At 39.3% G+C, this 144179-nt stretch overlaps 1 protein-coding gene and 2 long non-coding RNA genes across 5 annotated transcripts; 2 read left to right on the top strand and 1 right to left on the bottom strand.

The window, feature by feature from the left end:
* The first annotated feature begins 24496 nt into the window (after window positions 1–24496).
* Window positions 24497–40903, top strand: LOC135406580 (uncharacterized). Its single transcript, XR_010426352.1, has 4 exons — window positions 24497–24681; window positions 30208–30413; window positions 39421–39489; window positions 40417–40903. It is a non-coding gene; the product is annotated as an uncharacterized LOC135406580 (long non-coding RNA).
* A 14885-nt stretch (window positions 40904–55788) lies between these two features.
* On the top strand, window positions 55789–143524 carry SAMSN1 (SAM domain, SH3 domain and nuclear localization signals 1). 3 transcript variants are annotated; one of them, XM_064643973.1, is made up of 16 exons: window positions 55789–59267; window positions 67340–67477; window positions 73009–73049; window positions 75433–75470; window positions 76910–76996; window positions 80767–80834; window positions 84382–84450; window positions 88754–88877; window positions 89992–90368; window positions 125257–125328; window positions 125912–126067; window positions 128058–128178; window positions 129586–129737; window positions 131970–132176; window positions 133201–133351; window positions 142278–143524. In XM_064643973.1, the coding sequence occupies exons 1-16, from the start codon at window positions 59244–59246 to the stop codon at window positions 142481–142483; spliced, it is 2031 nt and encodes a 676-aa protein (XP_064500043.1). In that variant the 5' UTR covers window positions 55789–59243; the 3' UTR covers window positions 142484–143524. The 3 variants fall into 3 exon arrangements, with proteins under 3 accessions (XP_064500043.1, XP_064500044.1, XP_064500045.1); XM_064643974.1 differs by lacking the exon at window positions 76910–76996 and having other exon boundaries at window positions 55791–59267; XM_064643975.1 differs by lacking the exons at window positions 55789–59267; window positions 67340–67477; window positions 73009–73049; ... (4 more) ...; window positions 88754–88877; window positions 89992–90368 and adding an exon at window positions 107792–107945.
* On the bottom strand, window positions 61085–64902 carry LOC135406574 (uncharacterized). Its single transcript, XR_010426348.1, has 3 exons — window positions 64284–64902; window positions 63581–63796; window positions 61085–61211 (listed from the first exon to the last, which is right to left on the bottom strand). It is a non-coding gene; the product is annotated as an uncharacterized LOC135406574 (long non-coding RNA).
* Window positions 143525–144179: the final 655 nt, after the last annotated feature.

Raw genomic sequence — 144179 nt, 5'->3', positions numbered from 1 at the left:
CCAACCCTTGCATGCTTGCCTCTGAACCTTGGTTTCAAGGTTAAATAAACCTTCCTATTGTTTTGCTACAGGTCTATCTCATGTCAGGGTGCACCAGAATGAAACAGAGGGCCTGAGCCTGCAGCCTGGGGGGCTCAGGGTCTCGGGGGCAGAGGAGGGGTGGGGGTTGCTATTCTGTGTGTACTGAGGGACTCTGGCATATCCATGCAGCTTCTCTGAAGCTTGCATTGCCCCATACTTGGTTGTGTTTGAGACATTCCTCATGGCTGGTGCAGGAAAAGTTCCTTTACTGCAGTGTATGGGGGTTTATGGGGCATTTCTCAGCCTTTGGGCATGGTCAGGCATCCCTATGTGATGCTTGTGTCCTCCCTACAAGCAGTGGTCCCATCTCAGTTTATAATCTCAGGATCAAGGAAAAAGAGACTTCCACACAGTGGAATGTGTGGAACAGCACGTTCTAGGCTGCTGGACTCAGCTGAGCAGGATTACTCCAAAGCGTTGTGTGCTGTTCAGCCTTCACTGGATTATGAGAATGTGCAGAAGAGTTATTCCTGCTCCTCTCCTGTTCTCCTTAGTCACATAGCTCTGCAGAGCTTTGTGAGGCTGCAAGCCAGAGCAGCCCTTCCAACAGGAGATCTGCTGTTATCCCTACAGCAGGGAATTTCAGGGGCTAGTGTCAGCCCACTGAAGTGGTGTGTGCTAACTAATCATTGTGGTGAAAAATACAGTAATACTCCTGAGTTGTCTCTGAGCTGTTGTACAAATGCATGTGTGTAGAGAGGGAGAAAAGAAAAAGTGCAATTAGCCTCCATATCCCCTACACAGGAGGATGACTGCTGTGATGTCCAGATCACCTCCTCTCTACTCCCTAGCCCTTGGTCAATAATATAGGTGAGCCCCCAATAATATGAAATAGTCATGGCATTGCAGTTGCAAGGCCTTTCCTCCTGAGCAGTACTGTGACAGCTAGGCCTGCACTTCGAATTAGACAGTTTTTTTCTGGTAACAGAATTAACTGCATTAATTCAGTGTAAATGAGACTGAAATGGATGTGTAAATAAGACTCCCTTGTTATGTAGAAATATTGCATTATTTCAAGTCTCCTCTTATTTGTAGAAGTTCTTCTCTTAGGGGGAAATATTCTTCCAATGCATATCTCAAATATCGAACTCTGCTCAGCTGATTCAAAATGAATAGGCAGCTTTATGGTCTCAGTCTGTGTTCATTTTTAGACTTAAAAATTCTGACTGAAGTAATTGGAAGACCTTTGATCCATTAGTAATGCAGGATCAGATACCTCTCCATGTAAAAGGCCTAACAAAGGGTGAGGAAATGGCAACCTCCCCTTACTTCATCACACAGCATGGTGACTCTTCTACAATCAGACACAAATGTCTGATTCAGGAAGAAAGGCCTTAAAGCTTAGAAGAAAGGCTGGAAACAGAAGATATTCAAATGACAGCTAGAAGAAGGGAACAATGCTGATATAATTGGAGTAGACAAAGGATGTTCACTTTGTGACACATTTTGAGAAACATCCAGGAACATTTGTTATGCCAAAGCGGGTTCATGGTTCAGTGGAAATGCCATCTTCCGATGGGGAAGTAAGCAGAAGAGGCAGCACTCTCTGATCAGACAAAGGAGCAAAAATAGTTCAGGGTTCCACAGCAGATAGATGTATACAAATTCAGATACATTATTATGATAGAAGTCCTGCTAAGTACACATAGCACTTTCCTTTAGAGGTTGTTCTGCTGAGGAATGACTGCATACTGCTGCTGTTCCCTAACGGAGGGCAGCAGTGTTCAGATGATCTGCCTCCGTAAGTACTGCAACTGGTGCTTATGATCAAGAGACTGTTTTTATTTCTGTATTTAAAACACATGATAAGAAGGCATGGTCAGGCCTGTTCATGCTTTAAGCAATGTCTGATGACATGGGAGTTATTCAGATTTGTATACTCAAATGCTGGCAGATCTGCCACGGCAGCCTTGTGTAACAGCTGGAGTCCTTGGTTTAAGGAAAGGAAGTTTGCACTAGTGGCTTTTTCACTTTTAACGTTTAAACTTTTTGTTAGAAGAACAGCTTCTCTTTTCTCACTTAAGCTACAACAATTTCCATGAAGTTTTGAGTATAAGGAGGCAAATTACAATAGACTTGGAAACAGAAGCCAGGAGAAGCCCTTAGTCCATTTGAAATGACTGACGTGTTTTAGAAGGCTTATCTCTTGGTGATCAAAGCTATGTGAGCTGGTATATGTGTCCGTATACTCACACATTCACACACGTACAAATAGCAGTGTATGAACTCTGCAAGTATTCTAATATCCATATATATGTGTGGGTGTGAGTGCAATATGCAATATGTGTATTTTACTTTGTTCAAAGGTGAATTATGTTCCTTAAATTGTCTGGACTGAAGTCCTGGGAGAAAGAGCTGAACCTGCTCAGGGGTGGACAGTCCAGGGAGGTTGACTGGAAAGGGAGCATCCACAGAGCTCTCTTCAGATGAATAGAATCATGCAACAGCAGGAATTTGCAACTCTCAGAAAATCAATGAGTAACTGAAATCAAGACTGAAAGCAGGACCTGCCTGCAAGGATGGCACAGGCAGAAGAGGGAGCACTTGGTGAACCCTTCAGTACCCTTCTCAGTGGCTGAGATTATTCTCTATCTAAAAAGTTAATTGTTCTATTTTTCATATTTTAATAATACCTGGGGGCTTTGAGCATTTTTAGGTGTTAAGGTTGCTGAATACATTCACCTAGGTGTTAGGGTTGCTGAATAGGTCAGGGCACACTCACCTCAATGCTGTTGTCTAGCTTGGGCCACACAACACTTTTTGATACAAGCCCAATAGTTGTATTAAATGAAGAATAACTTTCTTCAAAGTTATTCAACTTCTCTGAAAGTTGGCAGTGAATGTTTTCTGAAAGGCATCAGGAGGAGACTTTACCATATGCCTGCACATAGTGCTGACTGATTTCACTTTTAACAGTATGTTCTTTATTTCTAACTCCAATTAGATAGTGTTAAGAATCTCAGCCTTTGTTTATGTTTTAATGACTTTGTTTGCTAAATTAGTGAGCCTTTATGCTACAAGTACCTTCTTCCCAGTAAAATGGTTTTAACTGCATTTAGAGCTACTCCTGATCTTTCTTGTCCAAAAGAGAGATTAAATGGTCTCTCAGTGTAGAGCACCTTCTCTTTCTCTCATATAGTTTTTGTTTCCTTTTTGTGTTCTGGCTTTAGAATGTAAGGATTAGACCTGTATGTAGCATCCTGGAATACATCTTTGATCTGATCACCAAAGTATGCTCATTACCCCTCTCCTGCTGACTGACCTTAGGTGCATCCAAAGATGGTATAAGTGGTTTTTTTCCCTAGGAAATCGGGCTGAGCTTCTGTTCCCTGTGATACAAAATCTTTATCAGAGATACAAACAGGGTGTAGCAACTCTGAGAGTTATGTATGACTTTTGTTTCTTGTTCCTCTTACTCAAGAAACGAAATAATTGCTATAAAAAGTTATAGTAGTTTAACAAACTTTTTTATATAGTAAACAAACTAGATATAGTTTATAAACTGTATATATATACATTTATCAAAAGAAATAATAATGTGTTATGTCACTTGATCTTTTACCAAGAGCTTTGGCATGTTACCGTTGTTTGAAATAAACCTGGTTTTTGCAAAAAGAGTTATAGATGTAATTTGCATTACTATGGCACAGCATGGACTCTGGTGGTTTGATTTTCCAGATCTCAGACAGCCCTTGAAGAGTCTACTGGTTGTTCATTCAGGTAAGTGGATTCTTCCATAAGGTGATCCTCTGTGTCAGCTTGCCCTCTGAAGTATGTAACACATTTTGTGTTACAGCTGAACCCTCCAGGCCTGGTATTTTGAGCAAAGGAATGCCCTTAGCCACACTACTAGAAGTTTTGCAGGATGATGCTTTTACCCTGTAATATGTTCTTCTGTGAACTTTTTCCAGAAGCTTCTTCATCTCTTCCTTTTAATTAAGAAAACACGTCCTTTTGAACACCACATCTTTCACGCAAAATCTTAAACTGACTCACACAGAGGCTTCAGTACCCTAAGTTAGGTATCCATTTAAATGCTGCATTATTCTTTAATAAATAGTCTAGTATCCATTGACTCCTTTTTTAGTGGAGAAAAATATACTCTCTACACTTCTCCTCTCTTTTATATAGTGCAAGTAGGTGTTGCTGGCATCCCTTTCAGTGTCTTAAACTTTCTGTAGTGACACACTACTGAAGCTTTTACAGTGAGCTTTTTTTACCTGCAGACACAGAGGCAGATTTGACTGAATAAATTCTCTCATGGGACACCCATCTGGTAGAAGCTGCTATTTAATTTGCAGTATCATTAAAGTGATATTGGGTGTGGCAGAAACCAGCCTATGATCTGATTTGGGGGAAAGCTATCCCTTTAATTTCTTTTATGCAATTAACCTGTGCATGGGTATGTACAGGATACTTCTGCACATACAATACTTGCAGAATTGATCTCTTAGTAAAAGATATTTGGCTCCAAGAACCTTAGAGCTGAAAAACTAAGTAGATCAATACATCGCTTGCTAAACGAAGAAGTGATAGTTTGAAAATATTATTTGTTCATTCTAATTTGCACATTTGACCTTGAATATGCCTCAAAGTCAAGCAACATTCTTAAGAGGTGGTGCCAGGTGCAGGTTTCTTTCTTATTATTATATTCTCTAGGCTGCTCTCAACCGTGTTTCTGTATGGTAAGCCAAACTTATCCTTGGAGTAAGACCATTTTAGTCAACGGATGCATTTGGCCCATTAACTTTAGCCTGCCATAAAGTCAAGGGCAAAAGGATATTCTTATGCAAAGCAGAATCACTGTAGATATGCTACTAATCACTGAGGATTAGAATGAAGATATTTCTGTCCTCAGAGCACCTTCATATGGCTTTTCAGCTTTTTTTTTTTTAATAGCAAAATTACAATGATTTTATTCTCTTATTTCTAAGATGAAATCATAGTTTCATCTATTAACATGAAGTGGTGAAACTTTATTAGAAAAGCAATCTTTCCTAAATCTTTTAGTACTTCTGTGCATGTGATTGCTAAGCAATAGTAGTTCTAATTACAATTTCATAAACTGCCTATGGGCAAAATGGTACATTGTATGTGAACTTTCCAGTATTACTGTTTGGGCTTGAACATTCTTATGAATTATTTTAAACGTGTGTATTTCAAAGGAAAATAAGTTTAAAATATCTGTGTAGGACTGAACCTCATTCACCTTAATCTTGTAAGTAGATCTACAGGAAATCAGTGGGAACACTTGTTAGAATATGACATCAATTATTCTTAGGGTCCTGAATCTAATTTTAAGTGGCATTTTATAATATGCAATGTTTTGCCTGAAGAAAACTATTAATATCCTTCCAATGTTCTCAAAACCAAAAAAAACCCACTCATGACAGTAAATATTTCATTGGCAGAATTAAAGGGATTTTTGCCTTCAAAATGAAAGACTTCTTACATTTAATTTAGTTTAGATTCAACATGATTGGATTTTAGCTGTAAATACTTTATAATGTATCTTGAATATATATATATATATGAGAGAGGAAGTGATTTCATTCATAAAGAAATGCAGCTCATCACTGTATTTAATTACTATGTTCTGAACTGAAATACATAGCCAGTGGGAATAGGACTATTGATTAAAAACTAGGGTAGCTTCTGGTTTAGTCTGTTGGAGGCTCTTCTTTCTTTTTGTTCCAGTTACTGTACGTAGGAGAGGGCAGTCTGACTGCATTATAAAATTAGGTTGAGACAGTATTTCTGTCACTGAATTGCTTGTGATCCATTTCTTGAGAAAAGACACAGTAGAATATTTTCACTTTAAGTTCAGAGCACTTTGCTGTGATTGGTGTTAAGAGTTTTTGTATTACCCTCCAAATTCATCATAACAAACACAAAGATGTCCAGGAAACAAACACTACAAACTGATACTCATATGGTTGTTAGTACTCTGGTTTGTACTATGCATTTCCCTTCCATTTGAGGGAAATCTGCTATGGAAATTACCATGGGTTTTTGGAGAGCATAAAGAAGCAGAAGGAACATCATGAGGATTTTACAGGAGAGAATCTCATAATAATATCTGAGAATTATATATCTTCTTGGGGACAGCATCTCTTATATGAGAGACTAGTTGTGCTCTCTGAGCATCCCCAGCAGGAGGGGTGAGAGTTGCTGAGCTCCATGGACATGGATTACTGCATGTTCATCAAACAGGTGGCTCCTTTGTGGCAACTGATTTTATTTTATGTTGCAGTCAAGTTTATAGTTGTCTGGTGAAATATGCTAATTAGTGAAATGCGATTATGTTGATATAGGAATAAATAATATAGTAAGATTTCTCAAAAAGGTAACCAGGTTGTGCTTAATGCTGCTTCTCAGTGTTTTCTAAATTGATAAAAAGCAGAGCTCAAAAGGATCTTAAAGGGTCATTCCCCCTGTCCTCATACAGGATCAGCCCCATCTAAAACACCTTGACAGATGTTTGTCAGGCCTGTTCTTAAAAACTGCCAGCATGAGAACTTCATGGCCAGCCCAGGCAATCTGTCTTTACACTCGGAAAACCTTTTCCTGAAGAAGCTGAAATTTCCTTGGTGCAATTTAGGCCCATTATTTTTGTCCTCTCTGAAGTGGATAAGAAGAGCAGTTTATCTCCCTCCTTTTTCATGGCAACCTTTTCCATATTTGAAAGCTGTTACCGTGGCACCTCTTAGTCTTCAATTCTCTGGGCTAAACAAACCCAGTTCTTTCTGTACTCTCCCAAGGGTCATGTTTTTCAGAATTCTGATCATTCAAAAAGTGTTTGTGAAACTCCCATCGGCTTTGGGAACCGAGTAAAAATCTTGTATTTGCAAAGCATCTCGACTTAATACAGCCATTTTTACATTAGTGCTTTATAATCCACATTTATGTCTAAATGTGTTTGCTTAAAAGTCACAATAGTGCATCTTAGCAATGGCCTTGTGTATCCACACTGGTGGGAGCACTCAGCCTTTGACCTGTGTGTTTTAGAGATGTACGTGGGACAGATGGGTATCTTGTATACTCACATGACATAACATCTGCTGGTGAATAAAGACTGTTATAGAGACATAAAATAAAGCAGGGAATGTGTTTACAAGTACTCAACCAGTGTTGCATATACAGTAGTGTACAGAGTTACTTGAAAAAAAAAACAAAACCAAAAACAATTGCAAAAAATATGTCCTTATTCTCCTTGAACAATTAAGATACTTTAAATGTTTCCACTGTCTGCGCTAGGATATACAGAGCAGAATGAAGAAAGAATATGAAATAAGATCATCATTTAAAAGAGAAAATGCTGATGACAGAGGTACAGCTTCTCTTTATGTTACTTTGTCTGCCACTCTTTTCATTCCTTTTTAGATGTCTGCAGTGTTTGTGTAAGCTAGCCACTGTACAGTGCCTTTTTTTAGTGGTAAATAAGAGCTTTTAGAGTTCAATTATATCTAATCATATTTAGATATCTATTTCTGGATGAGATGAATTGCTGCTGAACCGCTTTTTTTCCCACTCTGTTAAATTTAACTGAGTCTAGGTGACTAATTTAAATGAGTAGACTCTGACTAAGTTGCCAAGCAGGTCCTTTAATGCGATTTCCTTTAGATCCTCCAGGATCTAGGGCAGAAAGTCCACATTGTGGCCTCTTTAAAAGAAAGCACTGAAAAGATGACAAGCAGTCACTGGGAGTTGAGTTGTGTGGCTCTAGTGCTCAGCAGGTGGAAGATCTGACACTGGCATGACTCCAAGAGGAAATGTGCCATGGGTGAAACAGTTCCAGGAAGGGGAATTGTAATATCTCTTTCCAAAGAGAAAGGGAGGAAGAGTCAGAAGCAAAGATGAGTAAGAGAGACCTTCAAAGACCCTTCAGAGGAGGACAGTAAAATAAAGGAGGACTTCAGAAACAGCTTTGGTGGAGACAGCAGGAGAGAAGCTGGATGTTTAGGAAAGAGAACTGGGAAGACAAATCAGGATGCTCCTATTTTACCTAGTTTTCCCAGGGCAGAGGAATCACAAAGAGGGATATGCTATAATAAAAAGGAGTATGTAGGAATTTCCTCTGAACTTCCTACTTACTCCTGAGTATTAGCAGAAGGCTGTAGACTTCAGGAGTGCTGATAGCTGCTGGAGAAGAGCTGGAACAGAGATTGCAAATGAGGGATACACATAGTGTACTTTGTTAGGGAGGAATGGGAGAGTCTTGACTTCCTACTACAGTGACTGCAAAGGGTGTGAGAAGAGAGGGGATCTCCATGCTAGAGATGGAGGACTAACCAAATCAAGTTCAGCTGAAAGTTTAAAATTACCAGGATAACTGGGAGAAAACTGAAACTCCTATGCTATAGAAGGGGCAGCTGCCTCCATTAACACTTTCGTCCTAAGCCCCGAGTTGTGTGAATCATTCCCCCTCAGGAGCAGCCTTGGAGAGGAGAGGTTGCTGGGAGCTGACTCTGAGGTATGACTCTTTGTATGCTGCTGCTTTTTGCCTCTTCCTGTTTCTGTGGTGCCCCTTACCTGTATCTTTAGCCAATTGTTTTGTACTTTCCTTAGGCTCAAATATATCAGTCCGACCCTTGCCTATTCCTTCTTGCTGATGTTCTCTGGACAGACAGCAAGTTCAAGAGCCATTGTACATGCCTAGATGTGAGAGTGGGTAACTGACCCAAATCAAGTGTTCTTGCACTGCTATCAACGCCAATTGATAATTTTTTTACCCCTCAACAAAAATAGGAGTAAGTTCTACTTATTTATATAACTTTTTGATAATTACTAAAGTACAGCTTTATTCAAACCTTATGTGTGAAGTTTGTTCCAGTTCTGGCTTGTCATTCTGTTTTGATTGGTAAGGGTATGATATAGAAATTTCTCCAAGTTTTGGATTGCTACCTTTCTCAATCTAATAATTGGGTAATGACTAATCTTCAGCTAAGTATGAAATCAAAGTAAAGGTTAACAGATTCTTCAGTGGTGCTCTCAACCCAGGAAATCTTCAAGGTGTAGGAGTTTGTGGTTTGTAGCAACATATGAGCTACACAGACACTTAGGTAATAGCCTATGTCATGTCAGGCTTGACTTACAGAGGGACTTTCCTGTCTGAGGCAAACACTGGCAGAGATTTGCTATTCAGAGCGGCCCAGTGACTATGTTAACCTAACCCTGTCCTTGGCTCAGGAAATGCTTGAGTATTTGGTACAAAATGGACAAGTGAGGCTGACAATAATCTGTCTAAAAATAAGTGGAGGTCGGTGGTGATGTCATCTTCAGGGAGATCATCGAGGTTACAATCCCTGCTCCAGTCAGAGACAAGATTTGAACAGGACTTTCCCACAGTTCAGAGATGTGTTCCAGTCAAACTAACTGAGGGGAAGAGAAATAAGAACTAATTCCTACTCTTTATGGTAACACAAGTAGGACAAGCATTCCTGAAAGGGAACAGTGCAGGATGCCTAAGGCCCTGCACATTTTCAGAAATATTTCCTTATTCAGTGTGCCCAAGAGTACACGGGCCTACTACCAACATCTGAAAGGTTCAGGTTTTAGGTTGGGTCTTATTTTAGTTGCCTCTTAAATCTGAGGTGACACCTGTTAGCTGAAGTCCTTTGTTGTCCAGATTTTTGTGACCAACATTAACCTGTTGATGCTTAAGGTGCAGCTTCACAAATGTGGGCTGACCTCAACAAGTCTCTGTCTTTCCCTGGCTCTGCCTTAGTCCTGACCCCTCGGTACAGCTGGGAATGACGTTGAAGTTCCTCAGGACCAAGTGAAATTAACTCTGTTCTGTTCTGGGTCAGAAAGGAGTTCAAAATGTGCCCATGTATCAGCATATCTTAGGTAACCAAGGAATAGATAGGGTAGGGGATGAGAACAGACATGGTGGAAAGGGTGGGAGGGATGGCAGATCCATAAACTGGCCTTGTCACTGATCTTCAAGTGTCATGGATGTCCAAATTTCCCAAAACCACACTTGCAAGTGCAGGGTGTTTTTACATTGTTATGGGCAGTGAAAAATAATGGCGTAGATCAAAGTATTTTTGACTCATGGTTTCATTTTTGTCCTTTTTTTCTTGACTTTTCTGGTGTGCAGATCTTACTACAAATTTTCCTTTCCTTCATCTCCAATTACAAATATTTCCAAACTAATTAAATAACAACACTTCTATTTTATGTTTTAGTGATGTGAAGCAGAGCTGATTAAAGGATAGGTAGGCAAGGACAACACAAAATTTCTCCATGTATCTGTCCTGCAGTCTCCTCTGTAGCAAGTTTCCCTTCAGATGTTTTACACAGTTCACTGATGCACATGGAAAATTATGTTGCTGTAGTTAATAACCTTATTTTTTCTATTAAATTTATAACCCTTACTGGGAATTAAATGTGAATAAGTCACTTGATGTTTTTGCTCTTATTATAAAATCCATATGTTTCCTGAGGTCTCCAAGTCTTGCCATTTAATCTGACTATAGTGATAATCGTTTTTGGAGAAAATGGCTATCTGGTGAATAACCAACAAATTTATTACTGCCTAAAACTATAGAGGACATACTTGTTTCTGTTGAAAGCTTAGCATTTTCTGAGATGAAAGACACGTGCCCATGTGCTTGTACTCAGTCTTTTTTTGGCACAATCCATTTGTATATTTTTTTTTCTTTTTTTTTTTTCCTTTTACCTTTAGCACCTGTGATCTGGGATAAGTGATGTTTGAGGGCATTTCAGTCTTCCTCCCTGAAATAATGACTGGAAAAACCAAGGGTCCTACAGAATTGCTTCCTGAGTATCAGCAACTTTCCAGTGCTGACTGGTCACTGGTGCATTCTTTCTTCATGCAATCAATAGTGCAAAGTCCAGCTGGTGTACTCCAGGGGTCAGTCCTGGGTCCAGTACTGTTTAACATCTTCATAATGACCTGGATTTATGGGGCAGAGTACACCCTCACTGAGTTTTAGGTGATACAAACTGTGAGGAGATGTTTGTAGCCAGGAGGTTGTGCTGCCATCCAGAGGGACATGAAGTTCAACAAGTCTTCACCTGGGACTCGGGTGATTTCAGGCACTGGGCTCTCCAGTTCAGTAAAGACAGCCATACTGGAGAGAGTCCACTGGAGGAGGGGATGAGAGATTTGGGACTGTTTATCCTGGAGCAGAGCAGACTCCAAGATGCTTCCTAAGGACCAGAAGGATCTGATCAATGTGTAGTAATACCTGACTGGGTCAGGGGGAGTGAAGAGAGAGCCAAACACTTCTCAGTGGTGCCGCGAGGCAGGATGAGAAACAACGTGCACAAACTGAAATAAAGAATATTTCACTGGACATGAGAAAACTAATGCTCTATGGTGAGGGTGGTGAAACGCTGGAAGAGGCTTCCCAGAGGGGTTTTGGAGATTTTCTAAAGCTTACAGGACATGGCCCTGAGCAACTTACTGTAGGTGACTCTGCTGTGAGCAGGGGTTGGACCCAGATGATCTCCAGAGGTGCCTTCCTGCCACAGCTGCTCTGTGTGAGTCTGTGGTCCTTGCATGAGCACAGCAGAAGCACTGCAATAGGCTTTGTCTGGAAGCTCTAACTGTAGTCAAAGCTGACTCTTTTTACATATTTTTCCTTGTTCCAGCAAATTTCCTTGTGTTTCCAGATGCTCATAGTTTTATTTTCCAAGATTAATCCTAGTGTAGGAGTCAATTACTTTTATGTCCTCTTTGCTCTACTTAATTTGCAAAATGATTTCATGAGACCATTAATAATTGTGCAATATACAAATTAAGGCTTTTCACATCTGAGACTTTGCCTAATGTATCCCATGGTTCTGTGTTCAGCGGGGCATTATTATAACCTATAGACTAAATACAAGCTGGGGTTAGCTGTGCTTGCAAAAGATGAGCTTGGATCTCTCAAACACAACAGAGCATCTTGGTTAAAGGTCAAGGTAGTTTCAGGATGTTACTGTATGTATGTTTGTTAACCATGGTACAGCTCTGAGTAAACAGCTTATTCTTTAAGCTCCTGTCCTCGTGTGCTTCCAACAGAAGAGTCATATAAGGGCATTGGGGTTGGTGGACCAAAGACTCGGTTAATTCTGGTGGAGCATCCTCATGCCATCTTGTGTGCAATTTTTAAACTGCATCTCCGTTGTTTTCACGCACAGCTCCAAACTGGCTGGTGAGTGCAACTACTAATCCCAACTAATTCTTTTTACTTCTGTTGTTAATTGATTACTCTAATGCAGGGAAGGTCTCTTAAGTCTAAAACCCTACAGAATGCTTGTGTTATTAAAACAATGATGTTCTCCTTTCCTTTCTTCCTTTCCTAGTCTCGCTCGTTGATTTAGAAACATTTTAGTAACACCATCTTCCCTAGCTGATTTTCCTTAAAACCTGACTCATTTTGGAACTGGTTGATCACCCTGATAAGCTCTATGGGCACTGTCTCAGCCTGCTGCTGCTGGGAGTGAGGTGCCTTTGGGATGCACGGTGAAGAAAGCCTGTCACTACTTGGCTTTGGCAGGACTCTTATCAGCTACTGATGAAGGCAGTGTGCATTGAAGATCCTTGTCAGATCTGTTTTTTTAAAATCTCTGTTATAATTTCTGGCTCTTCTTGAGCTACCCATATTTGGCCAAAATCCTTTTCATGTTGTACATCCCCTTGACTTGTCTGTTCTTGAATCTTGTCCACTTCTTGGCAAGTTTTGCTTTAGAAGTCTTGTGGCTGTTTTTCATATCTCTGTTTCATGATTTAGCCAGTCAAGGCAAAAATACTTCCTCTGATAACTCAAGCAGAGGCTGCTTTCATCTGTCATTTTCAGAGCATTTGAGCACTCATTGAATTATTCTCCTTATTTACCACTAGTAACACCATTGTGTGTGAATGATGCTTATGGGATGTTCTTGATCAGTGCTAATCAGTATAGATTCACTGAGTGAAGGACTAGGCATAGGTTACTTTCCTAACAAAAAAATGGGAATTTGGAGTTATCAATGTGATGGTTCCTGTAATTGCTTCTCACCCCAGCCTAGCTGTAGATGGGAGGGCAGGGGGAGAGGGAATTTGCAGTAGTGAAAGTAGGAAAAGAAAGAATGGTAAAGCAAATCCCTCTGGCAGAATGTACTCCCTTCGCTTCACTCCTCCAGTTCATCTGCTCTTTTGTCCTGTGTATTAGCAGGCACAAAGTTTACATAAGGCAAATCTATCCACTTCTGTTTCTGAAATTTATCTCATTCTTAACTCCATATTGTGGCCTATTATCCCTACCCACACCTGCTGAGCTGAGTGTTCACCACCTTTAACTAGGTTTTATATTCTTTTCATCATTGTTACAGTTACTCAGTTGATCCTTGCATATAAGTGTTTGTGTTTTAGATGTTGGAAGTTGCAGAAGCATACAAGTCAAATGTAGGAGGATATCACAAACTGACAGTTTTGGAAATGTTTTTCCTTTATTGCTTGAGTTGCAAAAAAAAAAAGATCAAGTTATCATGCCAAGATCTGGTATCTACCCTTTATCAAGAAGGCTGTTTCTGCTGAAGGCCTCTGTCATGAACTGGCTGCCCTAGGGAAGTCTCCTTCTGTAAACATCTGAAAGTAGGGTGGTGGCGGTTGTTGTTTGGCAGTATTGAAACAAGGAAACCAGACAGAAAATATCACAGTAGCTGGACTCTCCCACAAGCTGAAAAAGAGAGAAAGGAAAGTACATGTAGTAGGAAAGAGTGTATTTGTAACACCCGGTTTAGCAGAAATGCAACAGTGCATTCTCCCTCCAGTCTGTAATGCTGTGAGTCAGCCGTGCTCTCAAGCTACCTGTGAATGGAGTTTTAGCTAAAGTGATTGCCTTATAAATCAGTGGGACTCCAAGGGCAAAATCCAGAGCAACTATTTAAAAATATATTTCGAAGTGATCAAAGATGCATGTGTCTTACATTGTTCACCAGGGAGGAGTCTTTCAATAGCAACCAGAGTTAATGCAGTCATGAACTTGAGCATCTTTCAGCAACTGTCTCACATTTTGCTGAAATTATCATCCCATGAAACCTTTTTCCGAGCAATTCCTTAACCAAGCTCAGTAGCTGGAGAGCAGCCATTACATCTTCATCCTTCATCTGGTAAAGCAGCAGAACATTTACCAATGTATACACAGCTGAGAAATGCAATTTGACTGGTACATTAAAGGTATTTGGTGATCTTTAATCTTAGCATAACTGCTGCCCATCAGGGGTGCAGTAATGTGCTTCACAAAGCGCACAGGAGAAGACAAGACCCTTAATGAGTTTTGGCTGAGCTGGGCACGTTCTGCACAGTGTTGTTCAAATTGTCTCAGGCTTGCTGCCAAGTAATGCAGAAGAAAATGCCTTAGAGTATGCTAGCTGTCTATCAACCTCACAGAAAGTTTTCTCAAAGACAGTGTTTGATTTGTGAGTCAACCACTATTAAGCTAGTGTCAAAACCCTCTCTAGAGGCAACAAAATGGAGCATAGTGCTGCTGTTACTTCTAGCATCAAAATATTCATCTTGAACTCAAGGCTCTAGGTTATTTTTACTGTGGTGTGTTTCTGGAAACCAGGAAGGGTTTGTGGGGTGAGTTATGTGGCTTAGCTTCTGCAATGCTGGGAATAAAAGCTGGGGAATGAATGCCTGGAAAGGTTGTGACCATCTTGTAACTGACCTTATTAAAGGAAACAAGAAGGGCTCTGTCTTTACAAGGCAAGCCTCACACCATAGGCTTCTAACTTGCTCACTTGCCCATACTGGCATACCTGTGGTGTAAATGGCAAGTTTGCAGAGAAGTGCCGTGACCTCCCTCTGGTTCCAGCAGTCCACATGCTAAACACGGCAGGTAGGACTGGTTGGACTAGCTGGTGATGGCATACTGGCTCTCTGGGAGGCCCAGGGACTTTGCATTGTGTTGCTTCCAGGGAAATGTCATTTAGCCCAGTGCCATGTCTGGAGGAGATTCGTGGGCAGGCACAGTGGTCAGCTTCAAATGGACACTGCAGTGCCTCCTCCACTGGACAGCAAGATTGCCTGTGTCTAGTCTCTCAGAGACTGTAGGAGAAGTCTTTGAGGAAGGGACACTAATGTTTAGTGAAAATGCCAGGGAATCATTGCAATAGCTGTCCAACACAGCCCCCACATAGGGGCTGAGTAGTCATGACAACTGTAGTTATCAAGCATTAGCATGGGCCAGCATTCAAAAATTGTTTTGCAGGCTTTAAATAACCCATCGAGCTATGGGCTGGCAACTGCAGAGCTGGTACATGACAAAAATACATCTTCTGACTTTGAGGAACTGACAAAAAGGACACTAAGCCACAGGTGATCACTAAAGATTCAGCCTAATTGCAAACGATATGCATAACAATGTTATGTCTCTGGGTAGTGCATCAATAAAGACCTGCTTGAGATCTTCAGCAAGCCAAGCTATAGGCTAAGGATTTGTAATGATACCAGCAGGATATAGATGCTCAAAAAGGCCTTCACACATCAGCCTGATAAATTTATTGTCTGAATTTCCAAAAAGGCTTTTTAGAGCTTTGCCTCATCTGAGTTTGGATTGTTGTAAGTATTTGAGTGTTTATATGGTGTGGAGTAATGGACTTAAAAATGAAGACATGAATTTTAATGCTGTGACTAAATTTGTAGGGCAAAAAGAAACAGAAACATAACTCTGACGATGGAGAGCTCCTCGGATATTGCTTCAGAGTGAGTCCATATGCAATTGCCAGGAAGTTTTCATCTTTTCTCCCTTCTACTTTCCTGATTTGGTATTCTTCTTTTCTGACCGTTCCTCGTTCACCCCTGATTCCTGCTCTCAAACTTGTGCCATTTTCTTTCCACTGCAGTTTTCCCTGGTTCTCCATGCTCCCTACAATGCAAACACACGACAAAGCTACTGTGGCTTCACAAATTACATGGCACCATCTGTGCCACCACTGTGCATTCCCAGCTGATGGCAATAAAAAGGTAAACCTCTGCCATACGTGGGAACACAGAACCAGGAGTCTCATCAGCACAGCTGGCATGCTGTGACCTGGTCACAGATCTGGAGTCCTGGGTTCCTGTGTGGCAACCTCTGCCCGTAATGTGAAGTGTGGAAGTTACCTAACAAAAAGCTCTAACCCCAGTAACCTACACATAACAAGAGTTACTGAACTTGCTGTAGGCGTAACACTCTGAGGTGGTGGCCTCAGGTGGCACAGGTTTTGTAAGCGTACTGAGGGAGAAGCCCCTGCCCTTCCAGGGAATGCTCACTTGTGCAGAAGGGCTGGAATATGATTGCAAAAGATTTGAAATATTCACATGTACCCATGTTGCTCTGTGGTACCCACACACTGCAGAACTGAAGCTCTGCACTCTTTAAAGCCTACGCCAGCATTGCACTGCCATTAGAGAGCCCTGAGCTGCCTTGGAGGGACAGGGCACATCACTGGGCCAGCCTGGTACCAGGACTGTTCAGCCCTGCCTGGCAGTGCTCTGCAGAGCGGGAACTTGCTGACTGTGCAAACCAGCCTGGGGGAACGCTGCGTTAACACATTTACAGTGCTCCTGGTAACTGAGCTGGCTTGCTCAGGTCTGATTTTAATCTTTTACAGTACACTGCCTTGTGTCAGTGGAGAGATCCTCTCAGTGTGCTTAGTCTCTCAGTGTCACTGTGATATCATGGGGAGAATTATGCACCAGCTATCAATGCCACGGTGTCTGAGAGGTTTGGGATGAATTCTCTGCAAGTCCATACCTCCTCTGACATAATGAGTAAGCCTACAGAATGTACTTGAGACAGTAAAAATCCCAGTTGCAATCTAGTGTCATATCCAAGGCTGTAAGTAATTTGTTATAATTTTGCATCCTCTTCTTAAGGATTTCATTCTGGACATTTGATGTAATGAGACAGATACACTCGTAGACATCCCATCCACTCTCCGTTTCAGTGGTTCATTTGGGAGGCAGCTCCTTCAAGAGTATTGGCAGCAACAACAACAAAAAATAAAGATAAAAAAAAAAGATCAATCTTCTTCCAGGCTTTTACATTGTTGCCTCCCAGGGTAAGCAGGACAGCTTTAGGACTCCTGTTTTCTCCTTGTGAAATGATTAAAGTGGGAATGTCAGTGTGTTCCAGAGGACTGGAAAGTGTTATGAAGACTGTGCTTGCAAGGGAGCATCAGTATCACAGTAAGGTGAGTCTGTGACACAATGAATGTCTCATACACTGCATGAGACAGAGGGTCTTACTTTTACTTTTGTTAAAGTTATTAATCCACTGAGAAAACTAGATATGTGTTTGTGAGATGGAACTTCTGAATTGTTTCTTGAAAATGCTTCCAAAGTACTGCCAATCCCATTTTCAGAAGCAGTCATTCCTAGCCTCTCTCTCTATTTACTATTACAGTGTTTTTTGAATTTGGCCTCAAAGGTTCAGATCAGTATGCACTCTAGCTATTAGTCCTACACATAAGATTTCCATCCCTTTCCCTCCCCCGCTCCACTACTTGTGAATTCAAGAAATTTTAAATGTGCATTTGGTGTCTTTCTGACCTTGACTTTTGAGCATTCAGGCCAAGCACTCAATCATTACCACATAAGTTCATACCCTTGACATACCATGAGTAATTGATCTCAACTCTCAATTATTATGTTAAGCTTATATGGATTTAGAAGGATGAGATCCTTCCTAATTAACCTCAAGTTTTTTGATAAGATTACACTCAAGATTGACACTGACAGTTCATAATTTATCTGAATTTTAAGGAAACTCTTCACAAATTGCCAAGCCAGGTCTTCAGTGTTGTTATAGAAATAGATTTCAAAACTCACTAAAATTGCTGAAAATGGGAAGGAGTTTTGTAAGGAACTGTAAAGGGTGGAAGATGTGTTAGACACCCACAGGGGATACAACGTTTCAAAGAACGGTAAGGAAGAACCCAAATGGAAGGCTGCTTTTCATGGCAACTAACATGAGCTAAACTTTATTGACCAAAACAAATAACGAAAAGGCAACATAAGAGGCGGATCTGCAGGTGGTGAAAGTCACGAAGCCTGATTCTCACGGGCTTTGTGCCCGGTGGTTGGATTCGCTTAAATCTAAGAAGGTCTTCGATGAAAGCCTTGCTCTGGGATGAAACGCTTGCAGTGTTTTGGATGTGAACTCTGCTGTAGCCTGACAGGTAAATTCTCTTACAGCCATCCAACTGAGCAGTCTTCTCCCCAACCAAAAACCTTCTTCTGTGCCTTCATTTTTTTTAAACTTAATGTCTTTTCAGAGAGCTGTGCTTTTTCAAGTGTAGTTCTGCAGCTTCCAGAGGATCAGCTGCTCAGGTCAGATCCCCAGTTAGCATTGTTCTAGTAAGGCCAATGAGGGTTGAATTAATGCAAAGTCAATCAATCCTTGTTAATTCACACCAGCTATGAGTTAGCTGTAAAAATGTAACAATTTTTTAAGGAATTGATCTTGTTACTGTTCTGAGTAACTATTTTACTAAAAGTATGAGAAACTGTGGGCTGCCTAGCTGCTGTACACCAACAGGATCATATTCCTGCATGACTTTATGCTTACATGACTTCCAAAACCGGAGAAAATGTTGTTAGCAATGCGACTGAAATAGATGATGCTATGTGACACTGCAAGGAATGCAATATTTTGTATGGAACAGAGTGGATGAGTACAGGGACTGAATAAACTAGGAGGAAATTTCAGCAGCTGATTATAGAAGACCTGCAAGCACTGTCCTAGAAACAACGATGACACTTGCTTTGTGAGGCAGGACATCAGTGTTCTGATAGGGAGAAATTAATATGGATTCAGGTAAAATGGGAATTTTCATGTAGTGTCATTTTTATTTGAGATTGATTAGTCTGACCTTCACTATCTTTCTAAAGACAGTGCAGTAAGTTTTGTTGGCTCTTTTTCACTCTGGAATCACTGAGATTAGAGCATGGATTGGCAGATAGACTGGCCTTGTGTGCTGCAGAAAAGGCAGCAGAGAATATTAGCTCACAAGCACTGGGAGAAGATATTTAAACCCTTCCACACAGATGTTGATAAGCAGAGTTGTTGATGGACAGCTCTTTGCAACATTATGGTCATACATTTGTAGACCTGGGGGAATCAGATACCAATGTCCTCGTAATTGCTCGCCTGGTAATTATATGTGACAGTCTTATCAGACACTATTATCAGCATTTTGAAAGTGTGTCTTGAAGATGGAGATACAAAAGTCCTCTACAGTTCAGCATCAGACAGCAAAACATGTTTAGCACAGAAGATAAATTTGGAGATTCTAAATATATAGGGTTAAGACCTCGATAACAGAAGCTAAAGTAATTTAAAAAAATGTTGTATACTGAGAAAGATAAATGTGTTAGAACTGTTATAATGACCTGCAATAGACCCAGGAGGATACAAGGGATGCCATCCCCTTTAAGGGTTGGTTGCTGTTCTCCATAGTTTTACTGATTAATATCTTTATCAGTGAAGACTTCCACTGCAATTAATAGGATTAAATGTGTTGGTGTAGCCTGACCCTTGAAAGTTTAAGAATATCTACAACATTGCCAGTTTCTGACTGTGCAGTTCCATTATGCTGTCGTATTTGAGTGCATCACTGGTTTTTTTCTTTTATTTTATAAAGCCAGTTCTGTTTTTACCACTACAGAGTGTCTGTGAAAGCAGTTTAGAAAACCAAATATGTCACTTAAGTGAACAAAAAATCAATAGCACACAAAATTCTGGGAAACCCATTCTCCAGGAAACATACATCTATATTTTATCTTCTTGACTATGTAGTTCAATTATCAGCTTTGCCAACTTCTGCTAGAGACATTTTCCTGGCTCTCCAACTCATTCCTCATCAATTCCTGATGCTCTTTCTATCCTAAATGACTGCACAGTTCCCCTCTCTCCTACTTTTCTGCTGATACTACCCACTTAGATTTTGACACTCATTTTCATCCTTAGTTTTACTCTGCTTATATAGTGCTGCCACTGATTTTGATGGACAAAAATGTGATTATCTCTATATATGTTGAATAGGTAACAGTCCTTTCCAAGATAGCAGTTAGTTGAGCAAAGATATTGCTGCTATGAACAAAACCTGTGTGTAAAAGCAGCTTTTTGTTCATGTGTGAAGAGCTGGATTTCAGCAAATTCTTTGCCTCTTGAGCTGTGCTATATGATTTTAGTAGGGTTTATTGATGTAGCAAAAGTGGTATTTATCACCCAGTTTTGAAGATAGCTGTAGGCAAAACAATGTCATTTACCCCTTCCAGTTTATTTAAGTGAACTGGATCATCTAAAATCATAATTGTGACAATTACAAGTGAATCAAAGCCTAAATCCTTTCTGGAATTGAACCTTGAATGGTGTAAAGAAGCACAGTACCTCCCTTGTCTACAGCAGACCTGCACACATTCACATCTGCATAGGACCTGTTTTGTTGGTAATGTGGTGGCAAAATTCCTTGTGAGGAAAAAAATCAGGTTACCCATTGAACAGCACAAACGTGTTGCTGGGCAAAAGCTGGAGACTGTGGCTAAGCCAGAAATATTTTAAAATATCACTTCATTGGTGCTTTATTAAAAGGTCATCTGGCATGTTAAATAATAGGTGATTTCTGATGGCAGTATGTGGAGATGAAATGGACACTTGACATGGACATGGAACATGCACACCTAGTGTTATTTCCCTGGATGGACCCATTATAACATTTGTGAAATGAATGTTCTCACCAGGCCTTTATCATCATTTGCCCAGGTGAATTGCTAATTAACCTTTTTAAGGTCAATAGGTGGTTTTCTTGGCATGCTCAGGAAAGCCAAGGCACCAACCCTATCGGAGTTGTACATCTACACCTTTTCAGCAGCCCGGGTATCTACAGTAGACAGGCAAAAGGTTTCTGAACTGCCCAGAGACTGATGGTGATCTTACAAAGTGACTCACTGAGCTACTTTCTTGTTTCAATTTCTATAATGAGTTTCTGATTTTAATTTAGCAGAAATATGAAATTCAGTACACTGATGGGGCTTGTCTAAGACTCTTGACACAGACATCTTCTTTATCTCCCTCAGTTTTGGAGCTGTTCATTTCCTCCCCAGAATTACAAGCCCTCCTTACAGAAGGGATCTTGGAAAAGGCAATAAGTGCTATCAAAGATCCACCTGAAAAAGGCAATAAGTGTTATCAAAGATTTACCTGAAGAATAATATACTATACTGGCCTCAATTAGAGAATGGGCATCAGTTTAGTTCCCTTCAGAGGAAGCATTTCTTCCATCCTTACTTATGAACAGGAGCAAAATTGCTGTTTCATCTCCCTTGTGCTATCTGTGATATATAAGACATCTCAAAGGAAATTTACATCAGCCTGTTATGACTTTATACCTCCCCCATCAAAAAATGGCCTTGAGCATGGAACAGAGACCTGAGGGAAATATGACAGAGAAGGAAGAGAGCCAAGCAATTAATAATATTTATGATACTTCCTATGTTCAATAACCTATGATAAGGTTAGTTCCTTTTTTTTCTTCATTATTTCTCTGCATAAAAGTTGCTGCATGAAGTCAGTACATACATATATATGCATAAAAGAAGTATGGAAAAGACTTGTTTCAGACTCTGTGTGTGCGTGTGTATGTTCTGATTTTTCTAGAAGTTTAAGGGTATTTCTGGAGTATAAGAAGAAATAGAATCAATTTAATTTATGCTGTACACTATGAATACCCAGGGAATCCTTGTGCTCAGTGATATCTAGGTCTTGCACAGCTAGAAGTACACAACAGAAAACTTGGGTATTTTACTGGCATGAGACCCATTTGCTTAAATAAGCTTAAAGAATTGAGAGAGAGAGATATAATTACTACAAAATTTATGTGTGATAAAAAGATATTTTGAGTGTTGACTCAGGTGTAATTTTCTCAGATGTAATTACTGAGTTACCACATCATCATATACATAATACTGAGGGAAAGAGATAGTAGGAAAAACAAGAGGGATCACTTGAGCCTATTACTTTAGTTAATACGAGATAAGGGAGGTGCTGCTCAGCATAGCAGGGCCAGAGGCTGGCTTAGAGGACAGAGCTGCTGATGTAAAAAGTCAACATGTCAAGTTACACTGCTAAGTGGAGCTGATTTTATGGTGGGCTTTTCACACAGGTGATATTACCTAGTTTTTAATTACTGCAGACAGAACGTCTTAACATAGATCCACTGGAGGACATATCAGTTGTCATTTTGTTGGTTCCAGTAAGTGCTCTGAGGACCCAGTTGTTACTGTCTGTGAAACATGCATTGTAAATCTTATCCTATGTGAATATCCTTGGTTATTGATTCTTCTCCGAACTTGGCAGTCCTGTCAATAAAGGGGGGGGTGTGTGGAAAGAAAGAATTAAAGGAAAATCAGTGTCCTTGCCTTATGCAGTAACCTGAACAGTTCTTGGGAAAGAGTCCAGTACAGGCACAGTAGCACGGTTAATTAAAGCAGTAACATCATTAGTATACTAATTCAGTAGTGTGTAGATGTTTGGTCCGTGTATATCAGGGACACAGTGTAATTGTTGCCCTTCTGTTCTTGGTTTATAGTTTTCTGGAATTATGTACAAGCTGAGGTAAAAGTAGAAATGCTAAACCAGTCAACTAATACCTGAATTAAAAGACATGTAATTTTTAGGGAAGACTTTTTAGTGCCAGAAAGAGCGTAACATTATCAGGTTATTTGGGCACTAGAAACTTGAGGAAGCTGTTCTGAGATGGCTAATGTATGGGCTTGGTCTCCTGCCAAGGAGCCACTGGGATCCATAACAAGGCAGAGGATTTTGAAAACTCCTTGTTCTTGTGGACCCACACAGACAGATTCATGTGTGTGGGTCAGGTTTCTCTCCGGTCCGACACTGCACCCTGGCTTATTACTTTACATTGTAACTCCAGCAGGGCAGTGCCTCTGCTGACTGAACTCTCTACTCTGTTGCAAATTGGGAATGTTATGGAAAAAAATTTTTTTATTTCCCCCCCTCCCTGTTATTCAGATTTCATTAGTTAATTGGATGCATGAAGTACTGCATAGAGCTACAGAATGATGCTGAACCTCTGCTCCAGTCTCTGTCCTAATTTGTATGGAGCAAGATTCTCCCAGTGTTTCTACTTTGGAGGTCATAGAAAAAAAAAATAATGGTGCTGACATGACATTCCTTTTTCAACACCATTAAAAACTGGAATAATGAAAATTTCAACACCTCACCCACTGCTAATGTAAATAAAGTATCATTCACCGTGTCTCACACTAAGTACATTTAAGAGAAGGACTTGAAGTGTAATGTGTACATTAAATAGCAAAAGGCAAAATGTGCCCTCGTGCATACACAGATTCTGCTGAAAGACTCACAACCAAACAGGAGCAAATTTTGGCCCCTGTTAAATCACAGTAGAGCTTAATACAGTGCCTGCAAGAATTCAAAACACTTCAATCAGAAAACTGTTATCTTACTTGTGTTTGGAAAAGCAAAGCATCCAGACTGTAGCCTCATGCTTGTGATGATTTAATGAACGTTGTATCACGCAGGACAGCATTGTCAGGGTTCATTCATAGCAAACATAAAAATAGGTATTGACACTGCAAACATAGTGTGAGCTCCCCTTACTTCTTCAAGAAAATTATACTCATTGTGGGCTTGTGGAAAGAAATGAACTTTGGGATTTTCTCATGAAAACACTGGAAAAATATCAATTAAAGCAAAATCCTAAATGCATCATCACTTTACCTTTCAGGACTGAGAGTGGATTAGGAGTTCTGATGATCTGCAAACAAAAAAGAGCCCAGAGTCACCCGGAGAGGCTGGTAGCACGCTGTCTGACAGAGTGATGAAGATCACCAAACTGTCCAGAACTTAATCATTCGTGCCAATGAAAGCTGACAGAGCAATGCTTTTGTTCAAACCTTAAGGTTTCTCAGAGGTGCTGTCCAGTCCCATACACCTCACAGGCTATCCTCAGAACTGGCCCTCTGAGTCCTGATATCTTGCATATGGATACAGGGATATGCAAGGACTACTCCTGCCCTGGTCAGACATTTGCTCCATGTTTTCCTCCCATCAGAAGGCAAAAGATGAGAACACATTTCATATTCCCCTCTCTTAAAGGGTCCCTGCTGCTTAAAAATTCATGTTAATTCTGTCTCAGAGAAGAAGCTGTTACTGGTTATTACTTCTTACTAGTAATAGAAACCTGATTGGGCAGCTCCATAAGGAGAAAATGTATTTCCCAGCTGTTCTTTATTTATGTGCTTTCCACCAGGAAGCCTCCAGTGTTTGGGACTGATGCTTCCTGACATTAAAATGTTTCTGATACCAAATAGCACCAAGGAAAAATTTTAGGAGGCATTTTTTTTCCAAGTTTTCTATTTTGGTTCCACTTCAGAGGTCACCTTGCGGATCCCAAGCGCAGGGCTGCGGCAGGACAGCAGAGGGAGATAGTGCTCAAAGGAGGGGGGAAGGCACAGCCTTCCTCCGGGGCACCCATGGCCAGGAACAGCAGCCCAACAGCTGCCGTCCATCAGAAACAAGCAGTAATTACATTTCGATGACTTTGCTCTCCCGTGGATGAGCACTGGTGTGGGTAAGTGTCAGCACGTTGCCTCCCTGCCCTTCCCCGTTGGCCAAGAGCAGCAGTGGCCTCCTGAAACGGGTCCCCGTAACTTTGCCGGGTGTCCTGGCAGCGATCCATTCTCCTCGTTGGTGATTCCTCTCAGGCAGTGACCTTGCTGGGTTACAGCAGCATGCTGTACCGACTTTATTAAGGCGTGCCCTTTATTGAGGGTGTGTTTAGTGCATGTGTTGGGTCTCTAATTAAAATGCTAAAATATGGTTCCAGGAGAAAGTTTAACAGATTATTATCTTTCCTGCACAGAAGGAAGAGAGTGCTAGGACATATCTGTTTAAAGTGACTGTGCAAATGACATTTTGATGTTCCATATTTATTGTACTCTCCCCCAGTAACTTGCATATAAAGGGCTGGATTATACCAGCTTGCCCCAGGAAGAAGTCAGAGAATGAACCTGAGTCATGACCAGTCTCTCTGGCCACTCAGCCTTCCCTCAGCACAGAATCACACAGAATCATTTAGTTTGGAAAAGACCTCCAGGATCATCGAGCCCAACCTTTTCCCCTGCTTCACGTGGCTGGGATGCCATTTTGATCAGGATAACATCAAAGTCTTATTCTTCCATGCTGAGCTATGTGTCAGTGTAGTGTGACTCTTAGTCCCTTTTTTTCAAGTAAGCCAGAGAAGGATCGATAACATCTCATCTGGAATCCAAGGTCTAGTTATAATTCACCTGTCCCACTACAAGTTTCACTGAAGCATGTTGTTAGTGATGTAAGACCACCTCCTGCTCCTTCCACTGCAGTGCCTGGCAGTGTTTGTCACCAGAACTAATTTGAGTCTCCCTACAGAATTTGTTCTGGTTTGGTTTTTTTCTTTTTTAAGTTCCTTATGGAGATTTTCAGGAAAAAAATAAAAATCAAATAGGTCCTGTAAATTTTAATCTGAGTGCAATTATAGAGTCCCAGGCAGCTGACTGGTCAGAAGAGGGCTGTGGCAGGGTTATTGATGGTACAAAATGTCTCATTGTCTCTCTGAAGCTGTCTGTGTTGGTGGCAGTTGTTTTGGCAGAGCTAAAAGTCTTTTTATTCAGTGGGTATCCCCACCAAGGCCACGAATTGGGAGCCCTGTGCTGTGGTGCTGACTTGTGTGCTGCTGTGCTCCATGCAAGAGGGACATGGGGAACAAGAAGGTTTAAGTGAGGATTATGAAGTCCTGGTGGGGATGGATGCCACTGGGCAAGAGCTGCTCCTGTTCCTCATGTTACCAACACTTTAAAGGTCAGAGTGATAGACACAAAAAATAGTAACCTGTTTGGTCGGTTGCCTAACTATCCCTCAGCAATATTTTTTCCCTTTTCTTCTCCCTCCAGTCACATAAACACTGCAAAACCAGCCTTGCCCTATCTTATTGTCATAGCTTCTAGTGTGATGTTTCCATCCGATGATAAATCACACCCCGTACTGGGATGTCTGGGCCCTGGCAGTGCCCTGGCAATGCCCCCTCGCTGGGGCTCAGGGCCAGCTTGGAGCTGGAGTGTCCCTGTCCCACTGGGGCTGTGAAGGCATCCCCAGATGCTGGGAGTCTTGGGGCAGCCCCTGGAGCACAGTGTGGGGGCAGGTTTTCCACAGCTCAAGGGCCACACACTGCAGTGCTGGCTCAGGGGAAAAAAGTGCCCAAACCCTCCGGCTCCTGACAGGCACGATGGAGCTGCTTGCAAATTATGAAGATGTTAATAGGTTTGGGCTTTCCAAGATTTTCTGTGGGCTTAAATATTTGTATTTAAAGAATCCAGTGTACGTGGCTGAAGCCAAGTCATAATCCCTGGCAGGCTCAGACCCATACACCTTATGGGCTTAGCAGAAAAGACAGTAACAAAAAAAACAGTGGAAAGAAAAATATTTTTCTTTATTCCCTCCACATGTGGAGCTTCTGACAACATGGATTTGTTGTCCTGTATCATCCTTCTTTGATGTTACTCAGGCATCAGCTTTACTAAAGCTGTAGAAGTTGGAAGAATCTCTGGTTTACAGTACAAGGCCCAGTTGGATTCAGGGTGGCAATTCAGCCAAAAGACATTAATTTGAAAACAGATTCCTTTAGGAAACAGCCCCAGACGGAATCTTTTAATGAACACTATATTTTTTGCCCTCTTTCTCTTCCTCACTTTGAACAAGTTATAAAGTTCCTCTTCCTGAGAAAAAGTGTGTTGCACTAATGTTCAGCCTCAAATGACTAACCCTCTGCCTTGTGCTTTGGGAAACAGTTCCTTGGATGAACCTCCAGAATTTTAGACCTTACGTCTCTGTATTCTCCCCTGCCACTGGCACACCCCTCCCATCAGTGGCACAGGGTTCTTCTGCTGGGTTATCGAATTTCATCTCCTGTGAGAACAGGGGGAAAAAAAAAATTAATGGCACCCCTATCTACCAGCGAGTTCATCATCATCACTAAGACATTTGTCAAAGTATCTTTGAAACATTTTCTGACTCTTTCAGGTTTTGCATAGTTCATGAAGAATATTTTAAAATTTGAATACTACCTTTAGCACTCAATTTGATTATAAACTTTAAATCCTATTCCTCCAGGAGAACATTTTTTTTCCCCTATTTGTCTCCCAAAATGTGTGTGCAATGGCTGGAAAGAAAAATGTGGAAGATGAGTTATAAACTAGGCAGCAAGAAAGCAGCAACTAGGCATCAATAAGATACTACTCTAATAGCTAAATTGCTAAATGTTGTAGTTACTTAATACTCCCCAACATTAATAAAAGCTCCAACTTCCTATGCTTCTGACATACTTTTATTAAAACTTCAGAAAGCGAATTTCTACTGGGATTTTTTGCATGTGTTTCTACAGCAGGAAAAAGCCCAGCTGACCTCTGTTTAAACATCAAATTGACTTGTAGTTGGGAAAGGTTTAGTACTCCATTTTTTTTTTTAAATAATACCAGATCATTTCCCTTTGTTGAAATCTTATCTCGATATGTATGAGGTTTTTTTTTAGTGGAAATATTTATTTGAAGAAGTCAGCAAGGGCATTATTGAGTGGCAGTGGAGAAGGTTGTTTTAGTGGGGCTCCTACTTTGGCTAAAAAGATTTAGATGCGGATGCTTTTCTTAACACACAGGTTCTGGGAGTTCATTCAGCCCTGGATAATTATTCAATGGGACACATCTGGTTCTTACATAGTCAGCACTCCCACTGATTTCACTGGGACTGCTACTGCAGGATTCAGCCCCACATGAGCTAGAGAAGAGAGATGAAGCTGTTTTGCTGAGGCAGAGAACAATCACTGACAAAATAAATCCACTGAAGGAAGGAAAGAAATTATTACTGCAGTATTATGTATGTAGTTGGAAAACTACTCTAAGGTATTTCACAACTGCAAGTGGGAGAGGGCTTCAGGAGGAGCTAATATGCATGGGGAAGCAGAGTTCCTTGGATATTTTTGTCATTTAGTGGGTTGTTGGGTTTTTTTGAGTGTTTCTAACTAAGCAGGGATTTTTCTGCTTTATTTTCTTATTTTTGCTGGTGGGATTTGTGTCCCATTTGGTGTCTTTTGGGACAACTTTCTGCTAGGCCAGCTTTATCTAAACTAGCAGTTAAAAAAAACACAGTGAGAAAGTACTTTAAGATTATAGAGCAGGGAATGAAAGCTTCTCTGATGTCAAAGGAAACAGGAAAACATGTTTGGCTCTACAGCTGGGATACTGCACTTGAAGAAAAATGTGAATACATTGCATGCTTCAGAATATCACTTTTCATTAGAAACTGTGTTTTGGAATAGAACTGAGACCACTGAAACAGGAACGGTACAGGTAAATTAAAGGTTTATACAGATTATACCAACACTAATCTATTCATTAAAGAAAACTGTAATTGCAGGGGACAGCAGGCCTATAAGGAGTGTTTCAAGAGGACTGATAATTTTGAAGATTGCTACAGAAGAAAAGAGACTAAGAATGGTTTGGAGGAAAAATAGCTCTAGATGGGTGAAGCGAGCATCTGATGGTGCAAGCAGTCTGGAAAGAGGAAATACAGGTTATTGCAAATACTTAGGGATAAAGTAAAAGAAACTGCAGTTCATATGTTGAAGAAGCTCATGAGGGAAGAAAATACATGTGAGGACTCATAGCAGCTCGTGGTACTTACTGGGGGAGGGGTCAAGACATGGGGAGGAGGAAGAAAGATGAGTCTTGAGTGTGAGGAAAGCTGACAGTGGCCTAAAGCATACCAGGCAAAGCTAAAAGCTAGTACTGGACAGGGCTTTCAGTGAGAACTGGAGCTGCTGAGGGCAGGACGAGAAGGCAAGGATGCAAATTGTAGAACAAACCAGGGGTGAGGCCAATGGAAGGACCCAGGGGAAATGAGATAAAACGATAAAGGGACTTGGAGAAGAGAAATATCGTCTGAAAAGTCAGAAAATGTGGGAGAGCTTTAAGGAGATAGTGTCCTTAATTTTACTCCTACAACTCTGCAGCAAGTATTGCAAAGGGGACATACCAGAAATCTTTATTCATTGGTAATCTCTAACTGTCATAATGGTCCCTTGGAGGTTTTGGCAGACTCCAATTTAAAATAGCTCTGAGATACACTGACATTGGAAAAAAAGCAGCATAGCTTCAAGAGATCTTAAAACTGCCCTAACTCAGTGAGGAGTCTTCACCTGCAACTCAGGGTCTGGAGCTCAGCTTTGTATTTCGGTTTCTCCAAGCAGCTCCTGGTTTTATAACCTGTTAATCCAGTGATCCTCTTCCCTGAGCAATATCACCAGAGGTAACACTGGAGAGATGGGGGTGAAATGGAGGGTGATTCAGTGCTTTCCTGCCAAATGCAGGGGCTCATTACATTGATAGCTTAGTAACAGTGGAAGGCTATCTCACCTAAGTAGGGGGTTTGCCTTCTTAGTGTAATGGCTCTTTCTGGCCTGACCATTTATGAACATGAATCTGTAGTCCTCTGGTATCTGTGGCATCCTTGTGCCTGCAGATTCATAGGACAGGCTGTTTTCAGAGGCTCCAAGAGGTGGATAATTCCCACAAGAGAGTTAAATAAAAGTCCTGTTGCTTGCAGTGATGTTTGTTAGGAGGTTTTATGCATCTCAGTGAGGAGGAAGGGAACCAAATGTTGCAGGTGAAACATATTTCGAGCTCAGCTGAGTGCAGCTGTCAGCATTCTACAGGTTTGAACCCAGGCTACTGTGTGCTTCTCAGTGGTCATGTGGCAACCAGTGCTGAATGACACATGTTGGCAGATATGGTGTCATTAGGCATGACAAGAAGGGGTACTGTGTGTCTACATTTTATGAATGTTGTGTGTCCCACACTCCTTGGGAAGTGAAGTCAAGTCCTCCAAGGAACTCTGATGCTATGAGTGACTTACACGTATTTATAAACTGTTCAGAGATACAGGAGGATGATGAGGTCAGTCGTGGCTTCCAGAGTGTGCCACAGTTTGGGTATACACAGATATCCACAGAGCTCAAGGTCTCAAATTAAATAGGTAATGCTCAAAGGATCCCTTTTCTCCTGTGTTCCAGGTGTATCCAAATGCTTCCACGAGCGCTGCTTCCATTGGTCAGGAGAGCTGGATATAAAGCAAAAGGAGAAAAAAGGAAGGAAAACCAGCTGGTTATGGCTATTTAGAATATGTTTGTGCATATGTGTCTCCTTTTCCAAACACTTTGTGAAGAAATAGTCTGCAACTAAAGTCACATCAACAGTCTGATTCAGAGTGCCTATTCAGGTAACTTTTACTTACCCTGGTGAAGGATTCAGTGGGATTGTGCATGTGAGTTAACAAATTCTTTATGCAAGTACAGGAAGGAAAAAAGGAGAGAAGTAGAGCTTCAGGTCATTGCTGGTGTAAATCACATAACTCAGATGAAGTCAGTAAGAGATACCCCCTTTCACTGTTTGCAAATCTGACAATGTTTCTGAAGAACATAGGAGGTAAAAATATTAAACAAGAGAGAAACACACAAGGTTGTGGTTATGGCACATCCCTCACTGGCAGTGTATGGACAGAAAAGAGAACTGAAATGGTAACTATTCATGAATTATGTAAATGGTGGATGTTTATTTTTCTGTTTGTTACTTCATGAATTGACTGTGGAAGAGTTCACTTTTTCTCAGCTTTTCCTTGTTTTAAGTTGTTTGTCCAGTTCTTCCTGCAAATAATTCACATTTTAACTCATCTGCAAAGAGCATAGTGGAAGACTTCTGAATGGATGTGTGGGTCTTTTAGGGTCTGTGAATTGCCTTCTTTTCTTCTCTCCCATTGACTTTACAGGGATTAGATCACCAGCATGAATGATGGGTGCACATCAAAAAAATTACCATTTAATAGCCATGAGCTACACTTGCTTTTTGATTTTCATTGAAACAGATACAATTCCAGCTGGGAAATGTCAGGTTCTGAAAGGCAAAATTTTTTCCAAGAGACAAGGGCTCTGGAAGCCCTTGTCCCAGCTGAGTTCAGTGAAGTGTTAATGACGCAAGGAGGGACAGAGAAATGTTTTCGTCTCCCTAAGGAAGTGGTTCTCCATAACCAGCTTTTAATGCCAGAACCTCCTTCACTACAGTCAGTGAGATCAATAGTCAATTCAAAGGTGCAGGAAAAAAATGTGTCATTGCTAGTTTTCAATCTCACTTTAATATTTGAATTTGAGCCACTTTAAATGGTCTGCGGCTGATTTACACCCGCTGAAGTTCCAGGTAAATCAAGCAGCTGACATGGATTTGGTACATGCTCCCAAACTGGGAGCCTCTCTAAAAGCCTGGATGCAGATGTTTACAGCACTGAAGCCTCTGCTCATAGGAGGTCAGAGCCTGCCCTTTCAACAGAAACAGCTAAACCAAGAGATTATAATAAAAGCACTGGAGGCTTCTTTGAGCCAAAAGAGGGTACTTTAAAACTGTCTAAAATTTGCAGTGTGTTCTCATCAGCCCTTCTCCCACATGGAAATTGCTGTGTCTCATTATAACATTTACAGTTCTATCTGTCTAACTGGTTGTGTCAGCAGGGAAAACACCAGGCGAGCAGGCACTGGAACGCCTTCGAATGTTGACCAGGAATAGAAACACAGACACTGGTGCCTCTGGAAAGTGATGACCCAGATACTTTTTCACTATGTAATTATCAGTCAAACATATAAATGCAAGATTTATATCACCTGGATATGAATTCTTATGGCATTTACTGTCACAAATTGGGGTGATGTCGTAACACAAATGATGCAGTTACCAAGTACATTTTGACAAACCAGCATTTAACAAGTGAAGATTAATGAACTATTCCAAAACTGAACTTTTATGCATGCTGTTTATACAGAAGGAGTATTAAAAAGAAAAAAAAAATGGGCTGCCAGAGTACTGATGACATACAGAATATTGAAATAAATAGCTGATGATGCAAAAAAATGCTGAGAGAGAAGTTTATTCAAGCACTGCATCATCACATGCTCATATCATTGCTTTGGAGCTGTGTCACACCTCAGCTGCCTGTACAGTCCCCATGACTGATTCTTGCCATCGTTACTCTGGGGCTGCTGGTCCTGACTCCAGTGTATATATAACATCAGGGGGAGTTGTTCTGTCATGGTAACAGGATATTAATTGAAAACAACAGGCTCTGGATGTTTAGTTGTGAAAAAAACAATACATTCACCGACCTGAGTAGTCGATAATTGCTTTCTGTAATGTCTGTCTTCAGCAGGCCTCATTCCAAGGTGCCTGATGCAACCTAGCACTGGGAAGTGTCTCTAAAATTAATATTAAACTAATTACTTCAAAAAAACCCCAAATGAACAACCCTACATACTATAATATACCAACAAAGCAAACCTAACACAAAACATGAAGACTTCAACATTTATAGAACATCTTTGTCCCCAAAATCTCAAACTCCTTGGTAAGTGTGGTCATTCTAAACACCCTTTGTATTGGTTTTCTCTGAATACTAAACTGACAATTTTTTTCAGATTCACTACTGTGTTTGTATTGCAACAGATACTTAAAAATCACTATCTTCTGATATGTATATATTTTTATTCTCCTTCCAACACTGAAATTCCCGTACTTTGGAGGTTTATGGTTGCTGCTACTGAAGAATATTCAATATGATCTCAAAATGGCTTGGAACAGGTCGTGAGCTAGAAATCTGCACTTAGTGAAGTAAGGATATAGTTAGTGATATAGAGTTACATAAGCAGGAATTCTCCAAGGACATTTCAATGAAGGCCTCTATTGCTGTGGAAAGCTGCACAAGATTATTAATGATCACAAGTGGTCAGAATGTTTTGCACGGTCAGAAACAGGATAAAAATAACACTCAGCATTTTTATTTTAATGGTCTGCTGGTATGGAAACATGCTTCGTGTTAAGAGTGCCAAATTTACTGTAATAGATCAGAAATCTATTGATCTATTGATTCTTCTACAAGCAAGTGAAGTACAGTGTCTGGGGAACAGTGCACCCCTCACGCTGAGCTTGAGAAGCAAAGGCTTATGACAGTCTTGAGTAGACTTAAAAGCAAGAACAGGAGATTCCTGAGAGGAAGCAATTGCAGTTCTCTGTAGTGACTGAAGGGTGTGTGATAAGCAGAATCTCTCCAGAATAATAAGGGAAAGCCAGAAATGGGAATCACATTCTCGTTGGTGTGGTATTTTCCTAATCACATGCTTCTAATGAAAATTATTGTGGCAGGGTCACTGAAAATCAGGTTAACCATATGGCAGGCACAGGGGTTGCTTCGTAATGCGTGGGTTTGCTAAGGATTAGAAATCTATTAGAGAACAGATTTAGAATTCCATTGAAGAAAGTAATGAACTGCATTTCAGTGGAGAGAAAGTAATCTCAGATAAGCAGAGAGCACAGTCAGTTTGACAGTGGTGAGTGCTGAAGAGGTTCAAGAGGTGAACTAAAAGTCACGCAAAACCACTGAAGAGATAAAGTGAGGTGAAGTTCTTTTATTTGTTTATTGTGCTGTGGATTTCTTGAGGAGGAGTTCTGCAGATGAAGTGCCTGCAAGAGCAGATCTATTAAAAGCAACTCTCAAAATACTGAACAAACAGGGCTAAAGAAGCACTTAGCTAAGGAACAGATAAAAAGTGTCAAAAATCCTTGAAATGAAAAATTAGAAGCTAGTGAATTATGCTGTTTCTAAATGTTCAGTGAACTATTAGGAATGATATGTAAAATGACTCCACAGGATACAGAAAATCTTTAAAATCAGATGGGGAGATATTTTATATCTCCAAAGCCTGAAAGGAGATCAAGAGGGTATCCCAAACTTTCATTTTGCAAACCGGAATCTAACCCCCAAAACCCTAGAAGGAATTTCTGCCTGGTTATAGAGTGAACTGTTAACAAATAGTGATTCTGGTTCGATTTCCTCGTGTGTTTGGATATGATAGTTTCCTGTGAAACTGTATAAATATGTGGTGGGTTTTTTTTTAAAACAAAGAGCAGTACCACAGAAATCAGTATGCAAACAGAGCGTTACTTCAATATCACTGCCAGGCTGCCCTGGATTCCAGACTTCACGTGTCATGAGAATTTATTTTCTCTGCATAGCATGTATATTGGGCCTAAATTAGCTGTCAGCACAGGTGGATACTTCACGAGTAGTGAATTTTTACCTTTTGTTTCTCTGTGCTATGGGAAGCACTAAACTCTACGGGAGTGGTTTGCTTTCCTCTCTGCCCACCCGTCAGCGGATAAAAAAGTGAGCCATTTCTGGGTGTGCCTTTGTTTCTACCATTTCAGAGTTCACACTGCATAAAGAAAAATATGAAAGGCCGTAATATTTTGAGATATAATTTGCTGTTTATCTTGAGTGGCATCTTATAGGATGCCCTTCCATTAGTAGACCTATAAGGGGAGGATCTGCAGAGAGCAGAGGGATATCAGACTTCTCTCTAAACCAGCCAAGAGACAGTTATTGGCTCACAAACTGTCTGACCTGGGATTCAGGGGTCTTAGGACCAACTGATTTCTATGTCATCTCACACAGATCATTTAATCATTGCACATGCCTGTTCTGTGTCAATTGAATGGATCTGCAATGTGGAATTTATCCACCCTGGAGGACACATGGTAAGAAAGTATTTAATCTCAGGTTACTGAGATCAGCCACCCGCAGGCCTTCTTGCTTTGGTCTTTTCCCCCATCACTTTTTACAAGCAGTAGCTGATAATTTCTTATCCACTCTCAGGCTTTTTTACTGTTTTGGGATGGATGTTCTGGGCTTTTTTATTTTGGGGGTGTGTGCGTGGATTTGGTTTGTTAGTTGTTCTTTTTACCTTATATGTTGATGTATTATTTTCTTTCCATTCACTTTTACCATTAGTTCTTTAGAGGTGTCCTCTAATTGCATGGTCTGGCCCTGCTAAGCTGCAACTTAGAATCACTTTCAGCATTCAGTTTACAGCACTTGTGTATAAACAGTGCAGTGTTAAAATGAAATCTGCTTCTCCATGCTTGTGTCCTCCCACTGCAAAAGAATTCCTCTTCCATTTCCATTCTACAGTCTTCCTGACTAAACAGTTTTTCTCTTCCATCTCAACAACTCCATGCCTGTAACCTCACTCATATTCTTCCCACCTTGCATCCCCTTTTGAAACTTTCTACACCTTTACTCTTGACTTCTCTGGGCATGTTGATAGCAATTTATTCCAGTAAAAACTGTATGTACCTTTCCCCTTTGGAATGACCATTTGACCTTCCCACCCCATCCCAGATTGCCTTACAGTCTTTGTAAAGGTTCTGTGTCATCATCTCCCCCGATGCAGGTGCAAGTTCCTGAGTAATGCTCCTTCTCTAATCACCTCCAGTTGCCTCAATACCATCCTGTTTTGTCCTCAGTCTGTATCTATATGTTTTCCCTCCTTTACCCACTCCTTTCTCTTAGATGCTCCAGCTTTTCTCTTCGCAGTACAGTCATGGTTTGGTCTTAATAATCTTAATCAATCTTAATATCTTAATCTAAATAATCTTAATAAAAATTGCTTGTGCACCCTTGGATTCATGTGCCTTTGCATATTCCCTCTTTCTCCTTTTCAGTTCTGTGTAATTGAAGGTGTGATTTAGAACTCTGAAGGTTTCCTTTTCCAGTTATATCTCACTTTTCTTCCCCTTTTGCTCCATCAGACCTATCCCACTGAAGTTACGAAAACCTCAGAAATGGCCAGGATTGTTACTCAGGGCTTATTTGTCTTGACACATCAATCACGTTCATATTGAGTATCAAACATAGCACACCTTTCTCATGATGGCTCTCACTCTTGGCAGGGATTCCAATAAATATCTGAAATTTTGTCAGGCTTATTATCTTACCACGTTTCAAATTTTCTTTAAAATTCTTGCCCGTGAAGCCACTGGTGATCCAGGTCCCCTCTGCCATGCTGACCAGCGTTCTTCCACAGTTTTCCATATGTAGATCCATGTTAACTATTAATGTCTCTCATATTGCTCTTGTGAAAGCAACTATCTTACTCTGGATCTGTGTGTAGCCCAGTCAGGTCTTGCTCCATAATTGCTGCTTTGAGTACTACAGCAATAGTAACAACATTAATAGTAGACAGAATCCTATTGACATTCAGCACTGCAATCAGCACCTTCAAAAATGGTTATAAATAGTACAGAGAAATTATTGACAGGAAGGTCAGATGATTTCTAGGTTGTTTAAATAACAGAAAACAAAATTAAATTCCTCTTAATGAGCGTGGCTTGCATCTGATTTTCTTGGATTAAAACAGATTAACCCACTAAACAGATCCTGATTCACCTTCAGATCCTGATTCAGTTATTTCTTTTCCTGAAGCTAAAAGATGTTTAAGTCCTTTTTGTATTGATTCAGTGCTTTCTGGTCACTGTGACAAACAGGGATACAAGAAAAAGATTTGGCAAAGAAAGGGTTAGAGGACAGGTTGCAGCCACCTGATCTGAGTGTTCAATCAGAAGGATAATCAGGTATGATGAGCTGACTCTCCTTTTTACACTAATAGAAAGGGATGTGGGCTGAACTGTTAAAAACCAAGTCTTTCAGAAGAGGACTCCCAAGAGGCAAGGATGGAAATGTGTTTTTCTCTGGTGTGTGGCCAAAGATTTTAGTGTGAATATTGGATTATGCAAGCTGTTATTTATGTCTGGCAATGAAACAATCAAGACCTCCCTTACTCTTACATTTTTCTGCTGCCCCATAAAGCCAATAGCATTTGCATGTCTCTCAAAAGGTATTTAAGCCTTGCATGTATGTGCAGCATCTTCTCCATCCTTGCTTTGAAGAGCTTCACACTTCATCTAGATCCTAATTACATAGTTAAGAAAAAGTGCTATTTCTGTCGAGCCCAGTAAAACCTTTACCGAAACACTCTTCTTTAACTGTATTTCTCATGCAGCTTCTTACCTGAGCCTCACTGACTTACAAACTGGCTTTGGATGACCCCTGCTTCTTATGCAGCCATCTCCTGATCTTCCTAGTGGTTTTCTTGTCAACAGGAGCTGTTTCTTTCCCAGCTCTCAACTGTTCTGCATGTCTCAACAAGGCAATGTCGCAGACTATCTTGGCATGACAAAGTTAAAATATGATAATCTCTTTATCAAGCTTCTAATTTGCAAACCCCTGACCCAATATGTATTCATAGAATCATTTATGTTGTGGCTGAAGTGTAGGATCAGCACTTCACCTTGTTGAACCTCATACCACCACCATAACCTCATCCTCAGCCCATGGATTCAGATCCCTGTGCAAGGCCTTCCTGACGTCCAGCAGATTGACATTCCCAACCAAACTGGTTTCCTCTGCAAACTGACTGAGGGTGCACTCCATCTCCTTGTCCAGATCATTGGTAAAAATATTATACAGAACTGGCCCAAGTACAGAGCCCTGGAGAACATCACTAGAGACTCACTCCCAGCTGGATTTAACTCTATTCACCACCACTCTCTGGACCTGGCCATCTAGCTAGTTTTTTATTCATGAATTAATATTCTATGTCTCCCTATTACCTATTTACATTTTCAGTGTATATTTTTGCTTTCTAAGGTAGAGCAAACCACAACTTTAGGGATGACTGGAGCATTTGCGTGGTTACTTCCAGGGTTTTTTTTTATGGCTATTACAGTGCACTGATTATCAGAACATAATGGTGAATGGATTTTTAGTAAATTAAAAACTTCTCTATAATCCCAGATCTCAATGTGAGTGTAAGATTATGGAGATATTATCCAGGTAACAAGGGAAAAATCAAAGAGAAATTCTACCTTGAAAAGTTTCCACTGTCAAATCTCCCAAAATATATTTTCCTTGTATTTTGTTAGTCAGGTAGTCGAATTTTCCCTTTCTTGATTTCTTTTTTTTGAAGCTAACCAGAGAATCACAGGGAAACTCAAAGGACTTGGTGTTAACCTCACCCAGGGGGCTGAAGTGTCCCTCCTGGCCTCTCATATCCATCTGGTTTTGCTTTCAGGAGGGGTACAGGCAGAGGACATCTTCCCTTGTAAGAAAGGACTGACACATTTGTACCCTTACAGGTGCATTCTTCTGGTGGCCTGCAGTTCACACAAACTCTTTGCTCCCTCAGTGCAGGGAAGTTGTAGTTTCAGCATGCTTCACCGCCAGCCAGACCCCTCCAAGAAAGACCTGGCTTTATCCATACATCCTTCAAAAATATAGGCTTTGAGCTAAATGGCAGAAGGATAGTCACAGTCGCGTTAAGATGTCACTAAAAACACCCTTGAATTTCTACAAAGCCTTTTCTGAAGAGAAGGCTGTGACTCAAGGTTTATGGTATTTCTTGGCGAGACATTTGTGAAGTCTGTAAGGTCATGTAATCACAAAGTGGTGCAAATGTGAAGGCTTGACATAAGGGAAGGTGTCATTTCCACACGTAGCATCTTGCTACTGAGACAGGACTATCTGGGGATTGTACAGTTCTTCATACACTGAAAATGCACTTCAGTCTCTAATATCCATTGTTGGGTCTCCATCTCTAATGAACAGTCCCTTCAGGCAATATTTAATTGGGTAGTACAGTAATTTTGTGATCCAGATATAAATTCATTACAGACTGGATTGTGACTGACAAACTCATTTCACCTATGACCTAAACTGAATATGAACTCAACTCTTCCCAGGTAGGAAGCTGATGTATAAAATTGTTTTCAACTCACTGCCAGGGGATTTAGAGTGCACATTTTTAGTGGTTTAATCTGGGATTTAAACCTGAAACCAGTTACTAGAAGAGCTGGGCAAAACCAAGATATACAGATAAAGCATTTTTTTTTTTTTCAAAATGGGATCACTTCACAGAACTTTACTGTTACCAAAATAGTGCTTTTGATGGGACAGACAAAATGGTTAATTTTTATTTTAGCATTGAAATACATGGATGTACTATTTATCAGAAATACGTTTATATGTTATGCTCTTGACTATACATTAAAAGAACAAAAGCTAAAATAAATGTTACAGTGCTCACAACATGTATGTTTTTTGCATGTTTTGCTCTTGATTACTGATTCAGCAGTTTAAAAGATACTTTCCATAAAATGGAATACAGACAGCCCTAAAGGCAGATGTTGGTCAACTTCTTTAAAACAAATCCCTATAAATTTACCACAGCTGGAAAGAAAAGGAAATGGCTTTCTCAGACAGTTTAATATATTGAAATTAGGCAAAGCAAAAATTACATTTATGTTGTGCAGTTAACAACTTTTAATAATCATTAAAATTCTCTCTTTCTTCACAGAAATGAAGGAGTCTCTAGCTTCATGGCTGGGTGAACAAAGACCTTTCAAGAACATTTCTCTGCTCCTCTGTGAGTTTATTGTTTTAATAGATATTCCCATTGATCACTGTTTGCTTTGCATTTTTTCACTTCATATTTAAAATTGACATATATTTGAATACTTACCATTATATGGTCAGTGGAGCTATTCATTTAATAGGTCAAATAATCATTATATTTCACTGGGATGCTGGGGTTTAATTCATTTAACATTTTAATCTTCCATCAGTTTTTCTTTTAAGAGGATTTCAGTGCATATACAGGATTTGTATAAATCTGTGCAGTAAATTTATTCTTTTAACAGTTTTATTCTTTCATCAGAAATTCATTTAAATGGATTCTACTATATATCACATTCACTGCCAGTGTGGCTTTAGGTCAGGCTGTAATTGATGCAAAAGCAATGAGGTATTAAAAGAGAAAGGAAATATCTGAAATTGGAAAGGGTTCAAAAAGCATGCCATTGTAAGGCCATGACATTCCTTGGATATGATGGGGGATGGACCACTCATAAACCATTTTGGTCCAAAGCCTGGTATAGTTGCTGATCTCAGGTTTTGCTAAAGTCAGATTCTGTGCTAAGAGGGCAGTTGCTCGAAGGGCCGCATCAACCCAAGAATCACCTATCAAGGTATAAATATGGTCCCCTCTGTAGTGCTAAGTCTAGAAGTATCAAAACAGAAAAAATTGAAGAAAATGCCACCTTCTTCTTCTTCAGTTTGTTCATGCAATGCGTTTGACATATTCAGGGTTTAGGGTTTCTTTTTTTGGGATCATGTAGGCTGCCCTGTTGGTACGGGGTGCACAGAGCAGCAACTGTAATACATGCCTTTTCCCAAGCTTTAAGGTAGGTTGGTAATGACAAATACATGCAGTATATGGGTAGGCTTTTAAAAACATTCAACAAAATTAATTTGACTATGACACTTAGCTGAGATGTTACACTTGGATCTACAGGGTGTGAGTTCATGTCTCGATGCAGATCCAGCCCCACAGCTGTCTATGGGTAACCTTGCTGGCAAAAGCTTCTTGGTCATGGATGTGGGGAATCCAAAGACAATCCAAAATGCATCTGGCTATATGATACCTCCAGTGCTATTAACTACAGGAGCTGATGGAACTTTACTCCTCTGGAAACCAAGGGCTCAGGATATATGGGGTAGCCTATGGACTTCTGATAGTATTGGTGCATTCAAACAGCCAGCTTGCACAGCCCCTAAGTAAACAGAAGAATAAAACACTGTTTTAAAACTGACAATACACAGGAAAAAATTGCAAAACTTCTGAGGAAAATTGAGATAATCTGAGGAGTACGCTGGGGGGTAGAGTCTGTAAAATTTATGCGTGTGTGTAAGAAAGACTACGTGTCTTTACCCAATTAAATAATGTCAATAATTTTATTCGAAAAAATTCAAATAAAAAATAAATTGTAACATCTCTAATTTTAAAGGCAAAACATAAACCTGGATCCTTTGTTTTTATTTTAAATGTGTGGCCCTTTCATCTTAGTTAATTTTAAAATCGTTCTTTTGCAAGAATAGCCAACAGTTGGAAGGAAGTTTGGAATATAACATTTAAGCACTGATGAGAAATGTTTGATTAGATCAATGAAGAAAAATATAATGAAGGGTCTGTTGAACATGTACCGTGCTTCTGATTTTAATTCAGCAAATAACTAGCTGCAAAAATCAATGATTTACATGTAAAACTAAAATGCAGTCTTACTCAGAAATTACAGTAGTAACACATAATTGTCTTTGTTTTTTTCATGGTGACCTTTTAAATGGTATTGTGTAATTATTTCTTTTGTAAAAACATGTCTTGGGGACCCAGGCTATGGCTCAGAGCACAACTCATTTTAGGCTTATGGTTAAAAGTACAGTGAAGATAAGGTTTAGTATTGGGAGAGGCACAATGCCTAAATCTCCAGCTGAAAGAGGGTTGGCAAGAGGAGCAATATCCTGCAGAACAATTTCTCTGCTGACAGTTTTTTATCTGGGTGATGGCTTCTGAGTGTGGGCCAAGACTCAGCCCATCCTGGTGGTTGGGGTTAGGGTTAGGAGAGAGACAGTTTGCACTTTCTTCAGTCAACCTGATAATCAGTTTTTCATTTTTTTCTCTAAGAGAGGTCTATGTCTATAGGATATCCTTCCATCACATTTGAAGTTACACCCTTAGACTGATGTGATGGCTTTGTATGCTGGGGACCTAGTTCCTTCAACTTGCTGCAGTGAATTTACTTCTGACAACCAAGAAATTTGATTTTTATAATGATGCATGAATCATAGGAAAGGGTTGTCTATAATGGACTTCAGCTGAGTTAGGAGCAAGAGTGCAGTAGTTCATATTGAGAGGATTTTAAAATAGCTGCACAGTAGAGGACATACTCTTCATGGAGAAGGAGAATTTAGAGAAATTTGGGGCAGATAGGTAATAATTACACAACTTGGAGGTTTAAAAACTGCTGTTGTCTTGTTGTGGTCCATTGTGGTTCTGGGGTGGCACTTGGTTTGATATATAGAAATGCCATCGAGCCAGGAAGCTGGCTGAGAACAGAAAGATGAGGTGAAGTGCAGCATGCCCGAAACAGCTGCAGTACACTGCGCTGAATGTTTGTTAAATTGAATTATACCTTTAAATTAATTCAATTGAATGTGAGACGAATGAATTATAAATCATTCCTGGTGAGGCTATAAATATGGCTTGATAGAACCTACCACCACAAATAGGAAAAGCCTACAGTAATGTATTTGCATGTTTACATATCACTCCCCTGTGGTGGATTAGCAAGCAGAAAGAAGTCTAAAACCACAGGGGGAAGGTTTAAATAGGATGATGCAGACATTAGTGAATGATTAACTGTAATTTCACAAAGGTGGAGGGTAAGCCGTTCATTTTGCAGAATCTCACAAATGTGTTTTGAACGATTAACTAAATTTGCTTGGCAAAAGTTTAATTAAGGCTGCCACTGATTAACCACAATTGTTTGACTCAGTGTATAGGCTGGCTGCACACACTGCGTGGAAAGCACACCATTAACCGACACGAAGGTGTTCAAGGGCTCTTGGGAGTGTCTGTGCTGGCTACCCCTCTGACATCCCATCTCCGAAGAACAGAGGGAGTTACTCAGAGAACATTACACAGCTCTCCTGGAAGCCCTCTGGTAGCCTCTGACAGACTCTCCCTAATAGAGTGCCTACACATATCCAGTGTGTGCACGCAGCCAGCGCCGGGGGCCAGTGCGTGAGTGAAGAGGGTCAGATCCCTGTCCCCCTCGGTGCAGTGATGGATGCTGCCTTCAACACTCCTGGCATTTCTACAAAGCTGCAGAAACAGACTGGGTCTTGTGTCTGCAAGTGAGCTCAAGGCAGGGAATGAATGGAGCTCTCTTGTCTTCTCTTTTGCTCCTGCTTCCTCCAACACCCCTGCCCTCCCTTCCTACTTGTTGCTCTTGTTCATTATGAGCCTCAAAGTAATCTGTCCCTGGCTGGTTACAGCAATATTTTCAAATGCTGATTACTGTCTTTTATGGGCAGTACTATTTTGGCACAATTGGACACACTCGTGAGAACAAGTGACAACTGTGTCATTTAATTGCTTTTTTTTTTCCTTGTCAGAAGGAGAAAAAAATACTAGTGCTCTTCATAATAACTTATGACTAGAACTGATTAGGAAATAAGTATTTCCTGGAAAGGACTTTGAGAGGAAGCACAAATTTTCCTTTAAAAAAAGAACAAAGAATTCTTTTCATAGGTTTATCACAACCTTCTTACCTGTCTTTTTACTCCACTGTTAAACATTCTCCCAGCTTTTCATGTCATAGATTCTGGTTTCACAATGAGGCTGTGGTTGTCTTTACCCCAAGCTCCAGTGAAGAGGTGTTGATAGTCACATAATGGCAGACCAGGTGAATCTCTCTGATGGCTACTGAGTGCACCTCTTCCTTCTAAACAGCTCCATGAATGTCACTATAAAATTAGTTGGAAAAATGGTACATTTCCATGGTTGACGTAGTGACGTTTAGTTAAATGCTGTTTATTATTAATGTTCTTTATGATTAAGAAGACCTCTGTGATCTAGGCAGGATTTCTGTGGCTTCCCAAGACTTGACAAAGATGTCTTACAGAAGCAGATCCTCCTGTAACTGCATCCTCTCTGATTTTATGCCTAAATCATGCAGTTTACTAGTGTTCCATCCATTGGTTTGGTGTTCCTCAATATACCTTGAATGCTTGATATTTTGGAGATACTTAGTATTTTATTTATATCTCTCCTATACTGTGATGTTTGCAGAGTCATAGTGTTATTCAAGCAGTAATTTTGCATGTTTCAGAAATTCTAGCATTACTTCATTAGCAGTTTCTATGAATGCTCAGTTCCAAAAATATCCGTTACCTTGTTTAGAGTGATTTTCAAGCTAACACACAAATTCACTAAAAGGCAAACTCATTTTATTATTCTGTTGAGAAAGCCATGTGTTGCTCTATATTTGCACCCAAGGCCTAAATTTAATTTCTAATATACCAAGTATGATATTTCTATTCTTCTATTAGCAAGTTTTAAAAACTATCTAATGTTTAGCCTGCTTGCTTTCTGCTTGTATACCTCTAAATCATTATTTCATACAGCAGTACAAGAAACAACACACAGTCATGTATACAAAAAGTTTAAAAAAAAAAAAAAGGATGGGAAACCATGAATCATCTTTGGATCAGGTTATTAAAAGAGTTCATATCAATCTGCTTCCATGCTTTATTTGTCCTTTGAATATTCATAAATAATTAGCTTATCTTCTTCTATCAGTGTCCAAAATAAAGGACTAATGATGTCAGGACGGCTTGCTTTGACATTTATGAAATATGCTATGATCTACCTGTAACTGATTGTAGGGCTTGCTGGAAGAGCATATTTTTAGATTGCTTCATTTTCTGTTATCAGAAAATCTGTCAGCCTTAGCTGGAAGGCTTTAGCAGTTCCCCTACTTCAAGGAGGCCTCTACGTGTCGTGCCCTTGAGAAGCATCTGTTGTTTAATTTTGTGAACTGATGTTCAGGTTAAACTGCAGAAGATTATCCAGGTCCTCCACCTTTTTTTTTTGTTCCCCCTCCTGTTCTTCTGAGCCCCCAGGGGCACACAGGGAGCTAAGTGATGTCTCTGGGACAGACATCACAGCCTGTCATCTGGGTTCCCAAGGAGGGCCTTGGGACCAGGGTGAGGAGAGAAGCAGAGGGAAAGCAGGTTGTTGCCAGCAACCCCCTATTCTCTGACCTTCTCAGGCTCAAGGTAACCCATTCCCTTGCCTCTTGAGGCATCAGCTTTGAAGTGAGCTTTCCTTCCCTCCCAGAGGCAGGGTTTAGACCCCTCCCTGTTTCTCCTACATGATCCCTTGGATTACTGTCTTTATTGATAACATCACGCCAGGTCCCCAAAGGGGCAAACTTAGGACAACATGAATGCCTTATATTCAGGTATTTCTGGTTTTCAGGAGCTTTATGAAACTTTCATCTTTACAGTAGCATAGTTGTGCCACTTCAGTATTCTTTCAATAATATGCAACTACAGTTGAGCCAGAATGGGTACTTTTTCATTTTTCATCGTTACCAAGCTTCCTTCAGCTCCATGTGTCACTTCTCCCACTGGTGAGCACAAATCCAGGCTTGCCAAATCCAGGCTTGCCCACTAAAGTGCTCTTTGCTCACCACCCACCCTACACCAGATCGAAAGGGCAGAATCCTGTGGGTCGGGTGATGAAGATGAGACCCTGTTCCTTTGCAATCCCAGCAGCAAAGAACTAAAGAACATTTGGCAAAGAACCAAAGAAAACAAAATGAACAGGAGGAGTTTTTTATTGGCATACACTGTGTGAAGCAGCTCTGTTTCAATGTGAGCAGGCTACCTTCTACCCCCAGAAAAATCCACAGACCCTTTTCTCCACCCTGAATTCAGGAGGTTCAGCTCAGATTTGACAACTTGGAAGTCTTAGAAGCAATTGACAGGTCTCAAGAGAAAGTGCTGGATTGCTCTAATCCGGTTGTGAGGTGACAGATGTTTGCTTAGCTGGGTTTAGGTCACCAGGTGAGATTGCCTCTATTCTTCAGGTTAGTCCCAGGACATAGGATAAGTAGTAAGATGTTGTTTTGAAAGTCAAAGTAACAAGGAGTTACAGAGGAACTCTTTCTCCATCAGTGTGTTTTGATGATTTGTGGCTGTCGGCTTTAGATGCTGCTCTGTGGCTGCAGATTCTTCAAAGTATCTGCTGCTTCCTGCAAGTATAATCTCAATTTTGTGAAGGTTTAACATGAACCAGCTGTTCCACAACCATATGGTGACCTGAGCAAGACACTGGACTGTCTGGATTTCAGTAGTTTTACTGAATGTAGGTTTTTATTTTGATACAGAAAAATGCAAGACGGAGAAGTTTATTAAATCTCTCTCTCTGCGTTCACTTTTATTCTTGGAGCAGCTGCTTATGCTCAGCCTCTGAACTGAGTGAGTCAATTTACTCCAATAGATACTAAATCAGTCCCTTTATCCTTAATAGTTAGACAGCAGCAAAAGATGCATCTGATAAAATGTAGAGAAATCCAACACAAAACTTAAGTTTCCCTCACAGAGAAAGAAATGAGCCCTAACTGTGACTGAGCAGGCTAATGGCAAAACTGCACCAAGTAAAATCATTCTGCAAAATGAAAGCAGGATCAAATTCATTAGGCACAGGCAATAACATATTTAAGGTGCAATAAAAAGAGCGCCTCAAGCCATATTTGTCAGCAACTATTCCTGCATAAAGAATGTCTTATAATTAACAAAAGATTACAATTGAGCTAAATCTTAACACTTTGCATTGCAGATTTTCTATAAGCGAAGTGATTTGTCTGGCTTAACTCTGTATTCCAAGTAACCTTTCAAAAAGGTCTACTTCACTGAAAACTACCATCCATCTCTTAAATTCAACAGTTTTATCTGACCTGGCTCTCTTAAACATTTTATTTTTTTTTACAAAGATTAAAAAATACACTGTGGAGTAAAATTATCTCAGCTTTGAAAATATGAAATTGCATCTGAAGCAGTGCTTCAGTATGTAGTAATTTACTGTGGTAGCTCTAAAGCACAGATGGGAGCGTATAGAAAGAGGATTAAGCTGCTTTCCATATCCTAAACTTTATCAGGGATAACACAGAAAACTGTGTCATTCATTACTGCCTAGGGAGTTCTTAAGTGTTAACAATTTATCCAGCTGATACATTAGAAAAGCTAGGAAGTATTTTTTTTTCATTAGCAATAACAGACTGCAACTAAAATGAAAGTCAAAGTTGCATTGCAAGAGTTTTATTCACATGCCAAACAAAGGAAATTAATTGCTTCACATGGAAATATTGATCACTGTACATCTAAGCCAAAATCTAAGTGCATGGACTCAAGAAATGCACTGCTGAAAAATCTATTATCCTGAGCCTTTATTTTTAAAAAGGTTCTTTTTGTTATATTAAAAATAAAGAATAATGAGACACTGTTTGTGATACTTCATGTCATGCAAGGTTTGTTTTCATAAAACAAGCTTCACATCACAAAACCAAAATGGTTTGGGATTAAGATCAGAACCTATTAAAATCAGAAGAAATACCCTCATTAACATTTAGCAGACTTTGGATCAGACCTATCCAAAGATTCAGCTGATAATACCAATACATGCAAGAGATTACAACCAAAGTCTTGTTATCCCTTGTAATTATATCCCCCTCATGTTTGTTTTCACTTGGATGCTTTGGCAATTTTTCTAGACACTTCTGTTTAAGCTATGCTCTTGGATTTATCTGAGCTTTAGGACTGCATTACTATTTCAAAGATTTCTGAGTTTCTACAAATCCAGAGTTGCAATCCTCAAGTGGCAAGTATACTGTGGTTTTCAGTAAAGATGACATTATGGAGTTCTTCTGTAAAAACCCATTGATATAACATGGATTTTCATAAGAAAGAGAAAAGCATATTTATACTTGCAGGTTTTCTAGATTTTATTGTAAAATGGTTTATGGAATCCACTGTTTATTTATACACATAGAGTTCTCTGCCTGAAGAGTATACATTTCATCCTGAAAGTGGTAAGTTGATTAAAAAAATTTCCTTAAGATTTCTCTGTCAAATTCAGTAGGACCTCTGCATGAAGGCCTGCACCTCTCAGACAGCTACCCTGAAACTCTCTGTTACACGGTATTTTTGTCCCAGTTTCCACTGCAAATGTTTGCTACAGATCCTGTTTCTCATCTCCTAGCTTTTGTTCTATTCATCTCTGCTCCCAATGGCTTTTTGTAGGCTGAACTCTATTTTATCTTCTGCTGCTATGATTAATATACAATCAACAGGTAACATGTGAGTGTAGGACACCTTTTGAAAATGGAAAAACATTTCCGGAGTACTTAAGACCCCATGAGCAGACATACTACTTAGTGAACTGCGATGTTTGGACAAGAATGGTGAGTATCCCATCTCCAACAGTGACTCAAATTGTTATTAGTTATATTCAGAAATATAATTCCAGCCCTCATATCAGCTTTTTTTCTTATTGGCTACCTAATCCCTTAATAACATATTATGCCTGCTTGCTGCATGTGAGATAAATAATATGTAGTCTTTAAGTAAGCGTAAACTGACACCCAGCAAAGCAATGGCTGTGGCTGACACCACTTGTAGCAGTTTCCAGTTCTGGGCTAGGACATGCGCACACACATTTACCCTCTCCTATTCACTTTTCACACAGTGTCATTGTTTTCTCTCAACTGAGATTCCCCTGTATCCACTCAATCCAATCATTTTTTTCCAGCAGAGCACCGTTGACAAAACCAGCTGACTTCCCTGTGGTTACTGCTACACACAGTAGCTCAGTACACAAATCTACAACTCTGGTGTGTGGTTCAAATTTCCGTCTGCTGCAGACTTCTTACCTGAGCACCTATAGCCAGTCCTCCAAAACATCTTATTTTACTTGCTGCAAGAGTTTTAATTTCTGCTCCAGTGAACTAAATTAATATTTAGTGTTTATTGGAAACCTATGGTATCCTCTGTCAAGTGACTGCTCTAGCAACCAGGCCAAGGAGTCACATGCAAACACATGCACACACAAACACACATCTCCTTAGCTCAACTGATACATAATTAATTTGTATAAAGCAGAACAGCTGATTCTAGGTTCTGGAGAAGGAGAAAGTCTCTCACCTGGTGGTTGGAGAAATCAGATAGGAGAACTGAAAACAAAAAGAAAATTTGAACCCTAGTGAGAAAGGGCACTGCAGTAGCTGGGCTGTGACTGGTGGGCTGCCAGGTAAGAGACAGCAGGAGGGCCAAGTCCTGTCCACTCCTCTACCCTTATTCCTTGGGTAAGTTTGCTCTGAGGAAAGCTAGTAGATTAATCACAGAGGTAACATAGGAACGAGTGCATAAATTATAGATCCTGATTTAGCTTAAATGTAGGGTAGCTGTCTAGCTGCTCTAGATGCTAAATATTGCCAAGAATTCTACAGTATCTGAATTTCTTCACAGACAGACTTTACATTTCTAAGTATCATTAAGCATCTTAAGAGTGAGGAAGCAACTGAAACCACACATTTGAAAATCAGTGTTTTTGCTTTAGACACCCCATCATCAGTAACTGGTAGAATGATGTGTATATGATTATGCTTTTTAGTGATACAGACAGCAAGCTCAGCTGTATCATAACATTGGTATAGTCCCACATTCCTTGTCACAGGGATGCTGAAGGGATAACTGTGCTAAAGATTGTTAAGTTTCAGATCTGATAACAGTGGTACCATGTGAGGCCAGCAGAGCCATTTTGAAGTCCCACCTACACACAATACTGGGTAAAACTGCTTCTAGAAGTTTATAGCATTAAACCAATACATGTGTGATTCACTAAGCTATTCCTGATGGATATTTGGAGTTCATTCATGAACATTATTTTCTGCATACAGCAGTGTTTTTCTTTCTGTGTTATTAGGGTAACATGGTTTTGAACTACATGTGGATTCAATAGAGTAAATCTTGGCTGATCCATGGTTATCCAGGATAAAAAACCCAGTCATCTATTCCACTGAATCCTACTTTGAAGAATTTGAGTGAAATAAGAGCAGGGGGAGTCACAGGAGGATGGGTCACTCTTTGATGTACAAGTCTTTGAACTGTAGCTGTGTCTGTTGTCTGTACCCTTTTTGCAGATTGCTGGATGCCAGTCTTCTTCAAGAACTGTCCTGATTGTTCCTTGTTCTCATAAATAAAAAGAAGTCAGGCTATCTGGGTAGAAGTTCTTATTCAAATACAGAAATAATGCTTTGCAGTTTCCTCTAACTCCCCTCTCAATCCATCTATAATTCATTAGGATGATATTAATTGTGCTGTTGAAAGACTCTGTTCTACTTAAAGTAGAACAAAGTTGAAATTTCCTCAACAGCAGGATTTTTGGTTTTGTTGTTTTAGGGGTTTGTTTGGTTGATTTCTCTCTCTCTCTCTTTTTTTTTTTTTTTTTTTTTTTAATGTGTGTTCCAGCTTTCAGGTTATCCATCATAGACTTTTGGTCAGTTGCCTGAGGTAATCATGTTCTGCTAAATCAGGGCAGGGGGGCAAGAAAGGTTACCTACTCAACCTTTAATAAAGTCTCTGGAACTGCCAACTCCAAGCATCTTGTTCAACTAGGATGGATTTAGATGAGTGATAATATCCAGTTACTAGCTCTGAGAAAATTTGGCCATCTGAGGTACCATGAGGACTCAGCTACAGCAAGCAAGGCTGTTCTCCACAGAAATGAACATGTGCTGGTGTGCTGCCAAGATTATTCTAGGGCTGCAGATGGCATCTACAGTTCCCACTGTATAAGCCTGGGATTAATGTGACTGGTGCAGACAGTGTGTAGCTGATGCAATTTTTTTACTGGGACGTGATAATCAAATTTAATTTTTCTTTTCCCTAAATATTTTAGAACACACTGATGCGCCATGTGTTGCTCCTACAACTTGTCCTGACAGCAGTATACTGACTTCTTCCCCTTAACATCAGCCTCTTTTGTGTATTTGATTACCTTAATAAAAGGCAGTAATAGTGGGTACAGACAGGTCATATTTTGCAGTTACATAAAGGCATGAGTTGCAACAGGGCACAAGAACTGCCTTTTCTTTACAGGGGCCCTAAAAGGCAAACACAGTTTGTCTCTCACATGGCATAGTATGTTTGTAGAAGTAATGGAAAGTGCTGTAACACATGGAGAGGCAGTAAGACAGTGTAGCAGGGTCATGGATAGTCAAAAACGAGGACACCGAGCTGGAGGCTCTGCAGTCACATGCACAGGGATGTAAACAGCTCAAATTGCCGCTGTGTCGGTTGTTGTATCCTTGCCTCCAAAAAACAGCACTGTCGTAAAGGTTAGTGACAGGGGGGTAACTGCTTGGTGACACTGGGTGGGCTGGCACAACCCAGATGAGAAATATGAAACTTTACTGGTATCTACCTGCTAAGGGTCTACCCAGAGTAACTTCAAAGACTATAAATGGCGTGTCCAAAGAGTGTGGAGCTGTTAAGATACGAAAAACAGCAAGGTGGGAAGAAGTGCTCTCTGTTGCCACATCTATTTCTTGCTGAAACATGAAATACGTTGTGTGATTGATTCCAGTTCGTGATTCTATTTGCAGGCCCTGAGTGTTTAGACCATTGTCTTTTAAGCGAGTTTTGTATTTCCTGGGTGCATTGCTGCTCACACTTCAGAAGTGGTCTAGAATATTAGAATCTCATTGTATTTTACTAAGTAGAGATCGAAACCTAAGTTGCAGAGTGTTAGAGAAAAGCTTTATTTGACACAGCAGCAACTGTATAGTCTTTAATGTATAACTGACATGGATCACTGATCTTCTCAGGTTGTATGAAAGAATTGCCTTTTTTTTATCAGAAAGATGGTTTTAACAAGCTCTTGAATCTAATTTAGAATTAGTGTGGTCAAAATGTGGTGCTTGTGCAGCAGAATTTATTTGGAATGATTTGTAAAAGAAGAGGCTGCAGGCAGCAGGTACATATCTAAATCACCTAAGGACCCATGAGATATATGAAAACTGAATGGGGAATTTCTGAGCTCCTAATTTTGGTTTTCTAAAAGGTAAGTCACACACAAACCTGATAAGAAAATTAAAACATGAGCCAGGAGCTAACAAATGTAATTGTTAGGCTTTATTTTTATTATTCTAGATATTACTGCAGCATCACTGTTTGTCAGTGAATCACTCCTGATTTGTTTGAGAGTGAGAGCATACACAGGGCCAAAGAGTGTCAGGGTAGATTCCTGAGGACAAAAGCATATTTTTAATCTGATGTTGTGACTATAAATATAGGCAGATGCAAATCAGAACTGGCTGGCTAGGAACCAGAACCAGCCCAGAAAGCTGCAAAAAAGTTGATGGTATGGACAAAATAGTACATTCTGCTCAGAGGCTGTTCCTCAAGGTGCAGGGGTGGGAGGGGTGTGTTGTGAGAGCCAGTTGGATCTTTCTGTTTCACTTGGAGTGTGGTGCTGTCAGCAGCCATCTGACATCTGAGTATCTCCTGGAGGTAAGGAGGTGCTTGGGAATGGGACTACGTGCCTATGGCCACAGGCAGTGGGTACAAGTTAGGGTTGTCCTAGAATCATAGAATCACACAGTGGTTTGAGTTGGAAGGGACCTTAAAGATCATCTCATTCCAACAACCCTCCATGGGCAGGGACACCTTCCACTAGACCAGGTTGCTCAGAGCCCCATCCAACGCTGAACACTTCCAGGGATGGAGCATCCACGACTTCCCTGGGCAAACTGTTCCATGGTCTTGCCATGCTCACAATAAAGAATTTCTTTTCAATATCTAATCTAAACCTTTCCTTTTTCAGTTTAACATCGTTCCCCCTTGTCCTACCACTGCTTACCCTTGGAAAAAATCCCTCTCTGGCTTTCTTGTTGACCCCTTTACTTACAGGAAGGCTGCTATGAGGTCTCCTTGGAGCCCTCTCTTTTCTAGGCTGAACAACCAAGGTATTCCAACCCTCTGATCGCTGTGGCATCCTCTGGACTCACTCCTTTTTATGTTCATACTTTTTATTTTGGGGACCCCAGAGCTGGAGGCAGAACAGGTGGGGTCTCACCAGAGCAGAGCAGAGGGGCAGAATCCCCTCCCTCCCCTTCTGCCCACATTGCTTTGGATGCAGCCCAGGATATGTTTGGCTTTCTGGGCTCCCAGTGCACATGGCTGGGTCATGTCCAGCCTCTCACCCACCAGCACCCACAAGACCTTCTCCTCAGGGCTGCTCTCAATCCATTCTCCACCCAGTCTGTCTTTGTGCTTGGGATTGCCCTGACCCAGGTGCAAGGACTTTGCACTTGGCCTTGCTGAACTTCATGAGGTTCACACGGACCCACCTCTCAAGCCTGTCAAGGTCCCTCTGGCTGGCATCCCTTCGCACCAGTGTGTCCACTGCTCCACACAGCTCGGTGTTGTCAGCAAATTTGGTGAGAGTGAATTCAATTCCACTGTCCTGTCACTGACAAAGGTGTGTCCTCAGGCTGTATCCAGCACAGTGTATAAATTGCTAGAGGAACGCTGAATTAAATTGCCAGGAATGCTCAGATCGATAGATGGATTCCTTTTGGCTTCATTTAGCTTTGGATCACGCTCTCAAGGAAGAAATAGATGACTTAACCTGAATTCTCATAGGCAGAAGTGGAGAGGCAATCTTTCTTGCAGAGTGAATTGGAAAACCTCTGCTAGCCTTTGGAAATTCTGTTCTAAATGCTCACGCAAGGCCTGGGTGGCTACAAACTTAGAAGGTAGCACTGATTGTTTGGGGCTGTTTCCAGCAGAGTGTGCTTAATAACACTGTCATCTTGATATTAAAAAAAAAAAGCCATCAAAGTAAAAGGGAAGTGGGGTAATGGGAAACTGAATGTTTGGAAAACAGGCTGGTTCTTTGAATTTCCCAATCCGTTACATAACAGAAATGCATGAACTGTGTGATTAAGAATACTAAGTAGTAAGTACAGAAATCAATTCTGTTTAGTGAGGATTCAAATCCCCTTGAGGCTTTAAAATGTTTTTTAAAGTCTAAGGAGGTGGGGGGGTGACATCTTTTCTGTAAATGCATAGAATTACTAAGCACAGGGGATTTATTTAACCAGGAAACTTACATTACTGAGATTAGACATCTCGTTTTCAAGGTGCTCTGGGAAGATAATGACTCCTATACCCATAATTCACTGTAGACATCAGTTTTGTCTGATAATACATAAATTGACCTGATGATAGAAGTTAGCAGTTTTCACTCTAAATAGCAGTGTAGTGCTAGATAGCAATAAAGAATGTGTGGGCCTGATTCACTGAGTTTCAGTAAATTATAGAGCAGGGGATTTGGCTCTCCTGTTTAGGAAATAAACATTTCCTCTCTAAAAAAATGCAGTTTTTCCTTTGCTTAAAATATAAATGTTGTGGGAAAAAAAAAAATCAAAAAAAGTCTTTGGGACAAGGGAAAGAAAAATGTGATCATTTATCCTAAAAGGAATCTTAGCTTCAAGGCATAGCTGAATGTTATTATGAATCATATGGAAAGCACCATGGGCTTTTATGATGCTGTGTTTAAATGTGATCAGTTAGCAGGAGAAGGTGTGTGAAATTCTGGTTGCAGAGAATTTGATGGGAATTTTGCCAGTGACTTTAATAGACTCAGAGCTTCTCTTGGTTTCTGGAAATTATGAAAGCATCTCACTTGCCTGTTTGAGTTAGAGAATATTGGCTCTTCTTGTCTTTATTTGCTTGATTTTCTGTGCTGAAGTAAATTTTATAGCTATTTACATTGAGTAAGTTTAAAATAATCTCTAACTGAGCTAAACTCTGTTGAAAATCCTTGTTGCAGAGGTGTAAAAACTGCTATGTTGAATTGATCACTGCTCCTGTAAAATTGCCTTTTCAAAGGAGAAACAGAATATTACAACTTGGCAGGGGTGAGGAGGGTTGTGAAGCTTTTTCCTCACCAATTTTTAATTAGCTGCTGAATGTAAAAGGAGGAAATGAAGAAGCTGTCTCTAAATTGAAGGAGATTCTAAAAGGAAAAAAAAAATCAATATCGTTTAAGGAATCCGATTTTTAGTTGGTACTTCATGGGCCCTTTCCAAACTATTAAGTAGATGTAATTTAGATCCGCTGATTGGAACATCTGATTCAGGCATATCAAATGTTAGTAGCTCTGCCTTAGAGACACTGTTATGTTTGTGGTCTGAAATGCAGCTTTCTACCATTCAGAGAGTCTTCGGGGGATGTTCATGATAAAAAATGTTAAACTTCTCTTACGGGAGCAGTCTCCTGGGTTCAACTTGGTCGTGGGTTGTGCATCAACAAGAAAAGCATTCTGCACAGAAATGCTTTGTCACCTGCCTGTTGGAAGTGAACAGAAGGAGGTGAAATGATGCAGGGGTTTTATCCAGTGTGCCACCTACATGACTGCCTTCATGTGTTAGGGAATATGTGCTGTACTGAGTAGGCATTTGCTGAAAGTTCTTCTTTCCAAAGAAAATGAGAGAGCCAAGAGGAAGCCTCTGACCAACTTAATTTCTGAATCCCCCACTTTCCACAAGGATGGCCTATGGATCATAGTAGCAATGCACTATGTTTACCTTGGAATGATGATAAAGTCATAATTCAGCCTTTTCTGTGGAGTGAATAGAGAAATGTGACCACTTAGCATATGATTAGTTTTATGTTTAAAACTCATACTATATCAGGCAGTAGCACTGTTGCTCTTAGTTTTAATGATGATCAGAAGAGAAGTAGTTGTACATTTTAATTAAGGATAGATGTGCTGTAAGAGGAATAAACAAAGGAGGAAGAAAATAGGAGCAAATGTTAGTTCCAAATTTGCTGAAATGTGTCCAAGTTAACAACTACTAATACATTATTTTTCCTTTGTCCAGCAAACCAAAGAAATCTGTGAATTACACAGTCCTGCTGAGGAGTTCTTCCAGTGGCAGATGAAGCTGCACCAATAGAATGGCTGTCACTGCACTGCAAGACTGGAGGCAGTGCCCAATTGTGAGTGCCTTCATCATGGCTCAGCTTTACCAGCTTGTTAGATTATGGATTGCCACTTACTGTGAATACACAGCTGAAATCCAGTCTCCTGAAAAGGCCAAGGATGCCTAGAGATCTCAGCTGTGAAGTCCATTCATTGTGCAGGAATAGAAAACTCAACATATCAAAGACTTGATTTGTGTGGGGTTTTTTGGGGTTATTTTTTATTTTTTTTTGGGAAGGGTGTAGAGCCCAAGCATGTAGAAATCATGTAGCAGTGAAGAAAGAGCATTAAATGCTAAGAGTGGTTCAAGATTAGAGCTCGGAAATGAAGGTCCAAGTGTTTCCTGTTTGATGAAACTGATTCTCGTACCCTCATTATAGTGTGGGTTTGCTGTTCTGCTGTGCTACTGCTGCAGCAAATTTCTCTATTTATACCAGATAAAATGTACATAGATGTCACAACTCTGATGTTACCTTCAAATTTGGTCTATTTAGTTGCTGGTTTTTAATTATATTCAGAGCTCAAATTCTTGACACAGATGGCTGTGATATCAAGTGGCATTATAAATTCCTGCTGGGTGTATTTATATTAGTCATCCTGATAAACCAATCATAAGCTGTTGTTTCTTATTTTAATTATTATAGTAAGTGTTCCCTCACAGTTTGTAATTTATATGTTAGTCAAGGACTGGAACCTCCTGGATAATATCACCTATAGTTTACACCTATCAACAAAACTAACCCTTGCAGAAGGCTGTATTAGTGAATAGTAGATGTCTAAAATGTTACCATTTCAAAAGAAGAGTCCTAACACTGACAGTACTCAAAAACATGTAATAAATTTGCAATCTTTAGTCTCAGGGTTTTAGTGGCTTGCATCCGGAATATCTGCAACAGTGCTTTGGGATCCCCCTTGAAGTCTTCACTGAAAGCTGTTTCTTGTAAAGCCATTGGCCCAGCAGAATGGAAATCAGAGCGGGTTAAACTTCTGTTTCTCAAGCAGGATATTTGAACTGAACATATTAAACCTGACTGGAATAACTTTCACCAAGTACTGTCACCATAATGCCTTCAGTACAGACACAGACAGAGAGCTAATACAGCTGGAAACAGAAGGATGAATGCACCAGGATGTAGAATGAGAGCAACTGAACGCTGGAGGTCTGCTTTTTGGAGAATAAAGGAAGTCAAATAAGCAATCCGGGCTGTGCACTCAGGAGACACATCCACAGAGTCCAACCCAGGATAATTCCCAGCTTTAATCTCCAGCTCTGTATTTGTGAAAAACTTGCCTCTGGTTTTCACATTTCACTCCAGTGGCATCGTGCCTACCTTGTGAGATTTCGAGCCTGATGTGATGAATTGCACCTGTCCAAATGGTGAAGCAGGAACAACTGAAACTAGAGTTGGCCCAATGCCTTAGAAAGTTTCCAGATGAGCGTTTATCTCTCTTGTACAGCTCTGCACTTTTGCTTTCCTACCGTAGTTGCTTGCCATATGCGTGTATCTCTAACTGTGAATATAGACTTCTTTTTATATTTTGATTTTCTTCTTGAATTATTCTCTTTTCTGCATGTCTACAAATATAAGCAAAATGAAAATTTAATAGCTCAGTGTAAGGTCGAAGCTTTCTTGGTCACTCTTACCTTGAGGATCTGTGGCATAAAACTCAGAAACTTCCCTCTAAAGGCTTTAAATATACATAGCCAAATCACCTCAAAAGCTCAATCTAAAATCAAGAGATTAAATTGATCTGAATGAAACACACATTCTCCTGAGTTACTTATTGTCATTTTACTAGCTCTTCAGTCTTTCTGGAGTTTTCCAGATAGATATTACTGTAAATAGGCATTAAAGGAAAAAAAAAAAAAGTAATTCTCTGTAGCTGGGAAAGGGTGCTTTTGATCATTACTTTCACAGTACTTTGCACATGAGGTTTGTGCTCTTAGTTAAGATTTCCAGCTGGAGAACCTGAGGCATGGGAAGGATAAGAACTTGCTCCTTCACAAGGAAACCAGCAAGTGAGCCATAAAGCAAATGCAAGCCCATCTGTGGCAAGCTAGGCCTCTCAAATGTCTATTTTTGTGTAATCACATTAGGGAAGTGTCACTAGGTGGTAATTGACAAAATCTGTTACTGTTTCTCAAGTTTATATGAGGAGTAAATGAGAAATCTCTCATTAATTTGCTTCTAAACTATAACATTTGTCACAAAGCTCTTCATAACCAGCTCTACTTTTCTAATACATGAAATCAACCTGAAATTAGAACTGAACAGGAAGCCTGGGGAAAGCCTTCAAAAAGTCTTTTATATAATTCACAGCAAATTGGAAAAGTGCAAACCAAAGATCTTTTGAAATCTCGAATCTTATCTGTCCTCTGGTGTTTGTTGGTTTGTATGAGCCTTGTTTGGGTTTTGCTCAGAGAGGAAACTAACTTATGTTAAAATGTATTTATTCTGACAAAGTACAGACATTTCAATTTCACTGGGATGCAGATTCAACTGGAAAATTAATATAATGAACTGAAATAGTCAGAAGTATGAGTGATGAATGAGTTGCCTGTCATTTACAAATATGAAGCTCTGGGCTCAAAGAAGGAAATCAAGATTCTGGTCACAAAATAACACTACCTTTCCATTTGTGGTGAACTTCAGCTTATCTTTTTGGTACCAACTACTGCTTATTCATGTAAGCAAATTTCATAATATTTGCATGAAAGTTGTAGGAAATTAATTGTGGTTTGGTAAGCAGTATTATTCCAAAACCAGTCTTATTTCAAGTATTTTATAATCTGAAAAAAGTTGAGGCTCACACTGCTTTCAGCATTAATTCTTTGTCAGACAATTTCACTCCACAACAGGTGATGAAATTTTCCTAGTTTAGACCAGCTAGTGACATAGGCTACTGTTTTTCTTTACAATTGCTTATTCCTTGTTTGCCTGTCTGTATACATTATAATAACACTAGCCCATGGATCAGCTTTGACCACTCCCAATCTTTTATTTTCCAGATTTGCCATGTTTTCAAACAGTAAAATTGGTTTAGTCCTAGTCTTCATCATCAAGCAGTCAACATGCCAGGCACCGGTTTGGTAACTATTCTTTAGTGCACAGGCCCAGAGTGTGAGGGTTTTGTATGGTTGTTTGGTTAGTTGTGGGTTTTTTTAATGATTTGGTTGTGGCTCACAGGTTTTGGGTTTTTTTTCGTCCCATGGTCGAAAAAGATACTTCCTTTTAAAATGTAGTCAATAATAATTACTGAATTTTGTAAATTAATTCATATGTATAGGAAACCAGCATTTCATGAGAATTTCTGTGTGTCTCTTGATAATCTGAGTAAGCTGAGAAGATTTGCCTTGGAGTAAGCTGTGTGTTCCAGTGGTCTCAGACAGAAAGAGCTTTATTTCTGTTGGATGGTAAACTTTAATGGAAACAATAGCCTGCAAAGAGAGCATTTTCTAAGTTCATGGAAATCATTCAGACCATGCTTATATTTTGTTGGTAAACACTGTTCTTTAATTCAGAAAGCAGTTTGTACTGGCCTGGGGAAGCCTGTCTCATTTGATAATGGGCTCTGAATCCAGTGGATTATTGCAGGGATTTTATCTTGCAGTAATCTCCAGGGGGAAACGTACAAACAGCTGGGAGAGCAAGAAGGAGCTGCATTGTGCGGCGGGAGTTTGTCGAGCGGAGTTTTAGGGTGCTGGAGTGGATCTCAATAACAACATGAATCTTTTCTGTTTTTCTCTGGTAAGTGCACACACACGTGTTTTTATTTAGTGGATTACTGAGTTCATAAACTGAACGGGTGGGTGTGTTTCGATGGGACAATAATGAAGGCTTTATATCACAAACTGTGCAAGGGTTGTATGACAACGACAGGTCTCTCTAGCCTAGATGAAGGAGTTTTTGTATGAGAAATTATACATAGCAAAATATGATTCAGTAAAAATATGGTGCAAAGAATGTATAGCAAATGTACCATGCACTATCTGTGACTATTGCAAAACAATGCAGATTTAGACATGAGGCATTTGATCCAAACACGGTGAAACGCCTCATATATAAGTTAAGATTACTAATAATATGTGTATGTTATAATTTGCTTTAGGCTAGGATTTTTTTTTTTTTTTTAGATTATAGTATCTGTTTCCTTCTTCAGTAATTTGGGAGAACTACCAGAACTTTTCAAATAATAGCTTTCTATTACCCAACCATAAATAGATACTCATAAGGGCTAATTTAGTCATATGGTAATATTTGCTCGCAGACAGAGGACTTAAGCTCCTCTTTAGTTGGGGTTGTTTGGGTTTTTTTCACTTTCTCTCCTTCTTTTTTTTTTTCTTTTTCTCTTTCCTTGCCCCAAGGCAACTGCTCAGAATGAGCAGGTAAATCAGGATAGGAAATCCACAGAAACTGTTTCTGGTTTAAAAGCTTAACCATCTGCCAATACCAATGCCCAGTATTAGTAATGGTAATTAGCTGGGTATGTTTGCTGTATTTACACAGCACAGTAGATCTGATTGCCCATTTTTCATCTTTTGTCCAGACGTTTAGTGTATCTTCCCCATATGTTGAGAAAGAACAATAAAAATCAATATTCAAGTTGCACTAACACAAACTCAAATAGGGAAGCTGCTTTGTGTAAACCATTGCTCCTGATTGCTAATGCTACCTTACTGCAGAGTACTGGTGTTTTCTAGATCGTAAGGATTAAAAGCTGTTTTGTACTTAAAGTAAACTGCAGTGGTATTTCGGGATTCTGTGGCAAGAGTGACTCAGAAAAATAATACCCTGGGAATTCAATGAAAATTTTGATCATAGTTTAATGTGAATGCCTGTGTGTTTGTTCAAAGTTAACAATGGCTTCGCGGTACAATCTGTAACAGCTTGAAAATACTCATTTTTGAAGTTCTTTGGGAAAGAACTGTTCTACCAGTATTTTACTGTTCCATTGGAGCAGCTTCTTGTTTTCTATGTAATTCACTTTTAAAAGAGGTGTTGACCCTTGTATCGGTTGAGAAATCAACGTTTAGGCAAAATGTCAGGTGGGTTGTGTGGGTGAGAGAAAGGCAACACAGGTTTCTGTGGGAGAGGTAATGACTGCAGTAATAATGGATGGTTCAGACAAGTGAAAGCTGGTGCCATGATAGTTTCTGTAATGAAATAATTAGTTCTGTTTAAAGACTGCTGCTAAGAAGATAACCTCTGTTCCTTACAAGCTTTACATGGGAACCATTCTGTCCGCTTTGGCAACCTTTTGCACACCCAGAAAAACACATCCCAAGTTATCAACATCTAAAGATAGTTTATAGGTCATTTATGTGTTTCATAAAGTGAAGAGCACTGTGCAGTCCTCCCTATGCATGTGATGCAGTGCAGTTGCTTTCTGTAATCAGATTGTCTAGCTTGGAAATGAGCTAGTGATCCAAGGATGTACACTAGCCACTTTTACTCTGTCGACTTGTGACTTGAAAGACAGGCTGAAAAGTGGTTGAAGTAGCAATATAAGGGTATTTTTCTATTCAAGTGAATCAAGTAAGAAATAATGCACAGCAACAACATAATTAGGATTTAAAGACAACTTTTATAGATGCTAGAGGAGTCAGGTTCTTTAGTAGATACTAACAGCCACTGATGAATAGAAATCACAGCTGATTTACATCAAGTGAACATCTGGAGCAACTGCTAAACCTGAAACCATGGAAGAGAAATTTATTGACAGAACAAAAAGAGCTGTCCAAAAAATTAGTATTCTCATGTAAGTGTTTACCTCATGCAGACTGACTGACAAGATTTCAGACTGCAAAGTGTGTGTTCTTGCATGTATATATGTGTGTACATATGCATATGTTGTTAAAAGACATTGTTTTATAGCTCAGAAAATAGTTCTCTACCCTACAGAGTATAGTGGTTGAAGTAATCTACAACCTGAGGGTAATTACAAGAATATTCTGTTTAAAAACAGAGTATATCCAGGCTTCTGGTTCATCCAAAGAGGAGGAACACCAGCGTAGTTAAAAGAACATCAGTTCATGCTGTTGACTTTGATTCTCTGTGGGTTTGCTTTTCTACCTGTCCATAGAACTGAGGCAGTTTTAACAGGAGAGACACAGTGTTATGGCCAGTGTAGCAAATGGTGACATGGAGGCTGAAGACACACAATAGTCACAAGATGGTTGTAGGGGCTTTGGAGGCTGAACTGGACTCTGCCCTTCCCAAGGAGGCAGCCAGAAATTACTCCCCTCTGTCATCACCTGGGAGTTCTTTGATCTCCTAGTAGGAGTGTTCCAGCACAGCATGTTTCCCCAGCAGTTCTTTGTGTCCTGAGTTGACTTCGAAATGATTTGGTTTCTCCACTGAGATTATTTTTTGCATCAGACTCGTTGCCTTGGTCTCAAGGGATTTGCAGGCAAATTAGATTTGCCTTCAAAACCTTGTGTCCCTCTTCCATTTACAAAATAATCAAATGGATGAATGTCCCTTCTTTTGTAGATATATTATGTTAAAAGGTCAACCTTAGACTCTGAATTTGCAGTGTCTTTTCCATCTCATGGTACTTAGCATGTCAGACAATTGAATCAGAACAATACTGTTTGTACTATGGGCAATATACAGAGAGGGGTCCAGATCAAGTACTGCTTCTGTATGAATTGCAAGGAATTATTTCACCAAACCATCTGTTTTGATACCCTGCCTAAAAAATTTCAGAATCCTACAAATCTGAGAAATAAAAGTTATTATTGAATTATGAAGTCCTTTAGTTAAGGTAGAATATTTTTCTTGCACTATTTTCCTGTATCGGGTCTCCAGTATCAAGGATATGCACACTGGGGTTAGCACCAATTCACCTGGAACATTGTCAGTTAAACCTATCCTACTATTTCTTGATGGGCTTTACTGTTTTGGTAGCATTTACTCCTGGAAGCAGCAGAAGTGCCTCCTTAGATGGGGCTATCTTTGACCACAGTTCTACACTTAGCCCAAATAACAGGCTTTGCAGATATTTCTTTATACAGGCTCCAATTAATAAAGCACACACATTTGGAATGTGCCCCAGGACAAGTACCTGTGCCTGTTGTAGCAAACCCTCAAAAACAAGGTGGCTGCAGGCAACCTGCCTGCCAAGTATAGTTCTGATGGTGTTTTAACAAATGTGCCAAGGAATCGTTTGGGTGTCTGTTAGCTGACATAAGACAAGCGTGGGCCAGGGACTGTTCTGGCAGGGGGTACCAGTGCAGATGATCACACCTGGTTCATTCTTGTCCATAATTTCATTTACTAAGAGAGATACAGGAAAATGTGTCTCTGTTTCAAAAGAATCCCAAACCCCATTATTTCAGCCAAGTTTCCGTAAGAAAGTGGATGTGAGGGGCATGAAAATCTTCCTTGCACAAGGCAATACTGAAAGACTAGGTCCTACCTACTTTGACAGTAAACAGTGGCATTAGTAATGGAACTAATGAAGACAGGGAAGTATTTCAGATACTTAGGAAGTGTCAACCTCTTGTATAGCAGAAATCCATGTAAGAAGGTCAGTAGAAAAAGGCTGTGACACTCCTAATCACAGTCTTGTTCAGATCAGTTATTCCAGTTGAGCACTTGTCTTAGGGTTTAAGCCAAATAAGATCACTTTCATTTGTCTATTTTTCTCCCATATGGTATCTTTCTAACCACCACTTTTGCTAGTAAAATATAAAGTACTGAGGGAAAGTCTAATCGTCTTAGTGATTTTCAGTAGCATTGAACTAGTTATACATTTTATTTTCATTGTTGGTGTAAGGATGTGGTGACAGCACAATGTAAAATGTGTTAGATCTAATGCTATAAACTGAAAGAGGCTTTGGCACTAAAAGCTAATGTTTCTATGGTGCAAGATGCAGAGAGAATAAGTATTAATAAAAGTGATGTAGTGGATAAATTATGAACTAGTGGAGCCTCTATATGTTAAAGAAACCATAGAGTAAATAGAAAGATGCCAATGCTGTTATGGCTACTGGGACATGATGGTACTTAGAAATGGATGGGACTTAAAAATATGTGTTTTAACAAAGAAGAATTACCTGAATGTGGAAAGACCATCCTCTAAATTGTAACGTGAGCAGAAGAGATCTGAGTGGTTGAACTTTGTAGTGCTTCCCATATAATCATCTCCATACACTCCTTGTTCATTTTAGCTGGATTTCACCATAAACAGGAGTCCACATTTAAACCTGATCTGCAGAATGGCCTGGCTGCATTACTAAATGCTCCTCTCCTCCTTACGATCAATCTAGTCTCTGCATGCCAAGATGATAATATCATGCAAAAGAAAGAGCTACAGACAATTATTTTCTTCCAGATCTGTCTCACATCCATGCTTTTCCTTGAACCTTATTTTCAACCTCACTCTAACTCTTTCACCTGCTCTTGCACTCCCACTCCCATGCATATGATCTTTCTCCATTCCACACCCTCCCTGTTCCTTACACACAAACTCCCTCTCGTGAGTTCTCTCTTTCTCCATTCTACTCCCTCTTCCCTCTACTTCTTCTCTACTCTATCCTCCTTTCTTTTTGCCTCTTCTTCTTTCCCTTTCTCACATCTCTAACTCCCTCTCTCAGATGCACACATGCACTTCCTCATGTGCACTCGCTCTTTATCACACATGATCATGCTTTTCCTTGCCCACTTGTGCTCGCTCTCACTCCCTCTCTCATACCACTGCACCCTTTTTGTGCCCTTGTACCCTTTCTCATGGCCATGCCCCCATTTCTGCAACATTACCCTTTTTCTCTTGGTCTGGCACCCTTTCTTGCAACATTGTTCTTGCTGACTTGTGTTCTTGTGCTCACTTTCTCACATCACCTCTCTTTCCTAAACATTCTGTTTTATCAGTGCACTCTGCTTCCCTTGCAATTTCTCTCATTCATGCTCCCTCACTGTCCACCTTGCTCTTTCCCCTCTTTCCTTCTCTTACACCCTCTTTCCCTTCCTCTTTTCTCACTCTTTCTCTTTCACAATTCATCAATTTGTTTCTTTCCCTCTGTCTCCTCATATTATCTTCTCCTCTTTTGTCTCCTCCTCTGTCTCTCCTTTTCTATCACTCTTTAATCTGCTCACTCTTAAGCTCATTTTCATGTGTTCTTGTTATTTTTTATGCCCTTCCCTGTTCTAGCAACCTTGCTCTTTCTTTCCTGCTTGCTTTCCCTTATTTCTTGGATGCTCTTTTTCTTATGCCCTCACACCCATCCTTTCTTATGTGCATTTCTTTGTCATGAAAACTTTCTGTCTCTCATTCTTGAGAGCTTCCTTTCTTGGGGGACCTCTTCCCCCTCCATTCCCCTCCCCAAGCACTTGCTCTTTCTCTCTTTCTTGTCCTTGTTCTTTCTTTCAACCTGTTCTCTTTCTCATGTCCTTACTCCAACAACCCCCCATTCTCCTGACACCACCCTTTTCTTATGACCTCACACCCTTTCTCTCAACCTCATCCTTGTTCCTTCTCATTCTCCCACAGCCATTTTTTCATGCATGCTTTCCCTTCTTCTGCCATGTTCTCTCTTGGTTTCTGGTGTGGTGCCTCTCCCAATCTCTTTTTGAGCTTTAACTCCCTGCTCTGTTCTGTCTCCCTGTATTTACACCTCTTCCCCTTCATTTTTCTTCAGCCTTGCTATCTTTCAGACACTGCCTCTTCCTTTCCAGCTCACACACACAAACTCTTCCTTGCACACCTGCACTTTCTCACATTAACTCTCTTTCCTGTGCCCTCACACCCCTCCCCCCCCCCCCTTATTGTGCCTGTTCTTTCTCGCACATGGTCACTTTTTCTTGTGTCCTTTCTCATGTGCACTCGTGCTTTCCCATGTCCTCCACTTCTTGCACTCATTCTCATTCTCCCATAATTCTTTGTGCACATCCCACTCCCTGTGCCCTCCCTCTTTCACATGGACTTGCTTTTTTTTGTGCATACTTGCTTTTTCTTATGTGCCCACCCTTTCTTGCAGCCTTGAGCTCCATGTTTTTCACACAAGATTTCTCTTTCTTGCTTCAGCTCTTTCTCACACTCTCCATTTCTCAAGGACTAATTTTCACATGCTCCCCAGTATGCTCTTTCTCCCTTTCTCTCTCATTGTTTCTCCTCTTATCTTTCCCCATCTCCTGCCTCTCTTATCCTCACTCTTTGCCTCCCTTTCTCTCTTTTCTCTTTCTGTCTTCTTTTACTTTCCTTTCTTACCTTTCTTCTCTCCCCCCCCCCTCCTTTCACTCTTCCTTGCCCTCTCTTTTCTTTCCCTTTTTATCTCTCTCATGCTCCCTTTCACATGAGCTCTCCTTTATGCTTCTGTCTCTTAATTAAATGCTCTCTTCACAAAAGTCATGTGTTATTCCCTGTGGAGGGAGAACTATGTGGTCACATTTTATGTTGGAGAATCCTGGAAGTTTGTAATAATGTTTTAAACTCATAATTTTTTTTCTAGAAATGCTCAATCCACAACTTCTGACAAGGAGCTGAACCATCAGTGCTATATGGCAAAATACTGAGAAATAAAAAATAAATGCAGTAATAAAAAACCACAGTTGCTGTCAAAACCAAGGCTCAGTTGGATGGTCACACATCCATGTGCAGTGTGTTTCATAAACCAGGCAACAATGTCTCAGGAAGCATTAACATATTAGTTCCTACAATAGGCTCAAATACATAACTTGAGTGTTTTCAAGAACAATATATAGTATTTCCCCCAAAACATCAATTTGGGCTTATCAAAACTCTGGTAGACTGAAGCAAATAAAGATGCATAGATAAACATTATGCTTGCAAAAATTAGTCATGTCTTTGAACTGCTGCCTCTCCAGCCAAAAATATTTCCTGTAAAATTTTACATATTAACAATATAACTTCAAATATACATCTGTGTTTATCTTCTGTGCTAAAGTAACAGATGCCTTTAAATAATAATAATGAAATTGAAATGTTAATTTCAATAGCATTGCTCTGCTCTAAGTCATACTGCTATAAATTTGATTTATTCCTTAATTAATGCAATTAAAATTAGTAATCAAAATTCATTGGGAAAATATTCAGTGCAGATCAAAATGGCAACATCTAAAATGTGGGATCATCAGTTAGAGTGTCTTTAGTGTTGCCATCTGCCTTCGTTCAACTCTTGAATTATGAAATGGCAGTGTGTATATGTAATCCTGATTCTTGGAGTTGTGGGATAAATGCGAAAATCCTAGTTTCTATTAACATGTTTATATTCATGGTGGTTGGAGAAAACTTGGAGTTCAAAAAATTGAATGCAAATGGAATTTATTTTTCATTCTCCTCATTATCATTATTTTGGGGGCCTAAATCATGATTATCAAATTCTGGGAGCTGGCAGCATTGTTTCTCTTTATTTCTAAGGAATGGGTCTACCTTTCTGCATCGGATTAACCTTTTTTTTTTTCACGTAAAGAAGTACTAACTATAAAATAGTTCATAGAGAAATTTTCATGGTTTCTAAGTTTTCATAGTTTTCACAGAAATTTTTATGTAGTGCTCAAGTGAACATATACACCTGATTTTACTCCTTCTGAGCAGATAATATTCCTTTTTGCTCAGTTTTACATCTGGCGATTTGTGGAATCTAAGTCATGATACTGTAAACTCTGGCATTTGGTACTTACTATAATTGACTTCTATATGCCTTTTTAGAGAAAGAACTAAAAGGATTTAAAAAGAGGGGAGAGGAAAAACACACTCAGTTTCATAAATCACAGAAAAGTCTTGCTTTTTTAAATTATTAATAATTTAATATGTTTACAAGTGTTCATATTTGAAAATCTGTTTAAATGTATTTTAGGAGGGCTCAATGGACAGCTTGTATGAGCCTGTCCCAGAACATCAGGAACCCAAGGATACAACTACTACTGACAGCCAGGCTAGCACTCCAGCGAGCCCACCTCTGAACTGTGGACCACCTGATAGGTCTAAGTCTTTGGTAAGTAACATTTAATTGCAAAGTATGCAATGCCTTTTGCAAAAAACTATGACTCTGTATGTGGACACGTGTGTTCTGCTGGCTTCTCTGCCAGTTTGGGCTATTTAGGCTCTTTAGAGCCACTGTTCAAATCTCATCTCTGTAGCCAGTGACCTGATTTCTGTCCAGTCTTAACAAGCACACTTGAAAAGCAGGTCATGAGTTTCTCTACAGTTAGCAGCACAGGGAGATTAGTACAGCTTCACTCTACGAGGGAACTTCTCTTTGCAAATAGTAACATATGAAAATGCTGGGAACAGATATTAGAATAGTTTGTCTCTAAATGAGATCCTATTGATGTCTTTGGTTGTCCTTTTTATTAATTAAAAAAGTGCATTTCTAAAGAGTGTGAGTTGTATGAATTTTGTAACTGATGGCCTCTGGAACAACCTTTACATTTTACAAGACCTCGTTAGGTAAATGTGTGAAGAGAGTTGTCTTCTGTTTTTTGCATTTTTTTCCTTTCTAAATGATGTTATCCCACCTAATCTTTTATCATTGGTGTGCTATTGGTATAATATACAACTGAAGCTTTGGCAAATACTTTAAAATGGCATATTAAACTTCATAATCTTATTCATTTAATAATCTCTGTTACAACTGTATTGAAATATGCCATTCTACATTCCTAGTGTCTAAAGGTGGACATTATAGTAGAGCTCCTGCATCCATTCATTTTCTCCTTTACCATGACTAAAAACTAACTTAATACTTAATGACTACTATACTAATATTTCCTTGGCCAATAGATGTTTATCTGACAGGAGCAGTATTTAGACAAAGTTAAATGAAAAAACAAGATTTGTTTTTTTTTGTTTGTACCCAGAATGTGACATATGGTGACTTAATAGACCCCACAGTAGATAACTACAAGAAATTGCCCTTTATCTTCTCAGGGTATGGTACATCCATAGCACTGTTCTCTGCTATGGTTTTCATGATGTGCAACACTAAGAAGTAAAACTGCAGTGGTTGTTTACATCAGGCTTGTTGTTTCTTGCTTTTTCTTGTGTTTGTTTTTTTTTTTTCTTGTTTTATTCTGTTTTTTTGATATGACAGCATTACTTCAGACTTTTCATTGTATCAGTGTAGAGCTAGGCTTCATCAATTATTTGGCTAAGTAAAAATAATTAACCTATCCAATACAGATTTTTATTTTCATTGGGCCAACCTAGAGAAACAGATTTGCTACTAGCGTAGATTAGAAAGTCCTGTACATTAATCTGAAAAAACTGTAGCAAAACTTCTTTCACGTTGCTTATTGCTGTGTTTTGTGGGATGGCACTGCACAGTCCATGAAGATACATGTACAGCAGTGAATAGAAGAATCCAGAACTTTAGTTTCTGCTAGCTCTTATCATATATATTTGTTTTCTTAAAGGGGATGTTTTAGTGATGGCCCATTTACTCATCACTAAATGTAAAATTCATCATCAATAAAAAACAATACTAAATGGGTAAGCACACTGTTGGCTCATGAGGAAGCTTCCTAAGACTGGCTGTGGGTTTTATTTTCTGTTTTGAGAGAATATTCAGCTCAGCACTTAACTAAAAATAACGGCTGGATGCTGTGTCACTGTGCTGGCTGTAGAATCAACATGATTATTTACAAAATACTCTCTAGAAATGGAAAACAAGATTAGTGATGACGTGTCGGCAGTAAGACCTATGGAAAAATGTCGCTGAGGCCAAAGGCCTGTGTGTAATCTTATCTGCTATTTCTAGCATGTGAGTTATTAGACCTACACCTTGGATGAAGCTGTTAAGCTTATTAACTGAGCCCATTTGTACTTCTCCCCTATTTTTAATTCCGTCACTTGGTTCCAGGCTGCGGGGCAGCCCCCACAGTGTGATAAATTCAGAACATTATTGACTCCATTTAGCCATCCATCATTATTCAGTAATGCACGTACTTAAGTGCACTGCTAAGTAGGTGTGGGCTCGAGTGTGTGTTTAAATGCTTGGCTGAGGCACGGCAGATTCCACTGAGCTGTTAAACCTCCTAAGAGTGGAGCAACCTGGCATGGCACACTTCCCCCTCAGGAGGCTTTAGCCCCTTCCTTTTTCTTATACAACTTCAAAATCAACAGAGCAGGCGTCCAAGGTGTGCTCTCCTCAATTTTAAAAAGGGTGACTAGGGCTAGAGAAAATTTTTCCTTATATTGCAACAAGATAGCTATTTTCTTGCAGTTATCTTGTCTGTGGTGATTTGTCCTAATCACAGCTGGCCTGTGACATTCTTCTAGAGACGTAGGAAATATAGAGTACTGTGGTCACTGAAGCTGTGCAGGACATAATTCAGTGAACATACTCCTTGGACACCTTTTTTTGAACCATGGATCTCTTTGCTTCTGGCCAAGTATCTTCCCAAATGGCACATCCTGAATGAAGAATAATCTCCCTTTCATTTACACTGTTCTCCTTCACATAATTGAGGACACCTGTTTTGTTTACAGAATTTGCCTGGGCTGTTCCCACTCTGGATTTCTGTGGTACTGTCTCATGCCTGTTACACGCACTTGCCTTTTGATTTGAATCCTCTTGGGGAATTGCCCTGTTAACTTTGTGGTTACTTTGCCTGTTGCTCAGCTTCAGTAATATTCTCAGACAGAATTTAGATTTATGGAGTTGGTTTTGGACTTCATGCATAGCAAATCTGAATTGGACCTTCCTCAGAAACAGCTGGTAGCCATCAGCACATAATAAATCAGATGGGTGCTCTTTGCCTGTAACTGTGCTGTTAACTGGGAAACTGAACTTCTGCCCCTTGTAGCTTGCTGTTGCAGTCTTCTACCTCATGAGCTGTCTCAGGCTCCTAAGAAAAGAGTCTCCAGTATTAAAACTATTTTCATATATTTCCTGTCAGACTGCAATCACCAAATGTCATGAGATCCACATATTTTTGACTGATATATATAGGATTAACTACCCTGTATAGCAGAAAAGGGCCAAATAACTTGTCGGTCTTTCTAAGTTGCTGCCAGGAAAATCACAATCCTTTGTGATACCCGCTTTAATCTGCAGCGTTATAATTGGCATTTGATTTCAGCGAGGGAAAGAAGAGTGCTAGTTATCTGAAATTATCATTTCCCTGTTTGCAAGTCTTAACAGAAACAGGAGTTTTCTCAGCCAGCTTGGAAGCACTGGAGGGACTAATTCAACTCCTTATTTCAGAGTTATTTGATGAAATCAGGGAAGAAAGGACTTTTTCAATAATTTTATCATGCTCGATTTCCACATGTGCAGTTTGTTTCTAGGAAACAGATTGTTCTCATTTGGGGCAGGGAAGGAAAGAGTTGTTCCCATAAACAAGGTAATTATGCTCTTTGGAGAATCTAGGTGAGTCTTTGGAGAGTCTAGGTGAACCTTAATTTACATGCTAAGATAATATATGTTTCTAAAAGCTAGTTTCACATTAAAGTTACATACAATTTTAAGTGTAATCAATGCTGAAAAGATATATTAAAAAAGTACAAACAACAGTAATTTATTCTTGTACTTCAATTTAGCCAGCTGATTCAGAAATAGCAGGAAGGGTGTGTTCAATGAAAGATGCCATTTTTAAATGGCCATTTAAATCCACTATCATATTTCATTTTGGCATTGCATCCCATGATATCCAGTGAACTCACACCAGTTATCACCTCAGTGTATGATGTATTGTCATCAATGTGATTTTGCTGGACTTCAGGAAACCCAGGAAATCTGGTTTCAAATCGTGCAGCAAGAGATTAAACCCGTGTTTCATGATTCTCACAAGGTGTTTTGCATGTGAAGTTATGAATTAGTAGTCTTTCCAGGTATGTGGCCACATTGGGGTTTAGAGAGGATCCTATCTCCAACTTTTTCCATGGATCATATACAGATTTTAACTTACAATATCCTTTGGTCTCTGACCTCCATGCATAATACTTGCTTTAATAAGCCTCTTTGAAATAAAATATTTGATATTTTTTAATGAGATATTGACACTACCCTTTTAAATAAGACTTAAAATCGCTTTTTTAAACATTTTTCAACTTCTCTGTGATGCTTATGCACCTCATCTAGTAATTTCTCTTGAGCTATTGAAAAGATTTGTCCCAGGACTAAAATGCTGATTTTTTTTCTTTTCAACAATAAAATTATCTTACATTGCTTACATTTTTTCAAAGTGGATGATAAATTCTATATACTCTTTTGATTTGCACGCAGCATCTATGAAAATATCAACACATGCAAAAACCCCAAAACTGTGAGGAAACTGCATACAATTATTAGCATTCATGAATATCCTGGCCAGAAGGACCTCCTACACTCAGCTAAAATAACTTAGTGCAGGAGAACAGCCTTTTCTTAATGCACTCTCCTGAAGAAGCTTAAAAAAACTCTGATGGGTTTTACTGAGAGAAGAGAAAAAATATAGAATGCTCAATTATGCACTGACATAGTTTAATGTAGTACATGGCTTGGCTTTTCATCAAGCAACCTGGATGACACTTTTAAATTTTACTGTGGTCAGTCATGAAGATGTAGATAGTGTTACATGAAGGAAATAACTTAAACATTTTATGAGAAATGGGTCCATACACTGAGGTTTTCATATTTATAAAATTAAGAATGGTTATACTTTGTTTTAATGTCTCTTGTTGCACAACAGATTGAAGTGGTATCATCATGGACATTTTTATCCCACTTCCTGCTTTCCAGGCTGGAAGAAATAGATATGAAAGTGATGCAGTGCTTTGATATTCTGTCTTAGGGGATATCAAAATATTATAGGGACTAGAGATCTCTTCTGTCCTAGCATGACATCCTCAGGTTTTCTTACAACTAAAATTACCTTCAAGTCCCTGGTTAACTGTGACAGCAAACATGCATTGAGATTTTTTGCCATTATTTGCCTGGTGAGGCACCCTTTTTTTCACTCTTTCAACAGCTACACAATCCTTCCCACATCTTGTCAGGGTATATATATTGTCTGGATCCTGGGCTCTGTGTGATCTTTCCTCCAGGTCAGTGCTTGATTTTGATGGTCCCACTCAGAGCTTTGCACAACTTTCAATTTTATTTACAGCTTCTTGCACTCTTCCACATTCCTCTGCATGTAATGGGTTTAAAGGGTGTGTGTCCTGGGTTCATCAGAAAACCACATCCCATTATAATGTGTGGGCATTCTAATCCTCATAAAATTTAAAATAATCATACTATGGAAGAAATATGATATTAATTATTGGGGTATGAGTATGATTCTCTGGTTTTTTTCAGAGGTATTATGTTTATCAGCTTCTTGGGAGCCATGGATATTGAAGCTTCCTAAAATCAGGACACATAACTACATATATTCTCTGCCACAGCTTCAGCTGTTGGAAAAAGAAAGACTGGAAATGCTAGTGGATATTAAAAGCACACATCAAAAGTACATAATTCATTGTCTTATCAGTGACAAAAATATTATATTTGGATTAAACCTTTTTGATTTTCATAGATTTTTTTCTCTATCTTTTTAAAAGGAATTTCCTGACTTTGAGAACACAGTGACCAAAAAAAGAAAGTAAGTTGAGACCAGTTCAAGGTCTACACAGTGTCACTATATTTGTCTGTACCTTTCATCCTTGTTGTTTTATTAATGTTTGCCAATGTTGCTTTGATTCTCATAAAGTTCATGTATTAATGTTGCAGTTGAAAAGCACGTAACAAGCTTGTAATGCATTACTAAAGCTCTTTTGCCATGATTTTTTCATATACACAAATCTTTCTTCCAAAATATCAGAACCAGGACAGCTAAAATCAAATGCAGTTAATCTGGGCTTGGTTTAACCATATGTCTCCTTTTCTGAAAGATTGAAGTGGTAACCTCTTTTATAGCATGTTTGCACCATTGACCTGATAATCTCCTGAGGAGGGTTTTTTGTTTGTTTGTTTATGTTTTTAATCTAAGTAAAAAATTAGTTTGCAAAATGATTCAGATAAAGCAGGTCAGACAGTATTTTATGAATTATATTTGTGACAGCAGCATGCCTTGCATCCATTTGTTAAAACACAATGCTTATGGTTTGGGCTAATGATTAATATGTATTAGCAGGCAGAGGAATTTATTTTGAAAATTCTTTTTTTTTTGGCTTCAGGTTGAAGGATATTGCATTACTGTAGTGGTCTCCTTCAGACGAAATCTGAAATCCTACCTAATGGAATGATAGAGACAGATCTAATCTGTCTGCTCTGACAGACATGAAAATCCCTGGAGTTTTTGGATTTTTTTTTTTTTTTCATTTGTAGGTGGGGCTCCACTAGATTCAGAACATTAATGTTTCTGTGCCTATTGCTAAGAGATCTCAAAACAGATAAAGATTTCTAAGAAAATCAAGAGCTCCTTTGTCTTAAGTCACAGTTTTAATCTGTTTCTGGTCATCTGATAAAAACACTAGTAACTTATCGCAGAGATGTATGCACTCAGAGCTGTGAGATCTCAACTGTCTGTCACCAGCCAGGGCCCCGTGAAAGTGCTCACAAAATTTCATTAATTAAAGTATGGACATAACTCTATTAGTCTTGGGTTTCTCATCAATCACCTGGATGCCTAAGAGTGTCCTGCTTAGATCAGAACTATCTGCCCCAGAAATAAAAAGAGCAACCTATAGCTACAATGTCAAAGTTTTCAATGCAAATAAAACTATTCTATTTGAAACTTAATCCCATTCTAGGTTAGTTATCAGAATTTAGAAGGGTTATTGAGACCATTTGACTGGTCAATTAAAAAAAATGGGTAAGCTGGAAGAAAATAGTTTGAGTCAATATGAAAAGATTTTGTAACAAAAATTATTTCATTGTGAATGTCCAGTCATCACTAACCTGGCATGGTATCTCCGGTAATAATGCAGAAATTTTCACACTGGCCTTTCCAGTAGATTTGGAGAAAGTGAACAAAGAATTATCATTCTCTGTTCCTTCCTCTGTCAGGGCAACAAAGAAACACCGAATTATGTAGAGTAGCAGAAATAAAATAAACAGAAGTATGCCTTGGTTAGACAATAAGAATTAAATTGTGGAACTCTGGAAGCCAAAAAAAAAAAAGAAAAAATGAAATGCAAGTGATTTTAAAAGGAACTAGTGGGTACGAACCAGTTCCTTGAAAAAAAATGATAGTTCAGTTGCACCCTCTTGCTCAGGAAGCCCTTCAGCACTTCCATGCCTGAAGTTGGGAGAGGGATCTTAGATTTTGTGCTCTTTCCCTTCTGCTGATCTTTGTAACAGATTAGAATCTCTGGTCTCTTCCAGTATATTCTTCTGGCTTCATCCTTTAGCTCATAAACTACTCTCCATTGGGTTTTTAATGGATAAAGTGAAAAAAATTAATCTTTATTCAAAGATTTCTTTTTCCTCTGTTAAGTTAGTATATTCTTTAAGTCGTCAGCTGTAAACTACTGACTGCAGATGTGAGTGTGAGTTAGGACTACTCCCTCATGTAAATGTGCAAAAAACAAGGTTTACTCGAGCAATAAAAGGTCACTAAAGGTTGTGGGGATGTATGTAGCTCTTTGGTTCAATCTGTTATTATGTCACCAAACTTCAGACAATATGTTCTAAAAGTTGTAGGACACTTCAGATCACATCTAAAGAAAGTATCTCTTATTTTCTTCCTGATGGATTCCCTGATTCAGTCACAGATTCCTCATTACAAAATAAAATTGAGTACCTATTTTTGCAGAATGAAACCTCAGATGCTTTCAGAGCTTTGTGTATCATGTGGGAGTAGATGATTGAGTGAATGACACAAGCCAAGTAACTCCAATTAAAGCCAGTGGGAATTGCACAGCTAAATCCCTGTGCCCTGCTTTGAAGAATTAGTTGAAAATACCCATATTTGATTAAATGCACTTCCATTTTTTTTTTCATTCTGACTTTCAGCTAATGGTAAATTCTTTTAATTCTTTTAGATCCATCCAGAAGTCCATGTCTGAAAATGAAGCATTTGGTTAGTAACTGCTTAAATAATTTACTGTATACCTCCTAATCTCAGAGAGCCAACTTTAATTAAGGGTCTGACTTGCTTTAGAGCTGCTGGAGCAAATGCAAAGGAATGGGAAAAATACAGTTAAGCTATCAATATACTCTTCCACCCTCCCTGTCTTTCACAGACATATAGTAGGTAGATGTTGAAAACAAACTTGTTAAACATAGTAACCACACTGAGATTTAAAGAACCTGTTCTGGGACAGCATTAGAAATACTCAGCATGTCCAATGTTTCTTTTAATCATTTCAATAAAGCCCTGAAATATCTCTGATCTAATAAAATTCAGGTCCCTTCTCCTTGCCATTTTAAACTACTTTGTAATAGCTTTCACAAACAAGTTCACCAAAAAAGAAATTCAGGTTTGCTTTTTTTTAAAACCCATCCTTACACTGTGTATTATTATCTACACTTGTGGTTCAAAGGGTTCTATTTTGTAAGTCCTCTATAGGAAATAATAATCGTCCTCTTAAAAAGTAAAAGTTCCTTTTTTTTTTTTTTTTTTAATGAGTGAGAGCTTTCTGTTAACATGCTTTCATTTATTGTTTGGAGTTTTGGTTTAGTTGTTGCATCTAGTCCTTACTGAGTAAAAAAAGGTTGTTATATCTGCCTGTAAAGACGCAGTTGTATTTCATATCAGTGTGTCTCGGGTAGATGAAAGCTCCCCTATGTTAAGGCTTCACTCTGTAGCCCTGCACTGGCGAGACTTTCATGTAGATCAGTATCATTTAGTCTACAGCAGACAGGCTCTAATGACAGGATCAACAAGAGCTTTCATAGAGAAAGTTTTCTGACATAGAGTGAAACCCACCATTAAATAAAACTTAACAAAACAAACCCAGAAAGCAGAAACCCCTGATAGTTATCAATATGTTGTGAAGCCTGACCACTTTGAAGTTCACCGAGGGAACAGGAGAATGGCCCTCTCTTCTCAAAGCCAACCTAGTTTCTGCCATCCAAGCTGAGACAGTACAAGCCTTGGAGAGCTTGGAGTGGGCATCTTTGATGTTATTTCTTGCAAACACTCCAGCTTGTTAACTGTAAACTTAAATAATATCTATACAATTCCTGGAAGCAAAATAAAGGCACAGATGTTCTGTGGGCTCTTAGGTCTTAAAATCAGGGTTAAGGTAAAAATCCTTCTAATCAAGTTTTAACAGTGTTAAATGAGGTATTTGCAGCAAAAGATAATAAAACCTGAAGTCTGACTATAATAAATACCATCCATCCATCAAAATTCCTGTATTGCAAAATCATCAATTCATTTCCATGTTGAAGCAGATGCTACACGGTTCTGCAAGCTTGTTTGATTTGCATTCTGATGCTATTTTTATAGAATTTCCTGTTATTTCACGGGTTTGCTATGAATTCAGGTGACTGCTCTCTGTGCTTTTACTTTAGACAGGAAAAATGTGAATGGCACACTTTGGCAGGGTTCCAGGAAGCCGGAGAATGATTCGTACATCAGAAGGCACTGTCAGCTTGAAGGTAATTGCTAAACATATTTCAGCTGATTTTGCATTTTCCACAAAGTATTTTAAAGGGCACCTCGGAAAATTCCTCATTTTTCACCAATAATCCAGCTAAATAATTTGTCAGGTCCTTTTGAGATTTATTTTGTCCTCAAGGGGAAAAAAAGGTAGTTAAAATAGAGCTTATCTTAAAATTGGTAAGCTAAGAACACACTCTGTGACCAATTGACTCTGTAGTCCATGGGCCAAAGGAGACTTTGCTAAAGTAAATTGCCATAGTTGTACTGTATAGGGCTTGCCAACTGTAGAAATCCATGTTTCCTGGATATTTTACACTGCTCTAGGTATCCAACAGGGAAACAGTGCAACTTTTCCCAGAAAAAAAACCCCAAGACAGGTGCAAAAGAAAGTTGGCAAAAGTTTAGATGCGAGTACTTTGTCTGATTCTCCTTCTAAACCCATTTGGACCAACTTTATTAGAACAACCTTGCAGCTAATATATGGGAAGTTGCTAATGGCACTGTTTAAGAGTTGACCAGTATAAATTCATTAAAATAACAGTGAGAAGTAACAAGTGAGCAGTCACCTTGTCTAGTTAAACACAAAAATCAAAATGCTTTGATAATCTGCTTAATGTTGCTTCCAGGAATGGCAATTATGTTTATACTTTTCAAAGGGAAGGTAGATCTCTTAAAGTTGCCTAACCAGACCAAACCAGGCAAGGTTCAGCAGAAGCAGAAACCAAGATATGTGGATGCATGTTTTGTTCTCCACTTAAGCCAACAAAGCAGGAAAATGGCCATTGCCTCAGCTTTTAATATCTTCTATACGAATGGTCTGGAGATTTTCCACTCCTAAGAGAGACTCCACTCTTTCCTGGATATGTCAAAGAAAGAAAAGCACAGGGCACCAACTTTCCCTCTGGATTTTATTCCCTTCACCACTTGAAGTTAAACTCTTAAATGTTTGGAAATAGATCTGAAATTGCAATAGCTACTGTATTTGCCCATGTGTGGGCAAATTAGGATTCTTGACCCAGAACAAGAAATAAGAGAGGACAGGAAGATTTAGAGAAACTCTGCTCTTGTGATGAACTAGTGAGGGGAAAAGGGACCTTCAGTAAGTCTTGTTGCCTTGCAAAGGAAGAGGTTCTGATGATAGGTGAAGGAAATATTAGGTGTTTCTCTTCAGACAAATGTTACTTTTAACCAAAACCCTTTTGGAATGATACCTCAAACTATTCTAGCAGTTGCCAGTTTAGAAGTGGGGAAAGGCTGATTGAGAAAGCAGAACTTTTTGACCTTCCTCCAAAGTCTTTTCTACTCAAGGCACTTTTTACCCTTTTAAATATCCAAAGCATGCAAAAGAAGCAGTGCACATTTTAAAAGCTGACAAGTGTTGTAATTGAAGGGCAGGGGCCCAGAGGGAACAGGAAGCAAAGCTGGCAGCTAAATAAAAATTTCCCTTTTCCCTACTGCAGTAAAATTATTTCAGGGGAAGTCCCCTTCACACAGTGGTGAAAACCACTGCAAGGAGATTTACAGTGTATCACTATCGATCAAGATAATTTGTCATTATTGATCAAACCGTTCTCTTAGCAGAGATAATCCTTCAAGGTCTGCAAGTCTATTGCATAATATGAATTTCTCTTAGATGTAAAATGCCATGCATGGTGGTCAACATAGGCTTCTCTGCTTACTTCAGAGCTATATTCACAGATCTGTCTCAAGTCTCACCAAAATCAATGAAGAGACATCCATGGACACTGTCAGCTTTTGGATGAAGTTCCTAATGCCACTGTGTGTATTTCCTCTACAAAAACAAGTTTTCCAGGCTGATAAAGCAATGAAAATATATATCCCACAGACAGAATAGTGGGAATACTTGTCTTTGCTCACAAGGCCAAACCCAAATCATCGAGATTTGCCAGCCTAAAAGCATCGTTGTTGAAAAGCTGACTTGCAAGTCGCAGTATTGGGCTTTCATGAAAGAGTGTTATGGGGACAAACAGGAAAGAACTGACAACTCTTAGAGTCAGCAGATGTAATTCTCCACTGCTCCTACTTCATTCCATAGGAAAGTGACTGGTACCCATTGCCAGATTAGGAAGACAAGACAACTGTAGCTTATATCTATCTTTTCCATGGAGTTTTTTGGTTTGGCTGTTTTTTTACACAAATACCCTATTCCATAGTTCATTGGTTTGGAGAGCCGACCTAGGCAAGATTTAAGACTACTGTGGATGCACGTTATTATGGCCAGCAAAAGACATCATGGTTGGGAGGGAACACTTTTATTTATTGTTTGCTTTAATAACTTGCTGTTTTCATTTGGTTTTGGACAGAATTATGTTAAAAATAGCGTCACAGCCTGTAGTCTTTCAGGTTAAGGACATTATACGTTACCCCTCAGCTTTTTTGTGATTCAGCTGCAAACAGCTACCAAATAATACTATTTTGGATTACACTGTAAGAGGACTTTGAGGCACAGGACTGAACACTGCAAGACAACTTTGAAACTAAGCTTACAGAGCACAGGGCTGCAGTGTACTGAGATGCCTGCAGGAGATGAAAACAAATTAGCCTGAGGACCAGAAAGAACCCAGTTACATTAATGGTGTGTTGCATAAGCACTGCTGAACATGAGTTATGCTGCTTCTAGAAGTCCATCCAGCTCTGTAATGGAATAAACAACCAGAATGTCAGACACCAGGCCCTCAGTGACTTCAAGAAGATTTGTATCTGCTCAAGACAACTTAAAATCTGGACTAGGATTTTATGTACCTCTTTGAATATAATTTTTCGTGATCGTGTTCAGACCCTTTTTTCATGTGATAACTGAAGAATCTCAGTCACTAACTTATACTTTCTGTTGATTGTAGAGAAAACAATGCAATCAGTCTCACCTGCCTACCCTTAGCTTTGTGACTCTATATGTTAAGTAAGCTGTCCTTTTGCAGACAGAACTACTGATATTCCTCAGCAGCAATGTGGATATCAAGTTAGAATTCATGAGAAAAAAACCCTCAACACATTTCTACTGGTTTCTAGTAACTTTGGAAAATTACAGTAGTATTTTGTGCTGTGATTAGCAGATAATTTTTCTTCTGTTTTGGGTTGTTTTTTTTTTTCCCCTGTAAAATAACTGAGTGCTTCTGATATCTGTGTTGATGCAATCTAATCACTAGGGCCATCCTACACAAGCATAATGGTGGATGCTTTGCCTTAAGATTAGGAGTAAGAGTAGATCTTTCAAAGTAGACTTACATAAAGTAAACTTTTCAAAGACTTCTTTGACTTATTATTGCTCACTGTTGTAGTGAAGGTTCATACTCTTCCCATGCAAAGCATTCATTTCTTGGAAGAAACAGGAGGATGTTCATCCTCTGAAAGGAATTCCTAATCTAATCTAAGATGAACAGATCACAATTGCAAAGATCATTTTTGCCTTTAACTTTTTATATGAATATTCTACACCTTTCTGCTGTAAATTAACAGAGCAAGAGAAGGGTCTTGGTGGGGTTCTGGGTTAGTGAACTGAAGACTAAGTATAGATAAGAAGGAAGCATGAATGAGTTTTCTTTATGTGAGTGAGTTTGCCAGTTTGTTCTCCAGTCTCACTTCAGAGCAGTTTAAGATAAAATGTATGTTTAAATGATATAAGATTAACTTCAGAGAGTCAGAATGTCAGCTCAAAACATCAGTGCAATTCAAATGATATTCCTCATAACAACATAAAACAGGACATTTTAAAACATGTTTTCTCTTTTTTGGTCATAATTCACAGAAGATAATATTATTGCTGATGGAATACATTTGCTGCAAGGAAAGAAGATAGAAGAAACAACATGCCAGGTGAAAGAAATACTCTTTCTGAAATCTAAAATTTCATTCAAATGAAATGCGTATTTCTTGTTTCCATTCAGCATTTACCTAACCTAAACTTCATACTCAGTATGCTTGTGTATTTTAGAAGTTGAGTTTAAAAGAAGACTCTGGTGACTACCAAAGTTGTCCATGATTTTACTTATGCAGACCATATGGATTTTATTGCATAGGAAGCCTTCTCTTTCCCTGAGCAAATCCATTTCTGTTAAACGGATGTGCTAGAATTGTGTCTAGCAAGATCTATACTAAGTGTTTAGATTAGTCCTGCATGATTCATATTGGCATATGTATCCTAATGCTTTCTGAATTTCTGTAAACATATACCATATCTCATCTTCCTAATACTGCATTAATTATCCCACTAGCACGAGCAGTTAAGGAAATCTGACCCTTGGGTTTACATAATCATAACAACAACATAAAGGTAGGTAACAAGCCATCAGCCGGTGAACAGCAGAGAGGTGAGGAGAAAGACTTGTATCTCTGGAATTAGCATGACTGATGTTTGCTTTTTATTCACTTCCAGCCCGATGTTTGCCCTGATAATATGTTACTTAAAGGGACAGTTCATATCTGTGGCAAACCATCTTAGCTCTGCTGATTTCACAGGAGATAAAAGTTCACCCAGTTTGGGAATCTGACTAAAAATGTGTCACACGCCTCTCCATATGTGTGTCTCCTAAATGAGGAATTAATACAATAAATTATTTAGGAGCTGAAAATCTATTAAATTTTCTTTTGCAGAAAAGTGTTACATTCAAGGTGAACACTAAACTTTAGAAAAGGCTCCAAGCTGAGTTTCCTCTGTTGTTTCTATACAATGTCAGGAGTCCTTTTGGATGTGTAGGTTAAAAGCAAGAAAAAAACTGTACGTGCATCACCCTGAAGGCATCTGAGATAAGACAGAGAGCTGTGAAGACCCAGCATTTAGTCAGTGCTCAGCTCCAGTGTAGGCCAAAGACAAAATCAGGATTAAAAAGAAAAGTCAAATGATCTGCATATCAGGGGACAGATGACCGTATTGGAAACTTGAAAGTCAGTGTGTTCCAGGTTTCTCCTGCTTTCCCTCAGGCTTTTATCTGTCTCTGCACTGTTAGTTTGTTCCCATGATTATCTCCTCTTCCAGCTGCCAAAAAAGTAGCTGAGGAGGGAGGAAAGGAGAAAAGAACTCTTTCTCTTCTGCATCTCTCATTCTCTGTCTCTGATTTCTTCCTCTCACTTTCTAAGTATTACAAAGAAAGATTGCTCTTTAATTTCCCACAACAGTTCTTCCCTTGGTGTGAGGGATCTCTGGCTCTGCCCCTGTCCTACCATGGAAGCTTTTGGGCTGATTTCTGGTTAAGATCATGGAGGTCATTCCCCAGACATGACAGAATATGGAGGGGAAAAGGGAAGAAGTAATAGGGAATAAGGCTTATTTTTGCCCTAAATATCAGTTTCCTTAAAATTCCTTAAATCTTCTTCCCATGAACCATTTGTCCCATTTTAGATGCAAAGTTCTATTTTTCATTTCTCAAAGTGTTTGAAGGCACTTCTTGGGATACATGAAAAATGAGCTGCAGAGACTTGGATACCTCCAAACTTTGGTACTAATTTAAGAACTATAGCATTTGCTTTTTAAAAATTTCAGGGTTTATGACAGTATTTTGAATTTTAGTGATTGTTACCTCTCACCTTCATTATCATCAAGAAAACATTGATACAATGCTCTTTTAAGCTTCCAGAATAGTCTCATTATGTCTGTATTCCTTTGCTGTGCTACATTATGCACACAAATAAGGAATTGCTGAGAGAACAGCACTATGGGGAAAGCTCTCACTCTTTTTCTGCAAAATCAGCACAGATGAGTGCCCTTATGAAGTGCCTGTTTGCTGATGCACAGAGCGTGGGGAACAAACGGGAGGAATTAGGGGTCTGCATGGAGTTGCATGGCTACAAGTCTCATGACCTCAGCTACCCCCTGGCTGTTTCTCCTGTCTTTAAGAGGGCTGGAAAGAAAGTCCAGGGAACTGCAAACCACACTGTTACCCCAGTCCCTAGGAATGTGATGGAGCAGTAGGCACAAACTGAAATGCAGGAAATTTCACTTAACATAAAGAAAGCACTTCTCTAGTGTGAGGGGAGGTCAAACACTGAAGAGGCTTCCCAGAGATGGTATGAGAAGTTCATCTTTGAAGAGTCTCCTGTCAAGACATGGACCTCTGCAGCTTGTTCTGGTGACCTGTTCAGAGCATGGAGTTAGACTAGACAATTCCCAGAATTGCATTCCTGCCTAAGCTGGTCTGTGTGAGTTTGTGATTTTATAAGACATGGAACAGGCAGATTTACAAGCAAGGGTAAATAGCATAGATGAACATTTTAGATTTTTTTTTTCCCCTTTTTAAAGAAAAAAAAAAAGAAAAAAAAGAAAAAAAAAGAAAAAAGAAAGCAAATAATTTTCCCGAGTCCTTCACAAAAGCTTTAAGCCTTCTCCATTTCCTAAATTGACACTCATTCATTCCATTCATTCTGTAAGTGCTGGAAAACAGGGGCTTGAAATAGAAGTACAGGTTGAGAGACACAGTGTGAGCAACACTGCAATAAGTGTACCTTACCAGAAAAAGGAGCTTTACTTTTTGCATTTATTTTTCATACCTTTGGTCCTGTTTACTCATGTCTAGCAGGGCTCCCTTGGTGGCTCAAACCCTTTGTAGCATATTGGGAGGGACATAAAATATCAAGTAATACAGTCTTTGGGCTAATACATTTTCAAAAATATTTCATGCCTCGTTTCTCACCTAAATTCTTAGGTTGCATTCAGCCTTCGAAGTGTCATTCACATTCATGAAGAAAAGAGGCCAGTGTTCATTACTTTCCTGATAAGCTATGAGAGCACTGTGAGGCTTGCCCACTAGGGCATCAGTGCCCCAGGGAGTGTATTCTCATGGTGTTCCCATTGTGAGGATATTGTGGCCAAAAAATGGCTTATGGGCAGGTGATGGCAGTGTATATAGTCCTGTCTTGGCTTAGTTCTGAGGTTTGTTGTTAACTCAGTTCAAACTCACACCCTTGGTGCTCAGCACCCCAGGCAAAATGAGGTGAACTGAGCAAGACCCTTCTTAGAAATGCATCAGTGACACTTGCTCCTCAGCTGGGGGGTTGGCGCTGAGGGAAGTCTTCTCTGGCTTTCCTGCTCATTGAGAAAGGAAAACCAAGATGTAGGCTGAGACCCAAAGATCCTGTACTATAGTGCATGGCTCTGCCACTGCACCACATATGCTATGGTGTCCCCAAGATGTTCCCAAGTCCCAGATAACTCAGGAAATTAAAACAGCTCAGTATCAAAATTATTTCAATGGGTGTCAGCTGGTGCATGTCAGCCTTTTACTTTTATATGCACACAGCACTGGGTTGAAAAACTGCTGATCTCCCATCTATATTCAGTTACATGAGGCAAATTATGTTTATTCGTCTAATTTATGTTGGATTTTTAAAAAATTTTATTTTTATTTATTTTATTTTTCTTACCATCTAGGTAATAAACTATGAGCAATGGATTCCACCGCGAGTTCACAATCCAGGTGCGCCTGGTAACAGTGAAATGGTGAGTTGCCATGAAAATTGTTGATTTTTTTTCATCAGCAGCCAGCAGCTGGGAAGAACAGGCTGTTTTAGTAGAATTTCCTGTACTATATGTTCCTTCCCCAGAAGCTGAAAGATCTTTATCCATATCCCTGTTATTAATCATGATATCTCTTTGTCTTTTATAGAATATCTTATTATTGCTCTGCTATTAATAACAGTGTTTCTTTATCATTTATAGAATATTGTGTTATTGCTCTGTGATTCCCAGGAGAAAATCTGTCTATAATCCTAGCCTGCTTAGGTCTGACTCTGCACTCATTTTAGACTAGTTGGAGTACCAGACTAAAATAATGGGAATATTTAAAGGTCAGATATGTGTGGGCAGGAGCTTTATCCAAATTCAGTGGATTTTACAGAGCTCTTTGTATAAACAGAGCAGAAAGTTCTCTATCATCATATACTATTTTAATATTCACTATGTGCAGCCAGGTTATTACTGAAACTTTCCAAAAATTTCTATGGTACAATAACAAGAGTGCCATGGACACAATAAACGTAGGGCAATTTTTGTCTTCTCACTATTGCACTGTACACTCTGAATTTAAGCACAGAGGTAACCATGATTAAATCATTGCACTTCTTTGGGAAAGGCAAAGCAGTTGAAGGAAAATCACAGAGATTAGACTCTGCCGTGACTAAATTCTTTAGGCTGAGAATTGACATGCTGTGCAAGTGGTTTTATTGAAATTAATGCAGTTACACCCAGGGAAGAGAGTGCTCAACAGGACCGAGATTGCTGGAATCCGACCAACAGTGTTTTACACTTAGCTTCCAAATTGCTGTATTTCTGTCACCAGGTTAATCCTCATAACACCTCACTGAGCAAAGATTTCTAAGGTGTTTAAAATACCTTAGGATAAACCCAAAACAGTTTATCAGACTCAATTCAGGTCTTTCTTCTGTAATGCATTTTCAGAAATGCATTTTAAAAATGTATATTTTTTTGTCCCTGAATAGTCATGCACACTTCATGCAAATTATTTGCAACTAAAGGGCAGCCTGTGATTTATTTTTTTATGCAATTCATTTTTATTTGTGATGTGACATGATTTTTCATCACTAAAACCCGTTAAGTGGAGAAAACAATAATATTCTTGTTACTTGGTCATGCAGGAATTCTTTCCTTATAAATAGCTTTGCTTATAGATTGGGGAAAAGCACAGTTCACTTGATTGTCTGTCTGGTTTCTATATCAAAGAATGTTTTACCTCTATTTGGATAGGCAGCTAAAATTCCGGCTTTGAACACTTAGGTAAACCAAAATAAAATACTGTAAATTTAAATGCTGTCCCAGCACCAGCTGATACTGCATGATCTTTTCTCTCCATGAAAGGGGGTTGCTGCATTTATTATTTAAGCATTTATGACTTTTCCCTAATGGTAGACTCTATGAAATGAATGCTTTTAAGGCAAAGAGGATTAGAGTTTGCCATTAATGAAATTATCTGGATAGATTATCTTCCATTTATCTTGATGTCTCCATGATGGAAATCCCAGATCATAACTCAAAGTCATCATGTTGCTTTTGTGTCGTTACTTATAAGTGAACAAATTATTATTGCTACAAGAGATCTTATATGAGAGCAATATTAGCATTTTAAACCCCTATGATTTATTTTGCAAAGATATCTCACAATGAAAGAGTGAAAAATTACACCCCAGTTTCTCTCTTTAGCTAAGGTAAAACTGCAGTCCTACTATCTTGAATTTGGAAGAGGAGAGAGGGGGATTGAAATGCAAATCAGAATATGACCAACCAAAGCATTCTTGGATTTGGCCCACAGTGGATGATGAATAATCAGATACCAGCTGTAAGAGGGCCCTAAGCTGACTAGAGTTTTAAGGTGGATCTGCTGAGACCTTACCCTACAGTGAAGATCCTCAAGAAGACCTAAATGGTTTTAAACTCAAAAATGCTATCTTTTATAAAATCTACAAAATAATAAAAACATGGCAGAAATTGAAAGGTTTTCTATATTAGACAAAACCTATGTTTTGTCTATATTAGTAACTGGCACAGTAGTAGATGACTATCCTAGCACTGAGGAATACTGTAGCATCTGTACTACATTCCCTTTGTCCTGTAGATTTATCATAGCAGGATTTCTGCCTGCATTGCAGGCACAGTGTGTGTTTCATCTACACACAGATGAGGGAAAGATGAAGAACAACAGAACAGTTGGTGCTGATGAGTTGATGTCCACACTGTACGTCTTATGGGAGGTCTACCTCTGTTCACATCTTCTCTCTGGACATTCAAGAGCAGCTGGAGTTCTTCAGCTGAACTTCTGGAAAGTGTCTTTCATCTTAATTTCGTCTGTGATGAATTCAGTTGGTGGCACTCTGAGACCGAATCACAGTTTACAGGGACAGATGTGAAATTCACTTCAAAACAAAAATACTAATGTAGCTATAACTGGACACTGGAGGCATGGAAAGATGTTTATATTCAACTCTCTGACTTCCCTCTATTTCCTTTGGTTGACTCCCAGTTTCCAGGACACTCTGCAGATTTCAAGGAATGTTACATGCTGCTGAAAAGAGGGGAGTCTAAACCCAAGTGCTATCCACCATGAGAACTTTTGCGTTACTTATTGTGATTAACAAAAGGAGGACTCCTAAGTCTTATCCCTAAGGAAAGAAAGCAGCATAGTCTATTAATGCCTCATGCCAATTTATAGCTGTAGCAAGATGAAGTGGTCATGCAAATCATTTGGTTCAAACCCTTTCAACGTTTGAAATTAAACATCTGAATATACAGGGAAACATGTCACTTATTCTCACTTAGCTTTCACTAACTCTCTGCTTCAGCTGAACATAATTTCAACACAGTTGTCTCATGACACAGAACTAACTAAACACAAATAAAAGTGACTTTTGCCTGGGCATAAGGTGTCTCAGACTCCTAGTTGTGCTTACAGAACCTCATGTCTTCATATAAAAATATCTGAATTTTGGCAGTTCAAGCATAGCAATCTCTATAAGCGCTTATCTGTCAAGTGAACAGTGGACTTTTTTTTAATCTGAAATCAACATACGCCCTCTCCCTTATCAGTGCTGCAGGGGATGGAAGTGACTTGTAGGATGTGAATGCTGGAGCTTCAGATGTGCTTCATGCTAAGACTTTGCAAAGAGGCTTTAACCCAAATGAGAGCTGGGGAGTTCAGGATCCCTTGAGACCCATTCCTAAGCAGCCTGCCCTCTATACATTAGACTGCTGGCAAACTCTGGGATAACTTTGTCTCAAAGGATTATGCATGTGAGGAAGAAGGAAGCATCTATGATTGTGTGACCTATTTGCTGGGGAAACTGCAATAAGGACCTCTGCATTTCTACCTTTTGATAACATCAGCACTAGCACTTAATCGCTTGCAATATTGCCAAAGATTTATTGCTACAATACAAAATCATTATCAGTTTAAATAGGTGAATATCCATAGAAGCCAGACAGTATTGTTCCAAAAAGGTAACCATCCGTTAATTACAGTCTTAACTAATTTCTAATTTTGTTTTGGTTTGTTTTGCTTCATTGAAAATCAGATATTCTATGTGAAACACAGCGTGTGACTATGGAATAGAAGTTATTTGCTGTCAGAGTATGAAATTTCTCTCTGAAGCTTACAGAGAAGTTCAGAGTCAGACTGGAAGAGAACTCAAGTGTTTCTGGACTGATTTGGAAGACAGCAGCTGGTTTAACATAAGTGAACATTAATGAGATGGCTGCATGTTCATGAGGTTCTTGCTCTAGGAGCCTGTAGTATTTAAACCTTGAGTTTCTCAGTAGGAAGCTGGTGGAGTGTACAATAACAGATTTGAATTGTCTTTTACATTATTGTCATTTAATCTAGGAAACAAAATAAGGTCTTGAAAAGATGTCAGTACTTCAGAACACAGTCCCATAAACACCTAAATGCAGTAGCTCACCACATCTGGGATTCCTGTGCACACTTAAAAGGCTTCTAGATAATGTGGTGGATGCATGTTTTAAAATGTTTTCTGGAACAAATATGGAATTAAGTACTAAGCAATGCTGTGGTATTCAAGAAATGTAATATGTAAACAGCAATATGAATAATGTTCTAAGAATTATTTATTTTTTTTTACCTATTTTTCCCAAGCAAGGAAGTGCCTAACTTCTAAAGCATTGTGTCAATGATCAGGTCTTTGAATCTGAAACTTTGTCATTCTCCAGATTAACACGTTAGCCTAATTTTTTATTTGCAGGATTTGAATAATTTTAATGTCTTTGGTTCTTTTGCCAGGGTACAGAACCAGAAGATAAAGTAGAGTCCATGGGAACATTAAAACGACTGCAGAAATTGGTCCGAACAAAAAAAACGAGTACACAAAGCTTGGAAGATGTTAAGCATGTTTTGCTCCCCCTCAGTAAGTACAGCATCATATCAGCATTCTTGCCAACATTTGGCAAATGACACTGTATTGAACATGACTGTAAACAATCCTGTCCTGGTCTGTCATTCACCACCCACAATTTTCAAACCCCAGCTGAGATGTTACTGTGATACCACTTGAGTGCTGACTTCCTCATAGTGTGAAAACCTGTTTCCTGTCACACTAGCTCGAGTTTTGTAACAGTATATCTCGCAAGTGGGGATTTTAGATAAATAGAATTGTATAACAGCGGGGCCTCCGGGATGGGGAAAATTTGTTTTTGCAGTAGTTCCTAGGTTTGTATCACATTTTGGATCAGAAAGGCAAAACTCACGAATGTGGAGATAACTTTCATTGTTAACCCATGAAGCAGTAGCAGCTGGGAGTGCAGGAAGGTCTGTGTTATGATAAGCAAGTTGGCCTCTCATCATACCTGATTGCCTTGGGCCATAAGACACAGGAATTCTACACTGATTCTGGGGTCAGGTTATTTTCTGGAGTCTCCTATGGATCACTGATCTGACTGTGCAGCAGTTCTTCCTCTGAACTTGTTTTGCCAATTTAAAAGTGCATGCACTTGTTGTAAAATGCACTTGTGTATATGATTATTTTTAAACCAATACTACCAAATGAGTTTAAACTGTCTGATGAACTACTGCTCCAGCCAACTCATTGCTTGGGCTGAAGCACATGAGGAAATAATAGATTTCAGCCACTACTTTGTAGCTACATACTGAGAAGGGGTGGGAGAGGAAATATCCAGAAAGTTTCCTGAACTTTTCCATTATTTAGGCTAAACTCATGCTCTCTGCAATTGTGACATCCAGCTATCAAATTTTCATATTCAGGGCAGAACCAGTAAAATTTTCCAGGCTTTTGAGGGAACAAGATAAATTTAACAAATGGAGAATAGATTTTACTTTTGGCTCAGATGCCTGACCCAATACAAAATACTTTCCATTTCCTATTTATCATTATTTGTTTTTTTAGTGGAGTCCTTGTGTTTTTCATTATATAGAATGCAACAGACAGCATTTAAAAAAAAAAAAAGTGCCACTTTCTCTGTGAATTGCAACATATCATAACAGAAGTATTTGTATTTTTAAAGATGCGTTAGAGGATGCTTATCTCTCTGAAGAGGATGAAGAAGCACTGACTTCTTGCATGAAGCTGACAAGACCTCAGGAGAAGAAAACCTGGAAAGACAGCTCAAGGAGAAAAGAAGAGAGTGAGACTAGGCCAGATTTTATTTCTGCGTCTCTGGGCCGCACATACACTTCCAGACTTAATAACTTAGGAACTATTTCAATTCATTCGGAAACTGAATTTCACTTGTGGAGTGACTGGAAGGCGTTTCCTGACAACCAGCTCTGTCCTTGTGACTTCTTGATTTCAAAAATAGAAGAATGGGAAAACTGTACTTGCTCTTCTCATCAGCCACATCTCACATATTCCCTAACTGATATGGATCTACAGTACTCCTGGGTAAGTGGAAGTGGTTTCTTTTGTGCTGATATGCATAAAAAGTGGAAACTTTTTGCTCTGACTCAGCATTAAAGGGATGCCGTCATCTTCCATGTGGTTATGAAATGCAATAAACCAAATTTAGATTTCAGGTAAATGGATGTGAATGCATTGTTCAGGCTAACACCAGGGTTCATATAGCCCTAGGTAGTTCATTTTTAACCATGCAGACATCAGCAGCATGGAGATGGAAGGCTTTAGGCTATTCTGTTTCTCATCAGCACACTCATGTATTTTTGGGTTTTTATCTGTATATTAAATACTCATCCTTCCAGGCTTAGAAAACTTTCTGGAAGTCTGGGGTAAGTCGGTAAGGCATAATGAAGCAAATGGGCTTGGATCAGGCTTCTAGAGGTCACTGCAATACTAGTAAAGGACACTAGAGTTATTTAGGCAAATGTCAGAGGTTGAAATGATATCTGTGCTTCTGCCTTCTTGGATCAGCTCAGCTGGTAGAGCCTATTTTTGCAGTAACCTGTGCGCCAGCAAGAAGATTTTCGGGACAGAATCAAAGAGAGTTTAATCTTGGTCTGAAATTATCTTTCTGGATAGTTTTCTGGGGGAGGCTTTTGTATTTAAATTGATGTGTTTTTTTAAAAGGCTATTTGAAACGGGAAAAACAAAAACAAGAAAAGCTTTTGTTGGTGAGATATACAAAATATAGTCACTGCAATGAGGCTTTTCTCCCTCTCCTCACTGGGCACAGCAGGTCTTCTGGCACTCCACATAGTGGTAAGCATGTGATGGGGGAACTATTTGAGTGAAACGTATCAGGGAAGCAGTAAAGAGCAGCCTCTTTTCCCTTCGTGCCTGTTCCCTCAGCAGTACTCCGGGGACAGAGCTGTCTCTCACTATGAAATAAGGCCAGCTCCCAGGAAAGTGCACCTAAACCACAGGGGGCAAGATAACCGCTGAAACCTGCCAGCTGAGTGTTCAAAGGGAGACCTGAGCAACCATAACCTTAGACCAGAGAGTCTCCTGCTGAAAACACCGTGTTCTGTAATGGGTGCTCATATATCACTGGGAAAGGTACACGTATAGGTGTGTGGGTCTATATAGCAACCATATTTCTGAATACATGGAGGTAGTAATTCAGGTCCTTTTCAATGGCACAGTAACTGACATAACAGGCAGTACCTGAAACATGGGATTTATCTAGCTACAGGTTTTCCTGGGATTTGATGTAGAAAACAGAAAGTGTAAAACTTCCATTGATAGAACCGTTATTAGAAAAGAGAGAAAGCAAACCACCCTAAAAAAACCTGAGGAAGGTGCAGCACTGCAACCCTGGACAGCCTTAGCAGTGCAGAGTCCCAGGGAGAGCCCCTGCAGACAGACCTCCGGGGCAGAGCGTTGGCAGAAATAGGCTGGGAGCTGTGAACATAGGCTGTGCTCTGTCAGGTGAATCCTCCTGCCTGCCAGTAAATAGGACTCTCTGTAGAAACTGAATTGTGTCAGGGATGCTGGGCTCCATCATATGCCTGGCTCCTAATGAAAGCAGCTTTCAGCATCTTGAGCCAAGGATGAAGTCCCAGGTCAAAATAGTAATAGATGTGTCGGTCAGATTTATGAGACCATAAGTGTCAATTCAAGTAATTTTATTTCATTTTGTCACAAACAGCCTGTTAACGTTCTCTGCCCTGGTGAGATTTGTCCTACCCATGTTACTATTAACTGCCAGCAAGGGGTTTAGTGCATTTTTTTTCCTGAATTGTTTATTTTGCCATCTGCCTTCCTGACGGGCTCCCTGACTTTAATGTATCTCTGTGGGCTTAGTGTCTTTGGATTTAGATTACAGTCAATGGCAAGTCACCTCATTCTTTGCATTTACATTCTACCAACTGGCTCAATTGAAGATTACAAAGACTGGATTTTCAGTTTTGCTGTTTAAGGATCAAAAAGCGGACGCTGGTGGTTTTGCTATGAGAGGATCAGACACTGGGGATGGTGCAGATGTTCTTTCTGATGTTGATTTACTTGTTAGAGTAAACCCAATATATTCCATGATACTCTTTCTGATTCTATGAATAAGAAGGTATAATTTCATTTTCTTGACTTGGCAACTACTCTGTTGTCTTTGCTGCAGCATGTTGTGGAGGAGATAGACTGAGATGTACTGCTGAAATTCCTGTTGGTATGTCCTGAATTGAGGCACACAGGCAAAACTAGTAGATGCAAGACCAAGATCCAAGACTCTACTATTCAATCAACAAACTATGGCTTATCTGGCTTGGGGGACAGACAAGTATCTAGGTTGGACACATGTTATTCAGGCTTATCTCAGCAGCATGCACAAAGCTGATTGAGTCTGGCCTTAATTAAAGCTTGAATTGCAGATAGTGAATTAAGTAGTGCTCTTCCATAATCATAGGGAAAAAGACCTAGATGTCTTCATGATAGATTGCCGTTTAGAGAGACAAAATATGAGTAATCCTAATTCCCTTCCTCCATTTTCTTCCCTTGACTCCTTTCTTCCTCTTCCGTTCTTCCTCCTCAGCACTTTACAAAGCCTCCCTTACAGTGTTTCCTGTTGCCATTTTTTTTTACCTAAACCAGTAAAAAGGCTGACAGAAGTCATCCGAGCCAGTCATCTGAATGAGAACTGTGAGAACAGACTGCAAAAATCATGTCCCTCTTCAGCTACAACAGGCTCCCCCAGCTCCAGTTACTCTTCCTTCAGCCTCCCCCCGTTAAGCTCACAACACTCACCTGAATTAGCTGGACTGCCTCTGGCCCAGGGACATTGCAGGCAGCTCACATCTCACCCATCCTGCCCAGCTTCATGTATTGTGAAAATATTGTAGAAGTCTGTATTTCTGTCCTTTAATGAAATCCAGAACTGTGTGCTGTGTTACCATTTTGTAGCCATAGTGCCACCATTAGCAACTTTATGCAAAGCGAACTTAGAGATAGATCTTTTTTTATATTTTTTTTTTTTTTATTGTTTAGCTCTTTACAATATAATTAGTGGTTGGTCAAAATTTTGCCTAGGGCAACACAGAGTATTGCTTTTTTCAGTGTGTCAAGAGTGCCATGTGAAATTATTGTAACTGATATTCTTTCCAGAGAGATGAAATTTACAAATAATTCTTCCTTAAAAAGTGAAAGAGTATATTTTTAAAAATACAAAATACTTCAGAGAAAAAGAAAAAAGAAAAATATAACTGTATGCTTGAAAAAAGAAACTACTACGCTGCATAGTTTCTCATTATCACAAAGTATATTGGGGGAGAGAAATGAGTGATGCAGGCTGATGTTTGTGATGTTACGAATCAGATAAAAATCAGGCAGAGGATGGAAAAAAGATTGTCCAGACACCACTTTAACAACCACTTGACCTTAACGTGAAAGGTTATTGGGTTTTAATGCTTCTTTTTATTCCTCAAGCTTAGCCCTGCAGAAAACAGTTCAGCTGTCTGTCTCAGATTTTTTTTAAATTGTGGTTACTAGAAGCTGCCCTTCTGTTATTTGTATGCTAAGATCCTCACTGCCCAAACAAAGCGGCATACTTAGAAATGCCATGTCCATATGACTTTTATACAAGCTATTTCAGCCTTCTGTTGCTTTTTCTCAATCTGTGCAATTGCATAAGACTTTTGCAGTCTCATACAAGGCATGAAAAATCCACAGTCAGAGGCTTTCAAAGTACAGGAGCTCGATAGGCTTGAATGGACCTGAAATAGGCACGGAGTGGAGCACATTGTGGGGTCACAGATGAGGGGTCCTCTTCACACAAGGGTTCAAAGTCTGTCCTCGACAGCCTGAGACAGAAAGAAAAAAGCTGATGAGTCCCTTTCTCTTCTCCCTCAATACTTTAACATGCTATTTCACTGGCTGACCCATCCACTCTCCCAATAACTGTGCAATATGGAAGCTGTGTTTGTAGAATCATCCAGGCCTCCTTTACAGGAGAGGGAGAGGAGACAACATCCTCTGTTGGAGACAAATCAGCAGGGAGTTACTGGAAGTAGGTTTATCTTCTTCACACATCTGAGCAGCATGGTTAAGTTTTACAGAAGAAGGATTTAGTCATTGATACCATAAGAATATTTATCTGTTGCAGCCTGTGTCTGGCATTCAGTGAGAATGAAATACAAGGGACATTTCCCAAGACTAGAGAAGACCTGGGATTTTGATGAGGAGAAATAAAATCTAAAGGTACTGCAGAGCAAGATACCTTTTCTCTCCCATTTTCAGGTTAAGAGAAACCAATCTACAAAAGATTGGTTTCTATCCGATACAAATGCATTACAATTGTGGTGGAATGAATAATAAGTTTGGGAACACTACAAGTGATTTTATGCCAATACATGTATTCATTCTGTCTGTATTCCTCTCAGGAAAGCGTCATGGTCTTGTCATGCCCTGCTGTTATGTCTGTGGTTTTCTGCAATGTCAGTAACCTTGTGGCCTCTTGCTTTCCTCGTGGTCTGGCTTGCTTCCTTGTCAGACAAGCCGTTTCTCAGCATCTCCCTTTGACCCCTAGTAGACATGCCTAGTTTGACACTCTTAACTCTGGTTTTGGACATTTTCTTATCCTAACTTTTCCTGACATACTGTACTTAGTAGGTTCTGGCTCCCAGTTGCCCCGTAACGGCCTTGCTTCCTTGCTGTGGTGCTCTTCCCCTGCCCTCTGCACTGCTTCTGCTACTCCTGGTCATCTTGGTTCTCAAAAACATGCTGTATATTGCCTTGAGGTTTATGCAGGTTATTGGATCTGTGATACCAGTGACTGAGCATTGTTCCCTCGGATGGTGAAGTGGGGAGGAAGGGTGTGGGCGGTCAGTACTGAACAAAGAGGACAGAGTGCTCTTCTCTGGCAAAATGTGCTCTGAAGCTGGAAGTTGTATTGACCCAGCCCACTTGTGGGAAGATTTCTGCTTCGTTTCAGCCAGCAGTATCTCCTGCACACTAGAATGCCGTGGGCTTTAATGGACTTTCTGATTGCTCAATTTTCTTAAGCAATTTGACTGTTTTCTGCAGGTTTTGATTTCTTCAGCTAATGTCTTTCTGTTGAGAGACAGCTGAACATGCCTTAGAAGAGCTTTCTCAATTGCATTTTGAATCCTCGTTTGGCACAAATATAGCACTAAAAAGAACGCCTGGAAATCCCCAAATTGCCTTTCTGAGACACCAGTTTTAACTGCTCTGGTCACTGTAGCTGCTTCACTGTCAGTAATAAGTGGTCCTTTTAAAAGCTGTAGCTTTTGTTCCTATTTCAGTGACAAGGCAGGAAGCCAGATTCTCACCAAGTATAAATCTATTTTCTACTGCTGTTAGAGAGTTCTGCTTAGCTGTACCCAAGCTGAGGCCCAAAGTCTTTGCCCAGGGAAGACATAAAGGGCAGCTGGAAGGGTGGCAGAAAACAAAACCCTCAAGACCATGATGATGGGCGTTCAGGTGATAAGCTGTGGCTGAGACATGAAAACAGGATTTGTTTTCTAGGGTATGAAACTGTCCCCAGCTGCTTCTTTTTCATCTTATCATGTCTTAATCTAAAAGGCTCCCAACAGGTTTCCTGTTGCTTTTTATAACATTCTAGCTAATTTCACCTGTTACTCTGCTCTTCCCACCAGTCCAGCACCTCATCCCTTCACACTCTGTACTCAGCACCTCTCTTGCAAGGTAAAGACACAGCTAGAGACACCCCCATGCTCTCCAGACTGCAGACTTTGAAGATACATGAGCTGATAGACAAAAAGGAACAGTGCTACAGTTAAATTTAGCACATGATTAAATTCAAAGGCACTCGCTTTTCCTCAGTCCAAACCCTGTTCCAGAACCTTGTTAAAACTTACTTTAAGTTTTAAGACTTGTGAGGGGGTGGGGATTGAGATATATTTATGCAAGTCTGTTGTGGTCAAATGCTGGTGAAATTCGAATGGCTTTGTTTTTGAAACTGGTGAAAAGTCAAGAGCCAGGACTAAATTTTCGGTGTCTACTTTTGTTGGAAATACCAAGCAAAATATGGACTCAGACAAAAAGACACAAATGCTAGTGAACTTAAGAGTGCTTATTTTCTTGATGCTTCAGAGTCTGTAGAGATTTATTTTGTCTCCTGTCACAGGGAGCTTTATTTAAGAAACAATTACATCAGTAAGCTGGTAAATATTATATGTCTCGCTTCAGTTAAATACAAAAAGTGGAAGAAAATCACCTCTCTCAAGCTTTGTGCTTGGAAGAGAGAAGCCTGGGAGGGTGTCCAGCCTCACTAGAACTGCACCATTGCACTGTGCTGATAGCAAATATCTGCCACTACCATTCAACATCCTACAGTGATTTTTGCTATTTCCTGCATAGTAATGTGAAAAATTTTGTGTTCTCATCTGTGGTCACTTTGCCATTGTAGTCTTACAGCAGGTTTTAAAAAATATGAAAAATCTGATGCCACTGTTCTTCACTGTGATAACTCTTGTCCTATTTTATATTTTTCATACCTTACTAGAATTTTCATAGCTATATAGGGAATGATGTCATATTTTTCATTAATCTTAGAGGCATGTGTACCTAACTTTACCAGAAAGCTTGACAAACTTTTTCCTCTCCACATTTCTGGGCTGTTCTGTAAAGTTGGATTGCTAGTACCTGCTAGTATATATAAGGCAGAATGGTAATGGAGTGAATTTATTTGCACTAAAAGATACTTTAGAATATCAGAACATTTTTAATATGGTTACAGATAACTGCAGAAGAACATTGTAATTCACTTCAGCAGATTTCATGGGTTTGCTTCTGACATAGCTGCTAGGTACTGCAGAGCTACAGCTAGAGAGAGAAATGAAAGATTTTGGATTACTGTCACGAATGTAGTGTGAAGGGGACTGTAATTGTTGAAAGTGTGGGGAAAACTGGGCACTTTGTATACCTATTCTTTGTAAATGGTGTATGAATTCTTAATAGAAAAAGAGGAATGCTACCTGCTTCATGAAACATGATTAAGAGTCAAAATATAATTAAACTAAGTGCAGTTGTTGATAACAAACTGTCTGATGAAAGGATGACTTCCTGTTAGCATCCTTTAGAATTGCCAAAACGATGCACTTTTGTGTACTGAAGGAAATATATTCTCTTGCCTGTCTGCTACTTTACACACCTACACTGTGATAATATTATCCTTATGTGGATCTGCTGTCAGCCCAGTATTTTATAATAGGCATTTTTCTTGGGTTTTTTATGAAAAAAAAAATAAATTATAAAGGTTATCTTTCTTCCCATACACCACACAAAGCAAAAAAAAGTACACATTACTCTGCTTGATCAGTGCTCCCACTGAATGAATCAGCTAATACAGGCTGTGTTTTCATGCTGTGTTGTCCTAATGCATCAGCTCCTGATGCTGGCAGGAACATTTTGACCAGTGAAGCTATCAGGTGCCTTGGGATATGCTTATCCAAGTCTGCAACTTTTAAAGTGCAATTTATCTTCTCACACAAAGTAATGCAGTTTTACTTCTGCATGGATTTTTGAAACCTAAACTTTTTTTCCTGCTCTTGTGCTTGTTGAGCTGGTGACGAGCTTCCCGTTTGTAGTCAAAATGTTTAATCTTCACTGTGCTTGCATTAGCTCAGTGCACCTTTTATGTGTGCTCATCTTCATTCAGGAGAACAAGCAAGCTCAGCTGCAGATTTCTTCCGAGTCCCCGATGAAGCTGAAATTAAAGTGCTACTCACATGACTAATTAGGTAAGGATTTTGAGGCTTTGGTAAGGAAGCCACAACTGAAGATGACTCAGGGATCCTTACTGACCTTAAGTTACAAGAATATGTAAGTGGTGGATAGCAGTGCCATACCACAATGCCTGATACTCCTTGTCTTCTTCCCTGTGTAATTCAAATGACTTTTCTCTTGGTGGACATCAATTTTCTGGAAGTTCTGAGCTGGCTCTAAACCTGATTATGTTTGCTTGCTTGTTTTGTGAGTGTAGATTAAGCTAGTTATTCTCTTTGGTAAGTCATTTTTGTATGTTTTAAAGTGTTCCTGTAAAGCTTATTTGTGAAATAAGCCTTTCATTAATTAGAAGAAATTAGTTCTGTTTTCATCTCCCTCACATAGAAGTGAAGGGAAAGTCACATGATATAGGTGCTCAGCAATAGCATAAATGGAAGAGTGAGGATTTTCAGTGCCAGAAAGGCACTAAGGTTTCCAGGGCTGCAGCATTATTATAATTAATGCATTTCAGAGTCCTTTAAAAGAAACACTTTTGTTGTGACATTCTCCAGAAGTAGGGTATGTCTTGCATAATTTCACACTTGTTTTTAGAAACTGAAAATTTAATGTGAATACTGGGTGTTCATCCAACTTTGAAAAATACTTGAGGGTGAAATGAACAAGAATAGGGTCTGAAAAATAAGACTGGAAGTGAAACAATGGACACACAGTGGACACACCTCTAATTCTGATATTTAAACATTTTCTGGTGTTTAGATCATTAGAAGACAAAGACCAGAGCTTTTCAGAAAGAACTGGAAAAGGTTTTGTATCTGACTATTTCTCATTTTGAAAGGAATTCACCTGAGGTAATGAAATTTCTGGACCAATTTTTTTGTAGACATTTAATTGATTGAAGAAGTTCACCTTCCCTAATACATAAGGAAAGCAAATTGGAAAGTTGAACCTAACGTAATTCTTGCTGGAAGTGCTTGCACTCCAATCCATTTGAAGAAATCTGGCTGAATATTTTTGTGCAAAAGGAGCAAATTAATTACGTTAAATGACATGAAACTTGTTGTTCACTTCTACTTACAGCTTGTGTTTGATAGCACAGCACAAGAAATGATGACAAACAGTGCGTGGGAAGTACAAAGATCAAGAGTTCAGATAGTTTAAGATCACGAGGAAAAAACTTTTGCAGGTATCTTGAGGGTTTCTATACTTAGTTCTAGGTCACGTAGGTGTTTTAATACCCAGCTTTCTTCCCTTACATTTATGCTTCCGCGTATTTCCCCTAAAAATTGCGTCAGGATAGTATTCTGATTTTCTAGTTTGAAAGACTTGAATGCAAACTCCCCAAACTTTTCTTGCAGCTATATTTGCTTAGATTTTCTGCACATCTAACCATAGGGTCAAAACCTTAGAATTACATGCAGTCAGTGATCAACTGCAAAGTAGATAGCTTTTAACATAATTTCTTAGTGTTTTCCTGAACTAGAATGACAAAATGAATCCATATTCCATTTCTTCATAACTTCCTTAACCCCATGAATCATGATCCAGTGATTAAGGATGTAGATAATACAGATTCAATTCCCTGCACTTTACAGACTCTTGTGTGATATTAGACAAATCACTTGACTTGTCTGCCTCAGGCTTCATTTGCAAAATGGGGATAGAATGTTATTTCACACATCAGACAGTTGTTGCATGAGCAAGAATACACACACCAGTGTACCAGAAGTGCAGGAGTTCAAACAGTTTATTTGCAGGCTCTGACACCTCCATTTAGATTCCCTCATTGCACTGAATGAGACAGACATTGACTAGAGAAAATGAGGTAACTATTAAAGCTGCATTATTAAAACTGCATCATAAAATATCCATGCATAGGAGTGAGATTCAGGTATCACAGATACCATTCATTCTGCCTTTCCTTGACTTTAAAACTTTGTTTTCTTAATCAAATGAGTTTGTGTGTGTATGGTATATAAGTTATTTTTTTAGGGTTTTAGGTATTATTATTATTTAGGCTTTGAAACACAAAAATGTTTCAAAGATTTTTTTGTGAACTTTCCCTCCCTAGGAGGGAGGAGCATATATTTAATATTAATATTTCACTTCACCAGTTTGTACACATATTAAGAAAAAACCCAAATAAGATTTGCTGTAAAGGAGGAGACCTATATCTAGCCTTCAGAGTTTTGCTGCTCCTGGAGTGAGAATCTCCTCCAGTTTAGTGTAGAACTACTACTGCTTTTGTTCAGTAGAATTTTTAGCAGATCATGGAGCTGTGGAGGGAAAAGTTTTGTCTCCTTTTCATCAGCCTCTGCTTTCTGTGGCAGCAACAAGAGAAAGGAGACAGAAAACACACAGAATAATGCGTGTGATACAAGTAAAAAGGATCATATAGGTGAGAATAGGTGGGAAAAAAAGATTCTCTAGGGAAGGGGTATTCAAGGTATGAGTCAAAAGCTCACATGCTTTGTGGGAAGTGAGAGGAGAGGAGTTTGATAATACATTGAATAAAGATCAAGATCGGTGGAAGGAATATGGAAAAAAAAGTGGGGTGTTTGTAAAGAGGCAAAGCATCAATCTCTCTTTCCACAGAGCAGTTTCAGAAACAGCCTCCCCTTTTCATTCCCTTCTCTCCCCAAAGACAAGTTACTGACACATAAGTAATTACCTTAAACATACTGAGCACCATGACTGTCCCTGTGAGTGCTTTTAGCCTACAGCCTGAGATAAAGCATGTTATCTTAAACCCTTAATGAAATAAATTTATGTGACTGTGCTTCACTTCATCTTGTTGATGGGCTAAGAGAAGGTTCCCACCCCGCTGGTGAGGCTCAGCTGACCTGGGGCAGCTTAGTCAGTTGTGACCATTCAGCCACAACCTGCAGTGTCCCGTGAAATCCTGAGTGAGGCAAGTAGGACACTAACCATGACCAGCAAAGGGTGCAGTGATCACCTTGCCAGTCCTCCCCAGTGAGGGACTTGGTGCCAAAATCCAGCAGGAAAAATGCCTTGTCTTTTTCGTGGGGGAGCTCAGCATGGTTGCATCTTTCCCACCCTCCTTCACCTGTACCCTGGAGCAATTAGCTGTTGGATCAAGATAACCACCTACACCTGCACAGAGCAGAAGCCAGACCTCCCTGCAGTGAGGTTCAGGTCTGGAAATGAGAGAAAATCAACCACTCAAGTCTCATTCCCAGTATGTGTGATTTGGCAGTCTGGTGGTGGAGCTAGTTTGACCCACATCCTGCTTGATTTTTAAGGTATTGCCATTAATGTCAGCACCTGAATCAAGTTTTGTAACAGTAAGCCCACAGGTCTGGTACAAAGTGAGAAAAAGAAAAAGAAAAAGAAAAAGGAAAAGAAAAGAAAAGAAAAGAAAAGAAAAGAAAAGAAAAGAAAAGAAAAGAAAAGAAAAGAAAAGAAAAGAAAAGAAAAGAAAAGAAAAGAAAAGAAAAGAAAAGAAAAGAAAAGAAAAGAAAAGAAAAGAAAAGAAAAGAAAAGAAAAGAAAAGAAAAGAAAAGAAAAGAAAAGAAAAGAAAAGAAAAGAAAAGAAAGAAAAGAAAAGAAAAGAAAAGAAAAGAAAAGAAAAGAAAAGAAAAGAAAAGAAAAGAAAAGAAAAGAAAAGGAGAAAAGAAAAGGAGTTATCACCTTTTCTTGATGATGACTTTTTGTGTTTCTCCTGCCTATAATCTGGTATCACATCAGTTAGATGGGTAGAAAGAGAGTTTTAAGCCCGAATACATATAAAATCATCTTGTCCCTCTCAGTCACTTCCAAATTATGATTTTCTCCCACTTGATACCATATTCAACAAGAAAGGAAGAATTTTTCTCTTAGAAGCAGTATGGAATCAAAACCCTGCAAGTGAATATGCAGTATGCCACACATTATTCTTTTTCATGTTAGTATTTGCACAGCAGTCCTAAAGCTGTGATGGCACAGCAACGTGACACTCTGACACCAGTGAAGAAATTCAGCAGGAGATATTTACTGGTAAAAGATGGTAAAAACTAAGAAGAGTTTTCTGACAGCAGGCTGGCATTAGAGTTAATCAGAATTTACTTGTCTTGATATTGATTCTAATCAGAGATAGGCTGGCAGATATCATGTACATACCTTGAAAAAATCCCCTGCTGCACTGTCAGTGCTCCTGTGTTAAGCTGGTCTAAATGCCAAATGAAGCATATCATGCTTTGTGTATGAGATTAAAACAGAGAGCCTACATTTATTTTTATATCAGTTCCCTTTATTGAAAATCTCATATTTGAGCTTTCTGAATAGATGTACGAGGCAACCATCACTCTTTATCTGTAAATGCATTTCTGGGAGGCTGAGCTTCAGCTGGATGACTATAAAAAACAGTCACATAAACCTGCAAATTACGTGGCATAAAATGCCCTTGTAGCTGATTAGTAATCTCAGTGTTCACTCATGGAATCCACTGAGATGTTCTAGGTATGAACACTGCAATGTAGCCCTGATTTTGATGTTCACCCAGACAAACAGCGTGTTGTTCTCTTGCCTGTCTGAGCTCAACAGCAGCACCTTCCTGCCAGTTACTTTCTGGTTTTCATCGTAGACTCTGCTTACAATAAATTGTGCAGGAAAACCACTGGTGACGCACACATTTCTGTAGGAAATCATTACACGGATTCTGGATAAGACCGTGGCTGTGTTTTACAAGACACCAACCTTGCTGACTTCGAGTTTTCTAAACAGGAATACCTAGAAGATATAGACACAACTTTGGCTCTTACTCTTCAGGGTAATAAGAAAGAGATTTGTTCAATAGGTGAAAGCCAATCTCCTTGAGAATCCTTTTGTCACAGTAGTATAGATTTTTATTAGTGTTAGTGCTAACCTGACATAGTGTAGGTATGACTGATCTGTTCATCTGCTGCTAATGCAAGAGAATGTGTTGGGATCAAAGCTTGAGATAAGTTCTTGGTACTTCATTTTCCCTTTAGGCCAGGTGGTGTTGGGAACATGCCAAGGACACAGTCTGAGAGCCTGGCAATGAGACACTTTTTCTTACTCACAGGGTAGCAACCTCTTTTTTGTACCAGACACCTCTTTAAACTCAGTAGGAGCTCCTGTAGTAATGCACTATTAGCCTGTCCCTACCATATTTCCTCATGACTCCATTGACCTTAGAGGCAAAGGATTAGCATAAGAGAAGGAAGAATCATAATAATAGTTTTTTTCAGGAAGAAAAGGAAGCCCAGTAGTCTGAGAGAGGCCAAATTCACAGTTCCTGGGACTTGGCATGGTGAGGGTATTCCTCCTGCTTTGTGCCCTGATGGTTGCTTAAACAAGCTTAGACTCCCACTCTTTGTTAGTGTCTTATATCTTTTCATTAGATATATGTCATTAAAAATCTCCCCAATATAAATTATTTAGCAAAGACTAAGTTTTTGGATCAAAATTCAGATATTAGTTATTCACTTTGCTGAATAGACAGTTTCTGCAGGTTTCATAAAACTTATGCTTTCTATGGAATAGGAGTCTTCTTGATACAGTGTCAACAAACTGCCAAATCAAGAGTGTAAGCTTAAAATATTCTTCAATTGTGTCTTGTCTCTCTAACACTCTGAGTTTCTGTGGCTTCTCCATTTTCTGTTCCTGATGAAAAAAAAGCACAGAAGAGCCTATTCAACAGGAATTTATACACTTTGTTGCATGAAATCCCTGAGCATTTTGGACCAATTTTCAGTACTAAGTTCTGGCTGCTCATGGTGATGAGTTTGCAGTGAGTGTGGGTGTTTCAAAGATGGAACCTTAAGCATCCAGTTCTACTCCCCAGCACCCCAAAATCACAGCCTCCATCTTTGGAGTTAAAAGAAAAGTGAGTGTGTTGTTTAAATAGTTATAAACACAGCCCAGCCCGCAACCTCTGTCTTCTTTCATGGATTCTTGTCGGGGGAGGGAGCACTTCACTTTTTCACACTTGTTCCTTTTAGTTTCCACAGAGTCTTTGCCCTGTTGGTTTATATGGAGAGAACCCTGTTGAGGATTAGCTGTGCCTGTATCTGTGGCTGGCCCTTGCTCAAATCAGACCAGGAGAGGGAAGTATCTAGCTAAATTCTGGCCCATAATTAATACATATGAGGAAATTGTGTTCTGCTCATGAACATTCCTTGAGGAAATAAAGATTAAATTTGTTAAGTAAATTATTCACTGCAAATTACTCACTCAGCTTCACTTGCTATTCTGAGATTTCTGCAATATCTGAGTTAGATCATTTCAGGGAGAGGCATGGCCATAAAAACAGAGGCTGAAGGCATGATTCCTTTCTTGTACAAAATATAAATCTTCTTTTAATTAAAATAAACAGACTAAGACACTCTGGGATTGCTTAGCATTAGGGAAAGTAATGTACGGCCCCAAGGTATCCTTCAGTCTCCGGTTAAACTTGGACCAGATTTGTCTGATGGACAATGAAAAACGAGTTGCTAATATGAGGAAAGTCTCATTTCATTTGCTTTTGACAGGTGGCCAGCATGCTAAACCTTTCAATCTACTTCACACCCTGCCTTATAGTTCAACAGAATGATCAAGTTTTGAAAGGATAAGTTTACATTTACAGTTTACACTGGAAGTGATCTCTCAGGGCAAGGGAACTAGATGGAGCTCTGAGGGGATATGGAGCTGTTGCAACACTTTGATACCGTGTGGGAGGGAGGTACATAAAGCACTTGAATATCCAGAAGCATTCATCATGGTCCATTCATTAAAACTGAGTAATGATAATAATAAGCTATAAGGTATGTTGCCTTTTATAAATATAATGACAGTGGGAATCATTCTCATGGGGTTATCTTAATTATTTTTAAGTGGATAGCCCTTTTCCCTGTAAGACTTTCCAGATAAAAGAGTGACATTGCCTGGTTATTTCAGGATACAGGAGTCAATCCAAGCCCCATAAAATTCACCTGAAAACCTTCTATTGATTTCACTGGGGTTTGGATCAGACTCAAAGTCCAGCAAGGAAATGGAATAAGTTACCTGCAGTCATGTCCAACAGAAAACTAAGTATAAGAGTTTTTCTTTTAATTTTACATAGATACTCATTCTCCTTTGAAAAATTAGCTTCAAATACAGAGGATATAAGCACCAAGCTTATTATTAATTTTTAATTCAAAAGAGCTACTTTTGAAATGTATTGGTTAACCAAATTAAATGAACTTAATGTTATATATGTTTGATTTTCTTCACTTTGTTACTTTTTAAAACTAGTGTGGGTCACCCTTCCAAGGGCAAGAACATAATCAGGTCAGCTTTCAAGCTGCTATAATTTTTCTGGTATGTGGATGAGGATAGGAAATAGATATGGGTGGGTGCTATATCTCTTGAAATAGCCTCTTTCCTCCTGTTTAACAATAAATATTCTACAGAAAGGAAGCTCATATATTACTCTTCAGATGAGTTCCCATTTTATTAATCATGAACATTTTAACAGTGGCCTGAGACAGGAAATCACAGTGTAATGATCAGCAGAGTCTGATTTAATCCTCACGTTTGGATCAGATTAAAAAGAAAACCAATATACTGCAATGTAAGTCTAGGTAGATAAATAATCAAGTTTAATTACTTTTAAACATACATACAGCTTTTAAAACCATGTATGGCTCTACTGAATTACTAAGACTGATTAAATATCCATGGTAAAACCTTCTTATGCTTAGAAACTTAAACTGACATTTCAGGTGGTGTTTTCAAATATAGAAAAGAAACATATCTCCCATAGTTCATAATTATCAATAATTAATTATTATTAATATCAATTATTATGAACTCTGATTAATATGTTGTTTTTAATAACAAAAAACCCACATTTAACTCTGTTTTAAATTAGTATAGCTCAGATTTAAAAGTGAAGTGAAACATCTTGGTTAATGTGTTGAGGTTCAACACACACTCCATTGCAACCCACTAGCCTGGAGAGTTTTTTGTTATATTTGACAGAATTTCAGTACCTTAACCTCCAGTTCCTCCTCCCTCACTTCTTACCAACCCCATTCTTAGAAGGCCTGGAAAGGAAAACCTCATAATACCATTAGCATATAATAATTATTCTTTCATCAGTTGGTCTCGGTCCATTCAGTTGCCCATCCATCAAAATCCAAGAAAGCCTCCAAAACTGTTCTTAAGCCTTTACACAGAAGTCCAAAGAGCAAACTGAACTAGGAATTCATCTGAGGAGCGTGTCCTTGGAGTACTCATATGGTAGAGGAGGAGGAAGAGAGCAATTCATCCAAGAGACTACTTGTCTATCTAGCAGCGTCTTCTCATGTGTGTCCAAAAGGTTAGAAGTGTTTATGGGACTGGGAAAGGCAATTCTAAGAAATAAGCAGTAAGACCTGTGCATTTCATACCATGATGCATTTCAACCATCAATTCTTTGTGGTTTCAGTTTAGATGGTTTCTTGTTTTACCTTTCCTTGAAATTCGAGTTCCATCAAATCTGATATTAAAAGAATGATGTAGAAAAAGAAAGGGCTGTGTACTGAGTATTTGGATTCACAAGAACATTGGAATTTTTATTTGGTGCAAGAGACCTCCACAGTGAAGTGCTTTTTTAAAAGTGCTTTTATTTATGCAAAACTTAGGAGTAAAGGCTGCTTAGAATATATTTATTTGGGGAAAAAAAATGGAAAATATATTATAAAATTTTGAAAAAAAAAAATTACCAAAGTTTTTTCTTGACACTTACTTGAACCTTTTCTTGCAATTTAGAGAAATATATTTCTTTTTCATTTGTAGTAATCTTAAATTAAGGTTTAATTGAAACTCTGTGGGTGGCCCAAAAAATTTGGGGTTTTGAAATTGAGAATTCACCTCCATCTTTCAGCAAAAATTTGGGAGTGTTTCATAGTTTCAGGTTTTGTGACCTATGATTCACAACAGATAAGTTTTACTTAGAATACTCAAGGCTTTTGTTTGTTTGTCTTTGGCAAATAATATCAAGCAAAATGAAGCAGAAATTCAAAGCTATCTTAATACCTCCACTTTCCTTTATCCTCTGGGCTGTTTTTCAAGAGGGTGCAAAGGACCTCTGCCATTCTCCTCTGTCTCTTTGTTGTAAGCCTTCTGTTGTAAGACTTGCCTTTTCTCCCTGTGACTTTGTCAGCAAATCAAGGACAGCAGAGGACTGAAAAGTGCTGTTTCAGGGAGTCCAAATCCTCTGATGAATGACAAAAAAATTATTTCACCACTCAAAAGAAAAAGATGGCTTTAGATACTTCCCTTCTCTACCAAACAGTGACCTTTAATCTCATTGCTTTTGTTGCATTACTGTGGAGCTAAGAGAGAAGAGGAGGTGTTGGCACCAGTTGGACCACACACCCACAGTACAGTGTAGATCTGCTGGGCAATAATATTGCTTGGTCCTCTGAACATCAGCAGACCTTCTTCACAACTGAGTCCCAACACACGATGGAATAAAGGTTCAGTTAGTGCCATAAGGCTGAGAGGGGAAAAGTGAGAGAGAGGAAAAGAGGATGATTTTCTTGAGGTTGTCCAAAGTCTTACCGAGGCCTGATGGTGACCCAGAAGCAGATAAGTTTTAAACCATTTCTCACTTTGAACCCTGTCCTCATTTTCAACTCCTTGGAGCACCTCTCTCTTTCTCACCCCGTCCCCAAACGAAGTGTTCAGTTTACTCCCCCACTGCAACAAAGCAGCTGCATGAAGTCACATCCTGACCAGAACAAGGAAGTGACCAATGTACACGTCTGTAGTACCCCCTGTTGTACTTAGTTTGGTCACAAGGCAGTAGCGGTTGCACATCCTCTGGATAAACGTGGGTTAAACATGTTGAAGAGAAAACCATCTAACGCGTCTGACAAGGAGAAAAGTCAAAAGCCAAAGGTAAGAATGTTCAATTTTTGTTGTCAATGAGCAATAGCAGGAATTTTTACCAATTTACCAATTTTTAAGAGGAGGCTTTCCTTTTAAATCCTAGTTTCAGGATTTCCTAATGGGCTAGTGAGTGCCTCAGTGCTGTAACCTCAGGAATCTATTTGAATATACTCACTTCATAACAGTAAGGATCCAATTCAAGGAATCATCATTGTGAAGCTGCTACAGCTGTGCTAAAGAGTCCTGGTACTGGACTTTGTCTATTATTTTAAGTTCTTCATCAGTCTTTTAACAGAGGAGCTCATAAAATCCCCTCTTTCCCTTTGATCTATGATAAATTGATGATGTACCAGAAAAGAGTGTGAGAATTGGTGAAGAATTAGAAAAGCTATTCAATTTGTTCCTTATTTTAATAAATTTGCTTTTGCATCACCATAACCAAAGGAGGAGAGAGTACTTGACAATTAATGTTTATCTTCATTTCTCTGGGAATTATTGAAATTCAGCCTGAATGAAATACTCTAAATAAATTGATAATGCGCTACACTGGACACTTTCCACAATCTGGAATTGTAGGAAAGGAAGTGAGAGTTTTGCAAGAGGCATAACAATGTGTCCAGTGCTAGAAATTTATTTTCAGTCCCTGCATTGAGTGCAAAATGACCTCTGTGTGTTGGATTGTACATATGTGTTGTAAGGCTTAAGTGAAATGGCTACTGCTTGACCTGAGGGCTTCATTATCCATTTCTGCCTCAGTTTATCAGTGCTGAAAATTTAACAAAGAGATTAGAAAAGTCTTTTAGTATATCTCTGTTCCCAGCAATTCGGCAGCTCCTAGTTTACAGACCCATCTTCTTATTGTTTGAGAATACACCTCCCTTAGTGACTTCTGTGTCCTAAAAGATTGTTGCAGACACTGTTCCAGCAAGAATCTTCTGGTTTTACACAGCATTGGCTTTTGCATATTGTGCTTGCAGTTTTAAACTATGATTCATTAACAGTTAAAATTAACGTAAGCTTTTTTTTTCATGGATTTGAAGCAATTTTGAATCCATTTTCCCATACACAAATGGGCTTTTTAAGCATTGCACTGGTTGCTTTGGTGTGCATTTTCTTCTTTTCAACCATCATACTGTTTTTTAATGGCAGAGAAGAAGTATAATTAATATCTAATTACACTATAGATTAAACAAGAAATGACCATGAAAGACTCTGTGGATAGGCTTTGTTTCCCTGTATGCTAAATATTTTCAAAAGCCAGTTTTGGTCGCTCTCTTCTTCCAGAATAAAACATTCCTTAACAATAATCTGATTTTCATTTTTAAATTTCTTTTTCCTTCACAGTTATCCATTCATGAATTCATTCCATGCTATTAAAATGCTGGCATTATGGCTTCTCAATTATATATATGTATATGTACATAATGCTCATGGATTTGATTCACTGTATGTGTAAAGCAGGGACAAAAGGAGTCTAACCACTTGACTGAGTGTCACAGCTGCTGACTTTGCTGTGCTGTTTTTGACCTATTGTAAGTGTTTACAAAAATGGAAAGGTCTTGGTGAAGTGTCTCAGGATGTCTTTCTGTCTCAGGGGTGTTCTTTGAGACACTTCACCTCCTGTTGGCCCACTTTTGCACAGAGCTGTGTAAACTTTCCATGACGAGAGTTCTCTTGCTCAATGTGCTATTCACAAACAGGGCATTGGAGAAAAGAGCCCCACTTTGCATAGAATAGAAATCTGACTTTGCTGTAGCATGTTTTGAAACTTGTCCCACAGAAGCAACGTCAATACTTAACTTGCTTAATGCAGAATTGGGTAAGATGGGGCACAGGTCCTTACCTCCTGACAGAAGTTTAGAGGATTTCACAAGTGACTTCCCCAGATCACGTTCTGGCTGCCCCTGCTCCGAGCAGGCAACATTTGGTACCTCCTCATGCTCACAGGTCAGGATTCCACTGTCACTGTGAAGGTTGTGGGCTACCTCACCTTGCCTTTAGGCAGCTTAGACATCCCAGTGTCTCCAACACATCCACACAGGGCCAGCACAAGACCTGTGGGAGAGCCATAAGGTCTGGAATGTTAAATGAAAATCAGGTTTGCTACCCTAGACCTCAAAGAGGACACCAAAATGATCTTTTTAGGTAACTGAATCCTACTCATGGTTACTAGTTGTCTTTATCACAAGTGTAGGAACTTCTGTGCATTAATCCAAGTATTTTACCAAGATTTTCTTTTTAATCCCTTTGGTTTTATTACTTTCTAATGTGAAGAATGTTGGCATCCAGTTATGCCTTTTGATGAGGATGAAGGAATATGATGCAAAGCTGGTGTTAAAGCCCTTCTCGAGGCAATTCACTGTCCCTATATAAAGCCCCTCATAGTGGTGGACAAATGACCAGTGCAGCAGTAATACAGGTTTGCAGTATCTAATTGTCAGTTCTCTGTGTGCAATGCATTTGCCTTACTTATTTACTACTGTGGTGCTTAAGGACTTCTGCAGACGTGGTAAGTGCTACATAGACAAAAAGTCTATCTTAGGACTCTCAGTTTCTGCTATGAAAAGTTTGATCCTGTGCCATGAAATAGTATGGTTGTATTTTTTTCGGTTAAGCAGCAGAATTTCAGTAGTGCTGCAGTCATGCTAATAACTTACTTGAATGTCTGGCAGCTTTTGTGTATGCATGATATGCGTATAACTACTGAAAGCATTTTATGTAAACTATATAAACATTCATTGTTAGGCAAAAAAACCGTCTACACCTGGTGTCATACAAGAGAAAACTGGGAGAGAAATGGGAGGGAAATGCTTTCAAAAGAGATCGTGGAAGGATTCTGATCCTTTGCAAGTGTTAATCATTTGCATTACTATTGTACTAATGTAGTTGCATTACTACTGTGGAACTGTACGTTTGTACCTCGTACATCAGCTGAGGATCCCAGATAACAGAATTATAAGGGAAAAGTCCTAAGGGTTAAAATTACCCTTCTTAATATTGAAGAAATTCAACCAGTTGAAGGGCTAAGCTCTCTATTTCAAGCCTATCTGATCTAACCTATTGTCTACGCAGGACCTTAAATGATTTTCTCTCATGACAGAGCCTGTGCATCTTCCATCCCTTCCTTAAGGGAGTCCTTACCTGCCCTCCTTTCATTTCTGCCAGATGAGACACAGCTTGGTTTACATGGTGTGGCTGTTTTGAGCTGTGGACTTATTTGTGGGCAAGTGAGGTCAAACAAACCACGTCTTGCACAAAGCCCTGAGGTTCCTGATCACGCTGATGGCTGCACTCAGCTCACTGCAGGGAGAGCATGTGCATTGCTGGAGTGTTTATTGCAGGGCAGAAAAGCAGAGGGGGTAGCTTTTACTAGATGTGTCTCAGCTGTGGGTCTGTGCAGTCTGTCCCACCACCCCTTAGAGAGCTGGGGAGGAGGAGAGCAGTTTACTTGTAGGATGAAGGAAAGACTTCTGAAAACACCTGGATTTTAGCCTCTTTGACCCTTATGATGTTACAAATGTCAGTGCATGTGGGGAATGGAATGAAGCAGATTTAGAATGATGGGAAAAAAAACATTCAAAGAAACTATACAGTCTTCTCTTTTGTATAGCTTCAGGCAGCACCATACAAATAAAACACCCTTAAAGAATTTCACAGATACTCTGCATTCCACTTTGCACTGTTTTACACGTTTGACCAGGTGCAAATAATCTGTAAAACATCCCTGCCTTGTCTTGCCCACTTCACAGGACATAATGTGCTGTGCAGAACCTATTCCTTTCTCTCTCTCTCTCTCTCTCTCTCTCTGACATTCCTCCGGACACAGCAAACTTGAGAACTGCCTGATGATTCTTGGCTTTACTTCAACGTGAAGGAAAGACGACTTTGTGTCATTTTTTCTGGCTTGACTGAAGAAAGTCTTGTGTCATTATTCTACATGACAGTTGATCTGTGTTTATGCTAAAGTTTTGAGACGTTTTTTGTTTCCTTATTCTGCTTCCAAAAGTGCTTGGTGCTTTAAACTCGGCTTACTTCTGGTGTGTCAGACAATTCAGGGTCAATGCCTCTGCATTTTGTTTAGGCAAAAATATGTCCAAGCTTCTAATTAAATCAATATTCACTTACTTAGGTGATAAACCTTTATTTGTTTTCAGGATTATGAGGTAATAGTGGCAAATCCAATGGGAGGAACCATTTTAATATGCAGATTTATGCCATGGTACGATTTCATGCCAGTAATGTTACTTTTTTATAAGCTTTAAATAAAACCCTGACTTCACAGAAATGAATGCACATTTTTGCCATAGACTTGAGCCCAGAATTTCCCGTTTTTATATATTCTTCACAGAAGGCCTGATCCTGATTCTGAAAACACTTAAATGAATAAATTAGCTGTGATCCCATTGATTTCAGTGAGATTATCTGAGTAAAGTTTATCGCTTGTCTAAGTGTTTGGAGCCTGTAGTGCAGACAGATGCTATAAGCAAGTTTTTTGGTGCTGTATTTTTCTCAGACAGTGGCTTGTGCCTCTCCAATGGGGAATACTTGTTAAAGAAAAGAAAATAGAAAATAGGTACAGCAAACCTAAACACCAAAAATAATTCAAGGCATAATTAGATCTTCTGTAGGACAAGATCTGCAGTCTAGAGATTGCTCAGTGTTAATGAATATTAACTAGGATTTATCCTTGAGTGAGGAAAGCTGAAGGTTTTAATTTTATTTCAAAGGTAAAGACTGGTAGAGTTATGAAGTTTTATATTCTCTTCTTTCCCCCTGAAATTTCGAGTGCATAATAAATGAGCCACTGCTAATGTCACAGATGCTAATTTTCACAACCATGACTGAAGTGATGTTCGTTTCCATTTGCATTTCATTCTAACAATGATGAGAGGTGATGAGTTGATGATAAGCTGTTTTCACCGTACTGCCCGCTGTGCAAATTTATGCTTATGGGCAAAGATGACACATAGTTCTGTCATTAAAGGTCTTTACTGCACTGCCTCTTGAAGAAAGACTGTTTGTCAAAATCCATTTGAACTCTGTTAAATAAGCAGAAACAGATGACAACATCTGGGAAGTATTTTTAAGAACCTGGTTTATAGTGTAAATACCTGTGGGCCTTTATCAGAGAGGGTTCAGAGAAAGAAAAAATGATACTTGTAATAACCATGTATGTCTAGATGGGGAAGGAAGGGATTACAGGTGACACTTCAGAAGGTGTTTTCTGTCTCCCTTAGGCTTCATAAAAAACTAGAACAAGGTTAGAGTTAACCTTGGGTTATTTTCCTTCTGTGAATGGAAGGCTCTACAATCATATTACTGCTCCTCTTACTTCTGGTGTTGTTTCTTCATTTATATTATCATCTTGCTTCTTGCTTATCAGATAATTTTTTTTTTCAACAGCAGTTTCAGGAACTTGTTTGTGTCTTAACATATATGTTAGCATATCTCTTTTAGTAAGGTCTTGAAATTTGGGGAATTTTGTTTTCTCACCAGGAAGTCAGAGTCCAGAGTCTTTGTGGGGAAAGAACAGCCATCCCTCACCTGCCCTTTTGCAGGAGGCTGATTAGGATGGCCAGACTCCACATTTCGATGCTCACATCAAGACACACGCTCATTGAGGTCTCACATAACTCTTGACTAGGTTTTGTATCAAAGCAAAAATGAGATCTGTGGCCTGGTCCAGTACTGACATCTTTTGTGCGTTCCCTTGATTACACCACTTTTTGAATTTTCAACCAACCTTGCACAATGTTCAGGCAATTTCTTATTTCTTCCCTGTCTTGGTTTTCCTTCACTAGCCAGGCTTAAGTCCTTAATAGCAGAATATTTTAAAACAAGTGAGAGCAAATCTCCTGAAGGGAATATTGACACATTAATATTCATTTTGCTTAGAGTAACAAATCCAGTTCAGTTCTGTGTTTGTTTTCCTAAGCAAGTAAGAGCATTTCAAGAGGTATGTCTGAACAATCTTATCCAGCCATTTTTAGAAACTACATCATTTATAACTGTACTCTCTGATAAATACATAGCACAACCAGCAAAGTGACATAAATCAGCGTTTAGTTGTCTTCTAACTCTTTAATTAGATTTCTGAAGCAGTTGACTTCAATATTGTGTTTCTAGGAAACCCAGAATACCCCAAATTAAACATTGGCAAGGATGTCTGTCATTGCTGGGAAAAAAGATCAGTAGCTACATATGGGCAGGACTGGCAGAGGATGTGGCCTACAGTTTTCTGTAGTTTCAGTGCTCTTCTAGGAACCTCTATCACAGCAAAATGACTGAAGTCATTATAAAGCTCTCCCTTGGCAGGTAGTATAAAGAATTTGTGGTTGGCTACACACACTTCATCCAGAGGAAACAACCCCTTGGTGTGTGGGCAGAAACCACTGGGAATACCCAATCCTGAGAAAGGAAAAAAAGTCTTCTGGGTCTCTATAATCACAATATCCCTTAACCTTTATCTTCTGGAAGCCTGAAACAAAGACAGCAGGGTTACTACAGCTGTTAGAAACAGTTATACTCTGTTCCACAAATTATCAGTGTCAGTGTTTTTGCTAGACAGTTTGCTGTTTGGCACCAGGCTACAGATTATATATGCTCTGAATATTTAGCAAGTCTTATGTCCTTTAAACCATCCTAATGGAAATCTTTGTCTCGTGCATCAGATAGAGGTATGCTGTATGTGTGTTGTTATTCCACAGGGAGATGAATGACCACCTACCTTTTTTCCCAAGTGAAAGCTCTTCTGCATACATGCTTGCTCTTACCTTTGTAGCTCTTTTTTGAATCCTATTCCACTTACAGCGCACCCAAAACTATGTTTTTACTATTTTTCTTCTTCTCAAACTTGGGGCTGAAATTCTACCTTAGGGAAGAGTTTGGAGACTGCTCCAGGAAAGTTGCTTCTTTGACTATATATGATATATACCTTACTGCCACTTTTTTCCCCCGGCCCTCTTTGGTTTATTACATGGATACACAGAAAGCTGGTGTGAGACACTGAATTATTATATTAATTATTGGATCTGAACAACTCATAGCTCCAGACTTGGGGTCTTACAGCTGGATAATGACACATTCTTCAGGCTGCTTAATTGCCAGTCATAGCATCTTCTGGCACCATTCTGATAAGCTGAATGTCAACAGCAAATGGTCTTTTATCTCTAATCATCACCCAGCACTGAAGTTGACAAGTTTTCTCTGGGAAGAAGATCAATCTCCTGTTTTGCACCATTATGTCTTCTGGGTGGAGTTTTAGTCCGTTCCTACTCTTCTATGTCTTTATCTCTTTTATCATTGTCACAAGAACAACCATATAACCTCACACTCCTGTACTTGATTTCCATGAGATGCTGAGTGGTTACTTCCCTGAGAACTGTAGGAAGTTGGAAGTTCCTCTCCTTGGTCGTGTTGACCTCATTCAGAAAGTCTGTTGTTCTTTCAGGTATGTGGAAAGAGACGTGAGACATGAGGTTACTGAAATACTTGAGTACTTGGCTTTAGGTTTTTCTGCAGTTGTTCTCACAGACAAGATAGATGCTAGAGGAGTTCTGTTCAATCAGAAAACATGGCAAAGCTATGGTGCAGTTTCATGTCTGCCCTCTACCACTATGTTTGAGATAGAGATGGAGCTTTGTCACTGACAGCCCACAGCCCTGAAATAAAGAAATCAGCTTCACTTAGCAACAGCACAGCCAAAAGCAGATGTGTGAAGGTGAGACGACAAAGTGGCTGAGACAGCTGAACGGGCTCACTCAGCTTGACTCTCTGCTGCCTTCACCTGTGCAAAGTGGATGCTAAGCTTTACCACTCATGAACTGCTTTCACTCGCCACAGTGGTGCTGTTTTTCTCTTGTATTTCTGTCTGTCTGCCTCCTTCTTTAAGGTCATATATTCAGTATAAAAACCTCTTCACAGAGTGGCAAAGGAGACATGGTTCACTGATGGATGAGAAGCTCAGAACCTGTGTAGAGGGTGCATGAAATGACTGATGATGGTAGAGCAGGCATTCAGCTCTAGTCGCAAGCACATGGCAAGCCTTTTCTGATGTTGTCCATTGGCGTGTTTCCATTATTTTCTTCCTGACTCTGTAATGGAGTTTATATTTGCCTGATTAATGTATCTTGGTAATTGTGGTAAAATGTTTGAAAACTTTGTATTTGGGATTTTAGCCAGTATGAGAATGAATGGGAAGAGGCAACATCTTCCCACCTGTTCATGAAAGCTTAAAGCCTTGTAGCTGGGACAAACCCCTTTGCAGTGATAGGGGTGATTTCAGTAGGATTTGGAATATGGCCTTGAATTTGGGGTTCAAAGGACACCTTGAAGGCTTCGCTGCTGTCTCTGCCTCAGTAGCAGCATCTCATTAGTGTCTCTCAATTGCGTACGGCTTTCATGGAGATTGCAGGAGAAGGGGGGGGAAGAGCTCAGTCTCAATTTTGTCATGTGTCGAAAGGAAAACACACTTCATGCACCTGCTACATTTGTTTTTCATGAGATGAAGTTGTAGTTTTCCACTGAACTGTGATTGTCATAACCCCATGCCACAGAGACAATCATATGGAGAGAGGGGAAGTGATGTGCCCATACCGGTACCATTTGTTGTGCCCAGTATCCCAGGGAGCTGTTGATTGTATTCGTTCCTTTCTGGTCTATGAGTGACCTGAACAGTATCAGGATGCTATCTTGTCTTCAGATGAATATATTTTTTCCTGGGATAGCAGTTATAGAGCTTATGCTACAAAGAAAACCCAGAATTTAACACATCCTAAATTCTGGAGTAAGAATTATTCTTACCTAGTCCCCAGTCACATGGAAAGCCTGAGCTGCCAACCTTCTTTCAGTTTCCATAGTTGTCCAAAATCAAAAGGTTACTGAACTTATTTTACGAGTTCAAATTTCCAAGGAGCATATTTTAGATTCCCAGGCATAAGTTGTGCAAGCATGTCCAGTTTTTGTAGCCTGAGAGGCTTCAATGAAGTGCCACATGTCTTTCTTCAAATGCACAATAAGGATAACTTATAACAATAAATTATGACAATAAGCCAACACTGGAACTCAGACAAGGGAGGATACATGAAAGGGAAAAAATGGTGACTCTGGTCTACATTTGAGAGTCAAAAGTTAACCCACTATAATGAATATATTATTTGTTTTTTTGTTTGTTTGTTTTGTTTTTCAAGATAAAAGTAATTTAAATAAATGGACATATAGATCTGATGAAACACGAAAATTCACAGTGACTGATGATAGATACTGCACTGAATTTTGCTTCTCTACTGTAGTGCATCTCCATTAAGGCAATTTTAGCTAATCTCACTATGGATTCATTAATCAAGTGTAGTCAGGATGTCTGAAGAGAGATAATGAAGGGGAAAAAAATGGCCTATTGTTTGGATCTTATTCTTCAGCTAGTTAGTTTGTTTATCATATTCCATAATATTTGTACCTCGATAAATAAGTTCCAGCTGCAATTAGTTATCATAAGAGACAACTAGAATATTTTTATTTACTTACAAGTTCAAAATTATTCTATAAATAGATCAATTAACTTTGTGTTATCTTTATATCGAATGCCTAAACAGATTTTCAACCTGCAGTATCAGCTAACAGTGACATGGAAACAAGGTGGACCAGTAGCATTTTAAAATTTCCTCCCTTTATCCAAAGACACAAGCATCCATGGAGACAAATTCCCTAATCCTACATCTTTTCTCTAAGCACTAACATCCTAAGTGCATACTGCAGTATCAGCAGTCCTTAGTGCCTTCCAAATTTTCTCCTCTAAAAAGCCTAAGAAAAGATTTGTTCATTTTTTACTTACTTTTTACTCATTTAGGATTACATACTGTATATCTGCCCCACATAAAGCTGTCACTATGTTACTTTAAAAAAAAAAAAAAAGAAGTTGAGGTTCTAAGAGCCTGGTGGGGCTGGAGCCTGCTGAAGATGGGAATGTTTATAAGCTCTGTGATATTAACTGCAGCACTCAACCTCAGGTGACATAAAGCATGCAAAAAAGAACTTTCTGTCAGTTTTATTATTTCTAAAAAGGTTCCCCTTGAAAGAGAAGAGTGACCTTGCTCTGCTGAGCTGACATATGCCACTGAATTAATGGCTAAGCTTTGCTGTAGGGAAGCTTGCAGAAACATTACAACTCCAATGGCTGAGTTTGCTGTGAACATTAATCAGGGGAACCAACATGATGTATCAAACACTCATTTAAAAGTAATAAAAACTAACTTTCTTTCTCCCCCTCTCCACCAGGTTTCTTAGAATTAGCTGATTGTTGGTTATTACCTGTTGTCAAGGGTAAGACTGCAGTATGGAAGTAAAACTTGTATAAGGGTTTTCTAAAGTTTGCTTACTCTTCAGAAAAAAAACCAAAAACAAAAACAAATGAGCTTTTGGGATGGTCAGATTTGACCGTGACTTAGAGGTTATTTTTTAATCTTGTTCCCATCTAGAAGGTCATTTGAGGGAACACCTTCCACTGAAAATGTCCTTTTCCTTGGCAAGGAATACACAAGCTGCTTTGCATACTTGGTGACTCCCCGGAGGCAGGACAGCTCCCATGATACGCGGTAGCAAAGCATAACATAGGCAAGGAGCTCTTGCTGCCACTGAAATAATCCCTGTGGAGGATCTTTTGGTGCAATGGTCAAGTTGAAGAGGCTCTGACCAAACCACTGTCTCAGCAGGCAGGAGTATTTTCTGCCTGTCCTGTGTTGCTCTGCTCCACAGTGGGTAGATGAGCGCGCTACAGTCGGCAGCTGTAGCCACTCCTGTAGCCACTCCTCGGGCTTCCAAAAGGAACAGGAAACCCCTCAGGCAGGCTGTGTCTCTCCCGGCTATTCTGAGTGTGGTTTATGTGCAGCACCACGAGTAGGCTCTTCATTGCCTCTTCTGCTGAGCATTCATGGCAGTCACATTCCCACTCCCCGCTCCGGGTGTGCTGGGCAGGCACAGGGGTCCCTTCAAAACTGAGCCCTTGGGGGCTGTGTTCTTCCAAGCTCGTCATTGGGCATATAAGTATTTTTGTCTTCACTGAAAGCCTGCAAACGTGCTTGTGAGTAATTTCTCTCGAACAGGAAACCCAGCCAAACCCTGCAAGGTCAGGACCTAGATAACACACAGCATTAATAAAATCATGCTGTATAAGTAAGCAGGGGAAGGACTTTAATTGAAGCTAGGTGATTCGTTTTTAAAATATGAGAATTCGTCTGCCAATTCATCTGGTTTGAAGAGGAGAAAGTTTCAGGAGAGGAAAGATGTTGGTATTTAAGAGATTAAAGATCAAAGACTGCAATGCTTACGTAGTGTTTAACCAATCTTTTCTCAGGCAGCGCTCCCCTTACTGCAGTGATGGTTTTGTGGAGGGTGGATTTCAAGGCTCGTCCCTCAATGATGTTTCTGCCCATGTGTAAATCAAGGGTAAAAAAAAAGGATACCAGGGAGGTAGAAGTGCACATCATGCCAAATCCTTAACTATCATTTTCATAGCTCCTTTGAGTTTGTCACACATCCTTAACCTTCTTTTAAAGTCATTTTCTTTTCATGGTTTTGCGTGCCACTGAAAGTCACTTTTAATTAAATGTCATATAAATAATAAAGTCTTAATTACATAATTATTGCAAATACCTGTGTGCACACTCCCAGAATTGGACAGACTGCCAGAAGAGCACTTGAAGTGACTTTTCTCACCGGGAACTGAGAGTGCTCTGCAGTAACTGGGCAAGAACGACGGTGCTCAAAATTCAGGGTCAATGTTCATTTAAAGAAAGAGGAGTCAGGTCCCTTCCCCCCCTTGCACATTTTGCAACACTCACTTGCACGAAACTTTCCTACTGTTAAGACTGACGTTTCTTAAATTACTTCCTTATTTAGTTCCTCACAAACTTGTTTAATCAACACGGCACAGTTTTTGCCAGATGAAATTGCCGTTTTGCTCAGACATCCTACCTGGCTTGCCTCTTCCTGAGGAAGACTTACAGACCTTACAAGCTATCTCAGTGTCGTTGAACTTCAGGAATGGTAGTTTCCCCCTTGCTCTCAGCTGCCCCAGGGCCTGCCCTGTGCGAGGTGCCCTTTGAAAGCGCTCGAGACGGGTTTCTGGTGGAAACTCTGACGTGCAGGCTGGGTTATCTGGAACTACGTGCTTCGTGTCAGCGGAGCTTTAGGCTTGGGAGACCGAGGCTGGTACCAGGTAGAGGTGCTGATAAAACAGCTGCTCAGTGTTTACTTTGGAGAGCACAGTTTGTTCACCTGGAGGAGTGTTAGGCACGATTAACTCGTTATTTAATCCAGCTTTTCTTTTCCAGCCCTTTCCCATCATTAAAATGAGGCAGTTTTGCTCAAAGTCCACTTTGCTCCCCTCTCTCCCCACGTCCATGCGGTTACTGAATACCAGGCCACGATAAAATTACAGAGTCATTTTTAAGCCAGTTAAAAATGCCAATTCAGTAGATTGCTCTATTTGAGTTAGCAAGAACAAGATGTATCTTTTTTATTGCTTTTGACTGGTGAAGTACAGGGTTTAGGCCATGTTTTGTGTGGGTCATAAAGTTATATTAATAGATTGGTTAGTGGTCAGAAGTTCTGTATGTGTAACTAATGTGTGAATAGGAAAAAAATCCCTGAAGTAGAAGGGTCATGGTGTCTTCTCTTTTGTTGCTTCTCTTACTCCTTGAAGAGTTGCTTAATCTTGTATGCAAATTCTCATTCTTTATACAGAACCAAGGGGATTTTTGGTAGTGGTATTGTTTGGGGTTTGTTGGTTGCTTTTTTTATTTTCCACAAAACATCCAAAAAGCTAAAAACTGCCATCTTCCCATCTAGGAAAGTAGGAGAAAATTCTTTTGATTATCTATGCAACAAGATAAGCTAGCAGAGTGGAAATATTCATCCCTACTTGGTAACTCTTAATTGCATTTTCAGAGTAGTTTCCTCCTTCTGAAGGGACTAGGACCATTAGAGAACAGAAGAAATGAACGAAATTTTGATCTCCACCTGTCTCCATCCATCAGAGCATCAAGAATGGGCTGTTCTCTTGAGGGCTGCTGTGGCTTCTTCCAAGAGAGAGGGAAGAAGACAAATGTCTGTGGCACGCAAGGAAATTGAGCAACATGCTGAGTTCCCTTTTTGTTACTCCCAGTGGCCACATTTGCCCCTATACAGCTTACACAGTTTGGGTAGTCTGAGGGTGAATGGAAGCTAAAAATGAAAATGCATGGAGGAATTGGAAAAGATTGACTTGTGTGAGAGGGTCAGTACAAAGCCATTGCATCATACTGGACTTAAAAGATATTTTGAACAGGACTTGAACCAAAATATAATGGGCCAGAATTTCTCACAGTAGGGAACCAGATCTCTGAGCAGCGTGAATTGTCCAGTGGAAAACATGAGATGAATATCACCTATAATGAATTTTTAGCAGGATAACTGCTGTCAGTTTTGGCTCAAAGGTTGTCTTTAGACACCGAGAAGCTCTGACTAGCTTCTCATAAGAACTATCTGACTTCTATAATATGTCCTACAAGGGAAGAATGTTTTATAACTGAAAGACATGTATTTCAGAACCTGTTGTTGTTGTTTTACTATTTGCATACCATACCATACTATTTTCTGGGGAAAACTATAGGGTATTTACAGACAAACCCAACCATCAACTGCAGACTGTCCAAATTAAAATAAACGACAATTACATAGCACTTATCCCTTTGAAAGGATTATTTAAAGTTCCTGGATTTCAGGGAATAAACAATATAGGAGAAGATGGAAGGAGGATTTAAAATACTGAAAAGCATCTTTGATATTTTTTATTATGCTGATTTGGTATACTGAAAGGGAAGGGATGAAAGTTTGTGCATTGATTTATAGAAATTACTTGATCGGTCCTTGTGTGGGAAAACACAGTTGTTTGTCCCTACCCACGCTTCCATTAGATATTACTGAGCAAATTCCTATTTGCTTAACATATCCACTGGTAGCTCTTGCATGAATCAAGCGAGAAAAACCACTTAACTTTATAGGATGGTATCAAAAGTCAATAGCGTATTTTCTCCTGGTAGCTTTGCATTTACTTTAAAAGCCTCCCTTCACCTGGAAATAAGGCCTGTTCCTATCTTCACAGAGTAGGTGTTCCCTGATGCTAATGCAGTGACTGACACTACTGAAACTAATAGTTCCATTCTCTTTGCAGCCAGGAGCTCCTAAATCTGCTTTTCGTTATCAGTATAATGGGGTTGGATATGTTTTTAAAAGGTGGTGCCTATTGATTACTTAATGGAAAAAGTTAGTATAGAGAACTGCTGAAGCAGCCCTATTTAGTGCTCTCCAGTGCAGCAAGACCATTATCTACAACAGTGGAAATCATCCTGTAACCCTTATTAATATTTAATAAGGATGAAGCAACATTGAAGTACACTACGAAATAGCCCAAGGCTTCTGCACATGTAGGATATAAGGTTGTTTCGAGGGTTGAAAACGAATAACTGATTTCCCTGTGCTCAAGCTGTTTATAGGTAACACCAACAATAAACAATGTTTTTCCTCTTGTTCCTTTTAAAGTATTTGCAGCACATCTGCACTTTAATATACAGTTATTCCTACTAGACATATTGAAGTGATTGAATGCAACAGAAAGGTCAGTGTATGTTTAGAGATCGCTGTGGGAGACTATTTTATACTTTCCCAGTATTGCTGTGAATCCCAGCCTCCCTCTCTATCCCTCTCACTCCATGCTACAGGGCACATTTGGCTGGGTTGACAAGCTAGTGAAAGGTGTTAATCCTGTCTAATAGAACCATAATCCTTGGGGCTGTGTTTTTATATCATACTATTGAGCTAACCCCTTGTCACAGGATATTGTTCATCTACTTGATAGCAAAGTTCTTTATGGGAATTTTAGATAAAATTAAAGTGTGCAATCCAAATTGTCCTTTTAGATTTCACAAGGTAAAAACAAACAAACAAAACCACAATGTTTAGCCAACAGAGATTTTCTGAGAGATTACAATCAATTAAGAGGAGAGCTGTGTGGGTTTTTTCATTTTTTTCTTTTTTTTTTTTTTTTTCCCCTCAGTGAGTAGTGAATGTCATTTTACTTGTCCAAAAATATTCACAAATCTGGGTCAGTTTCTTCAAATAACCTTTGGCTGGAAATATTTTTCAGGTTAGATGTGCCCAGAAATGTAGGGGAGAAAAAAAAATGTTATTTCTCTTTCTCTTGAGCTGCACTGCTTAGAACATGGAGCCAGAATGTGTGTACACTTTTCTCTTCCATTTGTCTGTGCTCAGGCCTCTCCCCCTGCTATGTTGACATTAATTTTTTTGGGAAGGTGGCAAAGCTGGTTAATAAATAAGTTTGGGAAAACAGGGAAATATAACAGCAAGGAGCTTTTATTTTCTGTTGTGTTCCAGGGGATGCTGATTTTATTCTTCTCAAATGGAGATTTTAAGACAAAGTATTTTCACATGGCTTCCTGTAGGTTTTTTTTGTCATTTTTTTTTTCCTCTGCAAACTACTTTTAGTTTAAAAGTGGCTTCATGAAAGAGAAGGGAACTAATATGGAGAGTAACCTTGTGATTTATGAGCAGGGACTGAAAAGATGGGGTCCTTCGTGGGTGAAAACACCCATGGCCAAGAGATTTCTCCTTAACTTCTCTGGAAGCAGGTCCATGCATGTGTGACTGCACTGCAAAGGCAGGCAAAGGGACAGCCTATTAAAACAGTCCTTTTCTCCAAAAAAGGATGGAGATCACGCCCAAAGCATGATCTACCTCAGTTGCTTCTGAGGCTACCTCATGGAAAGTTTTGCCTGATGAAGAAGATTGGAACTCTGTAATAGTAGAGCCAGGAGCTCACAGCTCTCTTGTGTTCCTATTTGGAAAGCAAAAGGAGGTAGCTGGAGATTCCAGGTGAAAAGAGCACAATGGGTCCTTTAAAAACCTGGGGGAAATGAAAAGATGACTCACATTGCTGGGGGTGGGGGAAGAAAGCAATGGAACAAGGAACTAGTTTGGCTGAAATCAAGGGGGCAAGGCAAAATGATGAATAAGTACAGGAAAAGCTGTACTTAGCTGTACTAGCCAGGTAGTCTGAAATCACTTATTAAATCAGTCAGGATGTATTTATTTTGTGGTTTGCTACTTAGTTCAGGGTTTCTTTTTTTCCTCCAGAGGGGATTTTGAATACTCAAGAATAGACTGAGATGATATTGCATTGTATATAATAGTAAACCCTGCTCAAGAATTCTGATACTGCATTAAAGACTTTCATTTAGTATGGAAGAGTGAAGTACTTAAAAAAAAAAATGAGTCATTCTGGATTTAGCTTTGAGTATTGGTGAAGACATAAAAACAAGCTCTTAAAGACACTGTAGAGTGGATAGATGTACAAATTCTGGTTGTTATTAGAGCCGCACTTAAAGGGACTTCTGACTTGCCATCAATGCCAATTTTATGCATTTTGCCACCATGGGTAGCTCTGTGTCAGACAGCTCTGCCTGGGCATGTCTGACAGGTATTTCTGTATGACCTCTCACCTCAAAATCTGCTGTGCCACTTCCCTGCTTTCCATGCCACTTAGCTGCATGCAGAAAGGGTGAAAATTGGAGGGAAGTAAGAGCAATCCATTCGCAGTCTCTTGATGCACAGCTCAGGTGATGCAGCTTCTCTTCCGCTGTAAAGCTGTGACTCGGGAAAAAACTGTACCCATTTATGTTTAAAAATCAGACATTCTAATTGGACAATTGAGAAGAAAAACACGAGGCCTTGCCTGATTATTCTGTTACTCCCTCTGCAACGTATGCATTTTAGACAAGATGTATTTACAATCCTCGGTGGTCCTTGCTGATTCCTGTTGGAAAAGAACCATAAATAGTTTCCCCAGCTGCAAAAGTACACTGTATAAATTGTCACAATTTATACCACCGTGCCTGGGTCTATAGCTTGTATCATGTTTATGGAAACAGCTTTTTTCCTGAGCTCTTAGACAGCAGTGTTTCTGGCCTTAGGTATCTAAGTAATGTGAAATAGATGTAGAAGAACTCCTAATCACCTCCATTACCTAATTAGTATTTGGAGCGGTATTGTTTCCCTTTACTCATTTTTCTGCTTCTGGCTGGACAGTCACAATTTTTTTCCCCCTCACAGTTACCTTCTAGTTGGTTTCTAGCTGGATGTAGCGGTTCACGGTCCACTGATATGGGAGGAATTTTTAACACAAACAGATGACTTGACAGCTGTATTTAAGTCTTAATAACAGAACAAAAGACCACCAGTGCGTCAAGGTTTGTCTTCTCCTCTTTTACAGCGCACAAGCAGCTTTGGAAGCTTTGACCGTTTCAGGCACCACTCGATATCAAAGACAGATGATTCAGCTGAGGTCTGTATAACACAAAGTTTTAATTTCTTCAGTTCACTTTCCCATGACAGTTATGCAAAAACATCGGGAAACTAACGTGTACATTTTACGCTGGTGGGAACTTTGCTCGTGTCCCTGAGCCTGTCTGGGTGATTGAGGCCTTGCCAAAATGAACAGGACAATCACACCTAAACTTTAGCACTTTGGTGTGAAGATTAGAAACAATTTTTCAGAAAACCACAAAAGTGCACTTCACAGTGGTGCATGCCCAAAGTAACCAGCACTTTACAAGTAACCCACAAATATGTCACTTTTGTTTTCAAGACCCCTGCAAAAATCCTCTCAATTCTTATTTGTATTAGGGGCAATAAATAATGGCAAACAACATTTTCTAGCATAAAATATATTTTCTTTCTTTCAGTCACACATACACTGGTGTGCTGCAAACCTGTTTATGTACATGATATTCCAGGAAAATGGCCAGGACTGACTTTTATCCTGCTAACTGTATTAGTGTCCTTAATATTTCCCTGTAATTCCTATTCCACTACACTGCATTTTACTTTCATGGTGAGTTATTGCTTACTCTTTTATTTCAAAACAGATCTCTGAGCTGGAGACTATAAGTGACATTGGAGAAACAGTACAAACCAAAGCAGCAAATAATGGAGGAAGTCTGAGTAAGAAGATGAGAGCCATCTCACTCACCATGAAGAGAAAGATGGGTAAAAAGTACATCAAGGCACTCTCTGAGGAAATGGTAAATACAGCCTAAGAGTCTTGTTTGTTGACAATGCATGTGAAATAAAAATTTTCTGTGAATTTCTCCCCTTCATGTTTCAACTATCGTCACCTATGACAATCCATAAAAACAGGGTAACACACACTGAATTAAACCAGCTTTTGGTGTGTACTCTTTCTTTCATGTGCATGTTAGTGTACATATACACACACAGCATCACATGGTAAGGGACTAAGTGGAGTTTTACATCACTTAATTTCACTTTTTCATCAAGGATCATGTGTACAAGCAGTGCAAAAAAATGTCCTGATATGGACAGAAGGGAGTATCGACTGAACCCCATCGTCAATCTCATACTGAAGTTGTAAAAAAAGCCCCATTAGAAGAATTTATCTTTCAATACAAGAAATATTTCCAAAGTCCATTTTGTAAAGGTCAGCCAGCATCCCAGAGAATGATAACTCATATGCCTTATCTCCTTTTACCTTATCTAATCTTAGTGAAAATATCCTTATTAAACATAAAAACTTACTGCAAACCCTGTTTTCTCAATACATTGTGTCAGTGTGTTCCAAATTAAAAAAAAAAAATAAGGAAAAAGAACTTATCACACTTAACAATCCTAAAAACTCTAGCTGCTCTGCATCCTATCTCACACAGGTGTCAATATCAAATAAGTAGGGAAAATAAATAAGAAATCTCAGAAGTAGAAAACAGCGTTTCACAGGATACCTTTAAACAGTTTTCGGAGGTCAAAGACAAGGATCCCTATTTCATTAGTTTAGGTTTTTTGGTTGTTTTTTTTTTTCCCTAAACTTTGAGAGGTGGCAATCCATGTTGTTTATATTATATTTTTATATTTACCATCTACACATTTACGGTGACAATTCCCATTATAGAAATCAATGGATTATCTGGTTGGACACACATGTAGCATGATCTCCTTTCCTGCAGGAGATGATGACAATCAATACCAGCCCCCTGATTAATCTATGGGTTGTGCTGCTGGCTGGTGTAACAAGCACGGTCCTTGTTGAAAACCAGTATAGTCTCATTTCAGTGCCATGCCTGATATGTGCCTGTATGGGCCTCTACTTCATCCATGCACCATCATCTTTGCTTCACTGCATCATTATAACTAATGAATAACTAATATTTCCCCAAATATAATGTAACATCCTAAGTACTGCAGGAAATTTCAGTTGCATCAGGATATCATGCACACTGACAATGTGATGAAATCCTCTGAAGAAACTCCTTCCTTTGAAAGCTCATCACTATTTCATTTAGCTGCTACATCATCTCTAACTTACCTGTGACCAAAATATGGGTCCTGTTGTTTTGAACAGGCTTGTGATTCCTGAGGTGTGAGGTATTGGTATAAACTCAAGGGGCCAAATTCATGCACTATTAGGTTTTGTGAGAGAAACCTGCATCTGTTAGTTCTGAAATGCACTGGATTTTGAGGCCGACGTGTAGGTTGGGCAGCATGGTGAGCACAGTGCTGGAACACACCAATGTCATGTGTGTGTGAGAGCTGTCTCCCAAAAACCCCAGCCACAATTTTCAGAAGTTCAGTGCAAAACACAGCTGTGTCAGCTAGAACTTCACCATGTGCTTTCAGAATTGAACTTTACATTTCCTTCTCTGAGACAAGCAGAAAAAAACCACCTTATCTGGCTACCTACAAATTTCCCATTACAAGCCTTTGTCTCTGCCATGGTATATTGCAGCCTTTCGAGAGGGAGAAGCAGAGTAGCTGTTTGAGAAGGGGTGGAATAGAGTGAGTGAAACAGAGACAAGACAGGGAATTTCTCCAAGGTTCTAGGGGTGAGTGCTGGGCACCCATAGTACCAGGCATTCAACTTCTAAAATGCTTCCTCTGACAGAGTGGTTCTTAATAAAGTGCAATGATTAATTAATCTCCAATGATGATTTAAAAAGAAAAAAAAATATGTTTATCTAAAATACATTTCTTGGGGGTTAACATCTGATTTTCGTGTTAAAGAATGAAGAAGGAAAAGACGACAGTGATCCTGGTGGTGGAATACACACTGAGAAGGTATCCCTAAAAACCAGTGACTCTTTGGAAAGTCTCTATAGTCTGAACAGTGGCCAGAGCTCATCTAGTAAGTACAAGATATCTATACTTCTTATTCAGTCATTTGATCAATATAGTTATTGTTTAAGTCTGCAGTATCAGAGCTGGTGATGGTAGAGAGCTCTTCAGTCTGGCAGACAGAAGTGTAATTTGATTAAATGGGTAAATTGATTAAATGGGTAGCAGCTAGATACAGCTCTGTCCAGAAAGAAGCTCAGTGTTTTCAAGAGTGGAAATATTAACTGAATTTAAAAAATCACGTGGATTATAGGGGATGTTGCTGGTAAATATGCCACAATTTTTTTGTGGGGTTATCACTGCTATAGTGCTGTCACCCACAGGGTTGCAATCACTGGGTGCAGCCACAAAAACATCCTCTCTGTGAGTAGTGGCTCTGAGTTCATCCTTTGCCCCGCAGATGAGAGGCAGACAGCGGTCTCTCTGAGATGACAGGTGGTGGGGGTCTGACCTGGCAGCTTCAGGTCATGATGCAGAGAGACACAGCTCACTTGAAACCCACTGAAACCCCTCCCAACAGGGTAGTCTTGACCAGAGGGCAGATGAATCTCTAATGAGAATTTTGCCTTCACCTCTCCATGTGCTGGTCTGCTGTGGCCATTGGCTGGGCAGGCCACAATTAGCCATGATGACATTGCAGTGCCACCCCTGCAGGCACTGCTTGAGCCCTGACTGCAGACTGGAGCTGCAGTCCACACCATTTGCACTTAGCAGTTAATCTGGCCCTGAGATGGAACTGTGCACTTAAGCAATCATTTCAAACAAAACCATTTTTATGACCATTTTCTATGATGTGATTTGTGAAAATCGTATATGGGAGTTTACTTCCAACAGGCTGCTGCTCTTATCTAAAAACATATTTGGATGGGATATTGCAGAGCTTGCTCAAATTTGCTTGAATTACTCTGCCGATATTTTATTGCTCAACTTGGATAAAATGACAGGCAGAAATGTTGATAAGATTAAAATTTCCCCCTGCAATGCAGGTTCCTTTGATGTTTCAGCTAGCTCTGTAATGAAATAAAATAACTTCTACAGTACTTGTTTTCATTTCTCTGAATAAACAGGAGAAGTTCAGCAGAATTAATTCCCTAAACTGCACTTTTAGGGTACATATTATTAATCTGCAAAGGTAATATTTCAAAAAGTCTGTAAGTAAAATGTGTAGTCTATTAGTATCATCACCAGAAAAAGATTACTGTAGGGAAGATATTAATGAAAGATCTCCTACCCATTTTCTTTGGTCTCTTGTAGTATGATTTTTATTGAATGTATTTATCCTGGAAAATGTCAAACCCACACAGAGTACGCTCTGTCTCTGATTCTGTGTTTTTAAACACTTTCCTCTCGGCTGCTGGGCAGAATTGCATGTCTGGGCACTTGGTGCAGGAGATCTCTCAACTTGACTGTCTTTCAGGTGGGGTGACCAGCTGCTCAGATGGAACGAGCAACAGAGACAGCCTCCGGTTTGATGATGAGGTCCCCTACAGTGGCCCCTTCTGCGGCCGGGCCAAAGTCCACACTGACTTCACACCAAGTCCTTATGACACTGACTCTCTGAAAATCAAGGTAAGACAACCACTTGGACTTCGTATTTCCCAGAAATGCCAGGGGGGGCATTTATTACATGTGAAGAATATGTTTACCGATGCATTTTTAACTGTTAAACACATGTAACACTCTAAAAGCAAGACCTATCTGGTTTTGCAGTGCTTTTGTAAGGACTTAGTTCAGACAATGCTGCAAAGCCAACTGCTGTTAAAGGCCTTTTAAAGCCTAGATTCCAGGTAGGTACTCCATCATGGCATCTACGTAGATACCACAGCTTTCCTCAGAGTAACATACATGTTGCTTCCCACATACTAGGTCTGGAGTAAGACTAAAATCTCCTGAGATGTGAAGTTGTCTCCCCAGCTTTTTCAGTCACAACCAGGATATATCAGAAGCTCAGTGGCACCCATTGTCTTTAAATAGAAGCTGTTTGCCTTTCCACAAAGCTTTTCTTTAAGCCTACCTTTGAACTATGAACTTTCTTTGGCCCAGGGGTGTCCGGGCTGTGTGAGTGAGGAAAAGGAACAACAGATGTGGGCCTAGGTGAACATTACTATAAAAAATCTGGCCCTTTTCTTCTCCTATTCACAAACGCATCCAATATCATCATCCTTCTGACTACTCATGTCTGTAAATCTGGACCTCTTTAGCACCTTCATATCCAGATTATATTCATACTTCAGGACCTTTTCTTTTTCACAACCTCTTCTTTTTGTCAAAATCCCCATCTGTATCTCATGCAGACTTCCTCTTCTCCTCTCTGGCCTAACCTACAGCCATTGCAATGCTGGTACTTGCAGTCTTCACCATTTGCACTCCACTTCCACTGACATCTAGGGCATTTCTTTCAAAACAGTTTAACTGTAAACCAGCAAATATCTGTGGGTTCATATAAATCCCTTTTTTAGTCACTAGGATAGTGTATTTTAGAATTATAAACTCGTACTTATGGTTGAAAACCCCCATATTTATTTCACAAGATTTCAGCACCCTGAATCTGAATTCAAAGTGCGTCTGCAGCTTGGCTTAGAGCCACTGCCTAATCCTGATCTGCATCCACATCTGAAGTTCCTGAGCCTGCATGAGTGTGTAGAACAACATGTGTGCTTATAGAGCTTTAAACAAATGTTTGTTTAGTTTCCGTTTCAAACGTGCTCACAGCTCTGAGCTCCATATTCTAACAAAACCAGGTCAGCAGAACACAGTCAGTTTTGTACTTGGGTTTCTACCAAAACTAGTGTGACCACTTGACTTGCAGTTTCCTGACCAGACCAGAAAAGATTTAAAAGTTTTGTAGTTGTTAACATATATTTTTAACAAACTGTGTTTGATTTCTAACTTTGTAACAGAATGCCAAATGAAGCTGGCGTTTGTTGAATAACTCTTCAAAGATTTTCAACATTTTCATAAGTTCTGTGATACCTACCAAGGAGACAGGACTCAATTTTGAGGTCCTGAGAGCAAGTTGTGTGGGGTATATGACTTAAAAGGGAGCCTTTTTGCTACGAGAATTACTCAGTGACTTTTTTGCTGAGCTGAGGCTTTGATTCCCACAGTGTGGCTGTGAACACCTTTGCCAAAAAGCCCTCTTCAAGTAGCTATGTTGTCACTCTTTTTTAGCACTCATATTTCTTAGTGAATGGACAAGTGTGAAGAACTGAAGTCTCTAGATCTGTCTGCTAAGGCCCCATCCACTATTTTCTCTGTCAATTGTGATAATAATAGTGGGAAAATTTGTCAGTCCTTTGGGAAGGACAGATAGGAAGGTATTAAGGGAGTTAAATGTTCTTTATTGCCTTTGAGAAATGTAGCCAATGTTTTTTACTGTAAAATGGGTAAGTTCACCTTTCATATAGCTCAGCTATTGGTTTTTGAAGCCCCTTTAGGGGCTGGATAATAAGATTATTGTGTGAATGCTTTAGCACAAATTCAGAAAATAACCTCACAGTGATCCCTTGCCTTTTGCAAAATCTGTTCCCACTGTCCATGGCAAAAGTTGATTGCTGATGCAACCGTATGCAAGTGGAGCACAAAAATGGTGTAGGGGGCTGCTTATGACCAGCTTTCTTTCACAAAGGTATGGAGATAAGGGCTAGCTCAGTTTTCTGTAATTATTTTCATGAGAGTTTATAAAAGCAATGGTGCTAAATCTAGATAATTTTTAAAATGATGACTTTTGATCCAGAAAGGAAAAGCTGCAGATAACAAACCAGAGGTGTAAGCAGTGGTGTGCTTTTTTTATTGTTCTAGAAAGGAGACATTATAGATATCATCTGTAAAACCCCCATGGGCATATGGACAGGCATGCTGAACAACAAAGTAGGAAACTTCAAGTTCATTTACGTGGATATTATCTTGGAAGAAGAAGCTGCACCCAGAAAGATAAACCAGCACCGAGGAAGCAAAAGGACCAAGCCTAAAACATTGCAAGAGCTCCTGGAATGTGTCCGCCTGCAGGTCAGCCAGCACATTTCCCAGCTCCTCGTGTAATGTTTCATTTCTGTGTGCTCGGGTTGGGATGCCATTTACAGGCAGGAGTAGAAAGGCAGGTTTCAACAGTTTTGATGTCAGCAAAGCAAGATAGCTTCCTATCTGTCTTTTATCTGACACAAGTGGCTATAGAACCGCATTTTATCACCTCATCTGGTCAGGCTAAGAGGCTCCACACAAAGAGGCACAGAGGTGACTTGTCAGGTCACCATACCCTGACTGCAGTTGTGTGTTAACTGCAGGAGGTGTGTGATTTTGGACACCCTGAGGACAGGACTGCAGTCTGACTCCAGTGCCAAAATCTAGAATTTGCGTTTCTAATTTCTTTTGGTCTTTAGGGAGCAATAGTCTTTTTGCACTATGCTCATGTTGCTTCTTTCTCTGTCTCTGCAACCCTAGTTCTCGACTGAGCATCAAAGCGTAATGGGGTCATGATTTACAAGTAACATTTTTAATAACGGTAATTGCTTTGCTGCTGATGCAAACACTCATTTCCCTGGAGCACGCACAGAGTTTCATACTGAGTCGACACACAGCTCAAGGGGGACCACGTGTGACACAGCATGACTGGGGTCTGCCCCACCTTCTCACCCTTGCTTGTATCAAAGGGCTCCTTCTGTGCAAACACAGAGCACACCTTTCCTCAGAGAGCCCTCCTCGATCCAGCATGAGAGACACTCATGGAATGACCCACAAAAGTCCAGACACTTGGCAGGTTAAATAATTTTGGCAGAGCTCTGTCCTGGTCCAATTTGCTGCCTGAGTCTGTTAGAGACTGCAGGCATAGATGCTGGGAAGGCCAGGATGACCCCCAGGCATCTCTGCCTCTGTCCTCTCTTGCTCTCCAGCACTGGTTTTATGCCAAAGGCTAGTCAATCAGACTGGAGAATGGAGCCCATTTCAACCTGACAAAAAAGTAAAAGTGGAATTGTGTCTATTCCTCTACATAGTGCTTGTTTCCATGAGAGGATTTGCTTGTTTCTTTTTGTAGGAATATGCCTCAACCCTCTTGCTAAATGGCTACGAAACCCTAGAGGACTTAAAGGATCTCCAGGAAAGCCACCTGATCGAATTAAATATTTCAAACCCAGAAGACAGGGCAAGATTGTTATCAGCAATTGAAAATCTACAGGATTGTGACAGTAAGTGTTTAAGCTTTGTTAAGAGTCATGTGCAAGCTGAAACATATTTAAAGAAATAGTCGTTCTCACATTGCTCTCTTAAATGATTTTTCTTTTAAATATGAAACATGGAGTCAGATGGTTTTCTTATTTGTTCAGATAGCAAGCCATACATCTCTTCTAGATAGGTATATGATTATGATACTAGTAACACATGAATGATTTAAAATTTCTTATTTATAGTTCCTACGCTAGAGATTAGTAGCAACTATTGCTTAGGAACAATCCTATCTATGGTTGGGGACTGAATCCTCCCAGAGGTTAAGTGGCTTCCCAAAACTCATAAGTCTGTGCAAGAGTAGAAAATAAAACCTCCCCAACTCTGCACTCATATCTTAACCAAAATAGAGCTTATTTTAAATAGCTGCAGTAAAGAATTTTTTAAAATTTTTTAAACAAGGTTCTGCAGAAGAATATGTGTTTTCCTTCCCTCATTTCATCCCACCCTTAAATCCTTATCCAACTTAATTTCTTTCGTAGAAAAATTTTGTAAAAAAAAAAAAATATACACTAATAACTGCTTTGCATTCTTTTCTCAAAATTAATCTAACTTATTTTTTTCCATAAGCTTCCAAAATCTGAACATACCGTGTGTGTGTATGCACATGTATTGATTACCATTTTGTTTTCTTCACTTGTTCCTTTCATGGGGAGTGGAAAAGCTAGGATACAGAACAGAAAAAAAACTATTCTCATGATATTTTAATGATGTTTCCAGTCTGACTTCCAATCTTAAATAATTTATGTCAAATTTGTAGAAACTACAGCTAAGCATCTACTTAATTAGACACTCAGCCAATACAGGAGATGTTTTCCTCTTCATTAATATTCGTGCATACTCACCCCTGTGCTAAGCAGTCATTTCGTCAAATGTGCACTTGCAATTGAGTAGCATCTGAAAGAAAGAGAAGGGAAAACAATGACTTCCTGGGATATTTAAATATCAGTTATTGTCAGGCATCCACTTGTTATCTCCTCAGTCAGTAGGCAGCTTTCCAGTCTTTTTTTCTGAATTTTTGGGCTTTTTTGGAACGCATTTTGTACATTCAGTCTTTCCTGTTCTTATTCAGCTTCCAGGGAAAGGTAAGGTTCTTGCAAACACATTGGAGAGGTGTTAGAAAGGGGTTTTTTTGCCCTCCAGGTTCAAAAGTTCTTTCTGGTCTATGGCTCTGTGAGATGACAGGCTAGAAAAGGACTCCTGAAGGGCTGTCTGTGTAGAAACAGCGACTGAAATAGTGAATCCAGGAAAAAAAGGGTTATATTTTGCAAGAATTGTATTGCAGGGACCTACCTGGGAATCATCTGAAAATGTGCATACTGACTGTACATGTATTAGTGTACACTTTGTGGTTAACTAGCCTTGCTGTGCTTTCTGCACCTTTTATTGCATATATTTTTTTCAATATTTAACACCAAAAAATAGTGAAGAAAAATGCTAGATTGTAATTTTGCAGTTTTGCATCAGTGTGAAATCCAAACTGAAACATAATGGGTTTCAACAGACCACACGAATGTTAAACTGTTCCTAGTGGTGAGGATATGGTTTACTATTTATGTTCCCTGAGTAACAAAAGCACAGCAAGCAGCATCAGATATTGAACCTTTTTAGAATGTAACACCAAGTCTTTTTTCTGAAGGTGTCTTAACACCTAATGTTCTACATACACCTGTGCAAGGACCAAACCTAACAAGTCTTTAGGTGTCCCATACACTGAAAATTAATAAATTTACCTTTATTACCAAAATAGGGTTCTTCCTATAATAGAATCATGGGATTAAGTCAGTTCTCCAGGCAAACCAGTGTCCCTGATGTTATCTGTATGGTAGTCTAATAGTTCAAACTCTTGTAATGGTTCTTGAAATAATAACATTAAATCTTAGAAAGTGGTCCATGCTTTAAAATCAGTGATGACACTGTAGTCTTATTTCAAGAGATGAAATGAGTATTTACTTCACATGCACTTTAGACAAGTATAGCAAATCTTTCCAGTATTCAAATTCAATAAAATAATTTCCCCAGAATTTATGATTAGTCACAGGGATCAGAACCACAACAACTTTATATGTCATGCCAGCTGTAAACATTCATTTAAGCCCAGCTGAGTTTCACAAGACTCATGTATATTTTAAGGTAAGCCATGCATAAATACTTTCCCAGTTTGAATCTGGAATCGGGACTGGATCAAATCCTTGCTTTGCCTGGTTATGAATGGCTCATAGCACTTGTCATGTGACTGGTAGGGATGGAAGAGAATTTAACAACCTGCTCTAAAAAGGAAGATACTAGAGACTAAACTGGGTAGAAGTTATCTGTTAAGTCTCTATAACGAAAGACGGGGTGTCAAGATGATGTTGGGGATAAGCTCAGCATGAGTCTGACGTTGTACAAATCATTTGACCTCTTTGTCCTTCTGTCAATCAGATTGGAAAATTGGGTGCTACTGTGAAAGTGAATTCTGCATCTGAACTGAACTTTCCTGGGTCAATATTTTTTTTTTTCTAAATGGGCATGGCTCAGTCCAGCATAAATGATTTTTTAATTAAAATTGATTTTCTGCATTGCTTAGAAGTGAGCTGCATAATTACCCACAAATACAAGGTAATCTGTTTACTGGCCAAGAGTAGTCTAATTAGAATTTCAGCACTTTTCCAGGTAAAAGTTCACTTTTATTGTAAGCTTTGTGAAAAAAAATACTAAGGCCATAGACCATATTTACTCTTCTAAGCCCATCTTTCTCACAGAGCTTGGAAGACTTCCATGTCTCTGAATTGCATTCATACTTCCATGGAGCATATGTTTGATTAATGGATGGACTGTCAAGTATGGTCCAGAGTTGAAATACAAGGGTTTCTGAGTTTTTGTGACTCTGCTATTATTCAGAACAGCCAAGCATGCTGGAACATAGGCTCATTTTACTAGATTCTACTATAATTGTAGTAAAGCAGGATGTCATATTTTTTTAGTGTGTTATCTGATCTTTTGAGATGTTCGGATGCTTTTACAGGTCTTTTAATTTCTTTTTTGCTCCTTGGCTTTTTCTTTATATTTATTGTGTATTATACTAAGTGATTTCTTCATGCCACATACTTGTGGCTATATGACTAATTTTGCAGAATAAACATTTTCCAGTCAAAAGACCTGCAACAATAGTTTCCACATTATATGCTTCTTAAAGCCATCCAAAATGTGGGATTTCTGGCAGTGAGAATTTTTTAATCTTACATTTGATTCAAACCTGAATGAATTTGAAATGAAAAAAATTGCCCATCGTATACCAGAAATTAAAAAGTTTTATTTAGCAAGTGCTAAACACCGCATAGTGTTTTTTAAGCAGATTTTGCTTCCTAGCACTGCATTATCTTCTTTCTATGTTTCCTGAGAGTCCAGACCCAAATTCATCATCTTCAAGCACTTAACGGAGCAAGGCTATCCTAGAACTGCAAGGTCTTGTAAGCTCTTCATGACCTTTCCTCCCTTCCCAGTTCTCTTTTTAGATTTTCTATAAGTTGATCAGACCTATATATTTGGGACAAAATGATTGGTTTTCATGAATTCATGGCTTGTGAGGGGAAAAAAAAGGTCTTTTTTTGTAAAGTATTTCTTAATAGCTTTCCATTCTTCTCCCAGATGGCTCCTAGACAGGAGATGGATGTCTGTGCTTTTGTAGGATGCTATTTTTAAAGTGAAGCAGTTGCTGGATGGTTAATGAATAAAGTAATAAAAGAAGTTTTGAACTTTTTTTTTTCTTGACCGCTTCCCAGGACGCACGTTTTTCTGTGTGCATAATAGGCTTGATTCTCTTCTCACTTAGATGATTTAAGTCAAGAGGTTCATCCCTAAAGTCCAGTGGGTTACATTAGTCTGAAGCTATTCTGAGCTAAAGAAGAATTAGACTTGATTGGATACGTGCATATAGTTCATTTTATGGAAAAAAAAGGTGAATATGTGCAATTTGGGGGATAATATTTTATGCTTATCTCCCCAAATCCTTTCCTTAGCTTACTTTTCATATTTAAGTGCAGATCATACTCTAAATTCTAATGCCAGTTCCAGATAAGATTTGTTCTTATTTATTGTACTTGGACAGTAAAATAGTAATTAGCTAAGGACATGACTTCCAGTTCTCAGGTGCATTCCTTACGTGACAATCAAGCATCAAGAGTACTGTTTTACACTGGGCAATCCCTTTAAATACGTGAGATCACACAATATCATGTCAAGGTCAGATAGTGCTCAAAGACAATCTCTCCTTCTGTACTCTGGTACAACTCATTGGCCTGGACATAATATTTCCAGATTTCCCAAGGAAGCTCATCCTTGCATGAGTATTAGTTTATTTCACCTTTTTTTAAAGGCATATCTGTTTGCTTCCAGATTTTAGAGAAAAAAAGAAGCTTCTCATTTCTGTTTCCACCATACACTCTCATATCAGTTCAGTAACTTTTCCCTCCCAAAAAAGCTATGCCACTGACTTCAGTGAGAGCAATTTTTTCAGTTGCATGTCTGTACATCCACAAAAGGTTTACTCCTTTTGGTGCCCAAAGTATTGCTCAAACGCGTTCAGGTTTCTCTGCTTTTTCAAGAATTATTGCCCTCTACTTCTTCAAAATGATCCTTTCTGAGTTTGATGCTTTGTGAGTTTTCATTTCATTTTAACACTTAGCTGGTCTAACTGGTACAGGCACCACAGGTTGATACATGGCCTTCAGATATACCTAGGAGATCTAAATTCATGCTCAAAGACACACTTTCTTTAGTGATGCCCAGTGACAGGACAATGATAATGGCCAAAAACTAAAACACAAGAAGTTCCACCTCAACATGAGGAAGAACTTCTGTCCATTGAGGGTGGCAGAGCACAGGAACTTGCCTAGGGAGGGCATGGAGTCTCTGTCTCTGGAGACATTCCAAACCCAGCCAGATACACTCCTATATAACCTGCCCTACGTGACCCTGCCTAGGCAGGGTGGTTGGACGAGGTGATATCCAGAGGGGCCTTCCAACCCTAACAATTCTGTGATTCTGTGATTCTATTTAGTTACTATGTGATGCTGCTCAGCACATTACCACTGCACCTTCCAGGAAGGCAGGCCAGTGACTCAGCCTAAAGCACTATACTCCTAGCCCAGTTGTCCTCCTGGACAAAACTCATGAAGGCAAACTCTCAGAGGGCACACTCATGAAGTATGGGTTGCTGCTTGGTGACCTTCTTTTTGCCCAAGAAAAAAATCCAAGCCTTCGTTCCACTCATCTGGTTTAAACTGGCATAACCATACAGGAGTCAGTGTGACCCCTGTACGTTCTTGAGCTGAATTGCCTTAGACCTAAGCTTAAAGTGCTCTCCTAATCAGGACTTTAACCTCATTAAGGGAAAAGAGCTGGTGAAGGGAAAAAGGAGTCTATCCCTGCATGTGTCATGCACATCTATGTCACTGAGTAACAAACCCACATTTTAAAGATCTAAACAGCGGGGGAGATAAGTATGTGTCACACGTCTCCTACCAAGGCTAAAGGCCTCACATTTTTTTTCAGAAGTCTGAATATAATCCTGCCGTCTAAAGTAGTACTGGAATATATGTGTCAAAATGATGCATATCTTGGGCTCTTCTGGCCATATCATAGACAACAGTGACTGAAAGCTATTTATCTTATGTGAAGCTGCTTTGCTGTAGAAAAATGATAGGACTCCCGTGCGTTGATAAGATAGTTATTTCCGATGATTCTGCAACATCTAACAGCAGTTTAATTTTATCAATTCCTGCTTTCTGTGCATCGTAGCTTTCTTCTGATGTCCAAAAGATCAAGGCAGCAAACTTACCTTTACTTGAGCATATAAGTGCTAGAGAAAGGACTTAAGTGGAACCGAATATAAGAGCAAAAAGCTTAAAAAAAAGAAAAAGAAAAAAAGAGCAAAAGTTGCTTTGCTTTTCTCATGAAGCAACATCTAAAACTGGATGCTGTATATATTTTTAATACTCAGTATCCTGTTCAAGGGGTTTAGTACTTACTGCATTATATTTAAGGCACCTTTAAAGAGAAAAAAAGGTGTAGAAGTTTGCTTTCAGTCTTTTCTTCTTAAATATGGAGGGGGAGGGCTTATCTTCAACTTTCTCTGCTCAGAATGAAAGATAGAAAATACAATATTTTTGCTGTCTCAAAAACCTGAATATTTAGTAAGTTTTTCATGTAAGAAAAATTCTACTAGTGTTATAGGAAGTGTAAAACTTCCTATAACATATTTGTATGCTTTGTAAATAAAGATTTCTTATTCTCCTACTGATCTAAATTCAAATTAAATAAAAATAAATCTTAGTTCCAGGCTTCCATTTCAGCCTTTTCCCCTGAAACACACAAGGGAGACATTGATACAAAACAAATTTAGGATCCGTTGTTCACATGGGAACTACTCAAATTATCTAGACAACTAGTTACAAGGCAGTAATACACTGACTGAAACTGCATTTTCCTTTTAACCTGCTAGTTACTTGATCTTCCCATGGTAAAACAAAGTGGATGGAGGCTCCTCTCTGACCTTGAAAATGTAAACGGGATTAACACTTTTTTAGGTCAGTGCTTGCCGGGGCAGCAGATGATGCTGGGGAAGCAGATAAAAGCACGAGGGAGCAGCATTAGGCTGATGAGGGGATTAGGGTGGAGGCGGGCAGGGAGCGCTGCCCACGGCCGCGCAGGAGGCTCCGGGTGCTGCCCGGGACCCGCGGGGTCTGTGCCCGTGGGATGGGGCTGCGAGGAGCTAATGGCACGGTTTAGGCAGGGCTTTACTGGGGCATCTGCTGGTCTTTGTGCTAAACTACTCCGGTGGCTATGAATAGCAGCAGTAATGCCTTCGCTGGTGTAATGCCTTTTGTAATTCCTTCCTGACCAAAATCAGAAATCAATTGGACCCTACATGATCAAATATTTTCCCTGCAAAGAGAGATAACATTTGACATGACAAACTGTGTTCTGTAAAGTGAGAAGGAGATCAAAGAGTTGCAGATATCAATTACATCTGCTGAAATGTGTACTCTTTCACGCAAGTGCAATTAACCACTAATTTATTTGGGAACAAGGTGAAACTTTTATTCCTTGGAATATATTTAAAGTAATTTTTAAAGTTTTTTTTAAGTACATCAGGTTATGTCTATAGCCTCAGGCTTAATGGAAAAATGACAAAGTTGAGACTTTGGATTCTTTTCTTCAAAAATCAGATTAGTTTTTCGACTTATTTAGGCAATTGAAAGTTAGAAAATATTGAACAGACTTAATTAGGCCAAATAAATCTATGAGACTTCCATCAAGATCTCAAAATGTTTCTCAATATATCACATTGGTTTGTTAAATAAGTTTGTTGAAATCTCACACAATGAAAAAGGTCTCTGAAGAAATTCTCTTGCTGTTCCGTTTCACTCTAAAAGTGAAACATTTCAATTTTTCATTTCTAATTTATGCTTCATTATACAATACAAGATTTTAAAATAAAAAAAAAATATAAAGTTTTTTCCCACTTTAACAAATCTTATAATTTCCAACAATTGAAACAAGAGTCAGTATGAATTTTCTTTGTGGAAATTTTAAACTTTTGGGACCTAAACTGGATTTAGCTTTTGACACAGTATTAAATCCTTCATATATTAGGACTTCCAGTCTGCCTGAACTTGAATGGAGACAGTTTAAACATGACTCAAGATCTAAAACTAACTATTTAACCATGGAGTAACAAATCAAGTGAAATAAGGGAACTGTCTTCGTAAAAGCAAAAAGGTTCCATTTTTCTGAAGAGCTAAAAGTCTGAGGTAAAACCATCTGTTTCCTCTGAGACTTGTTCCCCATACTTTGGAAGGCCAGACACAGTTTGAAATAAAAATTCAGTTAGAGAAGGGTGATAACAGCACACACACACACACACACACACACAAGTACTAAAGGAAAAGATTTTATATTTTATAGTTTATTTTCTTAAGAAATGTACTGCGAGTAAACATCACGTATCTCAAAGCCAGAAAAGAGGAATACACAATTTAAAAATGAGATAAATTAGAGTCACCATATACAGGTATGTCCTGTCTTGTTGAGCTTTTTTTGAAAGGTCTGTTGATACTCTCACCGAGTTGCATTTTTGAGTTTCAACAGATTAGTCATACAGCAGCTAAACAAGGACAAATTATTTGCAAGATAATTTGCTTCTACTCAGTTTTGGAAAAGTGTTCAAAAAGCATGTAGCAGAGGTCAGGCATCTCAGCTTTCTCTGAGGTCTCTGTGTTTTGGAAAATAACCCTCTGGATACCTTCCTAAGCTAAGCTTAGGAAGTTTCCATCAGGCACCCACTCACATTGAAAAGTTCAGTGCTTTAGAAAACCTGGTTACCACATCTTTATGCCGAGCACTTCTGAAGACCAGCACATTTTATCTCCCTACATAGCACACAGTGCACATCAAATGGTGGGGGTTACAGTCAAAAGGCACAACATCTATAATGCAACATGTCATAAACATGAAATTGCCTGGGCAAACTCTGGAACACACAAACGTAGGCGTGTATCTGCCATCTGTGGGCATGGTGACCTCACACGGTGACCGTGGGCAGCCTAAAGGACCTCAGGCTGAAGGACGAGGCCAAATTCTCCAGAACTCATCTCTGAGAAACATACCGAAGGATAAAACCCAGCCTCAACGTCAACTCAGATGTTGTTATACTCGTGTGACTGCATTTTTAGTTCTTTGATTCTTAGGTTTCTGTTTCTGGTGGACAAAAGATATTGATCTAGTCATGTGTATGTTACCAGCTCCGTTTCTAAAGTTCAAGATCAGTCATGCTGCTACCTCAAGCTCTTTCCCAAGATGCTTATTTTGACAAATTTTTTTTGTTTCTTTTTCTGTTCTTTCTAGCTGAACAACAGCAAAAAAGTGAGGATGGTCAGGAGACACAGAACTTAAGCCCTCACCCAGACTCTGACAAATCACAGTTAAATGACTGTCCAAGAGATTCTGGCTGTTACATCTCATCAGAAAATTCAGATAATGGCAAAGAAGAAGTAGACCCAGAAGCCCTGTCTGACATGGTGCAGTCAATAGCAATCACTGAGTCAAACTGATTCAGTCCTGCTGCTTCTCTGGAGATTTTCAGAAAAGACAATCAGATTTGGCAGTATGATGGCACAGAAGCAGAACGCAAAATATTCTCAACACCAAAAATCTACTTTTGTCTGATGTATGATGCTCTAGACTGTTTAATACGTGGACACTTGATAGCTAAATGTTAGTTGATAATAAGAATATCTCACATTTTTCTTTTCAATGAATCCACAGACTTTTCACTGAAAAAGTTTATACATAAGTATTTATAAATATTTGTACAGTGAATGCATTTTCTATAATAATAGAGATATTTTTTAGGTAGTGGTTCATAATCTGGAAATGTTAATTTCTGGAACTGTCTAAAATGTAAATATTGTATATATTTATTTTAAAAATATATGGATTGATCACACTGTCTCTATTTTCAGCTGTGTTTTGCTGATATATGTACAGAATGTACTTTCATTGGTATATCATCATAATAAAGAATGGATATATTCAAACTCTACTTTGAAAAGTACCAAGCTAATTCTCATTAATATTAAAACTGTTTCATACCACTCCTCTCCAAAAGGAACTCTAAAGTAGACTATCATCTCCTGTACTTTATCTTGAAGGCATGAAAGAACTGTAGGGTGAATCTGAATCTAGTTCTCTGTGTTCCTTATCTTTTAGAAGAACTCAGCCACCTGAATGGCTTGTGCAGTGGCAATTCTTTTATGGTTATTTTCACCTGTTCTCATTTGTCCCAAGCATTACACAGAGAATGCAAGCTTGGAGAAAAAAAATAATCAGTATCAATGTTATGCTTTTATGATAATCTTTTTGTGAAGCTGTTGCCTTTTGTGTGTGGTGTGAAGTTTGTTAATAGAGTATTTGTTTGTATACAGAACTCGAAAGCTAACACGGTTATTGTGCATGATTGTCTTTCATATGAGATTTTATTGTCTTTTCCCAGTATATTTCACACTGGAATGCACATTTTAACCGCCTGTCTTCTTTTAGAGTACTTCCTTCAATAATAAACAGAAGAATGTGTTTAAGCCCTTTAAAAACTACTTGATTTTTAATGTGGTCATTACATTTCAAAGACTGTTCTCTTCTAAGACTAACACAGTAAATGGCAACTCCATTGAGCATTTTTAGCATGCATAATAATCTGTGTATCAAATCAATAGAAAGACTTTTTGCACACTCATTAGTCACACAATTTTCATAATTTAAGGTATTTTGCATTTATGTTAAAAAATTTCACACATATTGCTGACAGTTTGAAAGAAAATCACCTTCAGAAGAGATGAAACACAGAAAGTTCCACCTCAAAAGGAGTATTTCTGAGGAAGCTATAAACAAATGGAAAGCTTTTCTCTCTTTTTTTTTCCCAGTGTAAATACTTTCTGTTCTTTTCATGACACCTCAACTGACTACTGCTGTCAGACTCCTAATACACAGATCTGCTTTGAAGGCTGTAGTATAAAAATTGCAATTTTAGAAAATGGCATTAACTAGGTTTCAAAGATTTGGAGTAAATACACTCTATTTAGAAAAATAAATGAGGAAGGGAGCTACTAAGATTTGGTTTTGGTTTTAACTTACTTTTTACACTGGAAACAAGCACCATTATTTAGCAGGAATGACCCCATACTGCCAGGCATGGTGGGGATGGAGGATTGTGAGAGCTTGTGTCAAGCAGCTACATTTGTTAATGCTTTT

This window comes from Pseudopipra pipra, chromosome 2 (assembly GCF_036250125.1).
Source record: "Pseudopipra pipra isolate bDixPip1 chromosome 2, bDixPip1.hap1, whole genome shotgun sequence".
NCBI lineage: Eukaryota > Metazoa > Chordata > Aves > Passeriformes > Pipridae > Pseudopipra > Pseudopipra pipra.
The sequence above is the reverse complement of the archived record's forward strand: the minus strand, read 5'-3'. Positions and strand labels throughout refer to the sequence as shown.

Bases quoted from the DNA above. Each gene is read 5' to 3' on its own strand.
- SAMSN1 (XM_064643973.1), top strand. From the start codon at position 59,244: ATGAATCTTTTCTGTTTTTCTCTG. The intron at 84,451-88,753 runs GTGAGTTGCCAT...TTCTTTTGCCAG, and splicing joins CGCCTGGTAACAGTGAAATG to GGTACAGAACCAGAAGATAA. The intron at 88,878-89,991 runs GTAAGTACAGCA...GTATTTTTAAAG, and splicing joins GCATGTTTTGCTCCCCCTCA to ATGCGTTAGAGGATGCTTAT.